General features: G+C 43.9%; 1 protein-coding gene across 1 annotated transcript; it reads right to left on the reverse strand.

The window, feature by feature from the left end:
- Positions 1–56,080: 56,080 nt before the first annotated feature.
- Positions 56,081–121,599, reverse strand: LOC146868417 (uncharacterized). The gene is made up of 3 exons (XM_085615439.1): positions 121,500–121,599; positions 114,125–114,536; positions 56,081–58,378 (listed from the first exon to the last, which is right to left on the reverse strand). Exons 1-3 carry the CDS (start codon positions 121,578–121,580, stop codon positions 58,359–58,361), a joined length of 513 nt encoding a protein of 170 aa, XP_085471565.1. The 5' UTR covers positions 121,581–121,599; the 3' UTR covers positions 56,081–58,358.
- Positions 121,600–141,171: the final 19,572 nt, after the last annotated feature.

A 141,171-nucleotide genomic window follows, 5' to 3' on the forward strand; every position in this document is an offset into this window, starting at 1 on the left:
TGGTAAGTTTTAATTGGAGTTTGTAACATGTAGGAACTACCTCACCCATTGCAGGAGTGGAAGGAAAATCTACCATGTTGATTTCAAATGTCTTAGCATTTGCCTCTCATTTGTGAGATATTGATTTGTGCTGAATGCTAGCCATCACACTTCAAGAAAACAAGCTGCCCCTTTCCTACGAATGGAAGTCTTACAGAACCAGACCACCACGAATTAAATCTCTGACAACAATTCCTTTGTGCACACAGACTCATGGTGTGATTCTAGGCAGAAAACAGTATTCCTGGGTGATACCAGTACACCTTAACTTCTGGTGAAGACATACTCCATAATATCTTACAAGTTCAAGGCAGTTAAATATCTTCCAAAACATAAAATGTAAAACACAACTTTAAAAGAAGAATCACATTTATATTTTTTATATCAAAATGCACCACATACATCCCCTCTCAAATTCATAACTCACCTTTAAAAGTAGTTAGTTGAGAAAGAAATGTGGCACTCACACAGCAGATTATCAGAGCCAGAATCTCTGAACTGTACACCTCTCAGCAAAACCAGTAAATGGCAATCTTTCCCTCTCTTTTTTCACACATATACATGTTAACTTCAAATCACAGTGCTTCCCACATTTTTTCAAATGGAAACACACATTTCTATTGGTTGCAAATTTCAACCCTTTCCAAATGATCCCTACCTCCAACATGACTTCTGCCTGCTACCATAGCAACAGGTCATGGAACACTGGTGTGAGCAGAGAGGTCAGAAGTTCAGCACACAATGTTTCTAATCCAAAGAGCAAGAGTGCTTGACTTTTCAAACCTAACAGCAAATCTAAAGTAATGTTCTGTGTGAACACATTTTTATGAACCAATACAAAACATGCTTTTAAAAATTTAAACATACAGCCTAGTTTTTAGTGTTGAATGGTCTGAAACAGCCAATGAGTTCTTTTTATTTTAAAAAAAGTATGTAAGCCTCCATTTTACAACTATCTTTCTTTCATATTGCCATTCTACTGAAAGACACCTTCTGAGTGCATCCAGATCTCCTTGAAAGATGTTCACAGTGTGGATTGTAGGTCATAGCTATGTCTTCTGGAGTGAAAAGTATGCAGAAAAAAGAGGTATTGTGAAAGACCTTGCTTTGCCAAATGTAGACATTAAATGGATTGGTCAGAGAGGGTTAAAGTGGCACCAATTAATGCCTTTGGTGAAATCCTTTCTACATCTCCCACAGCCTGACCTTATAATTGTGCACGGTGGTGGAAATGACCTAGGCACTTTAACTAGGGTAGGTCTGGAAATGCTTGTTAAGGACACCTTTGTGCAATTGATGTCACTTTTTCCACAAACTACCTTTGTATATTCTAATATATGCCAAAGGCAAAAGTGGAACTGGTCCAACCAATATTGTTCGCAGATTGACAAAGCAAGAAAGCACGTCAATAAGTCTGTTTCTGCTTTCCTCAGAGACTATGGTATGGGTTCTATATACCACAACAACTTGCGTTACAACATGCAAGGCATTTATGTCGGAGACGGTGTTCATTTCACAGATGAAGGCAACAGAGTCTTCCTCTTGAACTTTAGACTCTGCATCGGTATTTACTTGTAGGTACAAAAAAACACTCAATGAACACAAAGGCTCTTTTTAGAGCCAACCAACATCTAAACACTTAAACTTGTTTTTTAATTCTATTTTTTTATGTTTTTTTTGCCGCTGTGCGCGCACCGTACGAGCACCGTGCGCGCACCCCGCGATATGTTTTTTAAATTTTTTTTTTGTGACCTAAGGGGTCTTTCATGGTCCCCCTGAGAAGACCTAGGGGGTCAGGGACTCTCTACCCTGCCCCCTTTTCACGTTCACCACTTCTGTTTTTAGCTCTCTTCTGCCTCTAAAACTCAAAATGGCGGCTGGGGGGTGCGCGCACCGTGCGCGAACCCCGCGATTTTTTTGAAAAAAAGAAAAAAAAATGTTTCACCCTTCAGGGACCCCCTGACAAAGGCTAGGGGGTCAGGAACTCTCTACCCTGCCCCCTTTTCACATTCTCCACCTTTCTTTTTCCCTGTCACACACACAACACACAAAACGGCAGTCGACACTTCCTGATTTCGACCGATTCGAATGTTGACTGTCATGAATCCACCAATCAGAATTACGCTCGCGCACGGCACCGTGCACGTACTGTGGAAATATGGATTTTTCTGGTCAGTTATGTCCCCTATCTTGGACCCCAACGGTTCCATGTGCATGTCACAAGTACATGTATGTTCCCTCCAGTTCCAGTTATGAAGACGCAAATACATGTGCGTCCACCGTCAACATGTCCTTTGACAGATCCGCCATGTATAGGCCGGATATCCCCTTCCTAAATATGAAAGGCCATCGGCTTTATATGGTTCACTTATGCCACTTTTCAGTCCGGGCAAGTAGGCCCTGATTCTGTCATCAAAACTCCTCTTGCCTTCTGCCTCTGAAAGCTCCAGCCCGAGCCTGCATCTGTGACCATGAACTTTGTCTCATTCTCTGCGCGGCTCACGAAGCCTGACATCAGCTTACTCTCTGCCAAGAACTGTATTTCACCTTCGAATTATCTGCCTCCCCCTCAGCCGATGCATTCCTGCCTAGTAGTTTAAGTAAACATTCTTCCAGTTACCAAGCAAAAAGGCCCATCTTCTCTGTCCTCATGCAAGTAATTCATAGCCCTGTTACCATGGAATATTCCTACCCCCTCGCATTCAGTGTAGACACTTAGACGCTTGTACACGCACGCACAGTCAGTATAGAATAGATTCTGTCCGAGAGTCCCTCTTTTATGGATAACATAGTTCTTTAAACATAGGATGTTAGATATGATTTGGGATTAGGTTGACTTGACCCACCAGACTTCTCGTCTCCACATATAGAGCTAAATGTCAAGTCCCCGTCACCCCCTAGTTACACGTCAATTACACGTCATACTGCTGCGCGCGCATCAATGCCAAGTATTATCTTATAGATCCACCTATGTATTACATCATAACCAATCATGTTCCTTTTTACTCATTATTACACCCATTTTCGGTTACGCAGACCAAACGTCAATGTCCTTATCAATTGTTACGCCTACTGTATTCACTTCATTATAATGTATGTACTATAAAAGTTACTTCTTGTCAATAAAATATGTACTTCACTTCCTGAACCCCCGTGGTGATGGAACTTGAAGCATCCGATTATAATCGATTATTGGAATAAAGCCCATTCCGAAACTCTAATATCACGGATTCTGCCTCTCATTTTACTGAGCTATTTTATAATGTTTCTGTATCAAATTCAGTCCCGGTAAAGGAATTTTTATTTACCACATGATGGCGCCCGAACAGGGACACTTTCTCATCTCACGCGCCGGCGGTGCGTTGCAGGCCCGGTCTCCTGCCACAGCTGGACGGACAATAACGCGTACCAGCAGGATTTCCTGTATCTCCCTCCGGTCAAGCGGGGGCGACTGAGACTGCGATCAACACCCAGACGAGGCGGTGAGAAGTGCGAAGTATCCCGACCAGAGCCTAGCTGAGAGAGCAAGATCCGAGGTATACAGAGACCCACCAGTCCGAAGTCAAGCCCAGTGTCCGACGAGTCGAGTCGAGTCGAGTCCAGTCCGGTTCAAGTTCAAGTTACTGAGGCCTTCCGTTTCCGAAGCTACCCGGTGAGTACCATTGCTGGGGAGGCATTTCTGACGTGCACATAGGTTGTGCCGGTCAAGACGGGTTTGGGTACACAAATCCGGTCTGCACTGTTTTAGCAGTGTATCTGTACTGTTTAGCAGTATATCAAGTATTCCGAAGTATTCCGAAGTATCTAGTTATTGTCTAGTTATTGTCGAGAATTAAGCTTGGTGATTAGTTATGCAGACGATCATCATTGTTGTTTCAGTTAAAGGTTTAATGTTAAATGTTTAAAGTGTTTAAGTATGTTCTGTATATCGTGGTATGAATGACTGTTCATTATCGTGTTTATTGTATTAAGTCTGTTCAAATTCAAGTATCAGGTCAAAATCAAGTATAAGGTCAGTTCTCAATATGCCGCTCTTTTCGAAATTAAGACAGATCACCACCAGAAAAGGGGTTCTCGAAGAAGCCGTCCCTATTCCTCCTAGGGACACTCCAGGGCACTTTATGTATCACAAACATGGCTTAGACGCTATATTATTTCTTGATTTATGGGTAGACTATACCAAGGGATTACCAGAAAGTCAGAGGTGGCCCACAGCGGGGACCTGGGATGCAGAGTGCATCATGAAAGTCGAGGAAGAGTTATGGAAAAGAAAAGTCAGACAGTCACAGAAAGACGCCGTTGAATTATGGCGTAAAGAATCACATAGACGAACAGAAAAAGCACGTAGACAGGAAGAGAAGAGTAAAGAGAATTCCAATAAAGTTCGAGAGAATCTATTAATTGAGGAAGGTATCCGAGTGAAATCAGAACAAGTAGACAGACAAAGAAATGCCCTTATGAATGGTATGTATCCCCTTCTGGCCGAAGGATTACCTAAGGCTACTCCAGAGATACCGAAAGACTTGCCACCCCCATTATTCCCAATCAAGGTACATCCTAAGGGGCATCCTAGAACCGCAGAAGATGTTTTTCTTTCCTCATATTTAGATGACGCAGCTCCCGAGTATGCTAATTCCGCCCCACGTAGACCGCATACCAGGGAGGTCCAACGCCAAGATCCAGCACCCGGATCCCTGCAGCAACAAATCGAGTCACAAGTTCCGGCAAGCACATCTGTTTCTGCATCTGTTCCTACAAGTACTTCTATAGCTGAGTCCACACCTATAGTTGCTGTGTCACGTTCGACGAATCCTTTCACACCCGACGCCCCAGACGGGGCCACGGGAGGTGCTACCAATATTTTTTCTACGCCACCTAGAATAAATAAACTTATTTTCCAAGAGTCAGCGCATTCACGTACACCCAAATTCGTAAGTGATCGTACGCTTAAGGAACTTCTTATAGATTGTAGATATGACCCGGTGCTCGGTAAAGAGGACGAAATGATCCTGGCATCATTACGTATCAGACGAGCCGCAGGGTATTTAGCGAAGCTACCAGGAATGACTGCGCATCTAGATAAAATATATCATTTTGTTCAAACAGGGCGAGATCCAGAATGTATTAACAGAGCTATGGAATACCAGAAAGTAGAGATACAGGGGGAACTGTTGCGTTTCCTCATAAACTGTGTGATCAGAAATCAAGACCGACCGGGGGTAGATCCGGAAGCAATGAAAATTCTTACAAAATGGAGCCAGAATATATCAGAAGGGAGACACGATAAGCAAAATTGTATAATAGCCATGTGCCGAAAGATCCGTAAAGAAATAGAACGCCTACACGAAGAGAGATTAGAGACAGACGAGTTCGAGCAAAGCGAGGAAGAAGGGTCAGGACTGCCCGCCGGACAGTCAGACACCATAGCCTATGTAGGTAGAGGAAGATCTTGTAATAGGAATCAGACTAGATGTCATACTGACCCAATACGTCCAATATGTCCAGATAATGACAGGAATTTCCAAATACCTATAATTAACATAAGGCCTAACGAGCATTCGTTCCAAACCGCCGACAAACTACTCCGAGAACGAAGGGGTTATCATTTTCTCGATTCTATGGATGAACAAGACTTAGCGAGGGCAGCTGTTCATTGGGTGGACAGTCCCGGAAAATATAGTGATGAGACAGTAGTACGCACATTTTTGAATCTCACCCCAGATGAGCAGAGGTTAGCTGGGATTTATATGATTCAACAACTCATTATACTATATCAGAGTCAGCATTCGGACCCTGGTCCCTTACCTGACATATTGACTGAATTGCTTATGAATAAATGGAGAGGTCCAGGTACCAAATTAATTAAAGAAATTCTAGTATCTAGAAAGCAGTATATTCTTTTTGTATGCTCAGAGCATGTCTCATTGCCTGTCAAGGAAAGAACGACGTATCACCTGGATAGACAGAATCCCTTACGAGAAGTACACCCAATAAAAGGCGAGGACAATCAGTTTAAACGTGTATTTGTATATACGCCTATATCGAAAATAGAATTGTTAGAAATGAAGAAAGTAGTACCCAGTCATGACAAGGACCCAGCGGGTTTTCACCGAGAAATTAAAGACATGTTACTCATGGGAGAGTATACCTACCCCGACATTATGACAATATTAAAGGTGTTGATGCCTGCTGGCATTTATGAGAAACTCAAGGAAAAAGAGTGGGAGGTAGGTGATCAAAAGATAGAATGGTCAGCATTAGAAGCAGAAGAAAGGGCCCGAGGTCCAGGTTCGGGGCTTGGGGACAAAACTAAAGCACTACCAGGTCTACTAGTACAGGTACTGCCACGTTTATTAACTACGAAAAAGGAAGATTGGGGTACAATTTCAGCCTGTAAACAGAAGCAAGATGAAGACACTAGCGATTACTATGCCCGATTCGAGAAATGTTTTGGTATAAATAGTGGCATAAAAGCAAGTAGCGAATCATACCCGCATCTGTTTGTAACAAAATTAGTGGAAAATGCCCTGCCCCCAGTAAAGAATAGAGTATTAAAATTCGAGAGTACCTGGCAAGGTAACACTCCAACACAAATGTTACAAATGTTACAGTACCACCATAATAGAATTAAAGAGGAACAAGAACATGAACACAGACGCATGAAAGACACGAAAATGAAAATGCTAGTTTCCCAGACAGTTCCAGCTGAAGGACATAAAAAGGGTATGACACATTCCGATTCAGCAGGACCTGTAAAAGGGACATGCAATTATTGTAAAAAGCCAGGTCATTACGTACACGATTGTCCAGTGCTAAAACATAATATCGCCATAGGTAAAACACAAGAAAGATCACGGCCACTAAGACAAGATCAGAATGAACAAGGAGCTACGCAGCATGCCCAGGCCATGTCAGCCGCACAACAGCCAATACAGTTTGTGCCAGCTGCACCACCGTTGCCTGTTGCTGCCACACAGACAACAACACGACAAATGTATCAGACTGCACAGTATGAATATCCGGAGTATCAACGTTACGCATGAACTAGCCTAGAGAGGGAAGTTGACTTACCCCTTATCGAGATTCCTGTAGATCAAGAAGGACCTTATGTACATAGTGAATTATTAGGTCAAGATAGAAAATTTTTACTCGATACAGGGGCAAGTCGAACAACTATAAAACGAAGTGAAGTCCCAGGGGCACCCCTCTCAGGCTCACAGAATATTTCCCTTGGTTTTTCAGGAAAACCTATTGTTAATGAAGTGTCACAGCCTCTTCCACTTACGATAGGACCTCTGACCCGAACTACAGATTTATTGCTTACTAAATCATGTCCAGAAAACTTGTTAGGAATAAAAACGTTGAAAGCCCTAGGAGCCATAATATGTTGTTCTCCGGAAGGAGTAAGGTTGTTTTTACGTGATTTTAAAGGTCACTATGTATCTAGAGACATGGATCCCCGACTGCAGACTTTACCTACACATCTATGGGCACAAGGCCCTACTGATGTTGGTTGCATGAATATTACACCATATCGAGTCACACTAAAGGCAGGAGTGGTGCTAACACGAATGCGACAATACAAGTTACCACCAGATGCTGTAACGGCTTTACTACAAATCATTGACGAGCTTATTGCCCAAGGAGTAGTTGTAGAAACAGACTCCAATGTATGTAATTCACCGATAATTCCGATTCTTAAACGAACAGATCCTACAGCTCCGCCAGTATATCGATTGGTTATTGATCTGCGCGAGTTAAACAAATGTATTGTGCCACAATTTCCTGTGGTCCCAGATATCTCGTCATTATTGACAGCTATTGATTCCGAAGCAACATTGTTTACTGTAATTGATCTCAAAAATGCCTTTTTCAGCGTCCCAATAGATCCGGAAAGCCAATATTTGTTCGGATTTAGTTTAAATGGGCGTAGCTTTAAATTCACCCGCGCACCTCAAGGATTTACAGAAAGCCCCAGCATCTATAGCCAAGCACTGAAACGAGAACTTGACAGTATCCACATGCCGGTTAACACTGCCCTGCTTCAATATGTCGATGATCTGTTGATCACCGCTAGAAGCGAACCCGAATGTGAGAAAGCATCACTGACAGTTTTACAATTTCTAGCCGAAAAGGGGCACAAGGTGTCCCCTTCTAAGCTGCAATTCTGTGTCCAGCGAGTTATTTATCTTGGTCACTCGCTGTCCAAGGAGGGAAGGCAGCTTACACCCGACCGCATTCAGTTAATTGCTAACATGTCAATACCCAAGACACAGAAGGAGGTGCGGGCTTTCATAGGCCTCACTTCATATTGTAGACAGTGGATCCCTCAGTATGCATTTCTAGCAAAACCACTCATTCAATTGACAACACAGGAGGCAGCCACACCGACTGTTCTCCCTTGGACTCAGGAACACACACAAGCTTTTGAAAGCTTAAAGAAAGCTTTATGTCAAGCACCCGTTTTAGCAACGCCATGTTACAGAAAACAGTTTACACTCTTTGTTACAGAACGCGAAGGTACGGCCTTGTCAGTACTCACACAGGAACAAGCAGGAGCACACAAACCATGTGCTTATTTTTCTAGTACATTAGATCCCGTAGCTCAGGCTTTGCCTGCATGCCTAAAATCAGTAGCAGCAACAGCTTTAGCAATCAGACAAAGCGATGCCATAGTGTTAGGACATCCATTGACAGTTCAAGTACCACATGCAGTAGAGGTTCTTGTAAATAGAACGCAAACACAACACTTGACTGTAGCGCGACTTACAGGATACGAGCTTACATTGTTTCAGCCACATATAGAAATCAGACGCTGTAACACATTGAATCCTGCCACACTTTTACCAGTAGTCGGAACAGACCCACTAGCCCATGACTGTATTGAAGTTATTACAATAACAACAAAACCCAGACAAGACTTAACCGATGTCCCATTGTCAGATCCAGACCTGACCTTGTATGTAGATGGTTCATGCATGAGAACAAGTACAGGAGAGTTAGTAGCCGCCTACGCAGTCACAACAGATACTGAGGTCATTGAAACTAATCGTATAACTACTTTGTCAGCTCAAGCCGCAGAACTTATCGCTCTGACACAAGCCTGTATTCAAGCCATGAATAAAAAAGTCAACATATACACTGACTCACGTTATGCATTCGGAGTTGTACATGACTTCGGCGTGCTGTGGCGAGAGAGAGGTTATTTAACTTCCCACGGTGCCCACATTCAGCACGGACCCCTCATTCATGCATTATTAGATGCAATACATCTACCCACTGAAATATCAATTATGAAATGTAAGGCTCATACGAAGGTTACTGATATCATTTCCCAAGGCAATGATCTAGCCGACAGAACAGCTAAACTGATTGCTCAAACTCAAACCCCCGATATGACAAAGACAATAGTCCCGACACCGACACATTGTATGACAGTTAAAGATCCTACTCTTGACGTAATTGACATACAGACACATGCTACACCAGACGAAATAAAGAAATGGACTGAATTAGGAGGGATCCAAACGGACCAAGGATGGATGATGAAGGAAAGGTCTGTATGGTTCCTTCCTGATTCAATGGTCCAAGTCATAATTAACACTATACATAGTCCAGCACATTTAGGAGAAAAAGCTATGCTAGACAGCATTCAACACATTTGGTTCAATAAACATTTACGAGCAGCAGCAAAACAAAAGGTCCGTACCTGTATGATCTGTTGTCAGTTCAACCCAGGAAAAAGCGTTCCCGTAGAACAGGGTGGATTTCATACCCCTAATCATCCTTTTGAAGTACTCCAGATGGATTATATCCAGATGGAACGATGCAGAGGATTCAAATATGTTCTCGTAGTTGTCTGCGCTCTGTCCCGTTGGACGGAGGCATACCCGGTTTCAGATTACACTGCCCCGACTACTGCCAAACAGTTGGTTCGAGAATTCTTCCCACGATACGGTTTACCACGTGCTGTTTACTCAGATAACGGCCAGCCGTTCTCATCCGAATTAATGAAACACGTTTCACTTCTGTTAGGATATCAGTGGAAATTCCACTGTGTCCGACATCCCGAGGCAGCAGGTCTCGTAGAAAGACATAACCAGATACTGAAAATTAGAATGTCCAAAATATGCAGAGAGAAAGGTGTCGACTGGGTAGTAGCGTTACCAGTTGCACTCTTTTACATGAGAATGGTAGCACACTCTCGAACAGGGCTATCCCCGTATGAGGTGATCTTCGGTAGACCACCGAATATGTGGGGGACGCCTATACCACGCAAAATAACTGATATTGACTGTAATATGCTGACAGATTACTTGGCTTCCTTGATGTCTGCACTACAATCTTCTCGTTCACAGGTAGCTGCAGCCTTTCCCGACAACACTGAGGTGAAACCCCATGACGTTGTTCCGGGTAATCTTGTCTTTGTGAGGAATTTCGACCGAAAGACTCAGCTGGAGCCCAGGTGGAAAGCACCCAAGTTGGTCCTGTTGACCACAAGAACAGCCGTGAAGATCGAGGGCCGCAAGGGCTGGATTCATTCAAGCCACATCAAGAAATTTCATGGACTATCTTCGGATATAGACACTGTGCCCTGCACTCCCTCACAGACTGATACAAAACTCCCTTTTGTTGAACCTAACAAATCTGAAAATTACAAACTAAAGCTTAGGCCCAACCAGTCGAGCAATTTGATTGTTTAAGTCCTCTCCAAGGTGAAGCGGTTGAATTGTCTCTGACATGTATCCCTTGGACCTGAGTAGAGAAAATACCCGAAAAATGTTGAAACGACAGGCGTATTGTAAATCACTGCGTAGCCACTGCATAGTGACATTATTAATTTTGTTTTTATTGAGTCTTTTAATAATTATTACAAGTATGTTGTTGCACATATATTACCCTATTTCTAGACATGTTTATAAGGTTGCTGCTGAACATTCTTTTAGTGACTTACCTCCGCATGAATTGTCTTATAGACTTGCGCTGCGCAATAACACTTTCATTAGTATGTTACATCATTCCCATCAGACTAGTAATGCCACCAATTGTTGGGTGTGTGGCCGACTCCCTCCCTATCAGAATTATGAAGGAGTCCTGCCTTTCTTTCCACATCCATTTACACATAATGGCTCCTGTGGAGCATGGTTTAGCTTAATTAATTCCATAGACTCAGACACAGCAGTTTACCAAGATCATTGGGTATGGGGAAATCTGAACCTAGCTTTACTCAAGGTCTGTTACCCTGACAAGGAGGGTCGCCCCAAAAGAACAGGAACTGATCTAGAAAATGAAGTATATGGATTAGGTAATTTTACACCTAATCTCATGATTCTAAATGTCGTATCTGAAATTGAACTAGTCTTACCCACCATGTCAGTATTCCCAGCGAGGGGTGAATTATGTGTAAGAAAGGTTGGTTCCATACATATGGGCCATAGTAAATGCACTACTATGGTAGAATTCAGTGATCAAGGAAAATCTTCATTTAGAGCTTCTCGCCACTCCTACTTTATATGTGGTCAGACTGCATATATGCGTCTACCTCTAGATTGGGATGGTACCTGCTACATTGCATTCCTTTTGCCACCTGTTTTCCTAGCTCCTCCTGATTATTACAGAAATATTCATTTAGTACACAACAGAGAACGGAGAGATCTCCCCATTGTCGATTACACTGAGACGGCATGGGACAAGTATGTAGATTTTAATAAAGGCATCTTTCCCTATATAGGTACTGTTACTAATAGTAAGCTGATACGTAGATTAACTAGAACCCTTGAAGCAGTAGTGAATGAGACTATTTCCGCCTTAGGCAATTTAACGGAAGAGCAGTCTGCTATGCGGATTGTTGTGCTTCAAAATCGTCTTGTCCTTGACGTCATCCTGGCTGATAGGGGCGGAGCTTGTAGGGTCATCGGATCAAGCTGCTGCGTATTCATACCAGAAAATTCGCCATCTGTATATAAAGCCATCACTCGCCTTCATAAGATTGTAAGCCAGATACACCAGAACCCAGGCACTTGGACTTGGTCCAGTTGGTTTTGGAATGCGGTATCAGCCTGGGGATGGAGAGTTTTATCCTTCCTAGGTATTGGCCTTCTCATACTATTCAGTTGCTGTCTATGTCTACAATGTGGACCAGCAATTTGTGGTCTGTGTGCCACATCGTGCATTCCACATCAAGATTTTCATTCAAGATCCCGGAAGAAGAAAGAAGAACAAATGATGCTATATGAACAGATCAATGGATTGATGAAGATTGATATCTCTTGAAGGGCAAGTAGGGGACAAGGAGGGAATGTGGAAATATGGATTTTTCTGGTCAGTTATGTCCCCTATCTTGGACCCCAACGGTTCCATGTGCATGTCACAAGTACATGTATGTTCCCTCCAGTTCCAGTTATGAAGACGCAAATACATGTGCGTCCACCGTCAACATGTCCTTTGACAGATCCGCCATGTATAGGCCGGATATCCCCTTCCTAAATATGAAAGGCCATCGGCTTTATATGGTTCACTTATGCCACTTTTCAGTCCAGGCAAGTAGGCCCTGATTCTGTCATCAAAACTCCTCTTGCCTTCTGCCTCTGAAAGCTCCAGCCCGAGCCTGCATCTGTGACCATGAACTTTGTCTCATTCTCTGCGCGGCTCACGAAGCCTGACATCAGCTTACTCTCTGCCAAGAACTGTATTTCACCTTCGAATTATCTGCCTCCCCCTCAGCCGATGCATTCCTGCCTAGTAGTTTAAGTAAACATTCTTCCAGTTACCAAGCAAAAAGGCCCATCTTCTCTGTCCTCATGCAAGTAATTCATAGCCCTGTTACCATGGAATATTCCTACCCCCTCGCATTCAGTGTAGACACTTAGACGCTTGTACACGCACGCACAGTCAGTATAGAATAGATTCTGTCCGAGAGTCCCTCTTTTATGGATAACATAGTTCTTTAAACATAGGATGTTAGATATGATTTGGGATTAGGTTGACTTGACCCCCCAGACTTCTCGTCTCCACATATAGAGCTAAATGTCAAGTCCCCGTCACCCCCTAGTTACACGTCAATTACACGTCATACTGCTGCGCGCGCATCAATGCCAAGTATTATCTTATAGATCCACCTATGTATTACATCATAACCAATCATGTTCCTTTTTACTCATTATTACACCCATTTTCGGTTACGCAGACCAAACGTCAATGTCCTTATCAATTGTTACGCCTACTGTATTCACTTCATTATAATGTATGTACTATAAAAGTTACTTCTTGTCAATAAAATATGTACTTCACTTCCTGAACCCCCGTGGTGATGGAACTTGAAGCATCCGATTATAATCGATTATTGGAATAAAGCCCATTCCGAAACTCTAATATCACGGATTCTGCCTCTCATTTTACTGAGCTATTTTATAATGTTTCTGTATCAAATTCAGTCCCGGTAAAGGAATTTTTATTTACCACAGTACCGTGGGCGCACGGTGCGCGTCAAGGTTCGTGGATTTCTTTCTGTTTGATTTTGTCAAGGAACTTGCATCATACACAAGAGACACTAAGGATTTTTTAACTAAGATTGAAAGTCTTGTCTGGGACGATGACATGGTTATGATAACTCTTGATATTTCAAGCCTTTATACAAGTATTGACCATCTCCAAGGACTAAAGGCAGTGAGATGGTTTCTAGGCAGAAAATCAATGAATCTAGCCGAGCACAATAATATGATTCTAGAATTTGTGGAATTCTGTCTGTGCAATAACATTTTCCTTTTTCAGGATCAATTCTTTAAACAGATACGCGGGACCGCGATGGGCACCTGCTTCGCCCCCAGTTATGCAAATCTTTTCGTGGGCTGGTGGGAGGAGCAGGTGGCCTGGACAGTAACAGGGATTCACAGTGGACCCACAGAATCCTTAGTTGGAACAGATATATAGATGACCTATTTATCATCTATAGAGGCACAATACAATCGGCCACGGAATATATTGAGATTCTCAATATGAATGACCTTAACCTTAAATTCACGGGGGAGGTGAGCACGGAGGCTGTTAATTTTTTGGATTTGAGGGTGTTCGCTGCAGGCGGAAGATTGTGCACTATGCTGCACAGGAAACCGACTGCAGGGAACTCTGTATTACATGCAGACAGTTGCCACTCAATGAAAACAATAACGAGTACTCCATATGGTGAATTACTTAGAATCAAAAGAAATTGCACACGCCCCTGTGACTATAAGGCAGCAGCTAAGGAAAGTATGAATAGATTTATGGCGAGAGGTTATCAAATGGAAACCCTTAATGAAGCCATGTCGAAAGCAGAAAAGAAACCCAGGAAAGATTTACTTATTGGTAGTACAGTAAATCTTCAAAAAGAAAAAGCAAAGAGAAAAGACAGTGAAACTAACAGTTTTAGGATGATACCAGATTATTCAGGAGATGCGGCATCAATCAGAAAAATCTTTGTGAGAAATTGGCATATTCTGAGATCCGACCCAGTGATAGGGAAGGACCTACCGAAGGCACCATTACTGACTTTCAGAAGAGCGAAATCCCTTCGAACCACATTGGTTCAGAGTCATTGTAAAAGTGACAGCAAGACTTTACCGTTTGGTAAACTTACAAGATTTTATCCCTGTCTCAAATGCAGGGCTTGTAAGAATAGTCGAAAAGTACTAGATTACAGAGTGCCTGGAGTGAGAGAACCAAGAAAGATAAGGAGCCTGATGAATTGTAACACAACACACACAGTATACTGTTTGTTATGTCCGTGTGGGTTGCGTTACATTGGGAGTACGATCCATCCCACAAAGATTAGAATCCTGGAACACCTCAGGGCCATACAAAACAAGGATCCCACCTATCCGGTGGCGAGACATTTTGAGAGGTTCCATGGAAGCAACAGGGATCTTCTGAGTTTCTTTTGCATGGATCAGGTACCTATAAATGTTAGAGGGTTCAACAGGCAATTACAGTTACGCAGACTGGAATCACGATACATTATTGAGAACCAGACCAAAAAGCCGGGCGGTCTCAATAGTGGGGAAGAAATGGCTGTACATTTGTAATGTTTTCTGGATGATAGTGATCCTATGAGTTTTGCATGGTAGGCTGACAAGATGTGATCAGGACAGTTATGGAGTTATGTATTATAATATGTCTTACATTTGATATGTTGTAAAGAGAGGACCATTCAGGGCATAATTTGCGTTTTAATGCTCAGTATTATCAATACGGTGGACATTTATGTTAGATATATAAGCCCATCCAGGGCAGTATAACAATAAGGAATGTTGCAATTTGTATATGATTTTGTTCACAATGTGTACACAGCTAGCCATTTAGTAATGGCCGATACTTTGCCTGAATGAAGTTGAGTAGTCCTCTGTCTATGTCAAACGCCACCACTATATTTAAATCTGTGTCATGCCGGCGCCGGCCTCTATTGACAAAGGCGGCAAGCCGAAACGCGTCTGTGTGTGTATATACTTTATCCAATTAAAATTTGGATTCAAACGTTCCTGCGAGTGCTGGTATTTCGATATCGTGAGCTGTGGATGAAAATCCGACGCGGTGTCCGTCACCGCGCTGAAAGCACCCGATCGCGAGTGCAAGGGAATAAGACGGAAAGTTAAAAATGTGATATATATATATATATTCACTTAAAAAACCATAGGTTTCACACATGTTATAGTTAGCTGGACATTTCACTCGTGAAAAACCATTGAAATTCCCCCGTTATAGTTAGTGCAGGCAACTATAACTCACGCGACCGCAATCCTCTGCTGATGACGTCAGATATTACATCACTGTATTTAGACACTTATTTACCCATGTCTTCTTCCATTAATTTTTAGCTATACATATATTACAAATATTTTTTTTTCAGAAAGACACATATGTCATCAGTGATGTAATATCTGACGTCATCAGCAGAGGATTGCGGTCGCGTGAGTTATAGTTGCCTGCACTAACTATAACGGGGGAATTTCAATGGTTTTTCACGAGTGAAATGTCCAGCTAACTATAACATGTGTGAAACCTATGGTTTTTTAAGTGAATTTGCAAGGTTTTTTAAATGCTAATTCCTAACTATAACGTGTGTGAAACCTATGGTTTTTTCAGTGAATTTGTACGGTTTTTTAAATGCTAACTTATGTATTTATTTTTATTTTTTTTTAAGGTTTTTCACCGTGCGCGTACCGTACGAGCACCGTGCGCGCACCCCGCGATATGTTTTTTAAATTAATTTTTTTTGTGACCTAAGGGGTCTTTCATGGTCCCCCTGAGAAGGCCTAGGGGGTCAGGGACTCTCTACCCTGCCCCCTTTTCACGTTCTCCACTTGTGTTTTTAGCTCTCTTCTGCCTCTAAAACTCAAAATGGCGGCTGGGACCCCCTGACAAAGGCTAGAGGGTCAGGAACTCTCTACCCTGCCCCCTTTTCACATTCTCCACCTTTCTTTTTCCCTGTCACACACACAACACACAAAACGGCGGTCGACACTTCCTGATTTCGACCGATTCGAATGTTGACTGTCATGAATCCACCAATCAGAATTACATGCGCGCACGGTGCACGGCTATAGATATGTATGTGCTTTTAACTGCAATTTTCTCAGGAACTACTGAACAGATTGACACCATATATGCAAAAGCCACATCAATGACCTGAGGACTACCTCTTTGCCAAATTTCAAGTAATTCTGTTCAGCCGTTCGGGCTGTACCTTCGACTAAAGGTCCTATGGGAAAATGCATGGGGAAAACACGTTTTGGGACCCCCCTTTTTTCTCGGCCCCGCTTGACGAATCACCCCGAGACTTTCAGGGTAGGAGCTGAGCGGAGCGCCCCATTAGTTTGGAAAATTTCGCGAGGATTCGTCAAGGATTCGGAGGCTTCGCGCACCGTACGCCCACGTTACGCAGTTCGCGGAATTTTTCCGTTTCTACCGTACGCTACGCGCACTCCACGATTTTTCGAAACAAAATTAAAAGAAATTTTGGCCCTTGGGGGTCCTTCTGGGACCCCCTGACAAAGGCTAGGGGGTCAGGAATTGTCCACCCTGCCCCCTTTTCACGTTCTCCACCTTTGTTTTTCACCCTCTCAGACTGCGAGAGACAAAATGGCGGCCGACACTTCCTGGTTTCGACCGATTCGAATGTTTACTAAGATCTAACAACCAATCAGAATCGCGCTCGCGCATGGCAGCGTGCGCGTACGGTAAGTTTTACTGTACGCACACGGTGCGCGCTTATAGATATATATATGCTTTTAAATGCAATTTTCTCATGAAATACTGAACAGATTTACACCAGACCTGCAAAAGGCACATCCCTGACCTGAGGACTACCTCTCTGCCAAATTTCAAGTAATTCTGCTCAGCCGTTTGGGCTGTAGCTTGGACTAAAGGTCCTATGGAAAAATGCATGGGGAAAACGCGTTTTGGGACCCCCCCTTTTTCTCAGCCCCCGCTTGATGAATGCCCCCGAGACTTTCAGGGAAGGAGCGGAGCAGAGCGCCCCACCTATTTTGAAAATTTCGCGAGGATTCGTCAATAGGCGCCTAAGTTATTCCAAATAGAATGTTGCGGATTTCCTATGGAAACACGATCCTAACTATAACTATCTACTGGCGACCGGCAGTAGATAATATATATATATATATATATATATATATATATATATATATATAATATATATATATATATATATAAGTTGTATTACTTATTACGTAAAAAAACATTTCTATGCCATCATTATTAACATCATTGCAACTTTGAAATGAAATAATGACAACTGTGCATGGTGGGGGTGCAAAATATTGTGTGGAACACATTGAGATTTCAAGATTATCTTGGGACAGATTATCACAGGTAAGAATATAATTTTTTTAACTGTTTAATTTTTTATTTATAGTTGTATATATTAATGTTTGTCACTTATGTAATGCTTTATTACTTTTTGTGTTACAGCTAAAGTTTTATTGTTAATTACGTGGAGTCATTTTTAGTATAGCTGATTTATTTTTAAATGTGTATTTTTATATTTGCTTATGTTTATTTATTTGAAAAATTATTTGGCAATTTGATTATAATGAATGTGGTTTATTAAATGTAAATATTTTATTCATGAATTATTAATTATTCAATAGACATGTTTAAAAATGGGGATTGTTTTAACTGTTAATGTTTTTTGAATATGTACATTTAATTGTTTAAAATAATTTTTTATTCATTAAATGTATTGTGTTTTAGTATTTTTAATAAATGTATAGGATTTGTATTAATTGTGTACTATTTCTTTCTAGTATTTGTTTTTTTAGAATGCTTGGTTCTTACTTTATTACAGTGGGAAGTATATACAAATATATATACTAATGTGTTTAATTGGTGAATAGAGTTTAATATTGTATTTATAATCTTATTTTTTAATGTTGTAATACTAATTTTTATAATATTTGTATTAATTATTTAATATTAAGATATATTTGTAATATATTTGTTGAAATGTGTCTTATATTAATTTGTTGTCTATATTTACTTTTTATATTTAGAAGTAGAAATAGTAAATCTGACCCTTTTAAAGTCCACACTTTCCCTACTGTTGCTCAGGTTGGAGTGGGGATAGTAAAACTGACCCCATCGAATCCCAACACTTTTGAAGTGGGAGAAGTAAATATGACCTATCAGTAGTCCAACACTTACCCTGCTGTTGCTCAGAATGGAGAGGGAATGCAAATATGGCCCTCTGAAGTCCAACACTCTCCCTGCTATAGCTCAGGGTGGAGTAGGAATAGTAATACGACAAGCGTCCAACACTTTTACTACTTTTGCTTACATTGGAGTGGGAATAGTAAATATGACTCCTCCATAGTCCAATTCTTTCCTACTCTTGTTCAGGTTGCAGTGAAGATAGTAAACCTGACCCCTCCAAAGTACAACACTTTCCATACTGTTGATGCGGATAGAGTGGGAATAGTAAATCAGATCCTCCTAGGAGTAGTGAATTTGACCCCTCTAAAGTGTAATTAGTTTTTTGTTTGATTTTCTATTTGCTCTATTTTTGAGATATGTTTTTGTGATTTATTTAAAAAGATATTTATTTTTAAGTGTATTGTATATCTCTATTCTGGGGAGTAATTTTATTTAAAAAAAAGATTGCTATGTTAATTTTATTGTACATTTTTATTTTCTGTACCATTTCATTTCTAGTGTTTTAAATAGTCTTACTTATTAGCTTTTTTTATTTTATTACTCATGTTTATACATTTTATTTATTTACACGTTTATTATTTATTTCTACAATTATTTTTAAGTATATATTTTATTTTATGTTTTGAAATTATAAACTGTATTTGTAAATTTTCCATGTTATATCAGCAATGGGGCGCCTGTTGCACCCCAACTGCTGCAGGGGTGGAGCGACAGGCCGGGAGGAGCACATTCAAAGGTCCATACAAAAATATGTGCTCATTAGGGAGTATTGCATGGCAAGAGTTTTATTGAAGTAAAAATTCTGCCTGACAGCCTTGATCACTTGAGACAATCAATCGAGCAAACTTATGCTCAGTGTTGTAGGTTGAACATGTTGTTACAATAATAAAGTGTGAGACAAATGTGTCAACTCCGCCCTCAAAACACAATCAGAAGAACATATTCATAAGTGGTAGAATTCTTTCTAATGGTAAAACAATTACAGAAGAGTAGTCGAACTGTGTCGATGTTTAGTCTCTATATTGCACATGAGACCATCTTCAGGACTAATTGCATGTGTGATAACAGAGGTCCCCTAAAATATCACTAAATGAAAAGGAAAATGATAATTAAGAGAATGTCTGTATATATCATTGACCAGGGGTGAGATAGTGAGCACTGCAAACGTGAAGGCACACAAGTCTCATTGCAGTTGTATGGTGCAGAGTTTAAAATATGCTGAAAATGTGTGAGTGATATTATCCATGTGCTAAACCCATATAAAAAAAATCTAAAAACATACCGCTCTCAAAGGAACGAGAGATATGGACCAAATGTGATCTAGAAAAATAATAAAATGGATACAAAATTGACTAAAAAAAAGAGGATTCACAAGGGCAGTACAGGACCAAAAAAAATAGTCAAGTCTGCCAAATGGAAGATAATTGCTCCCTAATTAACACTGGTTTAATGTGCCCAACAATGGCAGAGTTTTAAGTTGTATTTCGACCAGACATTAGCTGTAAACCAAAAGTGTTACAAAAACATTAAAAAGTGGCACCACGGTCTGTGGGATCTGTATCAGAATGGAAGGTGCTCTGCAGTACACTTACCTCTAGTATGGTGTGGAAGAACTCACTCCAGTAGCCAGCCATGAATCAAACACGCCAGCTCTTCTTCCTCAAAGTTAGAATAGGGATCAAGTATCAGCTTGGCGTCCATTTTTAAATGACTGTGTTACACACACTTCGCATAATTCCTGATTGCAACACTAGAGCATTGCTGAGTGTGGCGGCCATAGTCGGTTGGATTCCGAATAAAGGCAAAATGGTAAACCATTCAAAAAATTTCACAATAGTAAGAGAAAAGTGATCCTACAGTATGAAAAAAACAACTTTGCTGATGCAGTTCTCAGAATAAGACTGTAAAGATGGAAGATGCAATATATGGAATAGTGATCAGATTCCCAAAATGAATGGCAGCCATCATGAAAGTAATTCATGTGAATAAATGTGAAGACTAATAACTTTATTAGATGACAATATCAAAAGTGGACATCATTTGAAAACAAATGTTCAGGTACGGTTCTTGGACTGAGACTGCTAAAAAGCAAAAAAATACAGTATATCAAAACATGATTAGGTTGTGGCCATGAGGTGCGTGGTATGTGTCATAGGTATCCGGCGCTACAGAGAAAGTGCACAAAAAAATCATCCGTTCTCTAATAGGACGGTGCTGAAAGGCGTAGAGACACCACACACTCTACAAATGTAAGCCGGAGCTTAACAAAACTTCTTGCTGAAGCCTCAGCACACGTGACAAATATAGGTGTTTAAGTAAATCTACACATGAAATATGAGTACATAAAACATATTTTCTTTTTTTGAAAAAACAGAGTACAATCTCTTTCTTTCTTGTCTTCTTTAATGAGATGATTCCAGGTGAAGTGTCGAGATTACAGCCAACACGTGTTTCGTCGCATCGGGAATGTGAACCCGCAACTTCCTCAAGGCTTTCTTGGTATTCGTGAAATCTTTTGATTGTGGTTGTAATTCCGGCCCACAAGGGGTTCTGTATTCAGTACGTGGAAACGAGGAATAACACGGCAACAACAAGGAGGTGTTCGTGTACAAACACTTCTCTGTCGTTTTCTCAAATATCGTGCCCTCGTTTCTACACGAATCTTCTTAGTGCGAGACGTAGGTCCGCCGAGTGTGGCAACCCGTCCGGGTTGCCACACTCGGCAACCCGGACCTGTGCACTAAGAAGATTCGTGTAGAAACGAGGGCACGATATTTGAGAAAACGACAGAGAAGTGTTTGTACACGAACACCTCCTTGTTGTTGCCGTGTTATTCCTCGTTTCCACGTACTGAATACAGAACCCCTTGTGGGCCGGAATTACAACCACAATCAAAAGATTTCACGAATACCAAGAAAGCCTTGAGGAAGTCGCGGGTTCACATTCCCGATGCGACGAAACACGTGTTGGCTGTAATCTCGACACTTCACCTGGAATCATCTCATTAAAGAAGACAAGAAAGAAAGAGATTGTACTCTGTTTTTTCAAAAAAAGAAAATATGTTTTATGTACTCATATTTCATGTGTAGATTTACTTAAACACCTATATTTGTCACGTGTGCTGAGGCTTCAGCAAGAAGTTAGGTTGTGGCCACTTGGAAAATTCTTTGTATGAATTAATGTAGAGCTGAATAACATTGTTTGTAGCAAAGTCAAAGCTGAATTAAATTGCAAACACTGTGCGGTAAATAGTATATAAGTCTGTGGTCATCAAGAGAACAGGTATACAAAACGGTGGAGCAAACGGAGTAGGTTGATTCGAGTGGTATGCAGAAAACATTGGGCTAAATTCATGGAACAGCAGTGGCTATATTGGAGGTAATCAGAACAAAGTGGTTAAAGGGGCCATTGATATTCGAATTTTGTTTGACCTCTGTTTGAAAGAATGGATGTAGAAGGGGCACCAAAAGGACATTTGTATTTGGAGAGCACTTAATATGTGAAATGCATGGATAAATGACCATGTGCATCCAAGGGTACGCTAAATTGAGTTATACATTCAACTGCAGAGTATGACATGAGTAAATGTTTTGAAAAAAGCAGGGAGGCTGAATTATTTAACCAGGACTCTGAAGTACAAAAAGTGACAAATCCAGTGGGTTCTTATATCCCATGTGTCAGCATCAGGTGAAATATTGTCATCGTACACAGGAAACAGAGGTAAAGTAATTTTAAATTATTACATCATGGCATCTGTAATGTAAGTATTCTTAAAGTAAACCCAATAATCCATTCAAAACATAAATTCAAGCCCCTCTTCCCCTAATCATGCTTCCAGATCCACCAATTTCTTTTGAGACATAGTAGGTGGTCACTGTTGTTATTCCTCATTGAGGGTCTTATGATTTCAACCACCCACCATTTCATCATCCTAGGTGAATGTCTATGTTGTCAATAGAATTCCAAGGGAGAAGCATGTTCTATCCATGCAGGGTTGTTTTCCGGATGACTTGAATTATCTTGCCGATGTAGGCGAAACCACAAGGACATTCAATACAGTAAATTATGTTCTTTGTATTGTAGTTAGAAAAATGTCTAATGGTAATGTGGTTTGCATTAATCATGAATTTCTTAACTACATTGCAACTTAAACAAGCCATACAATTGCCACACGATAATGACCTACGACTGGTACTTGATATTTACTGAGAAGACTATGGGGCTGATTACGATGGATTAACGATCACCACCGCTGTGTCTGCGGTGGCGACCGTTACGCCATCGTAACGTGAATTACCCACCTCCATTTTACGATGGTGGTGGGTATCGCGGCGGACTGAAAGTCCGGATGTCGCTTTTCCATTGGTCGGCAATCGTTACGATTGCCGGCCGGACGTTGCTGGGGCTCAAATATGGTGGCGGTGACTAGCAGGCCCCGCCATTCATATTGGGAAGTTGACATTTCAAGGCCCTTCCATGGCGGGAAAGGCTGGTGGGGATTTGCTTTGGGGGCCCGTTGCGGGTCCCCGTGGGGTTGGGGGAGTGGTGGGGTGCACTTGGGGTGTACCTCTGGTCCCCCCTACATGTCCATGCACAAAGTGGCAGGCACCACGCGGCACAACATGGCATTTTACCATTACAGCAAGTGCTGCAGCCAGAAGCCCCCGTTCCTGATAGGCCCCTATGTTTGCATTCAAATGTGAGTCTAACATCAGGGACAGAATAGTCAAGGCTAATTGTGAACCAACAGTGGAATCGATACCCAAATGTTTAGGGTTACCACCAGTAATCAGTCATTATCGATCCCCTTTAGGCTAATAAAGGTCTGCAAAGGGATGTATGATGTTACAACGCATGCTTTTACAACGCATGCTGTTACAACAAAATTTTTACAACGCAAATGCAGTGACAACGCAAGTCTTTACAACGCAAATCTTTACATCGACTTGCACTAGATGGCGTGCTAACATTAAAAAAGTGTAATTTACTATTCTAACTCCAGTCCACGTAACAGTAGGGAAGGTGTTTGGATAGTAAACTACACTATTTTTAATGTTAGCACGCCATCTAGTGCAAGTCGATGTAAAGACTTGCGTTGTAATGGCATGCGTTGTCAATGCATTTGCGTTGTAACAGTTTCGTTGTAATGGTAGTGCGTTGTAAAAGTTGCGTTGTCAAGGTTGTTCCCCTCTGCAAAGCTTTTCCCGGTGACACAGTACCAGTTTGTAGGACCGACTTTTAACCCCTTCAACGCTGCGCGGATTTCCGCGCGGTGCTGAAGGTTCTGAGCGCGGGCGGGGCCATGACGGAACGGTTCCGTCATAAGCACAGCCCAACCGACGTGCATGACGGAACCGTTCCGTCATAAGCGTCGAAGGGGTTAAATCCACTATACCTGAGGTGGTGCTATTGGGGATGTGGAGTATCCGCAGGCCCCCAAAACAATCTGCATGTTTCCTTTTTTGTTCACATGCGTCTGGGGTGAGAATGTTTTTATCCTGCCCCTTTATATGCTCTTTTGGTTACCTTGAGAACATATTGCCCATTGGTCCTATGTTCAGCAACAGTTTCTTCTGATGTTGCAGTCAGCCAGTCAGATCGTATCGTACATCCATCTTTGGATCTGCGGTACTGAAATAGGAGAAAAAGGTAAATCAGATCTAGGTATTTTTACATTTGTGTCACTAAGGTTTGAGGATCCGGGGTCACGAAGGGTCCACAAATTAATTGCTCGGATATCAAAAAGTTTTCTAAAGTTTAACCCCCTTCATGACCAGTACAAGCACCTTTTAAAGTGCTTATTTCTTGAAGACTGGTGAAACGGATTTACACCAAACCATCAAAAAGACAATCCTCGAGTATTTAGTAAAATTCTACTTTCTTCCAAATTTGGTGTAGTTTCTTTCTATTCCAGTGCCACAAATCCTAGGAATAAAAGTGTGAAATGTCACTGTTTGGACCCCTTGTTTTCTTGCCCTGCTGGATGGATCGGTACCGAATGTGTCATTTCTGACCCAAAGTGTGTAGATTTGGAACGACAAATTTATTAAGAAAAAAGACTACTTTCCTACTGACATTTGAGCCCAGATTTACTAGGTGACCCAAGGGCAGCGCAAGGACAACGCAAGCCATTGCGATTTACTATGCCACGCATAACCACCTTGCATAGCTCTGTGTGGCATAGTAAATTTGGAATAATGCAAGGCACCACAAGTTGCTGCCTTGTGTTACTCTGCCCTGGAAAGGCATTCCATGGATGGGATGTGGGTGTTCCCACACATGGGTTTGGGTCATTTCGAGATTTACTAACAATAGTAAACATAGGAATATGTCAAAATGCTACTGCCCTCCCAGGGGAAGCGTAACAAGCAGAAATATGTTTATTTCTGCTCGTTTTTTTCCTCTTTCTATGTGTGCTGCAATCTGACTCAGAAAAAACCTCAGACGATTGTTTTTGTACAGGATGGTGCACAATGGTGCAGGGGTTCCTGCACTGGTACTTGCCCGCCACTAATGCGCATGCGCAGAGAGGGAGTAAGAATGGTCCACATCTTATTAGATATGGCACATTCCTGCCCTCTCCATTAGACGCAGCAAGACGTCTTGCTGCGTTGCACAAAATTTTAGTAAATCTTCCCCTCAAACTCATCCATAACCATACTGCCACTATTGTGTATGTATGTATGTATGTATGTATATATATATGTATGTGTGTATATGTATATATATGTGTGTGTGTGTATATCGTGTGTATGTGTATATATATATGTACATGTGTATATATGTGTATATACGTGCATATATATATGTGTGTGTGCGTATATATGTAAATATATATGTATGTATATATACTTCTATGCATGTACATATATATATATGTATGTGTGTGTATGTATATGTATGTGTATATATATGTACATGTATGTGTTTATATATATCTATCTATCTATATATATATATCACACACTTGAAGTGCTCCTGCTGGGATCGCGGTCCTGAAGCAAGTGGTGCGGAATGGCGGCAGAGCAAGTCGTCAGTAAATTGCACACTAAAAAGACAAATATCTGCACTCTCGGGATGGTGGCAGTGAGAAATTTAATTATCAGGGGTAACGTGTTTCGGCAGCTCACGCTGTCTTGATCACACGATTTGTGCGTCAGAGCTGCAAGATTTACATAGACTGCGTTTGTACATAGTCATCAGACTCCACATAACAATACAGTGTGCATGTGTACTAGCAAATGCAGAGTAATAGTTGCAATTATAACAAAGTGCAGCGCCCATCTTGTAACATGTAAATATGTGAGTTCGGCAGCATATACACATTGAAAATCAAATAAATGCGAATAGAAATTCATCATATAAGGTGTATTTCTAGTCAATGTTTATCTAATTAAGTCATTAGATTAGCAAACTAGTAACCAATAATTCTGTAACATTCACTGGTACGAGTAGAGGCAAAGTGCCTATTGGAGCGCTATTATTTTGCATGTTTTTAAGAGCATATATGAGCACAAAAACGTAAAGTGATGCACTGTATATACAGAATGACCAGTGGTGTGTGTGTGTGTGCGTGTGTGTATATATATATATATATATATATATATTTTTTAAAATAACCCCGCGGGTGGGCCAAATCTCAGGCCATGTTTTATAACAATGTGGTGGGTGCCCATGCGACACCCCTGTACCTCGGGGACCTCTGCCTCCCTAAGGTAAACAACTAAAGTGATGCAGGGGGCCCGCTGCCCTGGGGATCACCACCTCCCCGGAGCTATTGAATAACATTTGTGCAGGGGTGGTCCATATGGCCTCCCTCGCAACCCTAGGGCCTGTCACCTCCCCAGGGCTGATGTTGTATTAAGGTGGGGGGCCCACTATGCCTCCCACAGCTTGTGGAACTCCACCTCCCTGGGGCAATGACTGATAGAACTGTGGGGCCCACTAGAGCCCTGGAGACCACCACCTCCCAGTGGCTCAAATAATATAATGTAGGGGTCTGTTGTGGACCCCTGGCCCCACCACCTCTATAGGGCTAATTGAAACAAAGGAGGGGAGCCCTGGGGACCACCACTCCCCAGGGCTGTCTCCTGCTATGTCCCTGGGTGCCCACTCCAGGGACATAGCTGTTTGCTATAGCAAACTCTGCTCCGCTTCTAGCAAGCAAGAGCATACAAAATAAAATTTTAAATAGGAGGCAGGCACCCTTCACTTTACATTTTTTTTTAATTAATTATAAAAAAAAGGGGGGCAGGCCCCGGAGGGTTAGGTCCCTGGGGCCAAAATCGGCCTATACGGCCTAGTAACACAGCCACTCACTCACCCATACAACGACTCACACAACCATTAACTACTAGTTAAACAACCATACAAATTCACTTAGAAAACCAAAGGTTACAGGGACGTTATAGTTAGGAAAAAGAATTTGAAAAACATTTTAAATTCACTGAAAAAACAAAGGTTACAGGGATGGTATACTTATGCTGAGATTTCACTCGTACAAAACCAGTGAAATTCAGCAGGTATAAGGCCATATGTATGAACACATTTTCCCCTAGACACAGAACGGGTATAACCCTTTGATACATCTGGCCCATAGTTGCTTGAGCCAACTATAACTTACACTCCCGTGTACTGCTTATGACCTCACATATTACATCACTAATCACATAGATCGATCAACATGAGCAGAGCAGCCAAGAATCCGGAATTCCGAGATGAAAAAAGGCAGGTTTTCAGATTTTTTTTATAGACATAAAAGAATCAATCTCCTTCAGAAATATAGGTAGGCAGAGTATTCCATAATTTGGCAGTAGCCACCAGAAGGAATAACTACCTCATCTAGTCTTCTGAAATCTGGGGATCCTGAGTCTTTTACAGCATGAAGATCTAAGTGGTCTGCCAGGAGTGTACCAATGAAAAAGAGCATTAATGGATCTCATCTCTAACCGAGTGTTGTTTGGAAATGTTCAGAATAAGGCAGGCTGATGCATTCTGCAAAACATGAAGTTTGTTCAGGGAAGAGCTGTTGATATTAAGGAAAAGTGAGTTACAGTAGACCAGCCGTGAAGTGACAAATTCAATTGTGACTGCTTGGTGCAGTTCCGGTGTAATGTAAGGAAAGATCTTTTTCAGGGTCATATTGATGTAAAAACAAGTGCTTGTTGTGCGACTGACCTGTGGATCAAAACTCAGAGTGTTATCAAAGAAGACTACGAGGTTTTTAGTGGACTTGACAGCAGTGGGGAGAGGTCCCCAGGCTTATGGCCACCAGATGTTTGACCAGATGGACTTTTGAGAGCCAAACACAAGCATTTGAGCCTTGTCTGCATTAATCTTCAAAGAATTGTCTTTCATCCAACAGATAATGCTAGACATACACTGGTTGAACCTCCTCACCACAAAAGGCAGGCTGTTGAAAGTAATTACAATAATTTGAGTATCATCTGCATATGACAGCACTTGAAACTCAAATACACGCACCAGATCCGCCAGAGGGACCACATGAAGATTAAAGAGGGTCAAGCTCAAGTATGAGCCCTGTGTCAACCCACAGGGGAGGCTGAAAGCCTTTGCTTTGAAACCGCCGCAGCTAACAATTATCACCTTGTTAGATCGAAAAATATGGGGAAGCTGCAGGACGGTCCCACCAACCCCAGCTTACGGCAGACGCTGAACCATCCGTGCAGGTGAGGCGGTATTGAATGCTGCATGGGAATGCAAGCTTTACCAAGATAGCCGCCTGCCCTGATCAACCTGCCAACAGATGCTGTCTGCAGCCACAGTAAGGGCAGTCTCTGTACAATTGATGGCACAGAACCTATTTTGAGAAGGATTAAGGATAAATGTCATCAGCTGCTGATTGATAATCTTTTTTAGGATCTCGGCAGGAGCCGTCAAGGGAGATATATATATATATGTGTATATGTATGTATGTAAATGTATACGTATATGTATATATATATATATATATGTGTGTATATATGTGTGTGTGTGTGTATATATGTATGCATATATGTGGGTAAATATGTGTACCTATATGAGATCATATATATGTATCTATATATGTTTATATATATGTGTGTGTGTGTGTGTATATACATGTCTATATATTACGAGTGTTCCTCCGCTGCTTCTTCCCAGACGGCTCTCCCGAAGGATGGACACAGACCCGATTTTTGTGCAAAGTTTCCTTTATTCCATAGTCGCCATTACGCGTTTCGGCTCACCAGAGCCTTGATCACATGACAGTGGCCTAATGGAGGTAACTCATATATGTATGTATAAATGTGTGTATATATATGTGAATATATATGTGTGTGTGTATAGATACATGTGTATATATGCATATGTATGTATATTTGTATATCTATATTCATGTGTATATATATGTGTGTGTGTGTATATATATATATACACACACATACATATCCATACTCCAACTCCAGTTTCCAAATAGAGACCAGACACCAACACAGCAGGCTCAGTCTATATTTCTGCATGTTTATTTATTATTTGCAGTGTATATGTATATATTACCTACTGGCGCTCGCCAGTAGGTAGTTATAGTTAGGACCCTGTTTCCATAGGAAAACCGCAACATTCTATTTTGAATTACTTTGGCGCCGGTCGATGAATCCTCGCGAAATTTTCAAAACTAATGGGGCGCTATGCTCCGCTCCTACCCTGAAAGTCTCGGGGGGATTCGTCAAGTGGGGGCTGAGAAAAAAGGGGGGTCCCAAAACACGTTTTCCCCATGCATTTTTCCATATGACCTTTAGACACAGCTACAGCCCGAACGGCTGAACAGAGTTACTTGAAATTTGGCAGAGAGGTAGTCTACAGGTCAAGGAAGTGCCTTTTGTAGGTCTGGTGCAAATCTGTTCAGTAGTTCCTGAGAAAATAGCATTTAAATCAATATATATATCTGTGGCAGCTTACCGTGCGCTTACCGTGCGCTTACGGTAAGCTTACCGTACGCGTACGGTGCCGTGCGCGGGCGCGATTCTGATTGGCTGTTAGATCTTAGTAAACATTCGAATCGGTCAAAACCAGGAAATGGCGGCCGCCATTTTCTTTCTCGCACTCTGAGGGGGGGTGGAAAAACAAAGTTGGATAACATGAAAAGGGGCTGGCTAGACAGCTCCTAACCACATAGCCATGGTTAGGGTGTCCCAAAAGAACCCCCAAGGCCAAAAATTATTATTTCTTTTTTTTTAAAAACGCCGATTGCGCTTACCGTACGCGTACGGTCAAAAATAAATATAAAAAAAACCAATATCCACATTTTCCCCGACCCCGTGTGCAAAAGGTGCCCGAAGGGCACCTTTTGTGCATTACATATAGGATAAATGAACATTTAATAGATAACCTTTCACAACGAAGCGCATAATATGTCCTCCGTGTGCGGACGGTGAGCGAAGCGCATCGTGCGTACATGGCCCATCCAGCGTAACGTGGGCACGCGCTCCCACGCTTGTTTTCAAAAAGGCACCCAGGGGCATTATATTTTTAAAAGGGGGCGCATGGGGTTCCCTCCTAAGACTCTTAGAGAGCCAGGGACTACCACCTTCCAGGGCTTTATTTTCATAATGGAGGTGGGCCATGCGGACCCCCTCCTGCTCTTCTAAGAAGCTCTGGGGACTACCATCTCCCAGGGTCTTTGTTTTAGCCCCTTCGTTGCCAGGCTTTTCCACCCCCCCACCCCATTCTTCGTCCTTTTTTGGCCATTTGGGAGAGTTCGTGCTTTAGACCCCCATACCTTTTTGTCCACATAAGGTATCCACAAAAAATTTGGGTCCTTCTGTTCCAACATCCTGATGATTCTAAAGGTACCCAGGGTTTGTGGATTCCCCTGAAGAGGACTGAGAAATTAGGCGAAATACAGATAAATTTGGGGGGTTTTGGGAAAAATTGGGAAAAAAAGTGGTGCAGAAGACAGCATCTGGTGTTTTCCCTGCAAATGGTATCAACAAAGGGTTTGTGGTACGAAAATTACCACCCCCCAGCTTTCAGGAACAAGCAGACTTTTGTCAGAAAACCAAACTTTTCTACACAGTTTTGGCATTTTACTGAGCATAGCCTTTTTTCCTATTTTGTGTGCTTTCAACCGCCTTCCAGTTAGTGGTAGGAATAGGTGTGAAACTAATAATGGATCCCTAAAGCTATACATTTCTGAAAAGTAGGCACAATTCTGAATTTAGCAAGGGGTCATTTGAGTAGATCCTTCAGGGTTTTCCTATAGAAGTAACAGTTGAAATAAAAAAATATTGAAATCGAGTTGAAAAAAACAGCCATTTGTGCCTACATTTTCACCTGTAACTTCTTCTAACTATGCTAGATTTTTTAAAGCAATATACTATTACGTCTGCGGGACCCTTCTGGTTGCGGGGATATACCGGGCTTGTAGGTTCACCAAGAACTCTAGGTAACCAGAGCCAATAAATGAGCTGCAATTTGCAATGGTTTTTCATTGTGTACCCGGTATCCAGCAATTCATTTGGTAAAATATAAAGAGTAAAAAATAGGTATCAATGAAACCTATGTATTTCTAAAACAGAACAAGATCTGGAGTTTAGAAGCAGTGGTTATTTGCACATCTCTGAATGTGTGGGTAGCCATACTAGCATGTGAATTAGGAGGCATTTTTCAAATTGTCTTCTTTTTATGTACACTGTCTTACATTTGGAAGACAGAAATGCATAGAAAGACAACTGGTAATAGCACTTGTTCTACTATTCTGTGTTTCCCTATGTCTCCCAAAAAAAACGGTACCTCACTTGTGTGGGTAGGCCTAGTGCCCGCAACAGGAAATGGTTCAAAACGCAACATGGACACCACATTTTTCTATTGAAAACTGACCCTTTTTTTGCAATGTGCCTAGCTGTGGATTTTGAGACCTAGCTCAGCTAGCACCTAGAGAAATCTAGCAAACCCATAAATGTTTGAAAACTAGGCACCCAGGGGAATCCAGGATAGGGTGACTTGTGGTTCTCACCAGGTTCTGTTACCCAGAATTCATTGCAAACCTCAAAATTTGTAAAAACAAAACACATTCTCCCCACATTTCTGTAATGGAAAGTTCTCGAAGCTGCGGAAAGCCATGAACTTCTACCAACCCAGCATTCCCCCAAGTCTTCTGATAAAAATGGTACCTCATTTGTGTGGGTAGGTCTAGTGCCAGCGACAGGAAACAGCCCAAAACGCAACATGGACACCACATTTTTTTACAGACAACTGACCCTTTTTTTGCTATGTGCCTAGCTGTGGATTTTGGGCCCTAGCTCAGCCAGCACCTAGGGAAACCTAGCAAACCTGTGCATTTTTTTAAACTAGACACCCAGGGAAATCCAGGATGGCATGACGTGCTTGGCTCTCACCAAGTTCAGTTACCCAGAATCTCTTGCAAACCTCAAACTTTGGAAAAAAAAAAAAAAGAACACATTTTCCTCACATTTCTGTGATTGAAAGTTCTGGAATCTGTGTGGAGCCACAAAATTCCAACCACCCAGCGTTCCGTTATGTCTCCCGATAAAAATGTTACCTCACTTGTGTGGGTAGTCTTAGTGCCCGTGACAGGAAATGTCCCAAAAAGTACTGTGGAGACTCCAAAATTATCACTAACAAAAAGACTTGGTTTTGCAAGGGAGTCTCCTGCGCTTTTGGTCACGGGCTTGGTGGCCAATTAGGGAACCTACCAAACCCAGACATTTCTGAAAACTAGACACCCAGGGTAGTCCAACGAGGTGTAGCTTGACCAGAATCCGCCGCAAATCACAAATTTTGCAAAAACAAAAGACATTTTCCTCACATTTCTGTTTGGAAAGATGTGGAATCACTGGGCCAACACAAATTTCCTACCACCCAGCATTTCCCCAGGTCTCTTGATAAAAATGGTACCTCACTTGTATGGGTGGGCCAAGTGCCCGTGACAGGGAGAGGCCCAAAACGTATTGTGGAGACTTCAAAATTATCTATCAAAAAACGACCTGGTTTTGAAAGGGGGGCACCTGCATTTTTGTTCCCGGGCTCGGCAGCCATCTAAGGAAACCTACTGTTAGAAATGGGGATCTCTAGTTGGCAGCGGCTGGCGCCAATGTCCAACTAGGGATCCTTCTTCCTAAGTCAGAGTAAGGGGGCTACACCCTGTGATAACCCCTGGTCAACCCTGTGGTAACGTAGCACGAGCAGACAGGCCTATCTCAGAGGCAGTGTGTGAAGCATTTATGACCATACACAATAACGCAGTGAAGACACTACAAAGGGACAACACACAAGTAGCTATAGAAAAATGAGTATCTTTATATAGGCTTAACACAAGGCTCAAAAGCGATCAAGAAGCCACAATGCACATAAGTATAGTTTCACTTAAAAAGCAATAAAAGCACTCAAAAGCCTGTGAAACCAACTTAGTTTGAGGCCGGGGTCTACGCGACCTGGTGATGGACAATGTACCTGAGGTTTAAAGGGGCACGGCACGCAGCTTCGTGATGAAGCCGGGATGATGACAGGCAGACTCGCAGCGGCCACAGCTCCCAGCTGCAGCGGTCCACGGCGGGCACTCACGATGATCCTGGGACGGTGATTAAAGGCGGGCACCCAGTGGCAACAGTGCTCGGTGGCGGCAACCCGCGCAGGTAGTAACAAAGATCCTCGATGCGGTGACCAGTGGAGGCAGTCAGCGGCGCAGCTCCTCAGCTGCAGCGGCCCACAATAGAGATAGCAATGATTCTCGTAGCACAGACAGATGCAGGCTCTCAGTGGCGTAGCTCCCAGCTGCAGCGGTCCACGGCGGGCACTCACGATGATCCTGGGACGGTGATTAAAGGCGGGCACCCAGTGGCAACAGTGCTCGGTGGCGGCAACCCGCGCAGGTAGTAACAAAGATCCTCGATGCGGTGACCAGTGCAGGCAGTCCGCGGCGCAGCTCCTCAGCTGCAGCGGCCCACAATAGAGATAGCGATGATTCTCGTAGCACAGACAGATGCAGGCTCTCAGTGGCGTAGCTCCTCAGCTGCAGTGGCCCACGATAGCGATGATTCTCGTAGCATTGACAGATGCAGGCTCTCAGCGGCAACAGCTCTTCAGCTGCAGCGGCCCACAATAGCGATAGCGCTGATTCTCGTAGCACAGACAGATGCAGGGTCTCTGTGGCAACAGCTCCTCAGCTGCAGCGGCCCACAATAGCGATGAGTCTCGGCCCGCGTTCCCCGCAGTAGGCCCAGAGGCTCTGGAATTCTCGACAGAAGCCTCACCTGCGAGTAGAATCCCCCTCAATAGGAATTCAGAAGGCTGATGGGTGAAGTCTAATGTCCCTGAGACTTCAGCAGGAGGCAAGCTCAAATCAGGCCCTTGGGTAGTTGCTTCAGCAAGATGGATGAAAGCTTCAAAGTCCTTTCACTCTAGTTACAGGGACAGAGGGTCATCTTGACATCCAGAAGTAACACCCCGTGTAGGGGTTTTAGCACAAATATTTATACCCCAAAAAGTCTTTCTTTTCAAAAGTCACAAGTCACTGAACCCAGCCAGAACCAGTTTGGTGTGGTCCTGGAGCACTTTGTTTACAAGGCTGCATCCTGCCTTTCAGGAAGAGGGGGTCTGCCATCAGATGCACAGTGGGAAGTGGAGCCATTATTCACCTTGACAGGCACAGCACTGCTCAGATCAAAGGGTCACCCCTCCCCATACTCCAACTGCAGATCTCTCTATTCAATCCAGGTCGGGCTCAGCCTGCCCTGTCCCTCCAAAGCCAGACAGCCAATACGCATAACAGCAGAGCACACTGGAAGACTAAGGCAAGAAAATACCTATTTTCTAAAAGTGGTATTTTCAAACACAGAATATAAAAATAATCCTCCCTAAAAGATGTACTTTAATATTCTGAGCTCAGGCATACTAAATTCGACTTTCCAAACATGTTCCTTGGGTCAGCTAGGATTATAAGATGTAATAATCAAACTGCCCATTCTGGCCTAAGGGAACAGATAGCCTTGCAATAGTGAAAAACGAAATGGAGTGTAATTCACTAACAGGACATACCACACAGACCAAGGCAGGTCCTACATTTCACATACAATGCACCCTGCCATAGGGGTGACTTACATGATGCCAAGGGAAGGTTTAGGGACTGGGAAGTGGGTTTACTTCACAGTCAAAATGGCAGTTCTGGACTGCGCACAGACTCTGCAATGGCAGGTCTGAGACACCTTTTAAAAGCTGCCTCTGTGGGTGGCACAATCAGCGCTGCAGGCCCACCAGCAGCATTCGGTCTACCAGCCCTGGGCACGCACGGTGCACTATACTAGGGACGAACAGGTAATTCAAATGAGCCAATTATGGGAATACAAATTCATACAGTCAATTTACAATAGGGAGCATTCGTGCTGTGGCACTGAATGGCAGTGGCACAGTGCCCAGAGCATCTAATACTAGCAAACACAGAGGAGACAAAAGCGAAAGATGGAAGGGAGACCCACGCCAATGGTGCCAGGTCTAAACCCACCAAACCCAGACATTACTGAAAACAAGACCTCCGGGGGAGTCCAAGGAGGTGTGGTTTCCATGGATTCCCCAACATTTTCTTACCCCGAATACCCTGCAGACCTGAAATGTTGCTAAAACATTCACGTTTTCCTCACATTTCTGTTTGGGATCACCAAGCCGGCACAAATGTCCTACCACCTAGTGTTCCCCTTGGTCTCCAAGTGACAGATCGGAGGTTATAACCCTCATCTGCTCCCCCAGGTCTAGCAGAAAGACTGTCTCTTTTTGATTGGGGGGTGGGGTATTGACATGCCCTTTTGGGCTACCCCCACCCTAACATATTCAAAAATAAAGAAAGACTGACTATGCCCAAAATAATATGGGGAAGCAAAGGGTATTGACATGCCCTTTTGGACTACCCCCACCCTAACATATTCAAAAATACAGAAAGACTGACTATGCCCAAAATAATATGGGGAATCAAAGACCCTTGCCCAATGGGCCTCTCCCTTCTCCCTAGTGTCTAGTGGTGGATCCCTGCTTGGGGACTGCCCTCCTGCAGTGATTCACAAGCAGGAATCCACTGGGAAGAATATTCTCCCCTTTCCAACAATACCTCTCCCGTGTGTTTTGGTGCTCATGGGGCTGAGAAAGCCCAAGAGCACTGAAGCAGTAAAACTGAAACAAGCAGATCGACTCATTTCAGTTTCACTTTTAATATAATTACGCCAGCGCACCGTGTGTGCGATCGTCAGTACATTGAAGAAAAAATGCCTCGGGAGGTTGGGGAAGCTCTTCCCCACCTCCTGAGGCAAAAAAATAAAAAGGAAATCCCTCTGCTGTTTACAGCAGAGGGATTTTGCGGTGGTGTGCCGAGGACATAACGGTTACGTCCTTGGCACACCAGGGCCACAGCCGAGGATGTAACCGTTATGTTCTCGGTACCAAACCGGTTAAAACATGCAGGCTGGTGGCTCAGACCCTCTCCTTGGGCTTTAAAGATGCCCCAGGGACCACCATTTTCCCAGGGCAAAAAAATGAATCTGGCGGGGACTACACAGACCCCCCAGAACCTAGGACCACCACCTCCCCGCGGCCAGCCCATGCTCAGAGAAGGAGGGGCGGCCACGTGACCCCTTCCTGGAGCCAAACATTGCCCTGAGGACCACCACCCCCCAGGGCTGGCTCCTGCTATGTCCCGGGGTGCTTGACCCCGGGACATAGCTGTTTGCTCTGACTTGGCGGGAGCTTTGACAGCTCCCACCAAGTCAGAGCAAACACTAACTACACTCTGAGCAAGAGAGAGCTGTGAAACTGCTCTGGGCAGGGAAACAGATGAAAGGATTGCTCTTACAGACAGGAAACTGCATGTTTAGCAGCTCCTGGTCTGTCAGTGCAATGCCGGCTCATACAGGAGGCAGGGAGCTGGCACGGACCTCGGGGGCCTTGAGCCTCCCCCCATGGTCCCCAACGGTGGTGACTGGGTGCCCTGGGTGGGCTTCAGGGCACCACAATGAAGAGTCTGGGCCCTGGGGGATAGTGTCCCCAGAGCCGAAATAGGCCCCGGGAGGGGGGGACCACGCACCCCCTCCCCCATCGAATTATGGCTGGGCCAGAGGAGATAGGGTTCCCAAGGCTAGAATTGGCCCGGGGAGGGGGCCAGGCAGCCCCCTCCCACTTTGCAGAAAATATTTGGCTCCGGGGAGGTGGTGGTCCCCGGGGCCAAAATTGGCATGGGGAAGGGGGCCACAAAGCCCCCCTCCCACTTGAAAAAAAGTATTTGATCCTGGGGAGATGGGGTTACCCGGGGCCCGAGGGGTCCACACGGACCCCCACATAATTTTTAAGTTAGCCCTGGGAAGGTGATGGTCCTGGGGCATATGAAAGCTCGGGAGGTCCATGCAGCCCCCCTCCTTTGGTAAAAATAAACCCCCAGGGAGTTGGTAGTCCCTGGGGCTCTTGAAGCTAAATAGAGGGGAGTCCACACGGCCCCCATCCTTAATATCAGTAAAACCCCAGGGAGGTGATGGTCCCTGGAGCTTTTAAGTGGGAAGACAGTGGGCAGAAAAACGCGCAGGAAAGACAAAATAGAATGCAGAAAAATGAGCAGAAAAGGCAAAAGAGAGAGCACTAAAACAAGCAGAAAAGGTTAAACAGAGCAGAAGAGGGCAAAACAGTGGGGCGAAAAATGAGCAGAAAAGGCACAACAGAGGGCAGAACAACAAGCAGAAAAGGCAAAACAGAATAGAAGAGTGCAAAACATAGAGAACTCAGACACTCACACAACCACTCACAGACCCACTCAGAAACTTGCTCACAGATCCAATGAGACAATTGTTTATAGCTACTCAACAACCTACTCAGAGACTCATGCACCCACTCACATATCGACTCAGACACACACACACTCACTCATAGACCCACTAAAACACGAAACCATATTTTCACAGATCTACTCTGACACTTGTGCCCCACTGACAGACCTGCTCAGACACTTACACACCTACTCAGACACTCATGCACCCACTCAGACAGCCTCTCAGACACTCACACATGTACTTACAGACCCACTCACACACCCACTCACAGACTCACTCAGACACTCATGCACTCACTCAAAGACTGTCTCATACACACATGGAGGTACTCACAAACCCACTCAGACCCTCTCACACCCACTCACAGATGTACTCAGACACTCACTGAGACACTCATGCACCCACTCTGACACCCATGCACATATTCACAGATACTCACGCAACCGCTCACACACTCAATGAGACACTTATGGAGCCAATCCTAGTCCCACTCAGATATTCATACACCTACTCACACAACCATGGAGGCACTCATGCACTCACTCACACACCCACTGAGACACTCATGCACTCCCTCACACACTCACTCTCAAATGTCACAAGTTACACTTAGGAAATACAATTAAAAAACCTTAGAAATTCACTTAAAAACCAAAGGTTACAGGGACATTATAGTTAGGAAATAGTTTTTTTTTTAAACTTAGAAATTCACTGAAAAAAACAAAGGTTACAAGGACATTATAGTTGGGCACAGATTTCACTCATACAAAACCAGTGAAATTCAGCAGTTATAGTTACATGAGCTTACTATAACTTACACCCCTGCAATGCACTGCTTATGACCTCACATATTATATCACTCATGACATGGTCAGTGACATCATTGATTACATCACTGATTACATCATACAAAGAACCACTAACCACCCACTCACACCTCCATGGACCCTCTCATACACCCACTCCTACACAACCCCTCACAAACCCATTCACAGACCCATACCAGCACTCACACAACCACTCAACCGATCTTGTCAGTAAGTTGCTTTTCTCGCCACACAGCTCCGCCTGGTAGCTGTGGCCCCTTGACCCTTTGAGGTCATTAGTTTGAGGCCCTCCTCTACCCGCAGGCAACCGCATGCACCTCATCCCTGGTGGTCCAGTGGGGAACATCTCAGCTCTGCTGCTGATCTACCCACTGTCTTCTGTTTTTATCGCTCCTCTGGTCTTTTTTTCACCTTCCTTTTTTTCCATTTCTGCTTTCTTGTCACTTTCTCTCCTTTCTCCTTATTTGCAGGTTTTTCTCTTTCCCTTGCCGCTGCTCATCCCCCACGGCCCACCCCACTCCAGCGCTGTTTTCCTGCTTTCTGCTTCCTGCCTCCCACCTGCCCAGCCCTCCCAAACACTATTTAATAGCGGAGGCTGCGCAGTGAAGGAGCAATCTTACTGACCTTATCCTCCGCTGCACAGCTCCACCTGGTAGGTGTTGCCCCTGACCCTTCCAGGTCCTTAATAAGAGGCCCTCCTCCACCCTCAGGCACCTCACTGCGCCTCATCCCTGGTGGCTCTGTGGGGAGCATCTCTGCTCTGCTGCTACTCTGCCCTCTGCTTTCTTCCATTTTTACTATTTTTCACCTTCTTTTTTCAATTTCTGCTTTCTTGTCACTTTCTTACTTTTCTCCTTATTTGTACCCTTTCACTTGCCACTGCTCATCCCCGTGGCTTCTCCCCCCTTGAGCGCTGTTTTCCTGCTTCCCGCCTCCTGGCTGTCTAGCCCTCCCCAAACACTATTGAAGGGCAGCCGCTGCACAGTGAAGGAGCAATCTTACTGACCTTGTCAGTAAGTTGCTTCCCCCACCGCAAAGCTCCACCTGGTAGCTGTTACCACCTGAGCCTTCCAGGTCCTTAGTTCGAGGCCCTCCTCCACCCACAGGCACCCGCCTGTGCCTCATCCCTGGTGGTCCAGTGGCAAGCATCTCTGCTCTGTTGCTGCTCCGCTTCCCAGCCAAAATCATCATGAAAGACATCAAGGCCCAACTCTCCAAGTTCATCAAAACGAACAACATCCTGGACCTCTCCCAGAAGCTACCACCGCACCAAGGCCACTCTCCTCACCATGATTGACAACATCCACACCCTTCTCAACTGACGAGAGACTTCTGCCCTCGTCCTCTTGGACCTCTCATCTGCCTTCGACACCGTCTCCCACCACACTCTGTGCGCAAGACTCCACAACACCAGCATCCATTACAAAACCCTAGAATGGATCCGGTCCCTCTTCACTGGCCGAACGCAGAGAGTCAGACTTCTGCCATTCAACTCAGAACCGACAGAGATCGGCTGCGGAGTGCTCAGGGATCCTCCCTGAGCCCCACCCTCTTAAACATCTACATTACCCTGCTTGTAGCCATCATCCGAAACCACAGACTGAATATTGTGTCCTACACCGATGACACCCAGCTGATTCTCTCACTCACAGACTAACCCACAGCCGCCAAGAGCAATGTCCACAACGGGATGAATGCAGTTTCCAACTGGCCTAAGGAGAGCTGCCTCAAGCTTAACTCAGAGAAGACCGAAGTTCTCATCTTGGGCTCCCCCCTACACCCACGGACCACGCTCAAAACCTCAGCATCATTCTGGACTCCTCGCTCTCAATGAATCCGCAAGTCAGCGCTGTTTCGTCCTCCTGCTTCCATAAGCTCTGCTTGCTTCATAAGATCTTCAAGTGCATCCCCACAGAGTCCACGAAAACGGTCACCCATGCAATTGTCAGATGCAGACTCGACTATGGCAATGCACTCTATGCTGACACCACCCAGAAACTAAAAAAAAACCTGCAGAAAGTACAGAACATTTCCGCCGGACTCATCCTGACAATCCCATGCTGCAACCACATCACAGGCCACCTGAGAGACCTACACTGGCTACCTGTCAAAAGAATCACCTTCAAGCTCCTCATGCATGCCTACAAAGCCCTCCACAATGCCGGACCTGCTTACCTCAACCACTGCCTCTGCTTCTACACTCCCACCAGACACCTCTGTTCCGCCTAACTGGCCCTGGCCACCATCCTATGGATCTGCAAGATCACGGTTGGAAGATCCTTCTCCTACCTCGCTGCAAAGACCTGAAACTCCCTGCCTCTGCACCTCAGGCAATCCCCATCACTGCCACAATCCAGGAAGGGCCTTAAGAACTGGCTCTTAGACTGAACCGCAGGCCACCCCTCCCCCCACTTAGCGCCTTGAGACTCTCACGGGTGAATAGTCGTGCTCTATGAGATTACTGATTGTTTGATTGATTAATTGATCGACTCATCAGTAGAGTCAATCAAAGATTCACACTCATACTGCCACTCACACAACCACTCAATGACCCATACTGAAACTCACACAGCCACTCACACACCCACACACTCACCCTTACAGCCTCTCACACTCATTCAATCACCCATACAGAAACTCACAGAGCCACTCACTCACCCATATAGCTATTCACACACTCACCCATACAGCCACTCACACTGCCACTCATTCACCAATATAGCTAGTCACACAGCCACTCACACACCCATAGAACCACTTACATATCCATTCACACATTCATGCAACCACTCACACACACACACTCATCTTTACAATCACTCACACAGACATTTAGTCTACAATACAGCCACTCGCATACACTCGCTTACCTATACACACACTAAAACAGCTACTCCCTAACCCATACAGCCACTCACACAGCTGCTCAGTCACCCATACAGCCATTCACTCACCTATGGAGCCACTCACTCACCCATACAGCTACCCACATAACCACTAACACATCCATACAGAAACTCACATACGATACAGCCACTCAGACATCCCCTCACACTAATACATATAGTCACACAGCCACACAGATTAGATATGTTAGTAATAGTATGACTAATTACTAGTGCAAAAAGAGGCTGTTTCTTAGTATATATGTTTAAGTCTCAGAAACATTTATGAAACACAGTCACACGATGGCATCATCAGTGATGGATGTCATTTGAGATGTTATCCGTGATGTCACTGACCATGTCATCAGTGATGTAATTTGTGAGGTCATAAGGAGTTTATTGCGGGGGCGTTATTGTTATCCAGTTAACTATAACCGCTGAATTTCACTGGTTGTGTGCGAGGGAAATCAGAGCATAACTCTAACATCCCTGTAACCTTTGGTTTTTTTGTGGATAAATATATATATATATATATATATATATATATATATTCACTAAAGTAGGTAGTTATAGTTAGGCCCAAAGTGCTTTTTGTTTTGCCAATATCTTTGGTGCCGCTTGATGAATCTCCACAAAATTGTCACAGAACTTCCCATTGTTGGTGCAGCTGCTGTGTTGAAAGTTTCAGGGTGATCCATCAAGTGGGGATTGACAAAAAAGGGGGGCCCCAAAGCATGTTTTCCCCATGATAAGTCTATGGAGATTTTTCATTTTTTGAACACGACTACGGCCCAAACTGCTGAATGGAATTAGACCAAATTTGGCAGAAATCTAGATGTTGGTCCAGAAAGCGTGTATTTTGCGATTTAAAAAATATAGATACCTGGGATGCAAGCCCTTGCAGTGGACTCGTGAATCCGACTAAAATTTGATTGGCTGTCAACATCTCAACCAGGTGTTGGCAGCGAAATGTTTAAAAAAAAATAAAGAGGGCAGGGTAGAAATACCCTGACCCCCTCAAAAATAGGGGGTAGGACCCCGCTAGGGGTAAAAAGCATTTTTTATTTTGACGTGGACCCTCGGGGGGGGGGGGGGATCAGCGAATCCATGACAACATTTTTTAAAAGGCAAGCATGGGCTCCCGTGCTTGCTTTGGAATAAACCCTGGGTGGGCCAGGTCCAGGAGGCATAAGTCAATTATAGCAGGGGGCACAAGGCCCCCTCAGGGCTTATCAAAGCCCTGGGGACCGCCACTTCCCCAGGGCTAATTCCATATAGTGTGAAGGGGCCTCGCGGACATGCCTGCCCCAGGGAACCGCCACCTCCCCAGGACTATTTGCAATAATCTCGGGGGGCCTGTTGGACCCCTCACCCTGGGAACCACTACCTCCCAGGGCTTTAAATGTTTGGGTTGAGGGGCCTCACGGACCCCCCGGGCCCCAGGAACTACCACCTCCCTAGGGTCAAGCTCTAAAATGGGAGGGGGGCGCGTGGCCTCCCCCGGGCCGTTGTCTGCCCTGGGGACCACCAACTCCCTGTGGGAGGCTCTTGGACAAACAAGGTAGGGGGGCCACACAGCCCCCCTCCTGGAGCCCTAGATGGCCCTGCGGACTGTCACCCCTCAGGGTCGGGTCCAACAATGTCCCGGGGTGCCCACCCCTGGGACATTGCAGTTTGCTATAGCTTGGCGAGAGCACCAGTCCTGCCATGCCATAGCAAACTCAGCTCTGCTTTCAGCAAGCAAGAGCAAAAATGTTCGCTTGCAGAAAGCAGTGCTTTGGGATCCATTTAGCTGCAAGTTAGCAGCTCCCTGGATCCCAAAGCTGGCAGGGACTGCGGAGGCCTTCAGGCTCACCCGCTGTCCCCAACATAGAAGACTGGGCCCGGGTGATGGGGTCCCTGGGGCTGTTAACGACCCTTCTCCCTTGTTTTTTAAAAATAGAAAATTTAAAAAAAGAGGGGCAGGCTGTCCTTGGGGGCCAACTACCTCTCCCGTTATCTCCAATAAGTCCCACACAGCGGAATTGCTAAGATGTCGTTGGAGGTCACGCCCCTTTTCTCCAAAACTCTGAAAATGCGCCTCCTGGTGCACTACTGTTTGGGGGATGAAATCCACTTTACTCCTGAGGGACCTCTTGTAATTCCTACACAGAAGGATTCCTGAGAGCTGGTCGGAGGCCCAGCCCCCTTTCTCCGCCACTATGTAAACACGACTACCACTTAAAAAAACATAGAAATTCACTGCAAAAAAGCAAAGGTTCTAGGGACATTATAGTTAGGAAATGGCTTTAAAAAAACTTTCAAATTCACTGAAAAAGCCAAAGGTTACAGCGACGTTATAGTTAGGCTCAAGTTTTACTTGTACCAAACCAGTGAACTTCAGCAGTTATAGTTAGCTGACCTAACTATGACCCATGCCCCCGCAGTGTACTGCTTATTACTTCACATATTACATCACTGACAACATTGTCAGTGAAATCACTGATGACATCTCAAATGACATCACTGATTACATCATCCACAAAATCACTAACACACCCACTCACACCCCCATAGATCCTTTCATACACTCACTCCTTCTCAACCATTCACAAACCCATTCACAGACCCATACCAGTACTTACACTCCCACTCAATGATTCATAGATCTACACACACATCCACTCACTCACCCATACAGCCACTCATACACCCTAAGTCAGTCACCCATAGAGCTACTAAAACCCCTACTCACTCACCCATACAATCACACAGCCACTAACTCACCCATACAGTTACATACACACCCACTTACCTACTCATACAGATACTAATACGTACTCACTCACCTAAACAGTCAATGACACAAGCACACATTCACCCATAAAGCTACTGTCACATTCACTCACTCACCCATACAGTCACTCATATACTCTAACACTCACCTATGCTGCCTTTCACATACACAGTTACTCACCCATATACCACTGACATATTCTTTCATTAACATGTCCATACACCCACTCACTCACCCATACAGCCCCTCACACTCACACACTCATTAACCCATACAGCCATTGACTCACCAACTCACTCATCTATACAGGCAATCACACACACCCTCACCCACCCACTGAGATGATCAATCACCTATACAGCCCCTCACTTACCCACTCACACACTCATACAGCCACTTAGGCATCAACTGACAGACTGATGCAAACATTCACACAACCAATCACTCACCCCTACATTCACTGAGACACCTAATCAGTCACTTATACAGTAAGTCACGCACCCACTGAATCATCCATACAGGCACTCATACACCCACTGATACACCTTGGTGTGTATATATATATATATATTTAACACTCATAAACTTTTTTAAAACACTCACTTGCAGGATGATGTAATCAGTGATGTCACTGACCATGTCATGAGGGACGTAATATGTGAGGTCATAAGCAGTGCATTGCAGGGGCGCGGGTTATAGTTAGCTCAGCTAACTATAACTGCTGAATTTCACTGGTTTTGTACGAGTGAAACCTGAGCCTAACTAGATCAATACTGGTATGCAGTTCCTAATATTCAACGCAGGTTGTTGGATAAGGTCAGGTGCTCCAAATGGAGTAAGAAGTCAGGAGAAATTCCTCCTTTTCGGAAAAAGACCCTCACACACCCAACCAGCTAGATGTCATGCTTCATCATCGGGTCTGTTCCTTATCGGGTTGGCGCTGCAATACCCGATCAGCGCCCGTGATGGGACCTTCTTAGCGGAGATCTTTATTCCATATGCCGTTGGGTGTAGTGCATGTGAGGGCCCTAGATCAGTGTAGGTGATGGTGATGTGTAGGGAAATATGAATTTAAAATAGGGAGAGATGGTCCATTCAAGATAATTTTAATGAAATTGGCCACTCCCCTAACTAAAATAAACAATGCACGTATATTCACTCTATGATGCGAGGTTCTACGCTAGTGATATCGGCCAACATGTTTCTTGCCCTTGTATCAAATTGATGGCAATTCTTCAGGACCAATTAGGATCTATCTACACTTTTTGGTAGTGGTCAGTAACATAGTTTAGTGAGAAAATGACCACCATTACAGCACCCTAAAAAGTGGTACCTGTAGATCAGAAAACAACCTGCAAGGAAAGCAGAATAACAAGCATTTGTAACAAACATGAAAGGTATCATGTTTATAAGAACAAAGTTGTATTCAAGAAGCTGGTGCACCACTCAGTGTCTCTGGTGCATCACACGCATGCATAACGTCAGTGTGAGGTGGCATGCTTTGCACATAATTTCTATGTATTATAGAGCGTGAAAGATTAATAACAAGACTTATGCTGGGGATAAAAGCTGGCAGCTGAGTGAATGCCAATCATAAAAACTCACCCCAATAGGGTCAGCGATGGACCGCAACAGTACCGGCCGGTGTAGACACTAAGGTGTAGTGTCCTGAGGTATGGGGAAAGGTAATTAGCGGAAGCTGAAGCACTTGTTCCCCAGGCACAACAGTCCACAAGATATGTCAAATTGACAGTGAGGGGACAAAACCAACAACAGGGGATTCCCCGTTGTGTCAAATTAAGCATAATTGTCTGCCTCGCTGCTTGAGGCACACAGTTACCCAGTACGCCGTACAAACGGTCCAAGGAGTGCCCGGTCTGGGAAGTGACCCGTTAGCGTTCCCAACACCAGCATGCTTGGTGCTAGGTCCGCCCCTGGCGATCACTCCCAAGGGTCAATTCAACCCATGTGAAGCTGTTTGTCGGTGGCTGCGTAATCAAACGAAATGAGGGAGAAGTGCTCACCTAAACACCCAAAGCGGGAGCCAGCGCTGCAAATGTTTATCCCACAAAAACACCCCCAGGGGCCTCTGCAGTGCAGGTGGTTTCCGTGGGACAACGCCACAAGTACGCCGGAACCCCGCATGGGTCCACATAGCACGCCCCTGTTTCGTGGGCGGGACAAACAGTGTCTAGTCCAGGCAATAGCTAGGATCCAGACACAAAGGGAAAGAGCGGTCACAGTTTACTCACGGTACCACTGGAAGCGGGTCGGCGTCTGTCCTACCCCTCACTCGGCCGGTCCGGGCAGTATCGAGTATGGAGATTGCTCAACTACAAGTAGCGGAGCTCGGTGGGAGGTGGGGGCGGTACTTCCGGTGTCTTCCGGGTGGCTAGGTAAAGCGGCTAGAATGTCAACCCCCTAGCGGGCGCCATGTTGGAATTTCCGCATCCCAGCCGTAATTAACAACATGTGACCATCACGTCTGCATCCCACATGTCCAAGCCCTCGATGTCTGTAGGGTATCCGCACAGTAATGTGTAAACCGGTCGATCAGTACATGGATATGGTGAGTAATTCAGTATCCATGAATAGTAGTAGTGGATGTCAAAAGCGCTGACTCGCGGTGTGTTTACTATCAACTAGAACTAGATCAGATCAATACATGTGGAAAGAGCGTCTGGACACAAAACTCTGGTAGTCTAATGGTGTCCTGTATCACTCATCGGTTATCACTGAAACATACTACGGTTAAGGGGTATGGTAGACCTGGATAGTGGGGGTTGTGTCAAAGTTACTCTTGCTTTAGTTAATGACAGGACGCTAATGTGTCACTAATGGATACTGATCGAGTCAAAAAATGTATCCAGACTGCCCCAATCCCCTAAAGGGTCATGAATGAGACCATGCCCTTAACGATGGTAATCCCTGATGTAGGTATAGTAAGGTGTGACTGATACAACTATTGAATGTATGGAGGCATGTATATACATATTCTGTTCTCAGTGTCATTTAGGTTAAGAGACTCCACGGAATGTCTTTGTTGAGTCCTGCCTTGTCGGTAGATAGTCGTAGGACCCACCGTTGTTCAAGGGGAACAGTCCATCTCTGGACATTCCTGGGTGTGATTCTAGTACACCCCATTCAAATGAGTCTGGGGGATGTTGTGCTTGTTTAAAATGGGTAGTCATTTTGGTGTTGGTCTTCAAACACCTAAAGTTGCTTCTATGTTCCATTATCCGTACTTTGACCGGTCTGGAAGTCATTCCTATATAGAGGAGACCGCATCGACAACTCAGTATGTAGATGCAATTTGAGGTATTACAATTAGTATGCGTGGTCAATTTCCAGGTGACACCATTGGGAAACCTCAGTTCTTTAGTGATTTTTGTTTGAGGACAGGCTGAACACGATCCACAAGGATAATGCCCCTTAATAGGTGGTAAATCCCATAGTGTTCTTTGTATGTTGTTATGATGTTTCCTAGGTCTAGTGTGTATCAACATGTCTTTAATGTTGTTGGTCCGCTTAAATGCGAACCTAGGTGTGGCAAGGTTCAGTGTTCCAGTTTTGAGGATGTTCCAATGTTTACGGATGATACTCCTCAATCGGTTAGAGCCAGGGGTATATGTAGTAACACAAGTAATGGTTTTGTCTGGTTCTCTAATTCTGTCTTCCAATAGGCTTTCACGATTGCTGTGTCCCTTTTGCAAGCTGCATCAATCACCTGCCTCGGGTATTCACGCTAGAGAAGGTCTTGTTTTAAAGTTTCTGACTCCTTCTTGTAGTCCGTAAGGGTACTGCAATTCCTCCTAATCCGGAGGAATTGTCAGAATGGTAAGTTTTGCCTGAGGGCCCTAGGATGATGACTACTAAAGAGTAGGAGACTGTTCCTGTCAGTGGGTTTGAGATATAGGGTGGTGGAAATTTTACCCTCCTCCAGTCTAATCAATAGATCAAACTAACTTGATCATCTCTGTAACCCTTGTGTTTTTCAGTGTATAAATATGTATTAATATATGATGTGATTAAGGTCATGTGTGGTGACCGAAACGCGTAATGATAAGTTGGTGCGAGCAATAAAGAAATAATCATGCACATATTCTGCGGGAGTCCGTGCCCATTTATACAAGGGAAGTGGATGTATCTTGGGAAGATTCATGGCATATATTAATATATATATATTCCAATATATATATGTATATTTATTTATTTTCATACACACACACACACGCATATATATATATATATTCACTGAAAAAACCATAGGTTTCACACACGTTATAGTTAGGAATTAGCATTTAAAAAACCTTGCAAATTCACTGAAAAAACCATAGGTTTCACACATGTTATAGTTAGCTGGACATTTCACTCGTAAAAAACCTTTGAAATTCCCCCGTTATAGTTAGTGCAGGCAACTATAACTCACGCGACCGCAATCCTCTGCTGATGCTAATACTGTATTTAGACACTTATTTGCCCATGTCTTCTTCCATTAAATTTTAGCTATACATATATTACAAATATTTTTTTTTCATAAAGACACATATGTCATCAGCAGAGGATTGCGGTCGCGTGAGTTATAGTTGCCTGCACTAACTATAACGGGGGAATTTCAAAGGTTTTTTACGAGTGAAATGTCCAGCTAACTATAACATGTGTGAAACCTATGGTTTTTTCAGTGAATTTGCAAGGTTTTTTAAATGCTAATTCCTAACTATAACGTGTATGAAACCTATGGTTTTTCCAGTGAATATATATATATATATATCTCGAAGAAGACCACTTACCTAAAAGTAGACCAAGGACACAGCGGGGATTTCTTCAGGAACCCTTTATTCACTGTCATGGCGCAGCGTAATGCATTTCGGCTTCCTTAGCCTTCCTCAGACGCCGTTCACCACCAGATTGCAACTTCTCCCTCCTCAGTTAGTTCTTTGGCCCTCCCATTATTGGGGGGGAGAACAGCTGACCCTGCTAACTCGAAGCAGCTGTAGTCAAATGTGAGACCACAGCTACCAGCATGCAGCAGGATGGTGAATAGCGTAGCAGGGTAAGTTACACTTCCAATGAGCGCTGGAATTGCCTTGTAAGGGGGGCAGTGTAGTGGCGGGTACCGTCCGTATATGAGTGTCCAGGGTTCTCTCGGGTCCCCAACATATATATATATATATGTATATATTACACTGTAGCCACTGTCTTATTAAATGTGAGTCAGAGTTTCCGTAGGAAGAGCATTTTATGTTTTTTTTGTTTTGCTAATAACTATGACAACGTTTGACGAATCTCCACAACACTGTCTATTAAGCGTAATCATCCACCTCAGCTCCGTCCTGGAAGGTTTTGGGGTGATTCATCAAGCTGGGGACAAGGAAAAGTGGGGTTTCCAAACACTTTTTTCACTATGCAATTTCCATAGGAAAAATTAGACAGCCCTTCAGAGAAAATGGTTGAACAGGGTTACTCCAAATTTGGCAAAAAGCTAGATCTATATACGTAAAACGTGCTATTTGTGATTTAATGTATATTTGTTCAGTACTTTTGGAAAGAATACGGTTCAAAAGTAATAGCTATATTGACAGTTGGTCCCGTGGGACTCCAGCGAGCTGCAAATTACAAAAAGAAAGTGTTCTGATTGGCTGAGAGAATTTTTTTCCCCCATAGGCGTCTTGCTCCAGTGGGAGCAAAATGGTTCCACGGGAGCTCGTTCTGCGATTGGCTGGCCGCAACCTGATCAAAAATATTGTGCCCACCTTTACAGGTCCCCGTGCTCTGAAAATAAAAAAAGGGTACTAAGAGGCAGGGTAAAGTTATGCTGACCCCCATGCATCTTGTGGGATGATCCCCACCCTGGGTCAAATTTAAAGAAAAAATGTTTTAGGACACCCTGGTCCAGTGGGAGTGCCACAGGAGCTAACGCCGTGCTGTGTACTCCTCCAGGGTTTCTACAGGAGCCAGTGCAACACCTGGATCCTGCATGACTCCTGTGGGATTGGGAAAACAATTTTAAGAAAAGAAGAATGTGTAGTGGGGGTCCGTGGGTAGTTGCCAGTTAATGGGAGCTTGACCTCCTGCTGAGGATGGGTGCAGGGCATGGCCCCCAAGTTTGCGGCCAACCCCTCACTGTGGACAGCCGAAGGCTGTGCATGGCAAGCGGTTGGCATCTGTGGGGGCTTTGGCACAAGCCCTGGGGCCACTCCCCACTGTGCACTGCGTTTGGCAGGGTTAGGTCGCAAACGTATAACAATAAGATATTACTTGACATTAAAAAACATAGAAGTTCACTGAAAAACAACAAAGGCTAAAGTGCAGTAAGACGTGAGGGCGGTAGTAAGATTTTAACTTACATTAAAACAACTTGAGATATTTACTGATAAAGCACTACCATTTAAAAAACAAAATTACACTGAAATTCAACACTTATACATAACTGGCATATATATACTTGCATCACTGGATGCACTGCTTAGGACCTCTTTTAGCACATCACTGATGTCATCTGAAATCTATAGTGGTGCAAGCCTTACTCACAATGTTGGAGATCATCTTGGAATCTCCCCTGATGCCATACACCCCATAGTGTTTTAGACATAGAAGAAATCTGCTCGTATGAATGTCTCTACATGTACATGATGTTGATTGGCACTGCTGGTACAGTTAACCATTCATTCTTTTCTGTCATTGAGAGAATAATTTTATGCATTTTATCAAAACGTGTCAAGTAGCTCTTATTAACTGCATCACAGCTCATTTTACACATGCCAGCTAGTTTATATTTAAGCTTAAATGATCCTGCTAGTTAGAATTAGAAACGGAGGCCATTGTCATTCTTGAAGGCTGATCACCTGTCATTGTCCCAAATCAACAATGTTTTGCAGTTCGCACAACTTTAGCCTTTTAAAGCAGAAGTAAACTATTAACAGTCCAACCCATGTGGGCAATGTCATTCTGCAATGCTATCTCAATATCGCCACAGTGAAAACTAAATTAATTATATCCAATGTCTCTCTGCAACATAGTTCATATATTGTCCCAGTAGGAACTTAATCCATTATCTGCAATGTTAGTTTTTTGGCTCAGTTGGTCCCCATCAATCATCTAAACTGGTCTATTTGTACATCAGATACAATTATCATAATCATCTAAAAACAGGGGAAACAAAATAAAAGCTATCAGATTAACCAAAAAATGTGCTATCAATCTTTTTTTTTCTTTCTTCACCACACTACTCCTGTATCACAGGTGCACATACAGTTCTTCATTTCTATTCATTCAATATGGTTCTTTAGTGTCCTGTTCTAATAAATGTCTGGACTTTAGTCTCCTGAATGCTTTTTCCCCAAACTCCTCCTCTCAATTTTCTTGGGATTCCATCTATAAACACTCTATTTCAGCAATTTGCAATTTCCTTCATAATGTTCCCAAAAATGTTTAGCAACTGGAAACATGTTTTCTCTGCGGTCTATAGCCCTCAAGTGTGGTACAGTCTTTATATGCACTGGCAGTTTGGTACTTGCTATATAGTTCTTCTGGCACGGACATGTTAACATGTATACAGTATGGTCATTTCTACAACTGTAAGTGCCTTTCTGAGATCTTTGCATGTGGGGGAATAGGATGCCTAGTAACTTTATGTTTGTACCATGCCTGCATGTTTTCCATTTGGTTCCTCCCTGATTTAGATCTGCAAAATTTAAGTGCAGGTCTGTCTGAATAGTCCTTGCCTATTATCGGATCTCTCTTCAACAGGTACCAATGTTTGTGTAAAATGTGTCTTAATGAATTATGTTGTCTGCTGTTGGTAGTTATGAGTCTGTGTGTTGTTTTGGTGAGTGGGTTGCATTTGATCTGTTTTGTAGGTTTAAAGAAGGACATCTTCTCTTTTTACATTATCAACCCTTTCCTTTACACAGTAGAGTGTAATCTCTCTGTATCCTCTTGGCCTGAATTTATTCAATGTACATGCTTTCAAGCAAGTTGTATCTGTGCAGCAGGTCCTTCTTGTACAAAGGAGTTCACCTTATGGGATATTCTTCTTTAGTGGTATCGATGGAAACTATTCACGTGTATGTGGCTGCTGTCTGATGTTGGTTTCCTACATATGCATGTGAAAGTTCCTCCTCTGGAGCACAGATGTTTCACTGTCATTTTAATTGGCGAACTTGAATACTTCTATGGTTCCACATCAGGGAACTATTGTTTTCTTATACTTTCAGCACTCCATAGGAGTGCATGTGTTTTCTTATTCTCTCCGCTGTGTGCTGCTTTCCCCTCACATCCTTGCACCCCCATTCTCTATGTTACTGCCGCCAGTTACTCCATAGCTTCCTCTGCCTAACTCACCTTGGATGATAAATTTAAAAGGACAAAAATATTCACTGCAGTATCATGATGCACATGTGTGATGACGTGTGCTTGATCACGCAGGCTCTGTCATCACAATATAACCATAAATGTGCATGCTCCATGACTTGCATGCATAAGTCATTGGATTGATTTTTAGGTCGAAGCCTACCAGATAGCAGCTGTCTGGTTTGCTAAAGACATCTTGGGGACATTCAGAAAGATTCCCAGGGAATGCATTCCGCCCATTTCTTACCATTGGCTCTGTGGTTTGTAACTCACATGTTCTGGCTTTCTCTTTGCTGGCTTTATTTGTTTTAGGCTGTCTGGTGTGAGTTCATCCCACTTAAGGAGTAAAGCCTTTTCACACTACATCTCCATGTATTCTTCCACAAAGGCCCCTTTCTGTAAACTGGCCTGTAAATCTTGTTCTAATCTTGTCATATTTGCTGTGCATTCAAAGACAGAGGTCAATTGTCAGGCTCTGTCTTCTGAGGGATCTTAGTATTTACTTTTCGTTCTCTGACTTTAAAGTGAGAGGATTTATGTGAAAATCTTGATGGATACTGTGGGTAGGAAAGGTTTTTTTTCCTAGCACACAACATTTAAATGAACTGCAAGTATTTCAAAATATATCAGAAATAGGAAAGCATAAATGAAGCAGTGAAAAGTGTATGTCTTTGGAAATGTAATGGTCATTTCAATTGAAAATGTGTTGTCTGGAATGGCAGTGTGCTACCATACCATGCGTACTCCACTCTACGCCACTCTCCTCTACACCACTCTGCTCCACGTCACTGCGCTCTACTCTGCACCATTCCACTTTACACCACTCCACTGCACTCTGTGCCACTCCCCTCTATGACACTTCACCGCTCTACTCTACTATACTCTATGCCAATGCACTCAATGCCACTCTACACCACTGTACTCTTCACCACTGTACTCTCCACCACTCCAGTCTAGACCACTCCTTTCTGCACAACTCCACTCTAAGCCACTCTGCAACATTACACCCTAAGCCAATACACCCTACTCTATACCACTCCACTCTACACCTCTGCACTCTACACTAATCCACTGTACGCTACTTAATGCCACTGCACTCTACACCACTTTACTGTACGACCCTCTACTTCATGCCACTGTACTCTATGATGCTGCATTGTTCGCCACTGAATTCTATACCATTGCACTCTATCCCACTAACACTCAAAACCAATGCACTCTGCACCAGTCCACTGTACTCCACTGTATGCCGCTTTATGTGACTTCACTCTTTGTCACTCCAATACACAACATTTTATGCCACTTCACTCTGCGACACTCTACGCCACTCGTTGGCATTCGAATCTTGGACGCTCCACGCTATTCTCCTCTAAGCCACTAATGTTTAGCCATGCGGATCAGCAGCCAGGCTGGTGTACAACATGACGAAAACACATTGGCAATACCAATAGCTCTTGCATAGGCGAGACCTATTGGATTTGCCAATGCTTGTTTCCTGATTGTTTATTTCTCTTTTGCGGTTCAGCACCGACAATGATTATTACATTTTTCATTTTGCCGAAGGCGACCAGTATCGATCAATGGCACTGGCAAAATCAAAAGGCAAGACTTATTGGCTTTACCAATGCTTGTTTTTTTATTAGAAAGCAATCCTTTGTGATTTCAAAGCAGCTTGTATGGCGCTATACAGAAAAAAGACTAAACATATATTTCTATGTGTGGTGCAAGCAGTATTCAAGTATGCAGCCATGGTTTTCAAAGTGTATTATTTGTTTAGTACAAATACAGACACAAGGATATCCTTATAGAAAATTAATATTAACATATCAGGTTTTAAAAAAGAATCCTGTACATATAAAAGGGTTTTCATAATACTGGGAAAGGTGCAACAGTGTAAGACCCTGTAGGCCAGAATACATTTTCTTAGCAATACTCTATTCTAGTTTAATTCCAGGTAAAAAAAACAAAGTGATCATAAAGTACTTGGATGGTTAGCGAGATTAAGTAACCAAAATGCCATGGTGGACTGGTTTACTACCGCTTTCCAAACACAAACATATATTGCAAAAACAATCATAAAAAATTGCCACCTTTAAATATTTTTAACACAGTAATTACTTAAAACCAACCTTTTAAATGGCTACCGGCTGGCAAAATATGTCAGCATGTAATGAAAGTTACAAGCATAACTTTTATATGTTTTAAATCCCTCTTAAGACATACATTGAAACATATGGGGCTTGTTTCCACACAGAGGAGACATGAAAAACCCACCAAATTCTACATTCTGTTACTCAAAGGATTGGCCTCGCATACTTTTGTTCTTGCAAGTTTCCACCTTCAGCCTCATTACGAGGTTACCTATAATTGTGATGGGACCGATAATGGTAGCTAACAGCCCCATCATATTAACCAGAGGTGTGGTAACTCTGTGGCTCTTGTATCTTCCACCCAAAGACTCCAGCTGCAATGCTGGAGGGAAATCAGGAATTATCAGGGGAATCAAGCCACGAATTAAACATTGCCCTAGTAAGTCCTCACTTCTCAGGGATCTCACATGTTATACCACATAACTCCACCCAGCGTGAATTACCAATGTTCCTGGTATCGGTAGCTGGATGGGTTTACCAGGCATAACTCCAGGGACCTCATAATGAGGCCTTTGTGTTAGGAAGTAGGCCTGAGACCCCAGGATTCGTGGCACCTTTATTGGGCTAGGTGGATGGGTGTCAATGAAGTATTTAGTGAATAATTATTGCACATATGTAGTGTGGTGTAGTGTTTTTAGTCCCCCACAAAGAGGGAGATGTGAGTACTGTCTTTGCTGCTGTATAGAACCTTGTAGATACAACTGAGGTATATAATGTTGTCTTCATTGGTTTTGCTACTACGATTGCACTGGAGGTCACGGCCTCATCATTTGCGTTTCACGATAGTCTAAGCCACTACTAAGGAGTGTGATGGAGATGTAGCTTTGCTCTTTGAATTGGGAAATCCTCTGATTTCTGATGGAAGCACTGAATCAGCACAGGACTCCTTCTGTGGAATTTCCTCCACCATATTAAGTCTGGGGTGGAGACAATACCCCATATCGATTCCTCTCCGAATTCAGCACTTTCTTCAGAAAATGGAGTGTTTTGAATGACCAACTAGATATACTTAAGACCATTGGGTTTCTTTGTTTCTCTCAATTAAGAGTTGAATGGAACTCTACGACTGACCTCAAAGGGATGCCTTGCCTTAGACAGGCTCTACACAGGAGAAGTGTGCAAGTTGCATGTGAGCAAAATGAACATTATGAGAAAAAGTAGAACTGAAACAATGTTCTTGCATTCAGGTATGCTGCATGTGTGCATCATTAAGCCTTACTTCTGCAAAATGTGCACACGTAGATTGTGAATGTACATGAACAAGTAGGTGGATGAATGGGTGGTACATGCAAAGCAGTATGGTCGCATATTAAAAATGGAGCATTGTGGGAAATTCTAAGGAGTGACCAAGGGCGGCCATGCAAATAATAAGAAACACCAAGAAAGCAACACTTCCTCTGAATGTTACTCTATTCGCTGAAAATTCTCCTGTCAGGGCTTGAATTTATCCAAGAAGCGTTAATACCCAATCATTTATTTTATGCACAGTGCATCATAGCACATATCCGTCATTTGTAAGAGTTATAAATAGCAAGTGTCACTATTATCCAGTTAATTAGTAATCAATTTGCTGACCTCATAGATGGCCTTGTTGTGTAATAAGCTCATGGCCTACAGATCACAAAAGCAAGTGTTCAGCTCATTGTGCCATCTTACCACTTTAAAAATAGGGCCAAGACAAAATCTTCCTAAAATGGCTACCCCTGCTACCTCTAAAGAGTGCCGCTCTATCGAAGATGCACAGGGGAGCTGTCATTGCTCCCCACAACCACACAGAAGGCTTTGCTAGATGTGGGCCGTAGAGCTCACATCACCGCCTGCTGCCCACTCCTTGCACTATCAGCCACTGTGACAGTGCAAGCTGCACTTCTTGTACTTGCTACTGTGTCAATTGTGGCAACCAGTAGCATCAATGAAGGACAAATTGACATTCAAGACCTCGAATCACGAAGATGATCTGCTGCTGCGTGATGTCCCCACTCAGGCCGGAGCCTAGACTGGTTCTCTGCAGGATGAGGTTTACTCCCACATGCCCTTGCAGCAATCTATTTGACTCCTTTTAGATGATCTTGCTGTGGTTTTGTAAACTGGGGGCAGGGCTGGCTTTAGGGCAGTGGGACTAGTGCAGCCGCATTGGGCGCAGACCTATGGAGTGAGGGCGATGACCTCAGGGGGGGCACTGTGTTGAGCAATATCTTATAAATGGAGAGATGAGGGGCAATTTTACCTGGTGGTAGTGAGAGAAACCAAGGAGGCGGTCATGGGGCGTGCCAAAAGTGATTGTCGCCCTGGGCGCCACCTGCGCTAAAGCCGGCTCTGAGTGGGGGTCGGCTTGGCTGTCTGATCCACAAGACCTGTGTGTTTTCCTCCATGTATGCGTAGAGCAGAGTGTCCATGCACTATAAATACTGCAGACGGTTGGGAACAATAACCATTTTTTTTTTACCAAACAAAAGTTGGCCCCTTTATTTGTGCTATGGTAGACTCCACTATATTTTACCAGCGTGCAGGAATTGTGAAGCTGTCCGGCTTCCAAGTCTTGTAGACCTGATGCTCGTGCACATCACAGGGTGGGTAGAAACACTGCTGCACACTTTCTTCTCTTCTGGTACTATTTATGATACTTTGTCATTATAATATTAAGGCATAATGAGCCACAGGGCCCAGGTTATGCTATAATCGGAACTCATTTTATACAAAGAGAATAATTAGATGTGTTTTATTCTCTTACTCTTCAAAATAATGCAATTTCCTCGCAACTGATAACCTCCGATCGGTATTTTGCTTCTTTTAGTACATTTCACAGTCCCTGTTGAGGTTACTAAGTCATCCTGTAATGCTAAGTGACCGTGTAGACAGAGGGCCTGTCATATCATTGTGTGTGCAGAGTTCTCCACCTTGACTGCGGACTCTCCGCTGTTGTAAACGTACTATTAAACCGTAGTTTGTGAATACCAAAAGAACGCAAACTTACCGTTGTGAATCAGGCTCAAAGTGTAATATGAGTTTCACTCTGCTCAGGGCACCCAGGCCTTTCAAACACTCTGACACATCAATTTTGGTTGTGTTTCTCTTCCACATTATGAGATAAAATAAAGAATGTCACTCGGTCTACCCCTGAGTGCCTGCTTTTTTTAAGTATTGATGGACTCGTTTGGACGTATTTGAATGAATTAACATTCTTTTGAACTAGTTTAGGAGTGGAGCTCCTATTCGCAGAGCGTCTCTCCCATACTTCAGGATGTTTCTGCTTATTTGGGGTTTCGTTCGGAAGGGTTAGCCCGGGGAGTGAGGTGCCTGCGACGTGGAAGGACTTGGAGTGCGACGAGGTAAGCCACAACCGTCCTAATTGGATTAGAGGACATATCAAGTGCTCTGCAGGGGCCGGTGAGTTGGGAGCAGGCCTACAATAAGCTGCTACTGGTGTGGTACCAGAGAATAAACAGTGCCAAACGTGCTGCTTGGTGATGGGCCACAATGGCTAAAGATTAGTTAGAACTGATAACTGAAGTAGGGAATCTGTGCCACTGACATGAAATCATCAGCTTCACAGCAGAGGGTGGTTGGCCTAGGGAGTATTTGCTCATTTTGTCTATGGACCGGTCTAGGTTCGGTGTGTGTATATATATTGTTTTCAGTGTTTCGACAGAGAATAACGGTTGTCAATAAAATCAATGATGATAACCCTTGCAAGTACGAATTGTTGCATGCTTCTTCATGACAAGATCACGTGCTCTCCATCATTCGGTGTAGTAAGTGTCCCAGCCTCCAACTCTGCCAGTGAAGCTTGCCTCCTCTTCCGAAGGACCAGTTCTTGTGCAAACCGTTCAGAGAAAACTCCTGGGTCCTAAACAAACAAGTGAAGTTTACTTATTAGCATATTTTCAATGCACAACATAGCATTCAGAATGATTCACATACACACTGCATTAATACGTGAACACAATACTGCAGTTGTCTGCGTGGCCTTGTGGTTTGGGTGTAGGCTGACAGCAAGGCTGCTGCGTCAGCAGGAGGAGGGTGGAGAAAACTACTAACAATGCTCCACAGCCGGTGTGACGTCCCATTCATTGAAAAAGTTCAGTTTGCCTTTAGAACTTAAGTAGAACACTGAGTCAGAAAAGCATGGTGACTGGGGGACAGGATAATAGAGGGAGATCAAGAGACACTGGACGCTTGGATGGAAACATTGCTGACTAAACAAAATGAGGACTGCCCCGTGACCCTACTGGCGAGCAAAGCGGTACAAAAGGGGGTGGTGATGGACGGAGCATCAGAACCAATCAAACACTCACACCCAGTCAACAGATCTGGGTTTGATACATCACCGTTCTTTAGCCCACTCTACCACCCCAGTTCAGACAGGGCCATATGCAAATCAGTCTGACCCTGTGCCTCATGGGAACAGTCCGGCCCGAACTGCCAAGCCATGCCTTCCCTGGACCGGAAACAAGCTTCCTAGGACCGGTTTCTGGCATTTCAGCCATCTTCAGCCAGGCTTGCTTGAATCCGGTGGCAAAGTGAGCAAGGGACTCACATCTGAGCATACCCTACCAACTTATGACGAACAAAGCGGTACAAAAGGGGGTGGTGATGGACGGAGCATCAGAACCAATCAAACACTCACACCCAGTCAACAGATCTGGGTTTGATCCATCACCGTTCTTTAGCCCACTCTGCCACCCCAGTTCAGACATGGCCATATGCAAATCAGTCTGACCCTGTGCCTCATGGGAACAGTCCAGCCCGAACTACCAAGCCATGCCTTCCCTGGACCGGAAACAAGCTTCCTAGGACCGGTGTCTGGCATTTCAGCCGTCTTCAGCCAGGCTTGCTTGAATCCAGTGGCAAAGTGAGCAAGGGACTCACGTCTGAGCATACCCTGCCAACTTATGGCGAACAAAGCGGTACAAAAGGGGGTGGTGATGGACGGAGCATCAGAACCAATCAAACACTCACACCCAGTCAACAGATCTGGGTTTTATCCATCACCGTTCTTTAGCCCACTCTGCCACCCCAGTTCAGACATGGCCATATGCAAATCAGTCTGACCCTGTGCCTCATGGGAACAGTCCAGCCCAAACTGCCAAGCCATGCCTTCCCTGGACCGGAAACAAGCTTCCTAGGACCGGTTTCTGGCATTTCAGCCGTCTTCAACCAGGCTTGCTTGAATCCAGTGGCAAAGTGAGCAAGGGACTCACGTCTGAGCATACCCTGCTAACTTATGGCGAACAAAGCGGTACAAATGGGGGTGGTGATGGACGGAGCATCAGAACCAATCAAACACTCACACCCAGTCAACAGATCTGGGTTTGATCCATCACCGTTCTTTAGCCCACTCTGCCACCCCAGTTCAGACATGGCCATATGCAAATCAGTCTGACCCTGTGCCTCATGGGAACAGTCCAGCCCGAACTGCCAAGCCATGGGAGACCACGCAGGAGAAACAGCCTGCCCCTACTGGTGAGACTGCACACGAGAAAAACCTTGACCCTACTGGTGAGGCCACGCAGGAGAAACACCCTGCCCCTAACTGTACCGGCGAGAACATGCAGGAGAAACACCCTGCCCCCAATTGAAACCACAGGCAAATATAGAGCCTTGAGCCTAGTGACACTTCGGCAATCATTCCTGGCTGAAAAGTTTAAGCTTTTGTCATGGGTGGTCAACAGAGAGACTCTGGACCATTCGATGGTCGTAAATGGAAAGAAATATGGGATTTCAGCATAAACACTTTAGCGTTGTCAATATGTCATTAAAAATTAATGGGGCCACTGGGGTGCCTGTCACAGGGTGTAGGGTTTTCAACAACCCCCCCTCCCCCCATTACCCTATGGGAGCTTATGTCATGGCTGGTGTACAGCCACCGGAGGTCAGTAGGTCCCGTGAAGGTGTCGGTCAGAGGTAACTCTGACCGACATCGTAATGTGGCCCTATATGTTGTTGCCTAAATGGCAATAAAAAGATGTTTAATAGAAAAGCTAAACCAATACTCCAGGATGTTGGAAATATTGGCCCATGTGAAGGGCCACCAGAATTGTCAATCTGAAACCTGATCATTCTTAGCACAGTTATGGATTTGCCACATTTACCACAAGTACATTTACCATGTTGAATAAATTGCAAATTGAACTTAAACAAGTTTTCTCTCCTAATGGGTCTACAAATGTTGCACACTGGGGGCAATGCAGTCCTACCAAGCATGATGTGGTCCCCTCATAGCTGTTGATTGCTACATTGAAGTGTAGGAAAGGTGAAATCAAATGGTGTTAATATTCCCAGTTGATGGGCCAAGGTAAGTACTTCTGTCTACAGCAGGAAGCAAATACTTTACGGAACCTATTTACGAGCTGGTTTGCATCGCTCTTACAACACAAACCTTAAGTCAGATTTATGAAGCCATGCAAGGCTACTTTGCATGGCCCTGAGTGACTCCATAAATCTGGAGTAATACACACAGCGCAAATCGCTTTGTTGCCTTACTCTGCCCTTGAAAGGCATTCCATGGGCGTTGCGTGTGTGTTCTCATGCAACTCTCATGGTTTTTACAGTATTCCCAGATTTACCAGAACTGGTAAACCTGGGAATGCACCAAAATGATACCCTTCCAAGCAGAGGCGTAATAGGAGGAATATCTTTATGTATCCTTGTTACTCCCTTATTGTTTGTGTGCTGCGTTTTGCTGTACACATAGATAGAGGAATATGCCTCTCAGGACTGTTTTTGTGTAGGAAGGTGAGAGGACTGAATCCAGTTCCCACCACTAATGTACACTCTAGTGTTAAAGGAAGAGTGAGGGGTACTCATAACATAAATGGTCTGCTCACTCTCAAGCATCAAAAGGCTGCCTTACATGCAGAGCTGTGTGATAGAAGACTAAAAAGGAATAACATCTAAAGGGATCATTCAATACATGTAATAAGGGACTGAGGGGGGCACTAGATATGCATACACAGTAGTAGCGAAGCTGCAGTATAATCCAAGAGGATCGCTTTGTATGAACCTATATCAACCTCTCAGTGGGAAGGGGGCAGACAAAGGTCCTGTTCAGATAGTGTATGTATATATTTGCCAACACTCCAGAAAATAATTATTCATATGGTATGTATGTATGAGCACCTTTGTCAATAGTAAAGATGCTCATGCCTTCAAAAATGTACCTCACACCGTGGGACAGAAATCCACACTTCGGGACAGATTTACAAGAAACTGACTCATCTGCAGCGATGCGTCAGTTTCCCTGCACCAGCCTGCGGAACCCTTGCGCCACCATGGTTGCGCTGTATTTACAATATGGTGCACCAGGATTGACAGATGCGTCAGAATTGTGACGCATCTGTTGGCCCAAAATTTACACATTGCTGGAGTCATGTCGCAAGCACGATGCAACTCCAGCAATTCATGGGGAGGCCTATTCTCATTGTACAGCGTCACTCCTTATGCCTGCTATAAGCCGGCGTAAGGTTTTGATGCAGTGGCAACCTAGAAGTGGCGCAGTTAAATCTTCTAGATTTACCTGCGTCACTTCTATGAGGCTTTTCTGCGTGGGAACGCCTACCCTGCATATATTAAACTTGACGCAGGTATAACGTGACGCAGGGCTTTACAATGTGACACATCTCCCTAGATTCATCACGTTGTAAATTGGACGCATTGTTTACGCCGCAATGGCGGAGCAAAAGTGTTGCAAAGGGCTTGTAAAGCTGCCCCCCAATATGCATTTAAAACACTCAGACAGTGCCAAGAAAGTAGTCCTCCGTTTTCAGGGAAAATCTAAAGCCTAATCAGTGACCGCGAAGGCAGATTGCTCTAAGGAGAACACACCGTAATGCAGGGCTGACTATGACCGAAGACCGGTCTAGGATGCTACAATTTACAGCAACAAAAAATTTAAATGAGGATTCCCGTCGGACCCATATACCTTCGAGCCATCTGTGTGGTCCCATGAATGGCGTGCCCGGTGAGACTGAAATAATGAAGTCGGGTGCGTCTTTATGAAGCAGCCATCCTGATTGCCGAAGTGGAGCAGGTGCTCCTAGTGTCATTGGAAGTGTAGTATTAAAAATTGTACTGGATGCCGAAAACAACATCGCGGTTATAGCACACGGGCTCATGGTAATCAAAGTCCAAGTCTTCAATGGGGAGTTTCTGGAGTCAAAGGACCAACTAGTTTGAGGAGCCCACACTTTATGAAGGGGGAAATATACAGTTAGTGAAACATCAGATGGATTACAGAAAGTCCCTGAAATATGTTTCGTTAAAATGTACTGACCCCTGTGTAAACTGATAATGAGACAGAATATTGAGGCAAAAAATACGAACTACATTAATATTGAGTGAGAAATACCGAGTGCAAGAATATCGTTGTCAAGAATATCGATTTGATGGTAAGTAATACCGATTTAAAAAATATGGAATTCATTAATATCATTAGTAAAATATAGTTGTTTAAAATATTGTTTTTTTTAGTATACATTTTATATGTATCTGACATAATTTTTTTGTTTAATTATTGTTTATGTTTCTTACTATATTAGTTACATTTTATGAAATGTAATTTAATAAAATTTTGCGTTTTTTAGTTCTGTAGCGGGTTGTGGGTTTATAGGGGTAAAGGATGGGAAGTAATTTAATTATAATAAATCAATGACTTTTCAATTAATTAATTTATTTAATTGATATTTAATTTTGTTAATTGTGTTAATTTTTTTAAGTGAATATTTTTTGTGGGTTATGATGTTTATGGTGGTAAAGGGTGGGAAGTGATTTATTTTTAATTAATTATTAATTTATTAATAATAATGAATTGATAATGAATTATGTTAATTGTGTAATTAATTGTTTCTGATGTCCGTTGTGGGGTTATAGTAGTAAAGGGTGGGAAGTAATGTATTTTTTTAATTAATTAATAATTAGTTGTTAATTAATAATAATTAATTGATAATTAATTATGTTAATTGTGTAATTTATTGTTTCTGGTGTGGGTTGTGGGGTGCTAGTACTAAAGGGTGGGAAGTAATGTATTTTCAATTAATTAATAACAATAACTAATTATGTTAATTGTGTAATTTGTTTTTTTTTAGGTGTTGGTTGTAGGGTTATAGGGGTAAAGGGTGGGAAGTAATTTATTTTCAATGTATTCACAATTAGTTAATTAATATTAATTAATTGATGATTAATTATGTTAATTGTGTAATTAATTTCTTTAGGGATAGTGGGGTTTATAGGGATAAAGAGTGGGAAGCTATTTATTTAGCAATAATTATTTGTTAATTAATATTAATTAATTAATTGATAATTAATTTTGTTAATTGTTTAATAAAATGTTTTTTAGGTTTGTGTTGTGGTGTTTATAGGGGTAAATGGTGGGGAGTAAACTGTTTTATTTTATTTGGTAGTTACTTGTGAAATACTAATAATTATTTAATTGTAAATGAATTAATTTAATTGTGTTATTTTTTAAATTTTTATTTTAGGGTGGGGTTGTGGAGCTTATTAAGGTAAAGGGTGGCAAGTTAATTAATTTTAATGGATTTAGATTTTCATAAATAATATGTGCTGAATTGATAATTATGTTAATTGTTCAACTGCATTATTTGAAATTTAGATGTGGGTTGTGGGTTTTGTAGGGGAATGGGGAGGGAAGTAAATTAATTTTACATTTTAATTATTAAATATATTTCTATTTTGTATTCAACATATTTTTTAACTTATTTACTGTTTTAAAATGATTTGATTTTGTTTAAAATATTTTACTTGTTTTTAATGTTTCACAGACTGAAGTGAGAGTAGTACATTTTACTTCTCCACAATCTAACACTTTTTCTACAGTTGCACTGACTGGAGTGGGAATAGTAAATTTTACCCCACCGCAATCCAACACTTTCCCTACTGTTGCACTGACTGGAGTGGGAATATAAAAATGTTCCCCTCCGTGATCCAACAATTTCCGAACAGTTGCACTGACTGGAGTGAGAATATTACATTTCTCCCCTCCCCAATCCAACACTTTCCCTACTGTTGCGCTGACTGGAGCGAGAATAGTAAATTTTACACCTCAAAAATCCATACACTTTCCCTACAGTTGCACTGACTGGAGTGGGAGTAGTACATTTTACCCCTCTGCAATCCAATACTTTCCCTATTGTTGCACTGACTGGAGTGGGATTATAACATTTTTCCGCTCGGCAATCCAACTGTTTCCCTACAGTTGCAGTAACTGGAGTGGGAATATTAAATTTGTAACCTCTGTAATTCACAAACTTTCCCTACAGTTGCACTGACTGGAGCAGGAATATTAATTTATTTTGGTTAATTATACATCTTATTGTTGTGTTCAGTGTAGTGAGAATAGTGGGAGTAATTATTTGTATATTTATTTAGTATAAAAAATGTTTTCTTTTTAATGTGGTGGGAAATGTACATGTATTTATTTTAGTTTGCAATAATTTATTATATGTTGTAATTTATATAATTGTGTTTGATTTATTATAATAACAATTTGCAATCTTTTTTTTGTAACTTATTTTGTCTTAAATTGTAAAATGTGTGTGTTGTTTAATTTTTATTTCAAATTAAATTGATTTTCTTTTTTTAAATATTTTATGTTTTTAGCATATTTAAATATGTCTACATATATTTTTGATAATATTATTCTATTTAAGATTTTTTATATTATATTATTAATTAAAATATTAGTTTATTTATGTTTGTTATACATGTATAATTATATATATATATATATATATATATATATATATATATATATATATATATATATATATATATATATATATATATATATATATATATATATATATATATATATATATATATATATATATATATATATATATATATATATATATATATATATATATATATATATAACTTTGACTATGCAGGGACCCGGGATGACTTTTACAAGTATGTTCCCAAATTAAAATTGCGCACGTTTCACTTGTTACATAGACCCGACCATATCACACCGCCAGTGTTACCTAATTTAAGCTCTCCAGCTTTAACAGCAGGTGATGCGGACTTGCTTAATGATCTACTTCAAATGCAGGCTGAGAATACACAGTCAATGAGTAATTCTGTTTTGGGACAGAGAATCATAACAGCATCCACCCCGTTCAAACCGAAATCTACTTTTTGCTCCTTGATGATAAAGGGCAACATTGACATGTTCCATGACAAGGTCGCCCATGATCTCAGACTGTTACATATCAAGGAGACTAATACCAATAAGAGATACCAATATCATGACTTCATATACCATCAATTGGTCAAAAAATTGCAAATGAATGTTAATGTGATCATCCGCCAATCAGATAAAGGTGGGAATGTGGTGCTATGGCCGAGGGAAATGTACATGGAGGAGGCCCTCGGACAACTCAATTATAGAGAGTGCTATAAAAGAACAACTATGGCGGAGGTCAAATTGTCATGGAACTTGCTTTATACCAATTTGATGGCATGGAGAAGTATGGGACTAATCACAATGGATGAATATAGATTTTGAAAATTGAACATCCTTTGATGCCTATAATCTATTTCATCCCCAAGATCCACAAAGATATTGTGAAACCACCTGGGCGTCCCATTATTTCTGCGTGTAATAATATCATGGAGAACATGAGCAAGTATGTGGACTTTTTTCTGCAAGAACATGTAAAAAAACTCCCGTGGTTTATATTAGATACTGGTGACTTATTGCAGAAATTGCAAGGAGTTCATTGGCAAACTGGTTATCTCCTAATTTCTTTGGATGTATCATCCCTGTATACCAGTATTCATCACAGAGATGGGCTGAGAGCAATAGAGTATTATCAAAACATGCGATCTATACATTTTTGTGAACATAACAAAATGTTATTATCTATGATCAAATCATGCTTGGAAAATAATTTCTTTTTGTTCTCTAACCAAGTATTCCAACAGGTTAGGGGTGTGGCTATGGGGGCCTGTTTTTCACCAAGTTACGCCTGCCTACATATGGGGTACTGGGAGGAACAGGTCCTCATACCTACCTTTTCAGACATTATGTCCAACAAAGTGGTGAAATGGTTCAGGTATATAGATGACCTTCTCATCATTTGGAACGGAACCATGAGTGATGCTTTGCAGTTCATTGTGAACCTTAACAAAAACGATTTGAATTTAAAGTTTACAAGCCAGATCAGTAATAGTGCAATATGTTTTCTTGATGTGGAAATCTACATACAGCACAATGAATTACAAACTAAATTGTATTGAAAACCAACAGCCGGTAATGCTTTATTGCATGCCTCGAGTCATCATCCAGCACACTTGATCAGAAGCATACCGTACGGGGAAATGCTCCGCATTAGAAGAATCTTTAGCACTGATCAGGACTGTATCGAGGCTCAGATTGATTGCAGGGAAAGATTTCTGAGAAGAGGTTATCTCCCGGAGATGTTAGATAAGGCAATTTGGAAAGCCAACAATTCCGACAGTTGGTTGGCAACACCGTATAAAAATGATACAAAAGAGAAAGAGCAAACAGAGCAAAATGAAACCCGTTTAATTCCAACCTATAACAATCAGCATCAGAGTATTCGTAAAATTGTGAACAAGAAGTGGGCACTGATCGCTAGGGATCCTGTATTGGGTAAACATTTGTCCCATTCCCCTAGTATTACCTACAGGAAGGCTAAATCTATGAGTAACCTCTCAGTCTCTAGCAGCCCAGAGGTTAGAATCAACAGCTCATGGCTGAATAGTAGTAAGGGTTTCCTCAGATGTTCAGTGTGTAAAGCTTGTAGATATGGGCTGAGTAAAACTGAATATTTGACTCCCCTTAGTAGTACACCTACTCGCATACCAAACAAACTGACCTGCAAAACTGAATACACGATGTATGTGCTGGAGTGTCCTTGTGGCCTGCGGTATGTAGGGAGCACCAAGCTTCAGGTCCACAAGAGAATACTCCAGCACATACGTGCCATTACCAACGGCGACACCACATATCCTATGGCCAGACATTTTGAGGAAAAGCATGCCAAAGTATTTTGTGATTGACTCAGTCCCACCTCAGAGAAGGGGTGGGGATCGTGATGCGCAATTGCGTAAACTTGAGACAAGGCACATTATCTTATTAAATTGCAAAGCCCCAAATGGACTTAATGCTAGTGAAGATTTTTACACCCATCTTCACTAGGCGATTCAGAATCACAAGCATACTTTGACTGCCTCATGTCTCCTTTTAATGTTTTCAGCAATATTTATGTAATGAAAGTCGGACTGATTTTCACACCGGGTTTGCACTTTATTATTTTTCGCTTTCTGCCTACATTTGCACATACAAATCCTGATTTATTCTGGGGTTGAACATTAGAAGGCCCACATGGGCTTAAGTGTCTTCCCCTTAAATTAACATGGAAAGGTCAGAAGACATCCTGTGAAATGCACATATTCAAGATATGGCTAAGAGATGTTCTTATAGAATAATTGTATTTACATTTTTTCACTTAGAACTCTCCACCAAGGTGCTAGTATGACCAATATTAATTTATGCCATAATATCAGTCATCTTTAAAAAATAACAGGTTTACATCAGTACTGTATTCAAACACAGCTATTTATCTATTTATGCATTTATTTATTTATTTATATATTTATGTATTTATATATTTAAATATTGATGTGGTTTTAGATTTTTAGATATTTATTCCAATTAATCTATTTACTGTTTGTCTAGTGTGATTATTTAACATAAGACATTGATAGGTGGCTGTCTCTAACTACTGTATTTTACACATATTCGTAGTCAGGATTTGAACTTCCAATGGCATTTGTTCAAGATGTTTTCCATGTTTACTGATTCCTAGGCAGGACGTCATGCACTTTGCACTTTAAATAACAATGTACTTCCTCTTCCGTGTCATGTGAACAAGACCCCATGTGGGCTGAAACGCGTCATGGTGGTGATGGTGTCGGGCATCAAATAAATCACTTTGCACCATTCAACGGGTTCGCTTCGTCTATTTGTCAGAGCGAGATTGTATCCGCTGGACGGCTTTACTTCATATATATTTATATATGTGTGTTTACATTCTTGAAAGGAAGTGTATTTGCTGTAATTGATAAAATATACATTTAATTATATTTATTTATAAATTAAAGTTAGTATTTAATTTATGTTTATATTAATATTTTAAATAATATATTTTTTTAATCGATATTTAGTACAACTATATTATTGTAAACTATATATTTTTTACGATATTTTTGTAATTACCTTTTTAAGTATAGGCAGTTGATATTTTTGTTTTCTATATTTCACTCGATATTCTTTACAGCTATATTTTTGTGGTCGATATTCTGGCAGTGAACCACCGCATTGCAAACAAATAAACCAAAAAAAAACAAAATACAAAGGTGTGAACGTCAGTCTAGGCTGTATTATATACAAGCCCATGAAGGTAGCCAAGTCTTTATATCAGTGTGCTAGACCAATGGTCATTCTAAGGCAGTCCATGTAATGTCGTCGTTCAGTCCCTGTGAGTGGCATTTGAGTCTGAAACTCCAATGTTATTCCCTCTGGAACAGCAGTGTCTCTAGATTACCCATACGGCTAGTGTAGTAGGGTTGAACTATAATCACTCATTTGATGTCTTCATCAGTGTGTCCAGACATTAGGGAGTGTCTGTTCAATTTTGTGTTAGATTTTTTGCATCTAACGGAGTTGCACTGTTCAACCACTCATGCCCACATATTCAAGTTTTCTAGGACAGGTGATGAGGTACCCCACTAGTGTTACAATTAATGTGCTTGTGCAGCTCCCACTGGTTCCTTAATCCCAGGCCTATCTGGCTCAGAGCTTGTGTCAGATGACAGACGGAACAGGAACCATACGAGAAATGTCCTTTAACTGGAGGTAAGGACCATACCGTGTCTTGACTTTCTCTCTCGGATGTAAGTAGTGGTCTTGTGTGAACAACTATATCTCTGATATTCTTGCTCCATTTCAAGGTAAACAACAGTTTCTCAAGTTTACCTTCACCTGTATTGAGAAGGTGCCAGTTTTTAATAATGCCCTTTTTTACAGAGGCAGTCAGATGACTGAATGCGCTAACGCATACTAGTTTATCTGAAGTACAATTGGGAAATGTTTCCAGAAGAGCCTCTCTATGGTTGTTTCTAGATCTTTAGCAGCTGTTTGGATGAGGTCCTGTGGATACTGTCACTCAATTCCGCTGCAACTTTTTGAGAACTTCTCAAGTTCTGTACAGTTCCTTCTAATTTTGAGGAACTGTCCCATTGGAAGGTTGTTATGAAGTGCATGTGGTTGGAAGCTGTTATAAGATAGTAAAAAATTTCTAGCCGTAGGTTTCTTATACAGTTCTGAAAATATGCTGCCATCCTTGGGATATAGTAGCAGGTCTAAAAAGGGAAGTGAAACCTAGCTGTAGTCACAGGTGAATTTGAGATTGTTCTTACTAGTGCTGACCCACTCGGAAAAGGTATTCAGCGTTGTAAGTTCACCCTCTCAGATGATCATGATGCCATTTATATATCTGTTACATAATTTGAGGTTCGTCTGGAAGGGATTGCCAGCTGGATAGAAGCAGGTGATCTCAAAACAATGCATATAAAGATTTGCCATGCTTGGAGCAAATGTACTGCCCATCGAAGTCCTAATAACTTGCCAGTTGAATTTGGTCTTGGAAACAGAAAAGATTCTCCTTCATGGGTGTGGATGCACAATCCATGACAAAGGATGTAGGGGTCAGATCATCTTGTTTCATCTGTTGCAACATCCATCAACTGTCTGTCTGTAGAGTGTCCTCTTGTGTGAATTTTGCATAGAGTGATTCAGCTTCATAGGACACGAAATAGTGTATATGATGATCAAACTGAACATCAGTAAGGAAAGAAAGTACATGTTTGATATCCTGTAGGTAAGAAGGCATATCAGCTACCAATGGTCTGAGAAATCAATCAACAAATTGAGAAAGAGGCTAAAGGAGTGATACAATTCCTGAGACAATAGGTCTTCCTGGGGGCGATCTTTTTGGTTTATGAATCTTAGGTAAGATATAGAAATAGTGCATCCTCAATGGGTGTTAATTAAAAATTCAGACTCACCTTTTGTAATCCATACAGTATCCCTTCCTCTTTCTACCAGAGCACTTATGGTTCTCTGTTATCTAGGTGTAGGGTCCCTCTACAAGATCCTGTAATATTTCATATCTCTCAATTGTCTAAGGCATTCTTCCTGGTAATTGTTGGAATCTAAGATCACCGTTGTGCCACCCTTATCTCCTGATTGCATGACAATTTCCTTGTCGGACCCCAAGAATTTCAGACAATCCATATCTTTCTTGGAAAAGTTAAAGAAAGGGTGCTTTGCTTGGACTTTCAGTGATTCAATATCCATAAAGACCGCTTTTTCAAAAATGGATACTTCTGAGGGGACCAAATGTGGGGATGGATTGAAGGAGGACTTGTTCCTCAACCCTGTATTTGGATTGGTGTCCAAGATGATGTTGTCTGCTATGCCAAAGAAGAAAGACAGACGTATTTTCTGAAAGAATTAAGACAGCTCTTTGTGTATTGTAAACCCATATCCAAGATGGGTAGGGACAAAGCCCAAACCTTTGTTTAGGACATTTTCCTCATGTGTGGTTAAAGTCCGCTTACTCAGGTTCACAATGAGGCCGTTGTGCTGCTTGTGGAGGGTGTTAGTTCCTTGGTCATACTCCATGTCAGTCGCTGTTCTATCGAGGGTTCCCAATGCACATGGCTCCTCTGTGCATCCATTTGGTTTCGGGGTGCATCTCTGTTTCTTCTTCTCCCTCTTCTCCCACAGCCCTGCCCAAAAAAGCCAGAAATCCAAGGTTGCCAAAGGTTGTGGGTTGGAAGGTTGGTGTTGGGAAACACCATGGTTGGGGGAGCCACCAAGGCATCTGTGCAGGGGACCTGAAAAAAAGCTTTGGCCCCTGGATTGTCTCATCCTATTCCTACAGGACTTGTCAGAATCACAGCAATGTGAAGAAATTGAAGAAGAATATTGGCTGTTTCTCACATTAGAAGATATATCCGTACACTGTGGACGACTACCAGTCCCAACCTCAGAAGAAGAGTAATAGAAGAGGCGTAAGAAGTTGGTGACAAGGGACCAATGAATTGACCTCCTACTCAGATGATTGGAGTAACACTGAAGATTCAGATTCCAGCAATTCTGACAAAAGTCTTGCTTAGCCCTTGTTCATCGTACCAGCTAACCTCACCACACATCCGCTCTCATAAAGTGATAGGGTCTAACATCAATCAGGCCTATTAATTGTAGCCACCTCTTTTGGGGTCTCTTCCCCACCACTACCACTCCAGGCCATGGGTTAGCTGGGCTGCTATGTTCTTGATGGCACCATATTTAGCCAGCAAGTTGCTTAGTCCAGGAGAGGGAGGAGCCTGTGCTAAGTCCAAATACAGTCAGGGCCCAGCGTCCTTCATCTTTCAACTGTCACCAACCAATCCATCCACCAGCCATATTGTAATGCTCACTTGCACGTTGCTACAATTCTGTCTTCTCCCTCAATACTGCAGAGGATGTCTGCCACTCATAGATGCAACCGTGCACCTCACCATTGGTTCCTATTCTCACCACCAAACATCTGTGGCCCTGGCACCACCTCTCTACAGACTGGCAGAAAGAAAACCACCTGACACCTGAATCCTAAGGGGAGAGCATCCACCTTGTTCGCCTTCAGGCTCCGTCTGTAAAAAGGTGCTTTTCAAATGTTCTTAGCCCAATCAGAAATATAGTTCAAAACTGGATAGACTTTAAATGCACCTTTATAGGGGCTTTAGAGATTCATCCTCAAGGCAGTTTCTAGAAAATGTGTGGCAAATGACGAATTTACAAACACATTTAATCAAAAGCTTTAATAAAAACTAAACAAGTGTTAAACATCAGTCCTAAAACCCTGGGCACGCATGCATAAAGATATGGCATGCTGAGAAAGTGGGCAGAGGCAGAAGCAGGCCTTGGTCCTACTATCTCTGAGGAATGCAACAAAGTGATAAGTGGAATGCTCTGAAAGGGAACACAAACAACCCCAGAACAGTTTTGGCTTTGCTGGTCCTCATCAGTAGGATGCAGCTTAAGTCCAATGTCACAGTGGACATGGGACCCAGGTCTGGATGCACTGGTAGCACTTAAGAGAATCACACAAAGGAATACAAAAAAGTGACAGTTGAGAACTAATCTTTGCTACTGGTTTTTACTCATGGAGGCATTTAAGTCCTTGTTTTTTTGCCCAACATGTCACCTCAGACAGTTACAAGTTTCTACAAATCAGCCTTGGTCCAGATCCAATAGGAACATTCCAGTCCTAACAGCCATGCCTGGTCCCCTTAGAAGTGGAACACATGAAACCACAGACTGATTTTGGCATCACACTGAGTAATACAAAAAGTGATGGGTGGAATGCTTAAATGAATCTCTGTCACTGGTAACTACTCAGTAATTACTCAGGGCAGCCTCCCAGCCAATCGTTTTGATACCCTCCATGCTACCTCACACAGGAACAAGCCTTCTGCAAATCAGCCTAGGTCCTGCTCCAATAGCAACAGTCCAACCCGAACTGCTAAGCCAGGACTCCTCTGACCAGGAACACAACCGACCCTTTTCAGACTTTTTTGGGGCTTTTTGTAGGATTCAGCTTGAGTCCTATGGCACAGTAAGCACAGGGCCCACGTCTGGGCATACCTGTAGTACCTAGGGCATCGCGCTGAGGAATGCAAAAAGTGATGGATCGAATCCTTAAATAAATCTCAGCTATTACTGATTACTGGAATAACATCCCGGGCCACGAGCAATGCTGTATGTAAAATCATACCATCAAATAGTTTTTACCAATATTTGTGCTACAGTTTTAGATAGATATTTTGGTGCCGATTCCGATCCGTTAAAAATTTCCCCCGTACGAATCGGATCCGCTTTTTTTACCGTATGAATCGTACAAGTCCCGTACAAACTGGCAAGTACGATTCGTATGTGAAAAAATCCATACGAATCGCATTGGGAAAATTCCCCGACACGTCCTCGGGTCGGAAAAGTGTCCGACACGTCCTCGGACAGTTTTACATACGAATCGGGAAACTGAAGTCCGAGTGCGCAAGTACGATCCGTCCCGTCCGTCCGAATGCACAACCGTATGGTGCGAACTCCCATAGCAACTATGGAGACGTCCAAATAGTTGCCCGCATACGCGCCGAACAACCCCCCCAGCACACCCCCCACGTACGCGCCGTACCCCAGCACCCCCCCATGTCCGCGCCATACCCCCACCCCACCCCGTAGGTACGAAGCGTACCACCACCCCCGTAGGTACGGAGCGTACCCCCACCCCCGTAGGTACAGAGTACCCCCACCCCATAGGTACGAAGCGTACCCCCACCCCGTAGGTAAGAGGCATACCCCCACCCCCCCTATGTACGGTGCATTACGTGCTGGGGGGTCCACAGCGTACCTACGGGGGGGTGGGGGTACGCTCCGTCCATAGGGGGGCTGTGGGTACGGCGCGTACATACGGGGGGGCCGGGTGTACGGCGCGTACATACAGGGGCTGGGGGTACTGCGTGTACATACGGGGGTGGGGGTATGTGCTGGGGGACGGTGCTTACATACGGAGGCTGGGGGTACGCACCGTCCATATGGAGGTGGGGGTACACACTGTCCATATGGGGGTGGGGGCACACACCGTACCCCCAGCACCCCGTATGTACGCGCCGTACCCCCAGACCCCCATGTACGCGCCATACCCTCGGTTCACGTATGTATGGCATGTACCCCCAGGCCCCCACACCCTGCCGTGCCTGTACGCACCCTACCCGAGGCCCCTACACCAGCACCCTCACCCAGCCGTGCGCATGTACGAGTCGTACCAAGCCATAGCAAATGTGAGCACTGTACAACAACATGGCCGATGTACGCACCGCACAGACGCGAAAAACACACGTACTGAACCAGGACACTGCAAAACACCACAAGGAGAGTCAATTCGAATCGCACAACACCACAAAACACGTCCAACAAGCCCAAATACATCCAATACACTGACCTGCAACAGCCAAACAGGTAAACAGAGGCCCAAAACACAACCACCCCTTATAACACACCCACCCAAAGTTCAAACACAGCCACACCCACAAATGGACCAATAAAAAGGGCCCACACACACAAACCATGAGCCTTTGCAACAGACCCACTGCTGCCAGACCCCACAGACAACCCACAGCACCAGACTTGAACCTTTACTACACCTTACACTTGCACACCTTCACACAACCACCTTCACAAACACCCCCTCATCACATTCACACACACACCTTCACAACCACACACACACACCCACAACCGTCCACACCCACATCCCACACCATGCCCACAGACAGGAATTCAAAGTTCACAACAGCGGAGCTGGAGATCCTTGTCAACAAAATCATCAGAGTCGAGCCACAGCTCTTTGGAACATTGGTCAGACAGACCAGCGTATCAGAAAAATCAGCCATGTGGCAGAGGATCATCGAGAGGGTGAATACTGTTTGCAGGAGCAGGGTGACGCTGGGTGATTTACAAGTGCGGCTGAACTGTACATTTGAAGTGCTTTTAAGAACTTTTATTCGCAACTGAGGGCGGCGACCCACTTGGGTGATAATATAGACTACCAGTCCCACAATTCATAGCGTGACTCACCTGAAGTGTATCATGTCACGTGTGCTGTTAATAAATAAGGGGATGTCACTGTCTGTTATCGTTTGCCCTTGGTTGTTTCAACTGCCCAGGAAGAAGGGCGTGAGCCCGAAATGCGTCGGCAGAGATGGTAGAGATCAGCAAGCGTGTCAGACAGCCAGCGCTTGTCCTAAACCAGCAGAATCGCCCCGCGAGTGCATCTCAAGAAAAGGCAACCTTGAATTTTTTTACATATATATCTATATATATATTCACTGAAAAAAACAAAGGTTTCAGGGGCGTTATAGTTAGGAATTGGCATTTAAAAAACCTTAGAAATTCACAAAAAAAAAACATAGGTTTCAGGGGCGCTATAGTTAGCTGGACATTTCCCTCGTACAAAACTCTAGAAATTCCCCTGTTAAAGTTAGTTCAGCTAACTATAACTCGGGCCCCCGTCATCAGTGATGTCACTGACCATGTCATGAGTGATGTAATATGTGACGTCATCAGCAGTGCATTGCGGTGGCGCAAGTTATAGTTAGCTGAACTAACTATAACAGGGGAATTTCTAGAGTTTTGTACAAGGGAAATGTTCAGCTAACTATAACGCCCCTGAAACCTATGGTTTTTTTAGTGAATTTCTAAGGTTTTTTAAATGCCAATTCCTAACTATAACGTGCATGAAACCTATGGTTTTTTCAGTGAATTTCAAAGGTTTTTTAAATGCTAATTCCTATCTATAACTTATCTCTAAAGGTATCATGTTTAATGATTTTCATTGGATTCCTATATTTTTCAATTTTAGTGTGTCAATTTCATTAATTATGTTTTTTTTAAATTCTTTTTTATCACCATTTTTAAAATGTATTTATTTAATTAATTCTTTTAAAAAATAAAAAATATTATTTGTTTTTATTAGGTTTTTCAAACATATTTTTTGATATTTTTAAAAATATTTCTTTAACTATATGTTCAAAACTTTATTTTACATATTTTTTTTCAATGTTTTTGGATCCGCGCACCCTATGCGCACCGTTTCTCAATCCCTACGCGGAAGCATCCGTGCACGGTATGCGTTGGGTACGTGTTTAGTGCGCGATCGCAATGCGACAGGTACGCGACTCCCAGCCTATACGCGACACGTTCGATGTACGTAACGCGACGTTTACGCGCTTCCGCAATGCGTCATCTGCGTCTATGACGCGGTAGGTGCGCGGATCCCGCGAAATATTTAACATTTAAAAAAACATATATATGTATTTCATCTGAATATTAATTGAAGACAAACTCTAAACTAGTCTTAAAACTAATATATTTTTACATCTAATCCGTTAATTTTTTTTAATTCAATATCGCGGATGCGCGCTGGGTGCGTGCTGCATAAGCGCAGGGTGCGCGGATCCCATGTGACCTGCAAAAAAAGAGATTTGATTGGTTCATTACACTTCCTGTTCTAACAATTGAAAGACCCCACCCAATTCAATCATTCTTCTTTGACCTTCTTTGGAGGAGCATCTCTTTGCAGAGAAGAAGATTTTTTTAGACTAAGTTTACACTTAGCTCTAACTTTTTTCAACTAAAAATGGCTTCAGGGCAGCAGGCATCACCTGCATCTCCTCATACATCTGAGGATGAATTGTTGGAGGAGGCACCACGCAAAGAACGTTTTTCTTCAGTGGTGTGGAAATTTTTTACTTTTCCCGAGGGGCAGAATAAGACCAATGCCACCTTGGTCACATGCAAGATTTGCAAAAGAGTGCTGTCGCAAGGGGATCCTAACAAGAAATACTCGTGTGGCATGGCTAGTATGATGAAGCACATAAGGACCCTTCATCCAAACAATCTTGCACGAGAAGAGTGCAAACGGATGAGAAACACTCCTGCTCCTGCGCCTTCCACCTCATCACATCCGAGCACTTCAAGAGTGCATCCATCAGCCCAAAATTTGGACATCCGTCCTCAATTTCACTATTTAAAAGTGCTCTGCACTAAGTGCAATGCGACTTTGTGCTACGGTGAGCAGTCGATCGATCTGATCTGCCGCCGGCAAGAAAGTCACATTTGCTAGTTTTTAAAAAAAAATTGTATTGTTCCCTGAAGTTCATTGTTTGGTTCCTCCTGTTTTTTTTGTGCAGAAAAACAAAAAAAACAAAAAAATTGTTCCGGAAACCCCCCAAAAAATATAAAAGAAGAAAGAAGAAAAAAAAAAGTTCTTGTAAGAACTAACTTTCCTGGTTTGAAAAAAGAGCTACATTTCTTTGTTAGTGTGTGAAAGTTTAGATGAATGTATGTGTAGTACGTAATTGACTGAATGAATGCATTAGTAGCGTATGGTGAATGTATAAGTGCAGAACTATGAGGAAGTGCTGCAGCATCACACAGTAACCTCTTTAACTGCAGTGTGCTGTAGTACTTCCGAAGCACAGGGATGCAACATATGTACATAAATATGTTGCAAATCTATGCTTCTCTCTGCACGGCTGCTTAAACTGCAGCCATGTGGTGACCAGGCACCCTTGCACCATAGTGCAAGGATATCTGTGTCATGTGCTGTTTGTTTTTGTGCAGGAAGACACACCTTCCTGCAAAAAAACAATCAGTAAAGGCATTTTTCTCCTTCAATGTATGCTGAACATTGTAGCATGCATTGAAGATATAAAAATGTGGAGAAATGAAAACAATTCTCCTTGTTGTGCTTTCCTACACCAATTTTAGAATGGTGCAGCATTCACACACATATCGAAATAAATAATTTCTGACAAATCTAGACATTTGTCTTGTTCTATGAGTATTCAGTGCAATCATGCACAACAACACCCTTTGAACGCAAACTGGTGTGCATAATGAGGTTGTATTTACATGGAGTATAAAATGTGCACAAAGTGCCTTTTCCTCTCTTTGTAAATAAGAAAGAGTGTCTTGCGCAATAACTATCTTACAAAAAGTGACATATTTCCAGTTTTAAAATTCCTTGCGAATTATAGAAGGTAAGCACAGAGTTTTGTCTGCAAAGATATTCAAAGAAGAATGATTGAAATGATTGCGATCCTTCAATAGCTACAATGGGAAATATTATGAACCCCTCAAATCTCTTTTTTAGCAGGTCACATGATATCTGATTATGGTCAGATTTCAAAACTACATAGGTATACACAGAGTGTTTTTAGAAACGTGTTTCAACTTTGTAGCTTCTTGCAGACCTCCTCATTCTGCATATTGAGACTTAGTTAAACTTACCTTCACAGGAATAAAAAATGGTATACATTTTATTCAGATTTTCATTGCAATCTAAATTCATATAAATTGCTTATTTTTACATTTGGATCTGTGAAAGAAAAGGAAAAAAAAATTATAACATGTAATAATAACTTTTTTACAACACAGCATAATTTCCACAAAGTAATTTGTTTGCCTTTTTTGCTGTTCTCAGAATATATTGAATTTCAATAAAAATAGTGATTTCTATCATACTCATCACTTAACAGCGGGCAAAAAAAAAACAATCAGGAAGATTGTTAGAAAAAACCCAACATGCTATTCTCAGCAAAATACCACAAGATACAAATCACAGATATATAAAATGCTTACGACTAACAACATTTTATAAGTTTAACTTACAAAAACTGTAAATGTTGTCGCTTTAAAATATTCACCGAATCTAAGGATGAATTTTTGGAGGAGGCACCACGCCCACAACGTTTTTCTTCAGTGCTGTGGAAATTTTTTACTTTTCCCGAGGGGCAAACAAAGATCAATGCCACCTTGGTCTCGTGCAAGATTTGCAAAAGAGTTCTGTTGCGAGGGGATCCTAACAAGAAATACTCGTACGACAAGTATGATGAAACACCGAAGGACCCTTCATCCAAACAATCTTGCACGAGAAGAGTACAAATGGATGAGAAACACTCCTATTCTGTATCTGTAAAAAAGAATCACAAATAAATGTATTTTAATAACTTTCAAATTTATACTATTCCATTACAGTACAAACACATTTTATATAAAAACTGACTAAGAAACTATAACCCTGAACCACAAGTGTGACGATGGTTAAAACACTACATGCATAGTGCATACTACTTTGAAGCAGTTCATGCCCTAAAGCCTACCTCACTAAAAGACTATATGCTAACTGACTGAATAATTACACTACTATAAGGAGACACACTGGGTGAGTAACAGGGTGTTTGCTAGAAGTGTATGAATATTGACTGGGGAATTGAAGATGTGAAAGACAACTGTATAGGTGGTTAGAGGCCTGCATGCATAGTGAATAGGCATTTGAAGCAGTCTATGCGCTAAGGCCTGGCTCACTGCATTAGTACTTGGGAACTGACGGAATGATTAGAGTACAGCAAAGAGAGTGCCTGGGTGAATTTATAAGTGGTTGGCTTTTGACACAGTGAATGGATTAGTACTTGGTACTGAATGGGTCACTAGAGGAGTGCAAAGGGAGTGACAGGATGTTTGCTGGACTGTATGGCTACTGACTAGGGAATTGAAGATGTGTAAGACAAGTGTATAGTATGTTAGAAGACTGCATGCATACTGCATAGACATTTGAAGCAGTCTATGTGGTAATGTATGGTTCACAACATGAGTACTTGGAAACTGACTAAATCATCAGACTACTGCTAGGACAGTGCCTGGGTAAAACTTTTAAATTTTCAGTTCTGGTGCAGTGAAGAGAATAGTACATGGTACTGCACTTTAGTGTCAACCCCTGACTCATTTTATCAATGCATAAGCAACGAATAGCTTCTAAAGCTACTAAAACTTGACAACATGACCGGTTTTAAAACAGTTATCTGTCAGCAAATACACGATGATACCAAATGCTTCTATCACTATCCTTACCCAAATGCACACAGACTCACAGTGTGATTTTAGACAAGCAACACTATCCTAGGAGTTTACCAAAACTCATTTACTAGTCTAGAAGAGGTAAGGGTACTGCACACAATCTACATATTTAAGTACAGCACATTAGTGTCAAAGCATGAATCATTTTATCAATGCATAAGCAAAGACTGGCTTCTAATGCTACTAAAACTTGACAACATGACAGGTTTTAAAACAGTTATCTGTCACCAAATACACAATGTTACCAAATGCTTCTTTCACAGTGGTTCCCAAATGCACACAGACTCACAGTGTGATTCTAGACAACAACCACTATACCTATGAGTTTACCAACAATCATTCACTACTGTGGAAGTGGTAAGGGAACTGCACACAATCTACATATTTCAGGACTGCACTTTTGTGTCAAAGCCTGACTCATTTAATCAAAGCATAAGCAAAAACTGCCTTCTAATGCTAGCAAAACTTGACAACAAGACAGGTTTTAAAACAATTATCTGTCAGCAAATACACAATGTTACCCAATGCTTCTCTCACAGTGGTTCCCAAATGCACACAGACTCACAGTGTGATTCAAGACAAGCACCACTATCCCTAGGAGTTTACCAAAACTCATTCACTACAGTGGAAGTGGTAAGGGAACTGCACACAATCTACATATTTCAGGACTGCACTTTTGTGTCAAACCCTGACTCATTTAATCAAAGCATAAGCAAAAACTGCCTTCTAATGCTACTAAAACTTGACAACAAGACAGGTTTTAAAACAGTTCTCTGTCAGCAAATACACGATGTTACCAAATGCTTCTCTCACAGTGGTTCCCAAATGCACACAGACTCACAGTGTGATTCTAGACAAGCAACACTATCCCTAGCAGCTTACCAAAACACATTTCTTCATCTAGAAGGAGTACTAGATTTTAGTATGGAAACATAACTCATTTCACAAATTCATAAACAATGACTGGTTTCTAATTCTACCAAAATATAAAAACAGCACAGTTATCTGTCTGCAAACACATGAAAAACACAAATGCTTATCACAGAATGGTTTCTACATGCACACACACTGTCAATAAGATTGTAGAGAAAAAAAGTACTCCCTACACTTTAGCAGGAGAAATACATTAGTCTGATTAAAATCAAAATAGTCTACATACATCCCCTCACAATTAAATAACTCACCTTTCAAGTTGTTTTGTAGATTAAGAACTATATCAGTCACACACCAGATTTTCTTTTACAGAATCTCTGCACTGTGCACCTCTCAGCAAAAACAAAGAATGGAAAAGTTTTCTTTTCATTTTCCACACATATACATGTAAATATCAAATCACAATCCTTCACACATAAATTCAAAAGCAAACACACATTTATATTGGTTAAACATTTCAACCCTTTCCAAATGAAATACATTTCAACCCTTCCCCCAATCTTCCTTCTGCCTGTTACCATAGAAACAGGTCATGGAACACTGCACTGAGCACACAGGTCACAAGTTCAGCACACAATGTTGCTAAACAAGACAGCAAGTGTGCTTGACTTTTCAACATATCAGCTTATCATATATAATGTTCCTTACAATCAGTTTTTGTTAACCAATAAGAATCATGCCTTTAAAAAACAGAAATATACACCCTAACTTTCAGTGTAGAAAGTTGTCATACAACCAATGATTTCTTGTCTTTTTTCAGGGAGAATCCGTGAACCCAACGCGTTAGGATGCACGCACCGTGCGCACATTTCGCCGTTTAAAAAAAGAAAGGGGGGGCCCCAGGGGGTCCTTCTGGGACCCCCTAAGCACCTCTAGAGGGTCAGAGTATTTCCACTCTGCCCCCTTTATATGTTTTACACACTTATTCCCCTTGCTTCTTCAGCCTCGCTTCTACCGAGGCAGAAAATGGCCGCCAACAGTTCCTGGTTTCGAATGTAGACAGACACTCGACAGCCAATTAGCATTCAGCGCGCGATCGGGAGGGTGCGCGCTCGGTTCGAGGAGGGTGCGCTTACGGTGCGGGTAGGGTGCGCGGATCCTCCCCGGCCATAGATATATATGTATTTTTAACTCTAATTTTCTCAGGAACTACTGAACGGATTCACACCATTTATGCAAAAGGCACGAGTCTGAACTGAGGACTACCTCTTTGCCAAATTTGGTGTCATTCCATTCAGCGGTTCGGGCTGTAGCTGCGACAACAGATCCTATGGAAAATTGCATGAGGAAAACGCGTTTTGGGTCCCCCCTTTTTTCTCGGCCCCCGCTTGACGGATCACCGCAAAACTTTCAGGGTAGGAGCGGAGCGGAGCGGACCTGGCCAAAAGTTTGGAAAATTTCGCGAGGATTCATCAACCGGCACCAAACTTCTTGGGAATAGAATGTTGCGGATTTCCTATGGAAAATAGGTCCTAACTACAACTATCTACTGGCGACTGCCAGTAGATAATACACACATATATATAGATATACTAATATATATGTATAAAGTATTCTATTTTTAAATTAAGCAAACAACTATTGGAAAGGGTGTATTAATATGTACAGATTTACAAACGACATTTCTTAATTCAATTTACAGGTGGTATTCGCTTGTGAATTTCAGGGGAAAAGACTAACTGATCATGAAAGCAGGGTTCAATCCCAGTTTCCCAACTTGGCTAAAATGTGTGATCATAGGCGTCAGAAACCCTTTCAGAGGGCCAAGGTGCATGCAGGGCCTACTGGGCCCCACTGTGGTGGTTGCGGCCTTCTACTTCTGATGTTCTGTAGCCTGACCTACTATGGACCCCAAGCAACTGGGCCAAGTACCCTTTCTGCACTTGACGTTCAGTGGTAGCTGTGATCGAGCAATCAAGGCTCCCTCAGGGGGGCTGTAGATGCAGGTCAGTGAACATGACTGATAACTCACTCACAGGTCAGACACTTCGAACAATATGTGGCGCTGCTGGAATCCTTCTCAGCTGTCGGAGCAGCTTAAGGTTTGTGGAGACGCAGTAAGCTGACTTTACCCAGCATGGGGCAAATCCTTTCTTCGCTCTTGAATTGAGTCGTTTGGGGGTTCAACGTCATTCACAGCATCTTTGGCAGCCCTCCGGTGAGTCAAGTACAGTTCCCTTGCTGTGTGGGTCCAACCCGCAGAACGTAGCCTCAGTCTATCCTTCGGGTAGCAACCCAAATCCGTCGGCATGTTGGTGCAGGCAGCCCCTCCTGGCATACGGGGTTGCTGGAGTTCTTGGAAAACACTGGGACCAACTGTCTTGGTGCAAGCGCCCAGGCTGAGACAGTCACCGGTCTCAGCGATTCAGCAGTGATAACTCTACCAGTGGCCCCTTCTGGCATATTGGGTCACCAAAGTACGGTGTATGGGTTCGGGCAGGCCCACACAGTACTGCCCTCTCATCTCAGTCTCTAGCTGTGCTCTACTGGCATATGGGGGTCGGAGAGTGAACACGGCACACAGGCAACGGCCTGATCGTGCACAGCCTCACACCTAACTCAAGGAATCCTCTTGCAGGGCTCCCAACTAGACCTCGCTGCCTTCAACACTCTACTCTTCCTTACAGGGAACACTCTTCTTGGCAAGCAAGCAGGTGCTGGTGCTTCAGGCTCCAGAGCAGATGAATTTGGTGTCTTGGGTGATGTTCCCTCAGTCATCAGTAGGACTAGCAAGCCTTTGCCCCCAGTACTGGTCACACGCAGAACTCTTGCATGGCTTCCCCTACTCACACAGCCCGCCTGGCTGCATGGCAGATGAGAAAATGTTGAGATCTCAACCCCCCCACCTTTCTTATAGCCCATTTCCAGACACCAAATGTGATTTATTGTTTGTCATTGAAGTTTTATGTTGGGGTTCTGTCCACTTCTCTTTAGGCCTGGGCAGTGAACTCTGCTCCGTTCATTGAGTTTGCTGAGTTTTCTGCACTCCGTGGAGTATGCGGGGTTTTGAAAAAACCCTCTCCACAAAGTGGAGCAGAGTTTTTTCCTCGTTCGTGCTTGGCAACATTAAGTTAGGGAGACAGAGCCAGGAAAATCCAATGCTAAAACACCTCCAAGCGAGATTTTTCGACGCGGGGTCGCAGACTGTCGTGACCGCTTGCGTTGAGAAACCATCCATTCGTGTTGAAGAAGCTGCCACTCAACTAGAAAATCTCCTCTTGTGCTGCGCATGGTGTTGTTCGCGCTGATCTTCCAGCACGGGACAAACACCCAGTGCTAAAAATCAGCGAGAACGGCACGACCTAATACACTCCACCGCTTGTGGAACTCTGTGTAGCACAACAGTTTTTTAGTCACTTGCGGAACTCCGCGAACTCCGCCCATTCTACTTCTCTTTTTCTTTTTTCCTCATGAAGGGATGTCTGTCACAGCAGGGAAGATTATGAAGCTGATTGTGCCACTATACAATTCATGGGAGTGACCAGAGTTCACATCTTGATGTCAGCCACAGTTCTATGTGCATCAAAAGGTTGATCCCAGACCCCTAACCCTACCCTGTATGATTCCCCTATCATCCCCATCTGCTTTCCTGAGATGTGCCCATGCCCCTTCCTTGTAATCTATCACTGAATCAAAGAGCAGTATCTTGAAGTATAAAGGGAGGGTTTTCCTTTTCTCTACAGTGTGTGTCCCACCCTGCTCAAAGGAATGCAGCAATACACAAATCTCCTCTGGGTGGATTCCTCTTTACATCATATCTTCACCAGGCAGGACAGGACTTCCCAAATGGAACCCAGGGCCCTCCAAGAAATGTACCATTGCAGGCACACTTACCCAGTGTACATTCAAAGTACATTTTCTGACAAGCGCTGTTACCTCCATTATTGTACCCTTATATGTACATATGCATTCAGCACACACACTAAGGCTGCGTGTGAAGTTCAGAAATGAAGCTTTTCTATGTTGAACCAGGGTGTGCTATTCACAAACACACACTGCCAGCACACACACTCACAATGTGCGCTGCACAACACTTCACCCTTCATGTAAAGTAATCTTCACAAGCACACATACACCAAGTGTTGTGTTTTCAATACATACGCACTGCACAGCAATAATCCTTCATGTCATATATTCCTGGCAGGTGTACATACACTCAGTACATGCACTATTTACACATGCACTGCACAATACTGCTCTATCCTTGTACTGTACCTTTCCCTGGCACACATACATCCAGTGTAGAATAACTTCTCTTGCACTACACAGTACTCCACATCTACCTTATGTAGGTCAAGGGTGAGTTAAGCTCACAGCAGTGGGATTTTTAACAAGCATTTGCAATGCAATAGGTCTCGCATTTACGCGAGTTTGAGCTATTGACATTGCAAATGACAATGCCTTTTATTTTTGTTTTTTGAACATAAATAAAAGGCATTGTCATTTACATTGCCAATTGCTTAAACTCGTGTAAATGCGAGATCTATTGCATTGCAAATGCTTGTTTTTTTGTTGCATGTTTATATAGAGCGAACTCGACCAGAAGGTATTGGAGTGCTTTACATGAGCACCGTATTAACATTACACATTCAGGCACGGGGAGATTAAGTGATTTGCCCAGAATCACAAGATGTAGGACGCGACCCCGAGGCTCGAACCTTGGTTTCCAGCACCACATCCTCTCCCTTAAGAGGTGAGCAGCGCTCGGTGAAAGAGGAGCCCTGGCTGAAAAGAAGACCAACGCACCCTTCCATCACACGGGACGCCATTAATAGCTACCAACCACCCACCTCAAGCGTAGGAAAAACCAACCGCCTTCAATCATTGGCTGAAGGTTCGTGGGAAGTAATTTCCGTGTTGTCCAATGCGTGCCTCAGATTTCTACCTCCTGCTTATGATTCTTTCTCTGATTAGACTACAGTTTGACAGTTACTTCCCAGACCTCATCCACTCAGAATATTTGTTTGGGGTTAGCAGGGCAGGGAATCCATGCGTCAGTGGGCGCGAACCAAACATTTGCCCACCCTCTTCAAAGGAGGCGGGAGGAGAGAGAGAAATAAATTCCACCAACCAATAGACTTGCTTGAGGAGGCAATACTCACCCTCTAACAACACTTTAACGTCACTAAAGCCGGAAGAACCTGTATTATGATTGGTCTTTCCTGACGTCCATCTCAGAGACAGTCTGGCCAACTGTAACACGGGTTGGTGGGGACGATAAGGTGTAGACGCCTTCTCTTCCGAAACCACGCCCACGCTAGCCCTGCATGCGGCTCTGTAGCGGCTCCTGCGCGTGCCTTGGGGATACCGGTCGCGAGGAGGAGGGTGTGGCGCGCGGAGGGGAAATGGCTGCCGAAAACAAGCTGGAAGGTAAAGGAGGGGAAGACTGGAATGTTTACGGGTTATTAGAGCGGTGCTGCTGTATGCGAAGTGTCTCTGGGCGGAGGCCTGAAGGGGCTTGTCTGCCTGGGGCACCCTGGGGATGGAGACTGGATATTCACACCCCATCAGGATTCCCTAACGCGTGGGAAAGAGTGAGGCCCCCAGGGCTGTGAGGAGAGCGATGTCTTGAGGCCTGGTTTGTGGGTTCTGTTGTGTGCTTGCCTCTGTTCATGGGCTCTACATCTGGGTGGTGAACTACCAGCGTGGGATCCAGGGGACACTGCGCGATACCGGGCTTAGTCAGAGGGTGTAGGTTTTGTAATTGTGTAGAGCAGGGTTACTCATAGTACGGCCCGCGGGCCGCCAGCAGTCCGGCAAGCCTACCTCGGCGGCCCGCGGACCTTGCAGACATCCTGAATGTGTTTAAAAAAAAATTTAAATAATGTTAGCTAACACTGTCAGTGTCCAGTGCAGCAGCCCGGACTCTGAGACTCTGCTCTGTGGGGGCCGGGGGATTCCAGTGATTGTCAAAGTGGAGATGCAGGGGCCTAAGAGGTGAAATACAACAAAGCTTTAACATGTAAATGGTCTTTTAACGACCTGTGAAGTACTCGGGTGGGGCTGTGTGTGCGCGCGCTGGGAAGCTGTCTCAGCCCCGGCTGAGGGCTGACACACACACAGGGTGAGATGACAGAGGGTGAGGGAGCGAGAGGGAGACAGAGGGAGAGGGAGGGAGGCAGAGGAAGGGAGACAGAGAGAGGCAGAGAGGGAGAGAGCGAGGGAGACGGAGACGGGGGCAGAGGGAGAGAGACAGAGGGAGAGAGGCAGAGGGAGAGAGACAGAGGGACAGAGGGAGAGGGAGAGAGACAGAGGGAGAGAGACAGGGAGAGATAGAGGGAGGGAGACAGGGGAAGGGAGACGGAGAGAGGGAGAGGGAGGGAGAGGGAGAGGGAGGGAGACAGAGGGAGGGAGGGAAACAGAGGGAGGGAGACAGAGGGAGGGAGACAGAGGGAGAGGAAGGAGAGGGAGGGAGAGATAGAGGGAGGGAGACAGAGAGAGAGAGACGGAGGGAGGGAGAGGGAGGGAGACAGAGGGAGAGAGGGAAATGGAGGGAGGGAGGGAGACAGAGGCAGGGAGGGAGAGAGACAGAGGGAGACGGAGGGAGGGAGACGGAGGGAGGGAGGGAGATGGAGGGAGACAGAGGGAGGGAGGGAGACAGAGGGAGAGAGGGAGGGAGAGAGGGAGGGAGGCAGGGAGGGAGAGGGAGATGGAGGGAGACAGGGAGGGAGGGAGACGGAGGGAGACAGGGAGACGGAGAAGGACGGAGGGAGAGGGAGGGAGACGGAGGGAGGAGGCCGACAGAGGGAGGCCGACAGAGGGAGGCCGACAGAGGGAGGCCGACAGAGGGAGGCCGACAGAGGGAGGGCGACAGAGGGAGGGCGACAGAGGGAGGGAGACGGAGGGAGGGAGAGGGAGATGGAGGGAGAGGGAGATGGACGGAGACAGTGGGAGGGAGGGAAACAGAGGGAGGGAGGGAGAGGGAGGGAGACAGAGGGAGGGAGACAGAGGGAGGGAGGGAGGGAGACAGAGGGTGACAGAGGGAGGGAGACAGAGGGAGGGAGAGGGAGACAGAGGGGGAGAGGGAGGGAGAGAGACAGGGAGAGATAGAGGGAGGGAGACAGAGAGAGACGGAGGGAGATGGAGGGAGGGAGAGGGAGGGAGACAGAGGGAGAGAGGGAAACGGAGGGAGGGAGGGAGGGAGAGGGAGGGAGAGAGAGAGACAGAGGGAGAGGGAGGGAGGGAGACGGAGGGTGACAGAGGGAGGGAGGGAGGGAGACAGAGGGAGGGAGGGAGAGGGAGGGAGAGATAGAGGGAGGGAGACAGAGAGAGAGACGGAGGGAGGGAGATGGAGGGAGGGAGATGGAGGGAAGGAGATGGAGGGAGGGAGATGGAGGAAGACAGAGAGAGGGAGGGAGAGGAAGGGAGACAGAGGGAGGGAGGGAGAGGGAGGGAGAGGGAGAGGGAGGGAGACAGAGGGAGAGAGGGAAACGGAGGGAGGGAGGGAGGGAGACAGAGGGAGGGAGAGAGAGAGACAGAGGGAGAGGGAGGGAGAGGGAGGGAGGAGGCCGACAGAGGGAGGCCGACAGAGGGAGGCCAACAGAGGGAGGGCGACAGAGGGAGGGCGACAGAGGGAGGGCGACAGAGGGAGGGCGACAGAGGGAGGGCAGAGGAGGGAGGGCAGAGGAGGGAGACAGAGGGGGAGGAGGGAGACAGAGGGAGAGGAGGGAGACAGAGGGGGAGGAGGGAGACAGAGGGGGAGGAGGGAGGACAACGGAGGGAGGGCGATGGAGGGAGGGAGACAGGGAGAGAGACAAGGGGAGAGAGACAGGGTGGGAGAGAGACAGGGTGGGAGAGAGACGGAGGGAGAGAGACAGGGAGGGAGAGAGACAGGGAGGGAGAGAGACAGGGAGGGAGAGGGAAAGGGGGAGGGAGTGGGAGAGAGGGAGGGAAAGGGGGAGGGAGGGAGGGGGAGAGGGAGAGAGAGAGATCTGTGTATGCTGGGTCTGGTGGCTCAGTGGACGAAGGCGTCTGCTGCAGGGACCTGTGCTCAACCTCATGGTAAATTTTTTTGTTGTTGCTTTAGCCCCGCCCCTCCCCCTCTGACCCCACCCCCACCGTTGCGGCCCTCGGCCACAAACCACACTGTAAATTTGGCCCCCGAGAGAAAGTGTGTGAGTACCCATGGTGTAGAGGATGTGTTGTAAGAGATGATAGGAAAAGTGAAGGTCTTTTGTGGTGTTAGTGCGTGGAAGTGAAGGGCTGCGAGGTGTGCTTGTATTTTGTGCAATTAAACGGTGTGCTGGGAGAAGTTACAGGCTGCTGGGTAGTTGGGTGCGTAGTGAGGCAGGAGTGTTCTATGGGTTTGTTAGAAGCTCGTAGGTATCGATGGTGAGCGGTTTGGGGTGTGCTTGGGGGTTACTGAAGTGGGATTGAAGTCTGGTTTAGTAAGGATGTGTGGTTGAGAAGCCAAGGGGACCTTTGGGGGTTGCGATTGAAGGCTGGTGCTGTGTGTATGTGTGTGTGAGAGAAGGAAGGGGCAGCTGTAAGGTAAGAGTGAAAGAAATGTGACCTCTGAGGTGTCTGAGTGATGGACCACTGGTGGTGTAGAAATGAAAGTAAACATGTGAGAGTACTGAGTGATGTAAGAGCAACATTCAAGGGTAGAGAGTGACGTGACGGAAGGACAGCGTGTGAGGATAGAGTGACGAAAGGTCAACATGTATGGTTGAGTTACTTTTACTCACCCACGTGAGCGGTGTAAGTGACGGAAATTCAACTTGAGGGGGGTGGGAGTGACGGAAGCGGAACAGGTGAGTAATGAGTGTGGCGTAAGAGAACCATGGGATTGATCTGAGTGCTGGAAGGGGGAATAGTTAAGGGGTAACGGATGAGTGTTGAGAACGATTAAAGGGGAAACATGAGGCGTGTGAGTAACGGATTTGGGGGTAACTGTTGTAGATGATAACGGCAATGAAGGGGCCTGTGAGGGGCATGATTGAGTGGTTGCTTAACTCTTCAGTGAAGAGTTGCTCAGTGTGTATGAAGGTATGCCTGTGAATGAGGGACATCCTTCATCTTACTATTGACAGTCATGCAGTACGATTCTGCAACTCCTGTAACTCTCCATTTAAAGTCTCGCCATTTCATTAAGTTATGGCAAAAGAAAAAACGTCCCTCAAGTCCATATGCACTAAGAACCTCCTCAAACTACTCGTTGAACTAGTTTGACCATAACTTTTACTGTCTTTCAGAAGGGCGCTTTGTTAGTGAAATTCTCATTTTCAGTGAGGAAAGATCTCCATGTCCAGTATTGAAACTAACTTTTGTTTGCTTATCGTTTGACTTGCACAGACTTCAAGTTTCTTTGGGGATAATCTAATTTATGAAGGGGTCTGAGTACAATCGATTTGAGAATTTTATGCAAATATTCCCTGACACCTATGTTAGGTCATCCTTTTAAACGTTATTTGCTTTCATTAGTTGAATAGAGTGAGAGCTGTAAAGAATTACAAACTTGCCAGCATAGCCACATTTTTTTTATTGAGAAATTAATGCACCAGATCTTTATGGAAATGTATTTAGAAACATTTTGACTCGACTTGGGGACAAAGCAAGACTATGCACTTGTCATTTTAAGTTAATTTAGTCTTTCTGCTTCACTGTCACTGGCGAGGTGTTCAAAGGGACTGCATAATGCATAGTTTTCTATTTCGAACATTAATTTGTTTCCCCCAGTTTTGGTTTCCTCGTTTTTGACTGTAGTAGGGAGCTATCCACTTGATATAACTTAGGAGGCAGTAGATCACTGATGTAGGCAGTACATTCGAAGTTTTAAAAGCTGTTGTGAAAGTTATATAATTTAATATATCACTGTCAAAATGTACACTTTATTGTAGGTTGTTGCACTGTCAGTGAATCAAAAGAACCAAAATCTTTGCTATGTACAGTGCATATGCTAAAGGGTATACATGGTCACTTCGGATTTAAATTGACAACATAGGTGCCTAAAGGCCCAAACTTGAAAAAGGTGTTTTTAATGTAACAATCCTTACCATCAATTGCAGTTGACCCGGTGGCCTACTCTAAAAAATAAAGTTTAACACATTCCAAGTATTTGAGCGTTGAGACATGCCACAGACTAGCTGTTTAAAATATATTGGTGTCTTACTGTGTGTATGTGGTAATTGTGGTACACCCAGGGGTAACTTTTACATATTTCGAATTTTCAAACACTGTATGATATTGTCTCTTCTCGGTTTATTGGTCACTTATGTGCCTTAAGTAGAAACCAGTAAAGCCGTACAGTTGTTATATCCCCTATGATTACTAGTTGGATGTGGCATTTGAGTATGCGAACGTCATGAACATGCATGTTACTTTCTAAAAAAAATACCATACGGTGCTCAGAGTACCAGGACGGTTACCCTTAATTCAAAAGAACAATGTATTATATATCACAGATTGAAGATTGGGTTAACAGGTGTTTGTGTGTTGCAGTAATCACGTACTTAAGGCAAATCCTGTGAGTTCTTGCTTTTCAAAAATATTACTTGATTTTTTTTTTCTCTTTGAGTATTAATGTCTCGAGCATATCAGCTTTTTCAGCACAATGTACATTATTTAGTTGATGGAGTTGACGTTTTGTTAGCTTTAACTAAAGATAAGTCTATACGGAATAGCATTCTTTTTTTTTTTGTTGCTTTTAGAGACTTAGTTTTTCAAAGTTTGACAGCTTTGAATGTTGGCAGGGGTGTTTTTGTATTTCCACGGTAAGGATTTCGCGTTATTGAATATCCACAAGGGGGTAGTGATGAACTACCAGAAATGGCTTCCGTGGAATCCGCTGGCGCCACAGAGTGCATTCTATTCACCGATGAAACAGGTGCTTTTGCATTGTAAATCAATGCGATCTTTGTTAATAATTGACATCTTTCAGAAGTTATTAGTTTTGAGCGGTATAGCCCTTGGATGATGACTCAAAAGTTGAAAGGACCCTCCCTTAACTATACCGTCGCTATTCTTCCCACGTGTGCATGCATCCAGCCATTCTGAAATGATAACAGTGTGCAATGCTTTGATGGCAAATCAAAAAAAATAGAAACTGCCTCACGCAGTTATATTATGATGTCCGCGTAGCTTTTCGGGATAAACTGAGTGAGCTTGTTAAAAAAAAAACGCGTCTCCATTGAGAGGCATCTCGGTGGCGAGGAGCGTGCGTTAGGCAGCCGTGGCTGCGGTGAGGGGGGTCGGCAGCGGCGGGGTGTGTGCGCGCGCGTGTGTCTGTGTGTGTGCGTGTGCGTCTCAGAAGCGCGTCCACAGACCCCGATCGCTGCGCGTGCCCCGGTCTGTCTCCCTTGAGAGGCATCACGGCAACAATAGTTCTCGTTGGCAGCAGCGCTTCGCGCTGCAACGCCAGCGAGACCTAAAAAGGTGAGTGAGCCTGCAGGCCTCACTTCAGTGACACAGGGTAAAAGTACCTGTCGACTACTGCTGGTCAACTACACGGTATGCTGCTACCAAACACTTGTGCTGCTTAACTCTTGATGAACCATTAATACTAATGGGGTTACCCAGTGTCCCCCGGAACCTAGCGAATGAATAGTATATACCAACATTTGGTTCTGTAGGGAAATGCACAATTCTTTATCACAGAATTTTTTAAAATCCTGATTAACTAGGAAATGGCAATACATGGTGTGACATGTATATTATTACAAAAAGATGAAATAATAATCAAAACTGGCACAAAGACTCTAGGAAGTCCTAAGGAAGACCCGCTGTGATGTTCTTCATGAACCCACGTTGTTGAAAGTGTCGAAACGACATTATGAATAGGTGTTCCGTATGAATGTCTCACATATGTTCTGCCAAGAATTGAGGATATGTGCTTGAGCATGCTAAGGAGTTCCAAACGATTGCCCAATTGAGTGATTTTATGTTTTCTGTTTATTGTCAAGTGTCTTGTAGATTGGACTATGTTTTATGTGACTCACATTTTGTATGACACTAATTTATGTTATTATTTGTGTTGATTAACAGTCCTGCATCTTTGATGTGTAACTTTTGTGTTTCTCCACACTATATGAATATTAATATACCGTGCAGTCTTTCGGTCAGTTTTGATTACTATTTCATCTTTTTTTAATAATATACGTTTCATATCATATATTGGCATTTCCTAGTTACTCAGGATTTAAAAAATTCTACTTGAAAGAAATTGCGCATTTACCTACAGAACCAATTGTTAACTCTTGATGAATGCGGTAGTCTTCCATCACTATGAGGGCACCCCTCCTGGTCCATCAAGACCACAATTTGTGAGACAGGCCTATGTCATGGCGCACAGAGGTAATCAGTTTTCGCTTGTGACAAGAAAATCAGCATTAGGGATCCGGACTTCAGTACAGTTGGGCTCTCAGGGCAAGTGTACGCACCTTGACCATGCAGAGGACTTTTCCGTCCCAACACTAGGCAATTACTTTTGTCACTGTGCCTCTTTTGCCATGATCACCACATTTGAGAGCGCCTTGAAAGAATTCATTTCAGGATGCATGCGAAACAAAAACCTTTCTTGTATCTGGTTTGATAAACGATCAGCTAAATTTTTGCTCCACCTAAAATAACAATATAGGCCATGTACTGGGTCACGTGACAATGGACTTGTCTCTTCACTCATGGCACTTTGGCCAAGGCAGAAAGGGGGCTGTTAGTTAATGTTTCTAAGTTTATGATGCCAAACTATACCTACTGATAAATGCCACTTAAGGAGCCATAATCTAACATAACCATCCATCCATGACAGACATCGAATCCTTGCATCTATAACACACAGATTATTCACCGCCGACTTACAACATACCGACGGTCGACATCAAGAAAAGACGAAGGCCACAAGAAAAAAAAAAACACGAGAACCTAATTGAGATCCTGCTAACACTAAATCTAAATCCCTCATGCCTCTCAAAACTAACCCTAAAACGCATGCTACTCCACTGCAGATCAGCAATCAAATATGCCACAGACATCGCCAAAACTATCGTTCATCACAAATTGGACATTCTAGTCCTGCCAGAAATCTGGCAAAATCAATGGTCCACACTCATGCATGACATCCTGGTTCCTCCAAACTATACCATCCAACACCTTGATTGACTGACAGCAGCGACAGGGAGGCGAGATTGCAATCATTCATGAGAATTCGCTACTAGTCAACACTTTCCCAATGGACAGTCTCACATCCTGTGAATACATGGGAGCAGAAATCTCCACAGCAAAGAAATCACTAGCCAACGTACACCTCTTTTATCACCCTCCAGGACACAACCAGAGTTCACTGAACATATAATGGAAACAATCACAATACACTCCATGCTACACCCCAAAGCCATTTATTTTGGAGACTTCAACCTTCACTGGAACAAAGAGAACAATATGAGAACAATATGAAGGTATCTACTCTAAAACAATTCCTCTCTGATCAAAACTTAACCCAATCTTGCACAAGCCCAGCACATAACAAAGGTTCAACGCTCGACCTAATCATATCCAAAGAAGGAGCACTGCCAACTGGCTCAATCACACCCAATGAGTAGCATGATCATCACTTAATATTATTCCACCTAAATACAAACACACAGACAACTAAAGGGCAAGAAACCAAATAAAATGCTGGGTTAGAGACACCAAAAACATGGACAGGGTGGAACTGAGTGGACTTTGTAAGAAAAACCTCACTCCTCCAACAATAACCCAGAATGTTCTCAAATTAACCTAGCATTGCAACCAAACAATATCAAACATAATGGAGTTAGGAGCCCCACTGAGTCTCAAAAGACAAAAAAATCAAACCCTCCTAACCTTGATACAATCAAACCCTAAATGAGGAAAGGAGGAGTCTTAGTCATGCGGAGCAAAGGTGGAGACAGGAACCCTCGACATTGCTTTTAATCAAACTAAGTGGATGACCGGACAGCTACAAAAAACACATTTGAAAAGCAAAAGCATCGTACTTCAGATCTCAATTCAACAATGCAAGTTATTGCCCAAGACAACTGTTTGAAATTGTCAACCAACAAACCAGGGCAAACAATGTGACCAAGCTCTGCAATAACTCATGTGAAAAATGCGAAGCTGTCTTTTCATTTTTTAATGAGAAAGTCTTAGAAATTGAAAAAGAAATTGTAACCAACAAAGAAAGGTTACAAGCCACTATCGACAACAATCACCATTCTGATGATGACTTTACATCCCCAGTTGAGGATCATATGACGAAGAACCCATCCAAGACCAAAAATCAAGCATTCTGGAGTGAGTTCAAAACATTAACTGAGGAGGAGGTCCACAAGACCTTACTGTCCATGAAACCAACTTCAGTCACCTTTTCTCACATATACTAACAAAGGTCGTAAATTCATCACTAAAACAAGGCATTATCGCACACAGCCTGAAAACTGGGCAAGTGACACCACTCTTGAAAAAAGTAGGACCATACCTTACAAATCCTGAGCAGCTTTTGCCCGGTGTCGAATATCCCCTTTCTGGCCAAATTGTTGGAAAAATGTGTGCACAACTAAGTCAGCACAATAATCAATTCAACCTACTTGACAAATTTCAACCAGGATTTAGACCAGGGCACAGCACTGAATCAGCCATTGTTCACATAATGGACGGCATCCTTAAGATGCTAGACAACAACAATTCCTGCCCACTCAACCTACTAGACCTCTCATCAGTGTTTGACACGGTCAATCAGAACAACCTACTAAAATTGTTGGAAAACAGAATGGGGCTGTCCGGGAAAGTGCTCTTCTGGTTCGCATCCTTCCTGCAGAACCACTCACAATGAATCAAACTAGGCAATTCACTCTCAGATACAGCACCAGTGTGATGCAGAGTCCCACAAGGGTCGACCATTTCCCCCACATTCTTTAACCTATATATGGAGTCACTAACGGAAATCCTCAAACAATTGAACGTTGCATACCACATGTAAGCACAATTATACTTAAAGATATCCTCCTTAGAGGATCTCATCCGATTAAATAACACTCTAGTCAAAACTCACTCCTGGCTATCTCAAAACAACCTCAAGCTGAACTCTCTGAAAACAGAATTCCTACTTTACTCCCCTCATAACAGCACAACACTAACCCAAGATTGGCTCAATCACCTAGACGCCCTCAACTATTAACCTACCATTATTAATTCCACAAAATCCCTTGGAATAACACTGGATACAAATCTGAACATACTAGCTCATATCAGTGCAACCACGCACAGTGCATCATTGCAACTCAAACTACTGAAGTAAGTGAAACCATTCCTGTCCCTCCAGACTTCAAACAAGCATTACAATCATTAGTGGTCTCCAGATTAGAATACAGATTTGTGACCCTTTCTGGTCTCCCTAAGGTGAGAATGGCTCCACACAAATGACACTCAAAGCAGCAGCGAGACTAGTAACACGAACTAGATGCTTTGACCACATTACCCCACCACTTAGATCTCTCGACTAGCTCCCACTCGAAGGCAGAACTAATCTGAAACTTTCTTGCCTCACACACAAAGCCTTACATTCTAATGAACCAAGGTACATGGCAGAAAAGAGTAGAATCTCAGGAGACAGCCACTCCCTCAGAGGCGCAAACTCTCTTAGGCTTGAACACCCCCAGAATCAGAAAACAAAAAACCTACACATGCTCCTTCTCTGGATCAGCACCAAGGATTTGAAACTTCCTACCACCCAAAGTGTGACCAAACCCATCAACCCACATTTTCAAAAAAGAGGTGAAAAGATCCTAATGAATAGATTCCTCTCATAAACTCTTGGTTAGCCTATCCCTTGATCTCAGCGGGCATCACAATGACAGTAATATCAATACAGGGCAGAAGCACATATTTCCCTGTAGAACCCCACATAAAGATTGCTCCCCAGGGTACCGGAAGTGAATGGATCCAGAGCAGACTCAGAAAACTATCCTTTGGGAATATAGCCCAGTGCCTCATAAATGCATGGCGGATGTTTAATACTAACTCTCTTACCTTACAACATACCATAGCTTACTTGAGTTTTTAACTTTTGTTTATGTTTATCAATCATATGTATAGTGCTCTGATACCCTTGGGTCAAGTTTGTGCTTTATAAAACACCCTAAATAAAGAAATGTACAGAAGTGGAATTATGCCAGATATTTTAGGATTACATCAATTTCGATTCGACTTGGCCTAATTTAAAAGGCATTGGTGGCAACTCTAATGACACGCATTGTGATGTTAAAGTACTCTAACGTGCTTGAGCATTATGATACCTGTACTGTACTGTGCACATTTCAACATTGTTCCTCAATGTACGTGCATGTTACAGCTCAGTGCTGCTGATCTTCTCCTGCCTAGATGGTTGGCTGCCTAACTTGTCTTACTCAACAGGCACCAGTAGAATCTGAGCAACAACCTGATTTTCTTGTCCATAGTGGGGCCCACCTAGTCTCCGCAGCCCTGTTCTTTTGCACGTTGGCACACAGTCGCACGCAGAGGAGGGGCTTTGCATGGAGATTTGTGGGACAACTTTAGTCACGGCTCCCTGCCACAACCACTCACTGCTGCCCTACAACTTATTCGAGGAAAGACAAGAGAATCTCTTTGATGTATATGTTGGGGGTTGGATGCACGCAGGCCAAGGCCACAGAAGAAAATTCCAGAATTCTGACCCCAATGCAACCTTGCCCATGCAGCCGTGGGCTGGGCATTGCTAGATGTTTCACACACAAAGACTGCATTTCATGGTTAAAAAGTGGCTAGTGAAAAGCGGCAGGGTGCAAGACACAGGTGGTGGCAGGGACAGAATAACTGCTGCTGGGTCATGTGTTCCAGTGCCTTTGTTGCCATGTTAGGGTGCCTTTGGCAAAGACAGTGTCCACATATAATTTTGGTGGCCAGGCAGCTGCTCCTTAAATTATCCCCTTGGAGTCTGATTTAGAGTTGGCTGGGAATGGAAAATACTTTGGGGCAGTCTACTTGCACCAGTGCCAAATGTCCTTGCGCCACATGGATGCGCTGTATTTACAATACAGTGCTCCATGGCGCAAGTATTAAAAGATGCAACAGAAATACGGATGCAAATGTTGGCGCAAAAGTGACGCATTGCTGGAGTTGCTCACCAAAGTGACGCAACTCCAGCACTGTGCCACAACAGATAGGTGAGTCCCATACAAAAAGCCATGTGTCATTCCTTACGCCTGGTCTGAGCAGGCGTAGGGATTCTGACGCAGTGAAGGCGTAGAGTGACGCAGTGAAATGTTGTAATTTTCACGCCGTCAGTTCTACATGGCTTTTTGCGTGGGAATGCCTAGCCTGCATACATTATACCTGGGGCAGATATAATGTGATGCAGGGCTTTACAACGTGACGCATCTCCCTAGATGCATCACGTTGTAAATTGGCTACATTGTTTGCACCGCCGTTGCGTCAAAAAAAGTGACACAATGGCGGCGCAAGGGGCTTGTAAATCTGCCCCTTTGAGTTTTTCAGGAAGTGCTAAATCCAGAAGGTAATCCAACAATAACATCACTACAACCATAATATCCCTCCAAGTGGAAGAGATTTCACTGGTGCTTTCTTTTCCAGAGATGGCACACAACCCTTCATTAGGCCTTTAGTTCAGGACTTCATTCAATAGAAAGGGAACTAGATTCCATTTATTAGGTAATTTTATATGTGTACTGTATATAAGGAACAAGGAATTCTTTCAGTTTGGGTTCAGCTATTTAACTAAGCACATTTCCTTATCTTGGGCTTCCCCGTCGGGTTGAGGTAGCAATGGTAATAAAAATACACCGGGGGTAATAAAATACGGCATTATGGTAAGATCATAATACTGTATGAAGTCATACATACTCAACCCTATACATGAACATGGAAACCGTAAAACCCCACTTTGCATCAGAAGTGTTTTCCTCATAATTATGGATTTACCACACTTGTTGCATATTCTACTTGCCACTGCATAATTTACATATTTGAGCAAAAAATAATTGCAGCTGAAACAGGGCAAAGTTACCAAACAAATGATTTTTGAATTGAACTATTAAATTTGAATAAATGACATAACGCAACTGTTGATCCTGCCACTGCCTGCCACTCGCCTGCTCCTGTTAATAGGGGACTCCATTCACCATGCACCAACACGCCAGGAGGCACCACCGTCATAGTACCGCCAGGGGCACCCCTCTGCCCCCCATCCCCCAAAATGCATACCCAAATAACACACACACAGACTGTTGAGTTGGGTAAAATTTGCTGCAGGTTTATTACATATTACAATATGTAATGGGTGAGTTATCTTACGGGCGATCCAAGGGCAGGCAACCAACTGGGCCGCCTGCCCGCCTGATGAGCCGGGCAGCGCGGGATCGAACCCCGTCTTTGCTGCCATCCAGGTGATTATTTTCTAGGATCACGTGCCGTTGGTAACTTCTACTCACGCCCCCCCTCTCGGGGCGGAGCGTCGCATAGCAAACCCCCCGGTTGTTCAGGCCCACAACCGCCCGCAGAACTAGTGGGGCGCCGGCACGGCTTCCGAGACCCTCCCCTGAGGCTCCTCGGTTTTGGCTCAGGCACCCCCTATGGTGCCGCGCAGAGGTACCCTTTGTACCGGCCTGCTTCCAGATCGCCCTGTAACTCCGCCACAGCCCTGGAGGCGGCTCACCGTCGCCACCAGGGCGCCCCACCAGAACAGCTGCAGCCTCTTCTGTCTAGAGCTTCCTGCAAATTTAGATGCAGAGAACCATCCCAACTGGTTATGGATGGCCCCATCTGTATCCCAAAGCCCTTGACGCTAGCCTGGGTCAGATAGTGTCTGATGAAACAAAAGACCAGTTAGGCCTGGGAAGTTGTGCCAAGAACTATCCACCCCCATGAGGGAAAGTTTCACTGCTTGAGTTGCCTCAGCCCCGAGCCAAGTCTGGGCGGGGGCGATGCTGACTCCCAGGCTCACAAAGCCCCATCTATTTGCTGCTCTCACCTAGCTGCCGTCCTACTAGCGCCGAGTGTTTCTGAACACCAGCGTGCCCATCTAAGGGACAGCACCCACTCGCTAGGTGACTACTCCCCGACCCGCCTGCCTACTCTGGCTTAAGGCAAGGAGGATTATACTTAACTTTGAACGGTCCCTTTGCAAGCAAAATGAAGGCGCGCAGGAATGTCCATGACTAGGCGTCCTGCGACAATGAGCCAGGCTGCCCCCAGCACTTGCCCTGCAACCCTTCTCCCTGCAGGGAATTTCGCCCACTCAGCTCCCTGTGGTGGAGCCCCCTAGGCATACCTGCATGGAGACTGTCTGATTCAATACAGGGCGTCACTGTCTGGGTCAGATAGTGTCTGATGAAACCAAAGGCCCGTTATGCCTGAGAAGTTGTGCCAAGAACTATTCACACTCCTGCGGGAGTGTTCCACTGCATCACATGCCTCTGCCCCGTGCCAGCTGTGGGCGGGGCGAATGCATACACCAAGGCTCACATTGCCCCGTCTATTTGCTGATCTCACCTAGCTGCCGTATTTTTAGCCCCGTGTGTGCCTGAACACCTGCGTGCCCCATCTATGGGACAACAGCTCCCATGCTAGGTGACCACTCCCCCACCCGCCTGCCTGCTTTGGCTATTAAGGCGAGAAGGATTATACTTAACCTTTGAACAGTCCCTTTGTTTGCTAAATCCTGACGCACAGGAGTGCTCATCACCAGACGTGCGTGACGATGGGCAAGGGGCCCTCCTGCCCTTGCCATGTATCCCTTATTCCTTATGGGAAGTACGCCCGTTCGGTTCCCTCTGTGGTGAAACCCCCTAGGCATACCAGCTTAGAGAATCTGTCTGATTTGAGCAGTGCGCACTGTCAATCTCAGGGGCGAACATAATGTTTGTAACAGTCCGACTCCCACCGCCCCACTTTTTTCACCTTGGCGGGCGCTAAACCAGCTAGGTGGGCCGCCGTAGCTGCTCCAATCCTAAAAGAGTGCCTTGAGTATCTCTTCTCTGGCTGGTCCAGACCCGCCCTGGACAAGCTGGCCCTGATCATTCGCTCTATCCGGTATCTGGTCACTGGGGCCTGGTCCCTGTGTACCAGCAAGTACCCCGGGGCGGGGGTGGCGGCACCCGAGGAACACCTTCACCCAGTGGACTGGGCAAAACCTGGGGTCGCCAAGGGGCCTGAGAACCACATCAATCCCCCACCCTGCCTGATCGGTCTTTGACCTCCGGAGGCGGATGGTCAAGGAGTCGGTAACGGACACATCTGAGATGGCTAGCGCATCCCCCGAGCTGTCGACTTGGACCTGGCCACCCACTCGCTGATGCGGAATGCACCGAAAATTGCTGGTTCCAATATTGATTATGGTCGATAGGCTCTTCCCCAGTTTGAACAAACATCTAGAGGTCGCCAGGAGGGTGGGGGAAGGCTAAATAGCCTCCCCTTGCCACAGGGGCCAGGAAGTGACGCGCTTGTGCGTCATATCCGGCCAGCACGAGGAGAGGGGGACACCGGTCGGCGTCCCCGCCCCCGCCCCTTGGGAGGGGGTGGGGAGGGGTGACAGGTGCCACGGCGGCACTAGGGCGCCGACCGCTGTAGTGGCCCCCTGCGGGGGCCGCGGTCAGCGGCATTTCCTTTGCACTGGGGGGGGGGGCGCATAAAGGCGGCCTGGGGCTACCGCAGGGCGGGAGTCCACAACTGTTGATACTGCCACTCCCTGCCACTTACCAGGGACTCCTTTCCCCGCGCACCAACGCGCCAGGAGGCGCCACCGTCATTTCCTTTGCGCCAGGGGGCACATAAAGGCGGCCTCGGGCTCCCGCAGCCCGGGCCAAGAGCGAGCCCATCTGCGCCCGTCCGTGGCAGGCCAAGGCTGGGCTGAGCTAACTCACTTGTTTGGGGGGGTTTTTCTCATCAGGATCCAGTTCTACATAACTGTGTCAAGGTAAAACCTTTCTATTTTTGCCTTTATCTTTTTAATGTTGTTTACCGTTAAGGCAATTTGTACCATGGGAAAACGAAAACCCATCTCCACATCAAAGGCAGTGTACACAACTCTGGAAGGCTATCTTCAAAAGGCAGTAGGGGCGATAACAAAGGAAATAGAAATCGCGGAGCGCAGACTTTCATTAGCTGCCTGCCCAATCATACCTGTCCCAATTGATCCTCAAGCAACTACACCAGAATCTGTTTCTGTACAGAGACCGCTACCTCCTATATCCCCCTAATGTAATCATATTGAGTCAGGATGTTACACACACCCCCAATGAAGAAGCTGACTCTACAACTTGTCCAGCGACTAAAGCTACTGTGCCCTTATCTGTTCTCGGGGGGAAACGGAAATGAACAGATCTGGCGGGGGTGATAGTAAAATAAAAGGACATTCACAGAGGGTCAAGAGAACCAAACAAACTCACCTAGTCGGAAACACATCCAGGACTCGGTTAGGTGGAGGGAGAAGCAGCGCAACAAATAAAATTGATAACACTGTTGATAAATTCAGTAGAATTGTATATGAGGCCCAAACACCCGTTCTATTTAGATTAGCCTGTATCGAAGACCATCTTGCACATGTGTTGTCGGGACTAGGCAATAAGACGGCAACTAATAAACAGCTTGATAACGTTTCTTGTTCAAGAAACTCAAATTTTAAACAACACGAGCTCATCCCTAGCATCCCGACAAACCGCCTGACCCCTTTAAGCACATCATCAACCGTAAATGGCCAGGCCCCTAGTACAGAGTCCTTTCCTCATAGTGTTAGTATTAACCCTAAGGCCTCTACAGTGCAGGACTCTACTTTTGCTGGGAACCCCCACAGGAACATTGAAAACCTGGGTCAGGGGGTTACAAACCAATCAAGACCAACCACGATAGATAGGGGTAGACCTTCAGATGGAATTTCAAATGTAATTGGCCCAGTGCACGATCTAAAAACCGGGAGGGGTGCAAAAGATGTTCTAAGCCTACCCCCGGAATGCACACCATATACTTTGATTTTGAAGGGAGTCCCCTGTCTTGCCCTTGGCCAGCAAGAAACTTGACAAAGCCTTATTGATAAATCAGCTTACTGGTGTAATAAGAGAATTTTGCCAAAGTTAAATTGGTCTGAAAAAATTATTATGATGGCCAGGTGAGTGAGCTGGCTAGGTCACACGATCAAACATGGGGAAGGGGATTGTGTCATGCATATTTTAGTAATGCATGGTGCGCCCGTTTTGCCCTAACATTTCAGAGACTTACCTGGTGATTCGATAGAGATCCACCTTTTGGGCTTTTTTTATCCTCCCTACCATGAATTTACTGCAAGAAAACAGTCTGTATGGACGGACTCAAGTTCACATCCCTTTATATAGCCTCCCTCATTCATTCACCCGAACCGGTTTGATGTCCTTTCCAGGTTGTCTGAAATAGACTGACTACCTGGGGCTTCTAGCCAATCAGTTGCAGTTATTGGATTGAATTTGGACTGTAATGCTCAAGAGAGAGGATTTCATATAGACGACCATTAACAGGGGCACGGCGGAATCACTCGAATCCCCCTCCACTAGATTAAATACTAGTAGGGAGAGCCGAGATAAACCCGTAGTCTATCCACCACAATTTAGCCTGACTCCAAATGTCACTACTACTAGCCAGGAGCCAGAGCTGTCCCCACCACTATGGACAACAAACCTGTGGGATTGGTCAACCAGGGTCGCATAAAGGCTCCACTAAAATGTATTTCATGGAACATAGCAGGAATCCGTTACAAACTGACTGATGAGGTATGGTTAAATTATATTTGTTAGATGGCGACCTCAGAGGAGCCTGGAAGGGGTTCTGACTACCCTGAGACCCACCCTCGAAGTATCGTAGCCGGGCACTGGCGGGAGACTCCCCAGGGGGAAGAATCTCGTATCTAGGATCGTACTTCTGGCACCACACGACACAGAGTGACCACACCGGGTATTCTTAGAAATCAATCTTTATCAAGTAGGTTAACACTGCAAATATGTACACGGTGAGCACGGGCTCAATGAGTCTCGGAAGGGGTAGGGGGTAGCGGGACAGTCTCTGGTAAAGGTTCAAGGCAGGGACGTATCCGGCGCACAGCTCACAATCCTCGAGCTGGGGGATACGTTGTTGTAGTCGGGGTCCGGCGGGACCGTGAGAGTCTGTTGGAGCCGCGAGTCACTCAGCGGGCTCAGGTACAGGTTCGGAGGTCTTACGAGCTTCACGGAGCCGCGAGTCACTCAGCAGGCTCAGGCACAAGTTCGGAGGTCTTACGATCTTCAGGGAGCCGCGAGTCACTCAGCAGGCTCAGGTACAAGTTCGGAGGTCTTACGATCTTCAGGGAGCCGCGAGTCACTCAGCAGGCTCAGGTACAAGTTCGGAGGTCTTACGATCTTCAGGGAGCCGCGAGTCACTCAGCAGGGCTCAGGAGGGTCCAAGTTTCAGGAGCCGCGACCACGTCGGCAGGCTCTTGTTGTTCCAGCGTCGAATCTGCCGGACAGACCCAGAGCACCCCTTGTTATAGGTCGACCCCTCTTTGATGTCCGGAGTCTGTGCAGGCAGGAGTCTTGACACCTGGAGGTCGCTTGTCGGGATTTCCTGCTATTGTCTTTTGATCCTTTCAGGGCCGGGTCGGGAGGAGTCCCAGACACCCAGCAGGCACGGAGCCAGCCCTCAGGGAGGCCGGAGGGCCGATCGAAACCCATCGTCCCAGGGGAGTTCAGAGGTGCGATAGAAACTGCTCCTCCCTCTCTCATCCCCTGGAAGCGTGATGTCCTCCAGCCGGAGTGGCGCCTCTAGGCCCGGGTCGCGCTGGGGCCGGGCGGCCATCTTGATGCATGAAGTGGGCACGCGGGCCCGGGGTGGCCGAAAGGGGAGAGGCCATGGACGGGGATGTCCGGGTCGGTGCGTGTGTCCTGGTGGGGAGGGTCGGCTGGGCCGTGTGCTTGGGGCTGCTGGTACCGGGTTTCGGTGGTGCGGGGGCACGTCGGGCCATTCTACGAGGCCGGGTCCAACAATATTAGAGGCTTAAATATTATCTGCTACAGGAGACGTGATATAAGGAAGATATTGTGCTGAATGGTTATTGTTCTTACACGGTCCATGCAACACCTTCCCCAGCAGGGAGGTTTGGTTCTGTTAATTTCAGTTAAATAAGAGGCCATAAAAATCACCACTGTTGTTACGTCTCCTTGGTTCCAATTGATCCTGGTCACTAATATGTTACACGTCAAGCTATTAATTGTGAAATGGAATTACAATATTTTTAAACAAAACAGCTGTCAGGTTATTGAGGCTCTGCAGGCAGAAATTAACAAAACCTCTAAGAAATGGCAACCATTATGCATTCTTTGGGTAGGTGATTTTAATTGTTCTTCCTGCCCACATATCTATCATTAGCGAGGGAGTCACGGCAAGACGCAGTTGGAGGTACCCATAGAACTGGGTTTTGTAGAGATGGAACTCCTCCTGTAGTCGCTGGAATGATTTAAGGACGGTGCCCCGCATAACATTCCCCAAGGTGGAAATACCAATCAGGTCGCCACTCGACGCAAATAATTACCGTGCCATAAGTGCGTCCCCTGCGTCTGCCACCTGTGCCAACCCATACGTCAAACTGTGTACTGCCACAGCCTGATCGATGTTCGACTGGCGTGTGGCAAATGGTCGAGGCTCTGCGCACTGTAAAGGAGCTGCAGGAGGGGAGTCCTCCCCATGGCCGCATGCTCTAATGCGCACACCGGGCCCGTAGGTGAGTTATACCACCAGTCATTACTGATTAACAGGAGAGCCGCAACATAGTAGGGGTATACATCCACATCCGTAATACTCCCGCAGTAGGTGGATTGTGTACAGGTCTGAAGTGCCACATGAATCGCCCGTCCCCCCCATAAAAATGTATTGTGTAAGGCGTTAATTTGAGCAAACCACGCCAACGGTATGTGGTATAAGAAATTCTGAAGACGGTAGAGAACCCTGGGGAGAGAGACCATTTTAAAAATGGCAACCGCCCGTATAACGAAAGCTGTAGGGATGACCAGACAGCTGTCTCATCACGGAGATTGACGAGGAGCGGGTTTATATCGCGTGTCCACGAAATCTGCGGACAGGGGGACACAAATACTCCCAGGTATTGAAACCCTTCTATAGCATGTTGTAACTGGGATGCTCAGGTGCCTCTACCCTGATGGCCGCATACTGGGAACAGCACTGATTTAGTGGGGTTAGTATGAAGCCCAGAGTTCTGGCCGAAATCCTGGAGGATCTCCAAAATACGTGGACCCAGGGATCGGTCATTAAAAACAGGACATCATCTGCGTAGAGCGCAATATGGTCCGGTTGTGAACGTGGCCAGTCAAAACCTCTGAGCACCGGATCCCTAAGAATCCACACCGCCAGGGGCTCTACAGCCAAGGCAAAGAGGAGAGGGGATAGGGGGCAGCCTTGACGTGTACCTCGCCCAATAGGAAAGAATGGGGAACGATGGCCAGCTATATGTACAGAGGCCATAGGTTCGGTATAAAGGAGGCGCACATAAGATAGAAAATGTGGACCAAAATTAATCACGTCTAGGAGTTGGAAAAGGAACTCTCTGCTAAGGGAGTCGAATGTCTTGTCTATATCCGCTAGGAGTAAGGCAGCGGGATGTCCCAGCTCCGGAGTCAATGCCATAGCATTGTGAACCCGGCGAATATTATGTCGGGTGGCCGATGCGGCATAAAGCCAGGTTGGTCTGCCAGGACCTTCCCCAGTAATTTGGATTCAAAGTTTATTAAGATGATAGGGCGGTAAGAGGACGGATCCTCTGGTGGACGGCCGGCTTAAAAAAGAGGACAATTTCGGCCTGACGCCAGTCCCGAGGCAGTAGTCTCTGCACAAGGGCCTCTTGAATCATACCCAGTAAATGCAGACCCAGCGCGGCTATATGGGAGCGAAGGAACTCCATAGGAAACCCATTAGGAACTGGAGCACAACCCGGGTGCATCACATTGACTGCAGCTGTTAGTTTGTCAATGGTAATGGGGAAGCCTAATTGATCTCTCATTTGGGCCAATAGTCGCTGGGGGGGAATATCACGCAGGAACTCCGCGATGGTATCCCCGGAAACCTGTTCCCAACGGGCATACAGCGCAGAAAAGTGCCGGGCGAATTCCTCCACCACCTCTGCGGGTGCAGTACGCAGGACACCATCACCCCCTTGGATCGTGGGGACCATGGCCTAGGCCTTGCCTAGCTTGACATAGTCTATGTAGCATTTTACTAGATTTATTCCCCCCACTGGTATTTCCGATACTGGGACGCCAACCAGATGTCCTTTGCCTCCTCTGTCAAATGATGGTGCAGCTGCCTTTGACACCCCACAGCCTGGTCAGACATTCCACAAACGTAGCTCCAAGGGGCGGGGGAGCATACACACTGTCCAGCATGAGCGTTTCACCATAAAGCGTCCCCGTCAGGAGAACAAACCTGCCCCCACGGTCCACCCAATGTTTAGTAAGGAGGAAAGGGACACAGGCATGAATAAGAATGGCGGTACCACGGAAACCCCTAGTGAAACCTGCATGAAACACCTGTTGGAATCCGAACCTAGCCAGACACAGGGCTTTATTACCTAGGAGATGAGTCTCCTGCAGTAGGAGAATGTCAGCACCATAACGTTTGGCTTGCCTTGAGGATGGCCTCCCGTTTTACTTTATTGAGCACCACCTGGACATTCCACGTCACCACTGTCAGTTTGCCTATTTGGGAAGCTGTTGCTGAATGAGCCATATATCTAGTCTGGGTCCAAGAGCCTAGTGAGTAGTGGGATGTGCGTCTGCGTGTATAAACAACAAACAGCCAACAATTCTGAACCCCCCCCCTTTAACAACCCCCTCCCCCCACCCAATACTGCCAAGAACTAGGACCATCTGTTGCAGCAAGGGGAACCTCAGGACCCAAATCATGGATCAAACCAATGGATCCCAACCACCTCTAAAAACATGAACCTTGAGGAGCTGGTAGCAGTGCAGGTCAACCACCATGCGCAAAAGCCAACTCTACTCGGTGCAGAATGATCAGGGCAAACCCAACCCATGAACAGTCAGTTATGTGCAACTAGGGATATCACAGGCCATGAGTCAGTCAAAAGGCTTGCACAGGACTAGAGGATCAACGAGCAGAATCTGAGCGATGCCGCCTCTTGAACTTCGTCCTATGAGATTGATTCCGCTCCGAGCCCATAGATGAGTCAGACTCCAGCGGCGGCGGGGAATGCGGCTTCAGGTGGGCCCTTTCATCAGACCAGATGAGGCCGCTTCAGGCGAGTCGAAGAAGAATGTTTTGGAGTTATAAATCACTTGGAGCCTGGCAGGATACAGTAACATATAAGAAATGTTGAGTTTGCGTGGCCTCCGTTTTGCTACAGTGAAAGACTCTTTGTTGTTGCACTAGCCAGGTGTAGTCCGGAAAGATCATAATGGGCCTTGAATTGAAGACAAGCTTGTCTTTATTCAACTGGGCATATTGCAGCACTGCGTCCGGGTCAGCATAGTTTAGCAGCTTGGCAATGACCGGCTGTGGGTTTTCTCCAGGAGCTGGCTTTCTTGTAAACGCCTGATGAGCCCTCTCAACAACAAAGCATGTCGAGATCTTGTCCGCCAGCAGCAGATCTTTAGGCCATGACGTGAGAAAACAATTCATGGAGCCGCCTTCGCAGCCCTCCATAAAACCGACAAAGCAGAGGTTATTGCGCCTGGCACTGCCCTCTACATCTTCGGCGTGGGTAGCAAGCTCCTGGGAAATCACAGTCAATTTATTGACCTGCTGTTGGAGGGTCTGCACAGTATCCGCCATAGAGGACAACCGCGTCTCGGCCTCAGTAATACGGTCAACAGCCTTGCGCAGGTACTGCCGCAAAAATGAGACCTCGGTACCCACTGCGCCAATCTTGGCCTCCAATGTGTCCCTTGCATCCGTGATGGCCGCAAGCCAGGCTGCATTATCCAGAACAGGGCCCCCACTTGCAGATGTTGCAAACTGGTCCAGGGTGCTCTGTTTCAGTCCTGTGGCACCAGGTTTGTCCTTCCCCATTGTAGTGACATCCAGTGAACAGTGCCAATTCTGGGAGTACTCACTCATGCGAGTTACAAAGGAACGCTAGGGTACCAATCCACCACCTCAGGGGACTCTCCAGGGTGTGTCCCGTGGCCAGTCCGCACGGATTCTGTCCACCCCTAGGCCGCACTGGATCTAATCCAGCCACTTCTGCAACCTTGTCGTGCACCGGCTTCAACAATGCCCCCAAAGCAGCTCTGCTGCTGACGAGCAACCGCGCCTTAGCGCCCAGAGCCCAGGCATCCCCCCTTCCTTGAGGGAGATAGCGTCCTACGGTGCCGGCGTGGCCCCACAGATGCAGCACACGGTACCGGCACCCCCCGCCCCCAAGCAGCCGGTCCCCAGCACCGATCAGTTCCCGGGCTGGGACAAGCCCCGCGACCACGGCGGGAAACCCATTCGGGTCCACAAGGCCAGAACCGTAAACTCGGAAAGGCCCAGGGGGGCAGGGACGTGCGGCACCCAGCCACCCCTGCTGAGCACCCCCTCTCACCTCGATTCGGGCAGAGCCCTGGCTCGGCCCCGGACAAGGCAGCTGCCTCGCAGGAGCCAACAGCTAGCGCAGCGGGTGCTGAACTTCGGCCATATCGCATTCCTCTCGGTCCCCGCGCTCGCCTGTAATCCACCGGTGCAAATATCCTCCTGGCTCCGTGGGAACACCGGATGACACCTCCATCCTGCGCGCCGAGGATTTGCAGCACACGAGTTAGATTTGGTAGGATTAATGTTGGATTAAGGTGGTGGGCGCACGGAGCTTATTCAAACTGTGCCGGCCATGATTGCTGGCCAAGTCACGCCCCAAACTGAACAATTTTAATTATCTAGGGAATATTTTTAATAATAGGTTGAGTTGAGATCCGCTCGTTACTGCAAGGGTGCAGCATGCGGGCAGGGTAGTTGAGGGGCTTTTCCGCTTAGCCAGAAAGCTGGGTCATAAGCCAGTGACTGAGCTGGTTACACTTTATAAAACCAAATGTGTTGCAACATATGGAGCAGGAGTGTGGGGATACCATAACAAATTTCAGCTACAAGTTATAGAATACAAATTCACTAAAAGACTATTGATGGCCCCAAACAGTGCCCCCACAATCTTTTGTCATCAAGAGCTGGGGCTTGACTTCGTAGAGGATCGTATAGATATTGCCCCCCCCCCCTGTTTTTATGGGCTAAAATCTGGCTGTCCGAAGAGTTAGTGTTTTCCAGAGAGGTTATTAAAGATTGTATTAATCTTGATGGAGCACTTTCTATCCCTTGGCTCCGATTCGTAAAGGATAACCTTTACGAGCTAGGTTTGGGGCACTATTTTGATTGTCCAGCTAGCAGCCTTGAAAAATGCCAAAAATATCATGAAAAAGAGGCACATTCGACAGGGGCAAATATATTCCGCTCTCACCCCGTTGTAATAGGCCGCCTTTGTCTATCCCCGGATCAGCAGCAATTTCATTTAACATACATTATAAATGTACAGACTTTTATTTAACTAGATTCCGCTTACTTACCTTGCACTTTCTGGTGACTTTCCCAAAACAATCGGGGTGGGAAGATAAATTGGAGCTTTGTCCCTGTGATAATTTGGCAGCTCAGAGCACTGTGCACTTTTTGCTATTTTGCGCCCTCTATAAAGAACCAAGAGGAAGATTTTTAGTTCCGTTTTTAATAGAAATTAGGCCCTGTTCCTATATAGAAGGTTTTTATTATTAGGTCTCGCCTGACCCAGCGCATGCGCTGGTCTGGCGAGACATTTTGTGAGGGCTCCAAAAAGTGCTACCAGGCCATCCTAGAGCTACAGTGCATGTGCGCGGGCACGCGCGTCGCGCTTTACCGCTATTACTTTCACTTTTGCGGCCGCGTGGCCGCTTTGATATTTGATCGCGATCACTTTCGCGGCCGCTTTGATGTTCTCTGTGAGGCAGAAGTCAGTACGAATAATACCCTTTTTATTAAATTATTTTCAATTTAAAACGAAATACATTAGTTTAAAGATGAGTCTTGTTAAAATAAATCGCACATTTTGAATGTATAATAGCTCCATATCATACAATTATTTGTCCAGTCATTGGAATAGTAGCAATACCTTGTTTTATATATAGTGCTGCATACTGCACTTTTACTATTTGTATGCACTGCGAAGAATAGGTGTTAATTTAGTCAATTCCATGGCAGTTGGTTTACCGACTTAGGAAGGATTAAAGACTGAATTGACTTTGTTGGGATTCAAACTTTAGAACAAGGGAACATATTTTCCATTGCTCCACCTCAGCTTGTAATTCACTGCCTCTTTGCGTTCAGGTTATTAATTTCGTCTCTTCTTTTTTAGAAAATTATTGAAACCTTGGCCTTTTCTGTCAAATTTCAATTCCTAGCACACCCATTTTAACATCGCAATTTTTGTCTACATCATTTGGTTAAAATACTTTTCAGAATCACATCTGCATAAAGTCCTTTAACAAATGTCATAGAGTGTAGTTTCCCATATCTTCATATATATCTATTTATATGAGCCCTCTTGCGTCACCAACATGTTTCATCAAATAGGCCTTTAGTCCTATGACTTCCTCAGGGCAAAAGGAGGCTTTAGCGTGCATGCGCATCTCCATATCATCTCGCATCTGTATTATTCCGGTCTGTACTTCAATGCATTTGTAATCGATGCAAGCTCACATGGGGACTGGAGGAGGTACTTTTTGAGAAATATCGTTCTCCGTTGCTTTTAGTGCCTAACTAGAGGTCAGGGACACACCAGTTGTGATATTACCACATAATTCCGAGAGTCCTACCTCAGAATGAGGGATACTATGTATATTTCTTGTTCTGAGCTGCAAAACTCAGAATGTGGGTCATTTACCAAGCATTCCAAGTTTTACATGGCAAAAAATATGTGGGGGGAAAGGTGGTAACGTCCTTCAGCTTGAAATCTGAATCCAGGGCAAACTCCTGTGTGTGTCAACATCTGGATCACTGCCTCCACTTGAAAGAGCTCAGAAGAGGTGTTTTAGTACTCATAGTTTCCGGCTAACAAAACAATACGGGAGCCCAAAATTCAGAGCATTGTGACGCATTTTATCATATGCTTAGGAACTCAGGAAGGGTTTTGAAGGTGGGTTGGTTGGTGGAAGAACAGGTTTGTGCCCTGGGGGAAATGCTTCCTACTGCCTGGAACAGAATTCATAACATTACGCTTTCTTGTGCAGCATGCCATGAGGCAGATTGAATAATATGCAGACCATTGGTGTGCAGTGGGGATAATCAGATTGATAAATATATCCTGAGCCCGTCCCCTGGAAGTGCAGTGTGTGCTGAAACATTCGAAGGATGTTCTACCAATCGGCTGATGGAACGAGGCCACTCAGACACGTTGCACTAGTTCAGGATACCTCAGAAGCTTTCAATATGACACTTCTGTGAAATTTATGTTTTCCTTGGAGTTAGTTGTACGTTACCCTCTGCACCCCTAATTTTTCGCAACATTGTGTATTAGCCTATCACACTCTATTTCTGCCCAAGCTTCGCACAGTTCTCCCAGTTGAGGATTCTGTCTGCGTGTATGTGCTATATGTGTTCAGGAAGGGCAGCAAGTTAACATAATGAAAACATCTGAACCCAGAAATGGCGGGAAGTCTTCTCTGTGCACCCCCCTGTCGAGCAGATGAGGAATGATCTGCCAGCCCATGGATCTGGAAACCTAGTTAGAAAACTAACGTCAGTATCCCAGCTCACATCAGCTCTCGCTATACACATGCCTCTACATACATGTACACACACACATGCAGTAGTCACTGTCCTAACTCTGAAAATAATAACAAGCATTGGCATAGCCAATAGATCTTGCCTTTGGGACCTTATAAGTGTTTAGCCATGCAACAGTTGCATAACTAAACACTTATAAGGTCCCAAAAGCGAGACCTATTGGCTATGCCAATGCTTGTCTATATTCTTTGGCTACTTATGATATATGCACTAGGATCTCCAACTACATTAAAGTTGCAATGGCTATTAGGAAACGGTATTAGTCATTGTTATTGAACCCGAATCTTGTAACTCTCTACTACACAAACCCAAGCACTGATGTATTTTTTTTATGGAGGGAGCCACATGTAATGATAAGTGCCTTGTAATATAAATTGTATTTTTATTAGCAGATTGTTTCAAGGTGTATATGTTTCTCTCTTTCTTCCTAATGCAACTTCTGTGTGTGCTTAATGCAGCACACACAGAAGTTGCAAAACTGCATTTTTAAAAAGTGATTGTTTATGTGCATGAAGGGGGACCCTCCTTTACATAAACAATCAGTGGCCTTTTGCTGCTTTTATGTGTGCAGCACAATGCAGCACACATGAAAACAGCAAAAACGAGGTGAAATGAAACATTTGTCCTCATTGTGCCAGTGTAAGACCAGGTTTTCCCTGGTCTTAATTCTGGCGCTGCCTCCTATTTATGCCACCCTTGTAAATAGGAAGCAGCGATAGAACCAAAGGGTGATGCGGTGGAACGCCTACAGCAGCACCCATTGCCTTCCCCTTGCACACTAAGCATAGCGCGAAAGGGGGCCTTATTTACAAGGCAATGTTAAATTACGTTAAGTGGCTTAACGCTGCCTTGTAAAATAGGCGAGGCCCCTATCGCCATCACAACGTCACTGATAGTGACGTTGTGATGGTGATAGGGGCTTGTAAATATGCCCCCTAGTGTTTCCACCAGCCACTCCTTGAGAGTTGGGTTCCACACTCACCCCACACCCATCAATCACAGGTGTCATCGGTCAAGTGACCCTGCTAATAAAAGGGGCCAGGCGCACGTGCCCTGGCCAGTTCCCCACACTATCCTTATGTATCTGTGTCATTATTCCTGCTGCCTAAGGATCCAGAGCCCTAACTATTACCCATGTGAGCAGCTGGAAAGGGACAAGAATGGGCTGTCATACAGGCATACATGCATTCTACGGGTATTTGTTCCTAACATTTGGTACAACACTTCTACAAACTATCTGAAAACAATGTTACACAGCTTCATACATTTGTTATTTTCAAAGTTAGTGGTTACCGTATTGTGAGGTGTCTTGTTTTGGCAGTGGCGGTGGTGTAGACTGACCAACTGTTGTAGCGGTGTTAGCACCGGATGACGTCACTGAGGAGGCTTCCGGGATGCAGGCGTACAGGTGAATGTCCACAGAAACAGTGGCTATTCCAGGACTGAGCTGAACAAGGGAAGGGAAGTATTCAGGATATATATTCACGGTGCTGTTCCTGTTGCGTGGTGGAATATTGATGGCGGTATTTACAGGTACAAGAGGATACAAAACGCCTTCAACTTTTTCAGGACTCGGAATGCCCTGGGTTATTGCTGATATGTCACCCCGGCTTCCGCTGAATGTTCTGCAGTTGTGAGTTGTCAAAGATGCTTCGAACTTGTGCACGTCACCGCTCTCCCATTCACTTTTCACAGCCTTTGCGTCCTGCAAAAGATATAAAGCGTGGGCTGTTCTTAGTGATGCCCTGTAAAAGTATGCGCCAGATTCACTCGTTTTTTAAGCAACGCGGCAAACAATATTGCTGCATTTCGCTGCGCAAGTGGGAAAGCACAGGACAGCGCCTTATCTACCACGATTGGCCTGTTGCTGCTGACACCCCTTTCGCTGACCAGTAAGATGAGGGGGGGCGGGGATTCGGATCTTCCAACAATCACACTGGAAAGTAATATTAAAATACATAATACCACAAGCAGGGAGCTAAAGGGGCAGTGGAAAGGGACACAAAGGATTGGTATGAGTACGAACTGAGAGGAAGCACAATATTTTGTAAAATAACTAACATTTTTGAAGACTTTTAGAACAGAGAGGGAGAGTGCGTGTGTGCGGTTTTGTATGGAACAATTTCCTGGTGAAATCTGACCTCACCATACCAGCCTGAACTCAAAGGGACCTAACACCCGCACACAACTATTTACCAGCAAATAAGTTTACTAGGGCGGTGTAATACCCCAAACGCCCCCCTGAAGCTACGCCCCTGGTTGGTGCTCTAAAATGCGGCTTTGGTAAGGCACAGTATTTAACAAAGGAGTGGGTACTCTCTAACATGGGTTTTGCACTAGAAGCATACTGGCACATTCCTATGACTAGACACATCTAGAAGTATCCAATGCACTGGATGTATGTTGTGCACTTCAGCACACATTCAATGTGTGGTTTTTTTTAGAATTGAATATATTCTTTCTGATCAGCACCTGCTCCAAGAAGGCATTAGTTTGTGATGCAATCACTACCAGAGATCATACTTTGCAACTATGGGTGTTTGCAATGTCCCCTTGACACAAAGTGACGCAAAGCAGCGCAAAGCACATTTTGCACAGAAAAAGGCACCTTTCTCTACCACGTTCCACAAAGGGCCACTTGGTGCACTTGATATACATACCAACTGATGAGGAGTTTCGCTTGTCTTCTAGGGGTTTTGTGGGCTTCAGTTTACAGTTTTCAATGTACCTTTTTTCCATTTGTTTTACAATATTCTGCAAACTGTTTGCATTACAAAAATACAACAACATCTAAGAAGATTAAAATACCATTCAGTGCAATAATATGATTTCCCCATATTTTCCCTTGGTGCACCCTATGTTAGCACATCCCTTTCTTTTCTAGGATTCTCAAGTTTTTTTCACTGAATGTATGCATCAATATCGAAGGCAGAATAACATGGTAAGGAAATATCGAAGACAAAATATTGAAACCGAAATATCGAAAAGTGAGTATAGATTTTATATACCTTGTTAAAAATATATGTATCTTCATCATATACATATTTCTTCAAGGTGCACAGATGTGGAGTTAAAAATAGTAAATCTATATTTCCTCTATATGCACTTGTGTTTCAATATTTTGGTCCTCAACATTTTGTCCACAATATTCTTATATCATGATATTTCTATAATCGATATTCAGTAGTGCAGTCATGTTGTATTTCTATAGCCAAAAGGCTGCGGAGCCCTGTCCAGGGTCACGGACAAGCATAATGTACTAACTTTACTGTGAGCATCGGTACTGGCCAGTGAGGCTTCTCCCCTGCGATATTTTACTTGTAGGTTTAACAGCATCTGACTATGGAACTACTCTTAGCAGAAAGATCCTCAAGCAGTATGTATACAATTTCTCCTTATGTATAGTAAGGTTGGTGCCATGCACCCTATGAAGCAGTTTGGAATATGTGTGAGCCCATGTTATATTTCTGTTATTGTTAGAAATACACACACACATCTCAGTTGAAGGGAGCTTAGATTTCAGAAAATAGAAGACATTCCTTCTAACTGCAGTGAAGCTTGACTAAGTGAGAGCAGCACACTGACTTTGGAAAGTAAAAACACCAAGAAAAACATCCGAAAATGAAGTGGAAGGGATGTGCACAACGCAGTATTGGTTTCAAAATATTTAAAACGTTTTTTATTCAAGCAAGTCAATTTTATCCCTTAAGAAACATTAGAAACCTGGACTGTCATGTAACATGTAAACTACGAGTAAAAGTGCAGGATTTTTAGGCACAAACTAAGAGGCAGATTTACTAATAAGTCACACAACGCAATGCAGCAAGACAACTTGCTGCGCTGCGTGACAGGGAAAGAGCGGGAATGCACCACTGTCGTGTAGTTCCTATTTATTTTTATTTATTTATTGAGTTTTATATAGCGCTGGCTAGACCCGGAGGTATCAGAGCGCTTTACATGTAGAACCACAAAGTTACATCAGTTAACAGGTTACATAAGTTACTAGTAAAACATTTAAAGAGCATAGGAGAAGAGATAAATGGAGCATAGAATGGTGGGGTGAAAGAGTAGGAGGGAGAAACAACTGCGAGACGAGAGGAAATCTGCCCCAAGTCCGGCTGGGTAGGTGACCGTCTAGGGGGAAGACCACAGCCCATCTCCTCTTTAGCTATCAGGTAGCTCCACCGGGCCAGAGCCAAATAGCAGGGTCTCGGTTAAAAAGCAAAACATTTTAAAGAGCATAGGAAGACGAGAAAAGTGGAGCGCAGAAGGGCAGGGGGAAGGGAAAAAGGGTAGGGGGAGAAAATGACAGAGAGACGAAGGAAAGTCTGCCCAAGGTCCGGCTGGGTAGGTGATGGTCGAGGAGGAAATCCACAACCCAACTCCTCTTTAGCTAGCAGGTAGCTCCACCGGGCATCGGTCAGCTAGATAGGTCTCAACACTCGGAGGAGGATCCCAAAGTTAAAGTCATGGTGGGTGAGCCAGGGGGGGGAGGGTGGTGGGGGAGCACCCCTAGCCTCGCTAGAGTAAGGTCGAGTTGCCAGTCTCACGAGTCTGGTGGGGGTGGAGGGGTTTAGTCCTTTTGTGTGGAGGCCATGATGAGGTCAGGCACCCAGGTAGTTTGAGATCCCTCAATCGCTGCATCCTGATGATTGTGGCTCCCACAGCCGCCATGTTGGAGTCAGGCATCCCCTTCCATGAATGGATTCTCCCCTGCTTGCTACCCCAGAGGGGAAGCGCGTGAAAGATAGAATAGATGTAGAGTGGCCCAGGCTGTGGGGGTTCGTGCCTTGTATGGGAGGTATTGGATGTTGAGATTAGTTGAGGAGGTGAGGGGAGGATGGCCAGAGTGTGATTGGGTGATGTTGCAGGGCCGTGGGTGCCTGTCACAAGTCAGAGGTGTTCATCGGGTGACAATCAGAGCTTTTGCCACCCATCTAGAGTTCGGGAGTCGTTCTGCTCAGAGCCGATTCAACCAGCCACCATTTTGTCCTGGCAGTGCCTCTGTGAAATGGAGACCTTATATAAGATCTGCATGTTTAGACAACATACACTGTAGGATTGGTGTAAGACTGATTCTAGACACCCCCCACCGGGTACGTTAGTCTGTATACCAGCTAGCTCATAGTGCCACTAGAAACTCCTCTTACCAAGGAGAGAATAGTTCTTGGCAACTATCGAACATGACAACCCTGATCCCTCAGTCCCGTGGAAACAGTGTACTACTTTTTGCTCAGTCACTTGTGCTCATTTAGTCTCAGAGAGATACACAAAATAAACGGTATGAACGTTTCTCAATAAGTATTTATTAAACAGTCATTATTCTAGTGTAAAATAGGTGCACTGAAACAACCATGAGACAGTAAAAGATATAAATGATTAGAAGCACTAAGAAAGTAAAAGGATGGTAGATTTTTACCATTTTGCTATAACCATGAATACAGACAAGTATATAAAATACATGACATTAAAATGCATACTCCTATGATGCTACCCTAACTAGATGTACCGAAGGGTACCCAGCATGTGAGTAGGTGTTAAGCCAAGGTTCCAACTAGGATAAAGTCAACCTCATTACCTGAAGTGAGAGACTGTGGGACCCTGTCTTGGTCTCGAGTCGTTACAACCCGACTTATGCCGGCCATCTCGATTCATTCGTGCTGAAGCAGCGGATACAAAACAGTACACAGAACAGCCCTTCCAGAGTAATCTCTTTATTCCGTCTCTGTTATTTTCCAAGTTTCTCCAAGTGACTTCCTAGCAACCTTCTAGGACAGAGCCCCTACTGGTTATCTCGACACTGCAATTTAAAATATATATGTAACCTGGTCCTGATGATGGCCTAACACTTCTGCAGGCCGAAACACCGTCAACTTCCACAGCGGAACTCTTGGCACCCCTATTCACGGATACCCCACTCATCTGAATTTTTGTATTCATGTGCCATTAATTGTCTGGGTATCCTAAATATGTAAACCATTTTTTTTTAAATTCTCACTTGTCTCTTGTTGCGCCCACTGCCCTCGCTGTATATACCACGTCACGTGTCACATGAGCCGTCACTATACTTCACGAGCACTTGTGCACAGTATTTTGTTGGTTACATGTCATTTAATGTAACGCAGTGCTACTGACTCATGTGCTTGTACGTATGAAGTTTGATATGACCAACATGCTTGTTGATTGAAATATATTTTACATTTACATGAAAATGTTTTCCCTGGTTTTCTCCCCCTTTGGATTTAATCTGTTGCAATTAATTCTGCCACATATACTTGACCTGTGAATAATACCCTGAGACACTGTTGTTTGTTACAGATTGGTCTCGAGTTGGACACCCCGCAAGGGATGTTAGACCACTGCGAGCTGGAGTATCTGCATGCAGGAACCTCAGCGTCTCACGTCAATGTGTGTCGGCAGGGAAATCCTGATCTCTCCCTGTCTCAGCAAGATGTGATGCTCATATACCCAAAGGTCTCCCCGGGGGTTCTACCTTGCTGTGCCACTTGTCGGACTTAGGATGACATCAGGAATGAACTTTATACATAGGTATTATACCGGAGATGGTAGTCCTGCTGAGTGTCCAAGAATCCTCATGCATAATGTATGAGGCTTTTACCAGGGAAAATCCCGAGTTCGGAGTGCAGTATCGTATCTAGGTAAAAGGTCAGTCCCCAAGAATCGTTATGTGTGTAATGTAGGGGGGAGTATAGGTGAAAGGTTACGATGTTACCTGAGCCTATATTAGGGTATCTATATGGAATATAACAGCATATCTACTAAGATATGGTGCATTCCTTCTCCCTGCCTGCACTAACACTAAGTGCAGTCTAGCGCCAGAGCAGGCACCGTTGTGCTATGGTGGAAGGGGGCCTGCGTTACAGCCAGGATTGGTTACCTTCAGTGATAACTGATTCAAGGATATGCAAGAGTAAACATAAACAAAAAATATTAAACCACAGAAGCAATGTGAATGAAAGATTTTTCAGACTTGCCTCATGAAGTAGAGAAGGGGTTACTTACAAACGTTTGCGCAGGTGCTCGAGCAGTGCAAAGTATGGCACCTATTTAATAACCATTTTAAAAATCTGCAGACGCAGCACAAAATTGCACAGCACCTTGCGAGCTCCCACCCAATCCTTAGTAAATCTAGGTCCAAATGTATGAGTTGCGCAAGTTAATCAACTCAAAAAGTATTAGGGTATACTTCCTTGGGAGAGAAGGCTGCGAAGGTAGGGAGATCCAAGATTATAATGTCTCTGCAGAGAGATACATCAGATGACAGAAAAAGGCTTTTGTGAGCAAAGCTGTTCAGGTGGGCGACAGGTTTTGTGAATGAGGCTAGCACTTCCGGTAGACTGGAGTATGGCAAATTGGGTGATGGAGAAGGGGGCAATAGATTCTGAGATTTACACGAGAAACACCTTCCTTTGTTTGCTTGACAAGATATCTCTTTAAAGTCTGGACAGACAGGACACTTTGGCGCAAAACGGGTGGAGACGGAAGACTGGCTGAATAAGTACATAGATATTACTTCCCTTCAGGAAGGAACTATTTATGTATCTTAGTAACTCCTTTTGCAGCTGGGAACAGATCCACACTTTTAAATACTTAAATTAACTCAATACTGGTTCTGGGAGTGTTGGGAGCTCCACGCCCAGGGAGAGATTGTGTCCTTCTGCCGGGACCTCTTCCCTGATTAGAGCGACCACACACAGACCTAGGTGCAGTTTAGGCACAAACATTATGAAAGGTTTCTTTTTATTTTTGAACGAATAACAAAATCAGAACTGTTCTCTCTATTTTGAAAATGCCTGAAACAATAGGGAGAAGAAGGACTGTCCTGTTGGAACCCTGGCTTGCACCCCAAAGGTTTGCACTCTGGATGACTGCACCTGTAGCACACTTGGAACTACAGCCCTAAGGACTTTGCCTTCCTTCAGAAAGGGGAAGGAGTGGACTCCCTGAAAGCGACACCTGCATCATCTCCACCAAGAAGGACCCACCTGGAGTGTGTCCAGTGGACTTTTAAGGATTTGGCCTAGTGCATTGTGGAAATTGTAGTCCCAACATCCCAAGGACAATCTCAGCGCTTCTAGACCCTTGGATTCGTGTTGTGGACACTTTGTACCCAGCAAAAGAATATTGCTGGAAGTAAGTGTAGGAGTGTTACATCATGGGCGGCTGGAACTCTGGACTTCGTCTCAGTCCAGCGCAAACTTATTTTTAGCCCCTGAGCGATATTTGCTTCAAAGCAATAGTTTTACATTTAATCTTTAAACATTCATATCTCTGGTTCCTTACATTGTATTTTTGTCGTTTAGGTGTCACTTCACTCACAGAAATATAACCTATTTTATAATTTGATGGTGGATTTTTATTGTGTTTTACTTATTTAGTGTATTGGTGTTTTTAAATGCTTTACACACCTATCTCCTAAGTTAAGCCTGCCTGCTCATTGACAGCTACCTCGTTTTGAGAAAGGGAACAATTTATTGAGAACCCTTTATTGTATTTGTGACCTTCTTACTAGTGGTAGGTCCCTACTTATCCCTACTATTACATCACTTTCCAACACCTGTTCTATCAATATAACAAATGCAAGATAACAATGGAATTATCACAAAGCAATAGAAAAGTGTGTGTTTTAAGGAGGAGAACATCTTACCGAAACATCTTCAATTGTTGATGTCCTTGCAGTAAGTACTTCCATAGAGACTGGGTAGTCATTTGATGCTGTTGATATCATTTCTGCATCAGTGATTGGTATTTCCAAATGAGGCGAAGTCACTGTCAGTAATTCACATGAACTGGGCTGTATAATGTCAGCACAACATTCAACTTCAAAAGCCCTGCAAGATAAGATTATGTGAGAGATACCAGCAACAAAGACAACAATGCATACTTCCAGTCTCAGAATTACACTATGAGTGCCCGTTCTCCCCTGGTAATTCACACTTTGGCGTTACTGATGCTAGAAGCATCAGTAGTTAAAGGGGGGAAGTTACCAAGGATTATTTCGTGTAATTGAGGATTCCCAAAGAAATTAGGATTTACAAGGGTAATCACGACTATGGCATCAGATCCCAGCAGTATTCCTCATTATCTTCACCTCAGAAGAAGAATACTTGTATTTGATTTGTTAAAATCATAAAAGGGTGGAACATACCACCATGTGGTAAACAACATATTGAATAAAAATAAAACATGCCCCCGTGTCCTGGGCGACATTACACAGATATACATGATGAGTAAAAACAGGGAGAGCATTTTTAAATATACAAGAAAAATAAAAACAGTAATAGCATTTTATAAGACAATGGCCCTATTATTAGAAGATTGGGGCCAGCAAATGACTGTTATAACAAGGGATGCTACACACGTTAGGGCTTATATTTGATTAAATGCGACTGTCCCCCTTGTCTCAAGTGAAGTGCTTGCAGTGACTTGGAATAAAAAAGAAGAGGAGCGGGAGGAGAGTGGCTGTGCAGTGCATCAAGGAGGATCTGGGTCCACCTGCATAGTATCCATATGTCCCAGTTCCTCTTTTGCTGCTGCCTTTTTTTCGAGCTCTTGAACAGCAAATGTCAGGAATTTTATCGTTTTGCAGGAAAGTTGTATCGAGAACCCACTGAGGCATTTTATCACAGCCGTGCTGCAGGTCCTGACTTGTGTTTCTCTTAAGATTGGCATCAGGAGGATCTTCATTAGATTGTGTAAGGCCGGGCAAATACATAATAGATGTAGTAACGACTCTACTCCCTTGTCACAGAGGCGACAATCCAGAGATGGCCAGGTCCGTAACCATTTTGGGGTAAGGTCTTTGCTCAGAAACCAACACAATCTCAGTAAGCTTGGTTTCCTCTTATAGTGATCCCTAAAGCAATCTTGTAAATAGGATTGTTGTTTCAGGTGTTTATACGTTGGCATTACGATCCAGGCATGACTTTTGCCAGCCACTAATGCTTTGTCTATTTGCAACGATGCTTGTTTGACGGCTTTGTTGGTGGTTTATTTAAGCAAGATATGACATTGGTGAATGCCAAGCTTCTTCCAGGTTTAGTGATAGAAGTGCTTGCCTAAGAGACTTGCATGTGGAATTGGTCTGCCTAGCCTGTTATTCGACCTCTTCCCAACAGTGATAGGCAAGCGTGTTGTCTTCGGCGTCCCTCATGACCCAGTAATATTTGGTCAGGACCCCTTGTCTGGCCGGTATCTGGTTTGTTAATCCGTATTCCAGGCGTATTTGCGCTTGGGAAACATGGCGCGGAATTGTGAACAGTTTTTTTAACAATCTTGATTGAGCAAGATTTAGCATTTTAGAGTCCTTGGTGGCCATCATTTCCGAGCCGTATGTGATTGAGGGCAGAAATTTTGCTGCTACAACCTTTAGCAAGTGACTGGTTGAGCTTCCACTTCGTTTTTTTTGTATCGTTTTGAAAGCGAATTGAAGTTGTTTTGATTTTGTATTCCCAAGGTCTGAATGATGTTCATTATCTTCACCTATTTTACCTGACCAGGTGAAGTACATTGAAACTGTGGCGTTTCTACTCCATCTCCTTATACCGATGGAGCCTGTAACATCCGTCACCGTCCCCATCGGAATTACAGGAGCACTAGTGGTGAATGACCGATTAAATACTGTGCATTAAAAACGGTGCTTCTTCTATAATGTGCAGAGCTGCCTAAATGGCTCAACGTTTCTAGATCACAATTGCAAGTGTTGTACAGTATTTCATTTTGAGGTGAAATCTGAATTATATTTGGCCTGACAAGGTTGCCAGACATGTAACAAACGATATTCCAGCGGATTTAGAGGAAATAGGCTGCCTCGAAGTTAAGATGGAAGAAGCTTTTTAAATTGTATTTTTATATGGTTTAGGCCATTTTAGGCCTTCCCTATCCGCTTGTTCCCTAACAGGTCCCACACCACTGCTCTTTCTGATTTCACCCCAATCTCCAGTGATCACCTGTTCCACTCCCTGTTTATTTATTTAACATTAGATATATTTCTCAAGCATTTCTTTTCTCAATCGCTCTATTTATCTGCAACCCCTCCATCAAGTGTCTCTTCCTCAATAGTATACTCCCCCATTACAGACCCCGCCAGCTGCCCATTTTGCAGTTTTAAGAAAAAGTCTTCGTGTTTTTTTTTTTACCTAAAAGGGCTACCAGGCCACACACTTCATTTACTTAGGCACTCCAGCACACTTTATTCTTAATTTACATTTTCATTGGTTGCTCAGTGTTAGTGTACTAAAATGGTAGCTTCCATTTTTTAAATGGCGATGGTGCATCATAGCACACACATTAGAAATTATCTGTTGCAATCTTGGAGTGTTTTTTCTATCTAAAAAAGCCATTCCAACATGAATGCTCATGCTTACGGGTCTGCATGCGTTATCATGCACAAGCAATCATTTTGGAATTTTTCGCTTTTTTGCTAATGCAAATTTAAACAAGAGCAAAGTCAGTCGCTTGACCTTTTAAAGGCAAATGTTATTAAAATGATTGTTATATCCTGCCTTTTTTTGGCCGACGTAGGTCTGTGTTCTTTAACATGAATACATATTCATGAGACAGGAGCGTGAGACAGTAGCATAAGGCAGCATAAGAGCATTTAACATTCAAACGTATAAAGTAACACGGGGGAAAGTGTGAAGTGGTAATGGAGAGCAAAAACATCAAATTGAATGAAGGGGAACACAACGAGAATGGGCATTGACAAAACCAATAGGCCTCGCTTTGGCAAACTGGTATAAGTTATTGTTTTTTATTTTTTACCATAAGTATATTCCATAAATGGAAGAAAAAGAAAACCTGCTTCCACCTAAATGTGGTGGCCTTATAAATAACATAGGGATCACATATACTTTTAATAGAACTTCTTAGAAGGCAGTTTATTCTATGATATACTTCAATGCCATATCACAGAAATATACGATTCATTATTGAGTGAAAGAAAAAGTACTATTGGCTTTAAATTACTGTAATGTGAAAGCAAAGTTCAAATACACAAAAAATACTCAAATAAAATAAAAAGGGCAAATAATGGAATGAAAAAAACATTTGCAAAGAAAAGTATTGACCCTCCACCCCTTGCACTGAAGAATAATCTCTTTTGTAGGTGGATTTCTACATATGATCAGAAAAAATGCCATCACTCAGTGCAAGTGGGACAATGGCTGAAGTTTGGTGACCGCGGACTTATGCTATATGCTGTGGTTGGCATAAACAAAATAGAAATGGCAGCTGAAAAGATCAATGGATACGGAGGGCTGACAGTGGGCTGTGTTGACTGGAGTCATCAAGATTAGCTAGACTTGATTCCAAATTACAGATATTTCCATACAGCAGAGTTTGTCCCAAGAAAAAGCAATGCTTGTGCTAGTTGCATGTCCAGGTTACGTGCCAATGTGCAAATTGAGTATGATTAAAATGAAGAGCAGAGTGAAGCGGCTTCTATTTTCTCGGATGTAAGCATATAAGAGAGAAACATGTTGGGGTGTTTGTGAATTCGGAGGAGTAGTTTGAGGAGGTCAAGGAGGACGTTTTGTTGACCAAAGTACAGAAATATATACAGAAAGGGCGAACTGCTAAACAACTTTCTTGGAGGAATTCAAAAGCTACTATAAAGGACTCGGGCAGAGAACATGGTGTAGTACTCAGGGCAGTAGTCATTGCTCCTTTTAATTTAAGGCCCAGATGTGTTAACTGTGCTCGTGAAGGTCATTTTAGTGTATCCAGCACCAAGGGACATTTATGGGAGCAGTACAGGTGGTAAGGCGTGGATATTATGGTAGATAAGTGGATAAGAACATGTAGCCTGTGTACTTCTTGCAATGATGAATTGTCTAAGTCTATTGTAACTGAGTCAATAGTGTTAGAACTTCCTAATGATCTGTGGCACAAATTAGGTGTCGACATCATTGGTCCATTCTCTGTTATTCTCAAACAAGAATCCTATAGTACAGATCTTGTTGATTATTTTTCTAAGTGGCCGAAAGTGAGGATGGCTGGTTAAGGTTCCTTTGGAGTTGAATGTGGAGTTTCTGGATGAGTTGTTTTGCAGAGAAGATATTCCGAAAGTCATTTGGTTAGATAATGGTCCTCAATTTGTGAGCAGGATACTGAGGATTATTTTTCCAAATGTGGCATTCAACATAAACAGATTTGTCTTTAATCACGCAGCCAATGGTCAAGTTCAAATGTTCAATAGAAAAGCAAAAGAGTCTATCCAACCGGCAATCAAAGGCGGCCTTAAATAGAGGAAAGCTTTGCAAGCCATGTTACTCACATATAGAAATACTCCTAATTCTGTTTTATTAATGTCTCCATATGAATTGTTGAGAACTACCAAGGTAGTTTCCAAGTTACTTCTTTGGTGGCTAAAGAATAAATGTGGCAGTAATGCTGAAATTGAGTATCGGTTATCAAGATATTCTCAATATATCAGCTCCAGCCCCATGGTACTCAGAGAGCCTCAAGAAAGAAAAAGCTATGTGTAAAGCTAGTGAGAGAAAATGGAGGAAAACAAAGCTGGAGGGAGATAAATTGGCCTATAGAACAGCACATAGAGCCTATCTAAACAGTTGCAACATAGCCAGAAGAGAACATTTAGGCATTGGAATCTCGGAAGCGAAGAGCTCTTCTAAAGAGCTCTTTAAGATCCTTAAGGAGTTTACCAACCCCAGAGCTAACAATCCTTCCCTCCCGCCTACGCAAAAGCTAAGTGACGACTTAGCTAATCATTTTAAACAGAATATTGACAAAATCTCCAGCTCCTTTGGTTCAGAAGAAGTCTGTAAGGCGGTAGTACCATCCCTTGAAGACCCCCTTTCACCCAGTGTAGAATCTTTTGCAGCCATTACCGTAGAGCAAGTAGTGTCCTTATTAGCACACACGAAATCAGGCTCCCTGTCAGACCTGGTCCCACCTTTTATTATTTCAGAACTTGCTCCGGCCCCGTCCTCTTCGCTTTTGGAAGTCTGTAATATATAATACTAGCCACAGCCACGTTACCTCTTAAGTGGAAGAAGGCGCAAATTAAACCTCTGTTGAAAAAGGCACTAGCTGACCCTGCAGACTTGCAAAACTACAGACCTATTTCTCTTCTCCCACTCTGCTCTAAAATTATGGAGGCGCTGATTAATAAACAACTCTCGGGATACCTGGAACAAAATAATTTACTTGATCCTTCCCAGTCGGGCTTCCGTGCATGTTACAGCACCAAGTCTGCATTGACTGAAGTAACTGACACAATAAGGATGTCACTGGATAAGGGGACTCCCACGATGTTAGTACTTCTTGACCTGTCGGCAGCTTTCAACACCGTCTCTCATGGAATCCTTTTGGATAAGCTACGAAAGGTTGGTGTCGGAGGAATAGCCTTAAACTGGCTGCAAAGTTTTCTGACCGACAGAACACAATGTGTCCAACTGGACACATTTGTGTCGCAGAATACGTTAGTGGACAAGGGGGTCCCCCAGGGATCCATCTTAAGCCCTACCTTATTCACTATCTATGTGGCTCCTCTGGCTACCATCATTAGGTCATGCGGTTTCGAGACGATCTCGTACGCGGAAGACATTCAAGTGATAGTCCCTATTGAGACGGATTCCGCGGTGACCAGAGCAAAGTTTAAGACCTGTATGCTAAAAATAGCCACATGGATGAGTAAGAACTTCCTTCAGCTCAACTCCAATAAAACGGAGATCTTACAGTTTGGGAAAGCTGAGGAGCTGTGGACCGCTGACTGGTGGCCTGTAGAACTCGGGGAAGCTCCTATACCAAAAAAGCAGGCGAAGAACCTGGGCATCATAATTGATGACAAACCTTTCATGGAGGAACATGTGAAGACCATCTCAGGCACCTGCTTCGGCATGATGTGAATGCTGAGATGAATCTTCCCTTGGATTCCTATCGTGGCCTGGAAAGCCCTCATACAGGCGCTTCTAATCAACAGACTAGACTATGGAAATTCACTACTAGTAGAAATGAGGGAAGATTTACTATTAAGGCTGCAAGTTGTCCAAAATACAGCTGCGCATCTTGCTCTCAACAAACCTGCACGTACCCCGTCACTACCTCTCTTGTGACAATTGCTCTGGCTCCCTATCAGGAAGAGAGCAGTCTTTAAGCTCCTGTGTATAGTGTTTAAATCACTTCAGGGGACGGACCACACCTACCTAATGAAGAAATTAAAACCTTACATCCCCCTGCATCAATTGAGATCGCGTAACCGGAAACTGCTCTGCACGCGGAGAATCAGGAAAGCTAAAATGGGCAGTCGCACCTTTTCCCATCTAGCCCCCGCCCACTGGAACAGATTACTAGATGAGATCCGAGCCTGCCCCAATTTGGCACAATTCAAGAAACTGCTCAAAACCTGGATGTTTTAATGACCACTTTCAATTTGTTGTCTGCCATCCAGGTGCCAAGAGATCCCCTTGGGGATAATTCGCTGCGCCATACAAATTCTAATAATAATAAAATAATAAAAGGGGTTCATCCAACTACACCCCCCCCCCCTCTTCACCTGCGCAGGGAAATACTCAAAACAAGAAAAGTGGTATAACGTGGGGATAAATTATACAAACATTCATACCACAATGAAATGATTAATTTCCACTGGGATTTAAGATTCTAACAAATATCTATTTCTTTATTCAATTAATTACATAAGTCTGTCTATATTTCTGTTAGCATTCCATCAAATCTGTGAATCTCTGGTACAAAAAACTCAGACAGCAAAACAATTTACATATACAAAGACTAACCATCAACACCCCTACATTAATGGAAAAACTCCTAAAAATATGGGCAAGTTCTTTGTCATTTACATATGTCTTCTTGCTTCCTTATTATTGTAAGCAAATCGTGGTTGCATATTCAGTCTAGCTTGCATCCCACTAGCAGGTAGTCATCCAATCAAAATCAAAGTGAGTCCTGGGACTTATAAATCACCTCGTAACCATATTATTCAAGGTCCATTTTATGTTGTAAACTCCTCCAATAATAAACTCAACACGTATCGGGTTAATTATTAAAGGCCTCCTCAAGACTCGGAAGACCGGAGCACCTAGTCATCAAATAGAACGTTCCCCAAATCAAAACTTATATAGATGATATGTTCATCAAAGACACAACAACATTAAACACATTTTAAACCAGTGATTAAAATGGCATATAGCAATTAGAGCCAGAACTGCATAAATATATATCCAAATGCCTTCAAATTGTGCCACGTGATGGCACCCTTTCCATACCGGAAATATAATGCTTGTGTGCATAGTTAAAGGCATGCAATTGTTATGTGGACCAAATATTAGGTCTACACATATACCCGCCATAGTGGACACTTATATAATTTTCGTGCGTGCATGGGACACCTTGACACGAATGGCTGTGTTATATTTATGAGTGCCCATAATGAGAGTGACCAGATCAAGCAACTGCCCTACCTTTGCACATAAACACCGCAAATAACTCTTGTGGACATCCCAGACATCTCCATGCATACCTGGGACAGAGTGCCGGATCAAAGATACAATTATACCTGTATGTTACCGGTACTGAGAATGAGAAATCAAAACGGCAGCACCGCAATTCAAAGCATTGTGTGCTAGGAGGCAAAATCCTCAAAACCAGTAAACATTGGTGCAGATATACTAAGGTGGTGTTGTGTTAATCAAAGTGAGAAAAATAACACGATTACCAGATGCAGGAAAGAATCCTAATCAATTGTTTGGTTCACCTAATTAAAAGCACAACAACGACATTCTCAGTGCAGAAAGATACAATAAATATTGCCCGTACACAAAATGCGTAACAATTAGGGGCGCAAGCCGACCCATGTTCCTACTGTGTATGAGTAGTTAATTCTCACATACATGTAGTGCGGTCAGTAATCATACGCTCAGGGCTATCAAACCCTTCTGAACACGAACGTCGCAATTCATCGGGTCTTAGTGTACTGTTGTGAACTAAGCATGCTGGGAGCGTGTCATGTGACAAGAAGTAAACCAGCGGTGGCCATCTTAGATTGTGAAAAGTGTCTTTACAGACCTTGGATAGTTCATGGAACCTAGGGGGAAGAACAATAACATTTGCCACCTATTATATACATTTTAACGCACACTATTTAAACGTTTGCACATAAAACGTTGGATTAGTCCATGGCAGGTGGAAGTTAAAGCAGTGCTTCTAGATAGTAATAACATAGAGGCATATCAGCAACAGCCGGCGATAATTATCGTAAGCGCGCTTAGCGCGAGGATAATTATCGCCGGCTATCACTGGATTTTATCGCGGAGATAGCGCGCTATCAGCAACGCTTATCTCCAAAGCGATAATAGCACAGCGACAGGCGATACGTTGCTGATAGGGCAGGGTGGACTTAGCCATATAATCCACCTCCCATTGGATATAATGGCTAAATCAGATTGTAAGCAGGTGTAAAGAAACCTGCGTTAAGCGCGGTTAGCGCTACTTTTATAATCGCTGAGCAGGTTAGCGATTTCCTTGATAATTGTAGAAATATCTGTTGGCGACATTCTCTATGTTAGTTTGGCAGGGTACACCCACTTTGCATCTCATTGGCAATGGAAAGATGGGTGTTAGGGAAACCGGCGCTGAGGCAAGGGAACACGTGTTAGCGTGTCCATGCTGATAGTGCAAGAAAATTATCACCGCTTTTCACCCGAAAACGGAAGCTAAAGCGGCGATAATTTTATCGCGGGCCTTGATGATATGCCCCTAAATCTATGACATCAAACTAATTGTTTAATATATTTTTACGTCAAATAAACCTAATTGTGCTAGAACTATTATTCTTGCAGAAACAAGCAGAAAAACAATTGTCTTACAGTATTTAAAAGACCTTCTAGTGCATGTATAATTACAAAAATGCACCGTAATCCATTTGTCAAGGGGGGGAATTGGTGTTGGTGCATCAATAGTTCCATCTAGAACATATTTAGAAATACTAGTTCTGATGATAATGAAAAGATCTATCGAAGTTCTAAACCAAGATAAAAATGAATAGATCAATGGATAACATGGGGGGGGTAGTTTCTATAATGCTGTGAGAGTGCGGATGGTATTGCGTGGAATCTCAGTAGAGTATGGTTTTGCACCAATTGTATGCGAGAGCAACGTGAGATTGAGAATCAATTGAGAGTTGATATCCTGGAGGTGATAGTAATGTGTTTCTAGAGGTGTCTGAACACAATCTTTCTTATGAAGGAAAACGTTTTTGAGGGATTTTATTTCTGATTATGTGGGGGTTCAGATCAACACTCCTTTGGACAATGTTGAAAATAAGTTCTAATTGTCATAAAATACCTTCAAAGTTGAGGGATTACATTGTATAAATTTTTCGATTTTGGTATATTTGCCTGCTTTTTTTTCCTTACATCTATGTTTTTAACGCATGTAACTTCGCTCCAGTAACTCATGTAACTTTTAACTATGCTCTGAAACAATGTTCGTCCTCATGTAAAGCGCTCTGATACTCCGGGTCTAGCCAGCGCTATATAAAACTTTTCAAATTAAAAAATAAATAAATAAATAAAGTATGGGATCTGTTGTGCTTGTTTTATTAGTAATGTTGTTTTGTTTTATTTTTTTATGGGGAAATGTGTGCAGCATACTTATAACACATCCCACATGTTCTTTGTTGTCTGGGTTCTGAAATGTGGGGAGTGCATTTCATACCGACTGGAGAAGTCGGGGAAGATCAGCAGAGACCAGATCTGCCGTGGGGGCTCCTGTTCTTACCCACTACCTACAAGTTGTTCTTCTGGAATAAACTCTGTCATTCGTATACTTACCTGCTGTGTCCTGCGTGGCTCTGCAGGACCTTCGTCTTTATTGTGATGATACACTGACCCAAAGCTTTTCAATGGATGTATTTTTTATTTATGAATTATTTTTGTTACGTGAGTCTGGCGAAACAGGTTGGGTGTGAGAGAAAGGGGGCTGTAAAGAGACCTAAAATTGTCTTTCGTCTGTGTAATGGAATATAAAGGTTATTAAAAATTCAGACAAAAGTTTAATAAGAGTTTATCTGTTTTCCAAATTGGACTAATATTTTTCTGGGCTGAGTCCATTTATCATCTCTGTCCTGTATAAGGTGTTATGCGAACATCAAAAGGTACAGTTTCTCCTCAGGACTGAGAGGCTCTAGATGAGTTAGTCTTGTGATAGAATTTATCTTATTGTCACCGCACTGTCTGGGTTTTCTATACCTTGAAATTGAAAGGTCATTGATTGTGGTATGGAAAATATAGACTGCAAAAGTCCATAGGAACACCTCATGAAAGATGTGTGGACAAAGAATCAGCCAACTGAGTACCAAAAGCAACACGCATTTGCAATGCAATCGGTCTCGCCTTTGGGACCTTATATGTATTTAGCTTGCAGCACATTAGCCTGGGTGCTGAAACATCTACTGTTCTTTAACATAGAGGGAAAGTAAGCACCAAACAGCGAGGCCACCAGAAACCTTTAAGATACAAGTACACTCCAAAAATTAATGGGGGAGGAGGAGGTCGAAACACATCAACATCCTCTTCCGCTTAGGAACATGAAGACTATTTATCTAATGACCAGTAACTCATGAATTGAATAGTGGGGGCTACAAGATTCTATTTATCCTACCTATAGGTCTCAATTTTACTGCATAATTGTGCTGTCCATTTTATCAAATGTTTGACGAGTTACATTATTTCTCGCTCGGTGCAATCAGGCTTGTTCTCTTGTAAGTCAATTTAGTATCCAGTTAAGCAAGGGAGGTACTCTGTTCACTATTCTAGAATTTTAGGTTTAGCCTTCCCTGCTGTACAAGGCCGGCTCCCTTGTTTTGCATAAACCATGTCAAGGTAGACAACCTAATGGATCCTCACCCACGCACACAAAGCGCTCCACGACATGGGCCCCGAATACATCAACAACCGCCTCTCGTTCTACACTCCCACCTGCCAGCTCCGCTCCGCCAGCCTCACCCTCGCCTTCGTCGCACGGATCCGCAAAACCACAACCGGAGGAAGATCTTTCTCCTACCTGGCCGCCAAGACATGGAACTCCCTCCCCGCACACCTTCGACTGACCCAGGACCAACTCACCTTCAGGAAGCACCTCCAGACCTGGCTATTCGAGCAGTAAACGACCCCCCCCCCCCCCCCCCTTCAGCGCCTTGAGACCCTCACGGGTGAGAAGCACGCTGTATAAATGTATTGATTGATTGATTGAATGGATAAGCTACACATGAAACTGGAGTCCCCTGGAAGCATTAGTTAAATAGAGGAACTGGCTTAAACTTATTATCACTGAAAGCTTTGTACATGTAGGATAAAACTGAAAAGAACTTACCTGCCTGGGGTTGGAAATGATGTTCAGACAGGACAGTGAATAGCTAAGAGAAAAAGAATACATACAGTGACTTCAGCAAGAAGTCTTGAATGATGAGATACTATCTATAATGTCCTTGTCCTTGCACGTGTCTCCAACCTGCTCAAACCAAAACCATATTTAATGATAATAAGTTAGGATGGATTCGTCTTCTGGGTGCGAGCCTCCGCAGTTGCCCTCTGCCAGCCTAGACTCATCCATTCCAACCCCTTGTATGGTGGAATTCCCTGGTATAAAAGAAATCTCAGGATAAGTCAGTCATTCTCTGTGTGAGATTCAAATGTATCACACTTGCCACCCAAGTCCATCAAAGCTGCGCTGCATGGTGCAGGTGTGTTTTTAATGAACGAAGAAGTTGTAATGCATGGTAACACTGTCAGACGGGCTTCCCTTCTGGTACAAGATCCAGATAGTGCTGGTTACAGAGTTGAGTTAAGGATTTACAGCGGCAAGTGTTTTCACATACACAGGGTCACCAGAAGACTTCACGGCCCTGGGGACAAAATGCTGTACACCACACCTGACCTCTCTTTTACAAACCTTGTTCGCCAAGACAACCTCTGCCAGACTGCAGCAGACTGTTATGTGATAACTCAGGACTGAAATATGGAGTCATCTGGTAACCCTACTGAATGTGCATCTTGGGGGCCCCTTGTAGCTCTAGTGGGCTGAGGAGTCTAGGGTACTCATCTTTCAGCCTTGGTCAGTGCTTAATTTGAGCCGGTGGTCATGGGGCACATCGTGTTCATTTTTCCTCCTCAACCTTTCATCCAGAGCAAGAGGGAAAACAGAAAAACAAGCATTGGCATAGCCAATAGGTCTTGCCTTTGGGACCTTATAAGTGATTAGCCATGCAACAGTTGATGTTGTTGCACCAAGGATATTGTGCTGCATAACTAAATACTTATAAGGTCCCAAAAGGCGAGACCTATTGGCTATGCCAATGCTTGTTTGTTTTGAGAATCTGGTCACCCTAACTTGTGCCCATATTAGGACTATTACAAATACGACTGGCTGCCTTGTCTTCCATTCACTTCTCATACTCCAAAACGAACGGGAGAAGAACTCCACGTTTTTTATTTTATTAATTTTGTAGTTTTATATAGCGCGAACTACACCCAACAGCATTGGGGCGCCTTAATGAGCACCAGTTACATTACACTAGATCAGATTCATTTTTTACGGCACAGATATGAAGTGATTTGCCCGCAATCACAAGATGTTGATTTAACGCGGAACCGGAACCTGGTTTCCCAGTTATAAAGTGGACAACTCTTGCCGTTACACCACATCCTCTCAATGAAATAACACTAAGACGCACGACACTCAATTTTAAACAAACCAAGAATAGTAACGCTGCAAATAGTTCTGCAATCACTCCAATTGTACTGCGAATTTCTTCAGATAAACCCACAAGTTTCCGGCACATATTTACTCACCTTCTGCTGGGATGTTTCTTTTCTGACTTTCATCGTAATAACTCTGCTGAATATTTTAGTTTACTAGCTGTACCTCGAAGGCAAATGAAAGAGTGCAGTTGAGTGTGTGGAAAGCACAACAGTGAAAAACTAAACAAGCCCTGCATACTCAAGTTTCTTCTAATAAAACCCTATCGGAAACACAGCTCCATGAGCTGTCAAATGCCTGTTTACCTAAGTGACATAGAACCTGTTAACCGAGAAAAGACCCAGAAGAAAAACACTGCTCTCTCATGCATGCTCAGACCCACACCACAACCTTGCATTTTTAGGTCTCGCCTGACCCAGCGCTTGCGCTGGTCTGGCAAGACTTTAAGTAAGGGCTTCAAGAAATGCTACCGCCGGCCACAGCTTGCAGTGCATGTGCGCGGGCGCGCGCTTGAGCAGAGGCGCCATATGGCGTGATTACTGCTGCGTGCGCACCACTCGCGCACATGCACTGCAAGCTGTGGCCGGCAGTAGCATTTTCCCCCCACGATCACTTTCACTTTGGCCCCGCAGTTAACTTCCTTGTTTTGCCATGGCACCAGCAGGCTGTTCCAAATAGTCACCGCTTACTGACAAAAGTAGACTTTTATTCCTTAACGAGTACTCAAAACTGTTGACTTCTCCAGTCCTAACACATGTGGCTGCTTGGACAGGAAGCAGTGTGACTCACACAACAATCCCCCGGAAACAAAGGTTCCGGTTTCCATCAAGTTGTAATACTACAAGAAAAGTCCATCATACACAGAGAATACGTCATGACTCGAACGTGGCTGCATAGGTGGGATACGCTCAGCAAATCATTCTCAAAACAACATTCAGAAGCCCGTGCACTCGCTCATTTAACGCTCAGATCACAGCCAGTCTTGGCAAAGGGGGCCATCTTGGAACGGGCAGAGTTCCCTCTCTTAGACATGGAAGTAGTGCCGTTCTTTAGTCGGAAGACATTTGTGGAAGCGCTCCGCTTAAACAGGTTAATAAAGGCCGCCATCTTGAATGAGGATGTCAACAGCAGATCTAATGACAGTTTGAACAACATGCTAAAAAATCTCGATGGCATATAGCTCGACACGCATTTCCACTTTCACTTTTGCATTGCTATCGCAGTTCGCCTTGTTTATGCATAAGGCTCCCAGTTTTCCGTGTTTACTGATTTTTACCGTAAAATACTGACAGAAATCATTGTGTTTCCTATCTGTATTTTTATTTGTAAAAGTGGAAAAATACAGAAAATTGTACATCTTTGGATTTACTCCCCATGCTGTCATTCATGAATTCCTTGTCATTAGCTAGCTATTCAGATTGACAGCATGGGGAGTTAAAATAAGCATTGGCATAGTCAATAGGTCTCGCTTTTGGGACCTTATAAGTGTTTAGCCATGCAACAGTTGATGTTGTTGCACCAAGGATATTGTGCTGCTTAACTAAATACTTATAAGGTTCCAAAAGCGAGACCTATTGGCTATGCCAATGCTTGTTTTTACTTAGGATTAAGATTTAGTATGCTCACTTCTACCCAGATCTACCTGTAATTTTGTCTGTTCACGGATGTGTAATTGTTTTTTTTACACCTACTCTACTAAACAATGGGCATACTACAGAGGAATCTAATAAACAGATGATGGTTCAGAACAAGTCATCCAATAAGGGTTGAAGTCAAGCGAGTGTGCCAATCAAAATCTACTTCCGCAACTCGTTATTGGCTGGTTGGATCACACATTTTGGGTTTAGCCCATCGGCGTTCTAATTTCTAAATTGGTGTGTTTTTTGTATTTTAGAGGTGTGGGGTGGGGAATGCTTTGATATCTCTTCGTGGGCTCGGCTTGTTTTATGTTTTCTTCCAGTGTAGTTCTACTTGTTTTATAGACAGGCGAGGATAGCAAGACAGACGTGCACGATTAATAGTAGCCCGAGCAGCGGACGTGCACATAATAGCGGGAAAGTTGGAGACGGAGCAAAAGTGCAATCTAAGAAGTTAAGAAGGGAAGATAAAAACAGCTGTTTTAAAGCACTCGTGCTTGTGCTAGCTTGCCCCTAGCGGGAACGGGAGCAGTAGCGCGCGGCCATGCTAATTAAAAAAAGCTGGTCGGTGCGCCGCTGCTCGCAAGGTGGATGCCACCACAAGCACAAGTGAGCTTGAAAAGGAGATGATCAATTTCTAAAGGTCATCTCTTAGAGCAGCGCATGTGCGCTGCCTAGGCGAGACCTAAAAAGGGGGTAGAAAAAACAGTGATAAAAAGAAGAAAGCAGTGATGAAAAAGAACTTGCAAGAGTGAGGTCAAGGTGCAGAGGGTGTCTGGCAGTGGATGAAAGAGGCTTATGGTCGAATGAAGACTGCACAGCCTTGGCATGTGATGATGTTGATGTTTGTGGCTATGGTTGCAGGCTTCAGACCAAAACTCTGGGCCGTGGCACAAATTAAGCACTGGGGTGAACCTGTGTGCTGAAAAGTCATGTTTCAACAATTCCCCAACATGCTTTAAAGCTGACCAATTAAAAATGAGTCAACTTAAAACAACAAGCTTGACAATAAAACACCGCACTTGTGGGGTACTTACTTGACCTCATGTTATCTGGAGAACATTCAACCAGTCTTGGCATTTTAGCCAGCAGCACTCTGGGACTTATACACCCTTACCTGAAAAAGAACAATTCAAGTTCCCATTGCAGCATCAATCAATCAATCAATAGATCAATGAATAAGACTGGCTGGAGGATACAAGACAGTGAGGACTGAGGTTCTCATTTTTGGCCAGACTAAAGAATGAGTGGCTAAGGTGGCCACAAAGCTCTTCCTTATGAGGTGGGGCCCACACTGACTTGAATATGACTGATCCACTTTTATAACGTCATAGATGATCGACAAAAACAATGAAATGAACGCTGCCAGAGGCATTCCCATTGGTTAAAGAGTGACAGGTGCTTCGAGTCATTGCTTTTATTTCTTTTTGCTTTGAAACAATGTTTGAGATTGAATGTTTAAACTAGTCTTTCCTTTTTTTGACTACATGCTTCCTTACTGATGTGTGTTTTCTATGTCTATTTCTACACCATTACCAACCTTTCTTTTTGATTGGCTGCACATAATTTAAAAATGGTGGTCCGGCATCAGCTCGTCATGTGAACAAGATCGCGGAGGCGATCGAAACGCGTCTGAGGCGGACACTTGTCTGGACCATTATGGGGAATAAAAAAGCAATATGGCACCTTGAACCCGTCTTTTTGCAGTTCCTGGGAAATAACTTTGTTGTGGTCTGTACCTGCTCTGAATTCCCTCCTTGGAACTGGAGGGTTAGGACTTTGTTTTCTTACAATTTTTCTGGAAGTCGGCTGACTCCGGATTTTCGGACCCTCTCCCTGTGAAGTGGCGTGGCTTTGTTCAGCCGGACATCGCGCAAGCGATTGTATCTGACTCGGAAGGAGTAAGTCAGCCACGCCCCGTCTCTCCAAGCAGCGGTCGTATATATCTCCGTGTATCGAGCTGGTAGCTGTCGGATTTTGGAGTCTGATGACCCTGGTTTTCGCCATCAACCGTCGGTAAGGAGCGACGTGTGCTTAAAGGAGTATTAGAGATCAAGTTGTTTCCCTAGACTTTTACTTTTGTCAAATAGCGGGTTTCAATCACTTCGTAGCTTTCACTGTTTAATATGGCAGCCCAAGACGCGCTGCGTGACCGGGAGGCTGCAGCAGAGGCGCTGTTCGATAATCTGCCAGCTGCCAATGTTGAAGCTGATAAACAACCAAACAACACTAATGTCAACGATATCAGGGGCTTACTAAGAAAATTGGAAAAACTACAATAAAATGAGCTCACGAAGTGGTGGGAAAGGAAATCCCTGGAAAAATATCGGGATGGAGGAAGGGTGCCTCGCGGCTTGACAGTAATGATTGCACCTTCCTATGAAAATCCACACCCTGATATGCTTTCTGAATGGGCCACGAATAATCTTCAGGCGTCCATGAATATGGTCCACATCCTTATCAAATACGCCGACATAGATAGAGATAGAATTCTCAAAGAGATTGATGAACTTAATGGTATTCTTGACGCCAGTGATCAAAAGGATCTTATTTCTAAGGGGCAAGCTGACATTTTGAAAAAATTAAAACAACATGAGGACACTATCAAAGTTCGCAAAGCTTTCAAATTCGCCAGGGATCGGGACGATTATGCGGCGGGAAGGGTATTCACCTTTTCTTGCAAATTTGATAATATGAAAAGGAAAGCTCTAACTAGTTAGCTACCACCTTCTTCAACAACTGACGGCGCGAGTACCAGCACAGTTCAGGAAGACTCTGATGTTAACTCTGTAACAAGTGGCGATTCGGATGATGGCATGGGCCCCTCACATGCAATTTAAACAAAAGTGGCAACCAAATACACCTTGGGTGAGGAGCTTAACTTTTTAACCATGGATAGGCGGGCAACTCTCCACCCCAGAAACCCCCAAAATCAAATGAGCGCAGTACCAGCTAATGCCAGAGGGAAAGGAGAAGGCAACGGCTCAAACTCATCAAACAAAGGAAGAGGGGGGTGGAGATGGAATCGTTAGACGTACAGGACAACACTATCATCAACTTAATTGATACCACACTTACTCAAGCTGAAAATCAACTATTAGCGTTGGGTTTGTCCTTTTGTCCCGAGTCTAACTTTTCCTACAAACAGTCGTGCATTGACATTTATAAATTCATTCGGAAAATCAAGCTCAAGAAATTTTTCCAACTCAACAAATCAACCACTGTGACCAATATTGCAAGTACCACTCATGATAATCTTCAAGTTCGAGATCTGCATGTGTTACAAACGATGCATTCACTGGCGAAAGAGAACTCTGACTGTGAGATATCTCACACTGATTCTGAGTGTCTTGAAGGAATCAATACAGGAATGGCGGCTGCCAGTACATTTTGTCCCCTTCTTCATTTTACCCAGTTATGCCAAAAGACTCTGTGGATGTTTTTAGTGAGATGGTCATCGAGGACTTAAAAAATTGAATATTTCTGTCAATTCCCAAAGCCGTAAACAGAACTACAGATTGAGAGGTTATTGGGCATTGATTAAAAAACTGCGTGACAAAAATTAAATTGTGGTCATGGGTGCTGATAAGGGTGGTAATATAGTCTTATGGCCAAAATGTGTGTATCTTCAAGAGGCTCAATGTCATCTCTCGGATTTCAATTGTTACTGTAAAGTTGGCTGTGACTATTTGAGCCAGGTGAAAACCACTGTGACTAGTCATTTGATACAATGGAAAAGAATGGGTCTTTTATCAAAAAATGAATATCTTTTTTTTTTAAATGACTTCCCTACCACTGCCACCTTGTATTTTATTCCTAAAATTCACAAGGGCACCTCTCCTGTACCTGGTAGACCTATTATTTCAGCCAGGAACAAATTATTGGAGGCAATGTCTAAATATTTTGACTATTTTCTTCAGCCCCATATGACCACCCTGCCATCTTTTATAAAGGACACAGGTGATGTTTTTAACAAAATACAAGCAGTAAATTGGAAGTCTGGCTTTGTACTAGTCAGGCTTGATATGGCCTCCTTGTACACAAGTATTGTACACGCACAAGGTTTGGTAGCTGTTAAACACTTCCTCAATTCTCATGCCATCAATTTACATGACCATAACTCCATGCTACTTCAAATGATTGATCTTTGCCTAAAAAATAATGTATTCCTATTTGACAAAACTCTGTACCAACAACTGAGAGAGGTGGCCATGGGGGCGTGCTTTTCTCCAACCTTTGCCTGTCTTTTGGTTGGTTGGTGGGAGGAGCACGTCCTCATGGTCACCCACAAGGAGGCTTGGCACACGCATATCAAATACTATGGCAGATACATAGATGATATTTTCATCATTTGGGAAGGCACTGAACAGGATGCGGCTTCATTTGTAACATCTATCAATGACAATGCTATGAACTTACAGTTTACTGCCACCCTTAGCACTCAGAGGGTAGAATTTTTGGATGTGGAGGTTTATATCTTGGAGAATAGAATGGAAACCAAACTCCACAGAAAGTCCACTGCTGGCAATTCTACATTACATGCCAGCAGTGCCCACCCTCCTCATCTTATTCATAGCATACCCTACGGTGAATTTCTCTGTTTACGGCGCATTTGTAGCCGTGAATCGGACCTGGAACAATGCCAAAATGAAGCGTTAAAACGCTTTTTAGCCCGGGGTTACAAATTGTCTAATCTAGAAAAAGCCTTAAACAAAGCTAACGCCCAGCCCCGTGAAACATACCTTGTGACCAAACAAGAACAAAATGCATTAAACATGAGTGATACAACAACAGAAGACATGCAACCTATCAGACTCATTACTACATATTGCAGACAGGACATAATCATTTGTAAGATACTGTACAAACATTGGCCTATTATCCTAAATGACATCACTTTAAAATTTCTGTTCCCTGCTCTTCCCACCATTACTTTCAGGAGGG

This window comes from Triturus cristatus, chromosome 1_2 (genome assembly GCF_964204655.1).
Source record: "Triturus cristatus chromosome 1_2, aTriCri1.1, whole genome shotgun sequence".
NCBI classification, from domain to species: domain Eukaryota; kingdom Metazoa; phylum Chordata; class Amphibia; order Caudata; family Salamandridae; genus Triturus; species Triturus cristatus.

What these genes read in the sequence shown, in the direction of transcription:
- LOC146868417 (XM_085615439.1), bottom strand. Translation starts at nt 121,580, where the DNA reads ATGATATCAACAGCATCAAATGACTACCCAGTCTCTATGGAAGTACTT. An exon ending in CAACAATTGAAGATGTTTCG is followed by an intron (nt 114,537 to 121,499) that starts GTAAGATGTTCT and finishes TATCTTTTGCAG; the next exon opens with GACGCAAAGGCTGTGAAAAG. An exon ending in ACAAGACACCTCACAATACG is followed by an intron (nt 58,379 to 114,124) that starts GTAACCACTAAC and finishes TTGTTTGTTTAG; the next exon opens with GACCCAGGAGTTTTCTCTGA.